General features: G+C 32.6%; 14 protein-coding genes, 1 long non-coding RNA gene and 1 other non-coding gene across 20 annotated transcripts; 7 read left to right on the top strand and 9 right to left on the bottom strand.

Annotated features, from left to right (window-relative positions):
• Positions 1–2,134: 2,134 nt before the first annotated feature.
• Positions 2,135–4,250, bottom strand: LOC105770078 (uncharacterized). The gene is made up of 2 exons (XR_001126148.2): positions 3,914–4,250; positions 2,135–2,975 (listed from the first exon to the last, which is right to left on the bottom strand). It is a non-coding gene; the product is annotated as an uncharacterized LOC105770078 (long non-coding RNA).
• Positions 4,251–21,190: 16,940 nt separating this feature from the next.
• LOC105770072 (protein BRASSINAZOLE-RESISTANT 1) lies at positions 21,191–23,288 on the top strand. The gene is made up of 2 exons (XM_012591121.2): positions 21,191–21,577; positions 22,167–23,288. The coding sequence occupies exons 1-2, from the start codon at positions 21,335–21,337 to the stop codon at positions 22,866–22,868; spliced, it is 945 nt and encodes a 314-aa protein (XP_012446575.1). The 5' UTR covers positions 21,191–21,334; the 3' UTR covers positions 22,869–23,288.
• A 218-nt stretch (positions 23,289–23,506) lies between these two features.
• Positions 23,507–27,314, top strand: LOC105770071 (lysophospholipid acyltransferase LPEAT1). Of its 3 annotated transcripts, none has more exons than XM_052631461.1 (9): positions 23,544–24,373; positions 24,828–24,872; positions 25,077–25,114; positions 25,497–25,561; positions 25,644–25,712; positions 25,909–26,042; positions 26,407–26,547; positions 26,862–26,925; positions 27,047–27,314. In XM_052631461.1, exons 1-9 carry the CDS (start codon positions 23,882–23,884, stop codon positions 27,115–27,117), a joined length of 1,119 nt encoding a protein of 372 aa, XP_052487421.1. In that variant the 5' UTR covers positions 23,544–23,881; the 3' UTR covers positions 27,118–27,314. The 3 variants fall into 3 exon arrangements, with proteins under 3 accessions (XP_012446573.1, XP_052487421.1, XP_012446569.1); XM_012591115.2 differs by having other exon boundaries at positions 23,564–24,373; positions 24,828–24,944; XM_012591119.2 differs by lacking the exon at positions 26,407–26,547 and having other exon boundaries at positions 23,507–24,373; positions 24,828–24,944.
• Positions 27,315–29,034: 1,720 nt separating this feature from the next.
• LOC105770069 (COP9 signalosome complex subunit 4) lies at positions 29,035–32,417 on the top strand. 2 transcript variants are annotated; one of them, XM_012591113.2, is made up of 14 exons: positions 29,036–29,359; positions 29,447–29,598; positions 29,864–29,967; positions 30,072–30,132; positions 30,301–30,393; positions 30,487–30,587; positions 30,810–30,918; positions 31,006–31,050; positions 31,180–31,248; positions 31,334–31,425; positions 31,518–31,560; positions 31,742–31,801; positions 31,893–31,952; positions 32,045–32,417. In XM_012591113.2, the coding sequence occupies exons 1-14, from the start codon at positions 29,230–29,232 to the stop codon at positions 32,117–32,119; spliced, it is 1,194 nt and encodes a 397-aa protein (XP_012446567.1). In that variant the 5' UTR covers positions 29,036–29,229; the 3' UTR covers positions 32,120–32,417. The 2 variants fall into 2 exon arrangements, with proteins under 2 accessions (XP_052487393.1, XP_012446567.1); XM_052631433.1 differs by lacking the exons at positions 31,180–31,248; positions 31,334–31,425; positions 31,518–31,560 and having other exon boundaries at positions 29,035–29,359.
• Positions 32,418–33,098: 681 nt separating this feature from the next.
• LOC105770070 (outer envelope pore protein 24A, chloroplastic) lies at positions 33,099–35,302 on the bottom strand. The gene is made up of 3 exons (XM_012591114.2): positions 35,047–35,302; positions 34,588–34,929; positions 33,099–33,376 (listed from the first exon to the last, which is right to left on the bottom strand). Exons 1-3 carry the CDS (start codon positions 35,233–35,235, stop codon positions 33,296–33,298), a joined length of 612 nt encoding a protein of 203 aa, XP_012446568.1. The 5' UTR covers positions 35,236–35,302; the 3' UTR covers positions 33,099–33,295.
• Positions 35,303–35,994: 692 nt separating this feature from the next.
• On the bottom strand, positions 35,995–37,257 carry LOC105767511 (transcription repressor OFP7). Its single transcript, XM_012587064.2, has one exon. The coding sequence runs from the start codon at positions 37,133–37,135 to the stop codon at positions 36,206–36,208; it is 930 nt and encodes a 309-aa protein (XP_012442518.1). The 5' UTR covers positions 37,136–37,257; the 3' UTR covers positions 35,995–36,205.
• Positions 37,258–49,332: 12,075 nt separating this feature from the next.
• LOC105771206 (protein LIKE COV 1) lies at positions 49,333–51,551 on the bottom strand. Its single transcript, XM_012592618.2, is given in 7 exon segments — positions 49,333–49,551; positions 49,646–49,870; positions 49,950–50,054; positions 50,057–50,116; positions 50,523–50,632; positions 51,009–51,061; positions 51,408–51,551. Coding segments are annotated over 7 exon segments (801 nt in total). The 3' UTR covers positions 49,333–49,447.
• Positions 51,552–64,830: 13,279 nt separating this feature from the next.
• LOC105770066 (respiratory burst oxidase homolog protein D) lies at positions 64,831–69,095 on the bottom strand. Its single transcript, XM_012591111.2, is given in 12 exon segments — positions 64,831–65,103; positions 65,252–65,293; positions 65,296–65,777; positions 65,887–65,948; positions 66,039–66,141; positions 66,266–66,477; positions 66,570–66,956; positions 67,039–67,464; positions 67,556–67,669; positions 67,779–67,827; positions 67,910–68,069; positions 68,166–69,095. Coding segments are annotated over 12 exon segments (2,790 nt in total). The 5' UTR covers positions 68,809–69,095; the 3' UTR covers positions 64,831–64,993.
• A 22,380-nt stretch (positions 69,096–91,475) lies between these two features.
• LOC105765769 (protein RADIALIS-like 3) lies at positions 91,476–92,314 on the top strand. Its single transcript, XM_012585023.2, has 2 exons — positions 91,476–91,831; positions 92,016–92,314. Exons 1-2 carry the CDS (start codon positions 91,569–91,571, stop codon positions 92,035–92,037), a joined length of 285 nt encoding a protein of 94 aa, XP_012440477.1. The 5' UTR covers positions 91,476–91,568; the 3' UTR covers positions 92,038–92,314.
• A 780-nt stretch (positions 92,315–93,094) lies between these two features.
• On the top strand, positions 93,095–96,841 carry LOC105770062 (uncharacterized). 2 transcript variants are annotated; one of them, XM_012591105.2, is made up of 9 exons: positions 93,095–93,240; positions 93,410–93,481; positions 93,566–93,640; positions 93,861–93,944; positions 95,042–95,111; positions 95,185–95,276; positions 95,972–96,013; positions 96,099–96,179; positions 96,474–96,841. In XM_012591105.2, the coding sequence occupies exons 1-9, from the start codon at positions 93,214–93,216 to the stop codon at positions 96,543–96,545; spliced, it is 615 nt and encodes a 204-aa protein (XP_012446559.1). In that variant the 5' UTR covers positions 93,095–93,213; the 3' UTR covers positions 96,546–96,841. The 2 variants fall into 2 exon arrangements, with proteins under 2 accessions (XP_012446559.1, XP_052487294.1); XM_052631334.1 differs by lacking the exon at positions 93,095–93,240 and adding an exon at positions 93,246–93,333.
• Positions 96,842–97,123: 282 nt separating this feature from the next.
• Positions 97,124–100,959, top strand: LOC105770061 (alkylbase DNA glycosidase-like protein mag2). The gene is made up of 2 exons (XM_012591103.2): positions 97,124–98,576; positions 100,683–100,959. The coding sequence occupies exons 1-2, from the start codon at positions 97,408–97,410 to the stop codon at positions 100,702–100,704; spliced, it is 1,191 nt and encodes a 396-aa protein (XP_012446557.1). The 5' UTR covers positions 97,124–97,407; the 3' UTR covers positions 100,705–100,959.
• Positions 100,960–116,718: 15,759 nt separating this feature from the next.
• Positions 116,719–117,595, bottom strand: LOC105766885 (protein MAIN-LIKE 2-like). The gene is made up of 3 exons (XM_052630276.1): positions 117,571–117,595; positions 117,345–117,406; positions 116,719–117,252 (listed from the first exon to the last, which is right to left on the bottom strand). Exons 1-3 carry the CDS (start codon positions 117,593–117,595, stop codon positions 116,719–116,721), a joined length of 621 nt encoding a protein of 206 aa, XP_052486236.1.
• A 4,332-nt stretch (positions 117,596–121,927) lies between these two features.
• TRNAA-AGC (transfer RNA alanine (anticodon AGC)) lies at positions 121,928–122,000 on the top strand. The gene has a single exon. It is a non-coding gene; the product is annotated as a tRNA-Ala (tRNA).
• Positions 122,001–122,555: 555 nt separating this feature from the next.
• LOC105770609 (protein RADIALIS-like 3) lies at positions 122,556–124,491 on the bottom strand. The gene is made up of 2 exons (XM_012591886.2): positions 123,990–124,491; positions 122,556–122,825 (listed from the first exon to the last, which is right to left on the bottom strand). The coding sequence occupies exon 1, from the start codon at positions 124,271–124,273 to the stop codon at positions 124,013–124,015; it is 261 nt and encodes an 86-aa protein (XP_012447340.1). The 5' UTR covers positions 124,274–124,491; the 3' UTR covers positions 122,556–122,825; positions 123,990–124,012.
• A 2,032-nt stretch (positions 124,492–126,523) lies between these two features.
• Positions 126,524–129,026, bottom strand: LOC105770608 (tubby-like F-box protein 6). The gene is made up of 5 exons (XM_012591883.2): positions 128,593–129,026; positions 128,113–128,524; positions 127,929–128,016; positions 127,544–127,676; positions 126,524–127,446 (listed from the first exon to the last, which is right to left on the bottom strand). The coding sequence occupies exons 1-5, from the start codon at positions 128,850–128,852 to the stop codon at positions 126,780–126,782; spliced, it is 1,560 nt and encodes a 519-aa protein (XP_012447337.1). The 5' UTR covers positions 128,853–129,026; the 3' UTR covers positions 126,524–126,779.
• Positions 129,027–132,363: 3,337 nt separating this feature from the next.
• On the bottom strand, positions 132,364–133,867 carry LOC128041378 (uncharacterized). The gene is made up of 4 exons (XM_052631766.1): positions 133,733–133,867; positions 133,282–133,651; positions 133,106–133,207; positions 132,364–132,947 (listed from the first exon to the last, which is right to left on the bottom strand). The coding sequence occupies exons 3-4, from the start codon at positions 133,130–133,132 to the stop codon at positions 132,501–132,503; spliced, it is 474 nt and encodes a 157-aa protein (XP_052487726.1). The 5' UTR covers positions 133,133–133,207; positions 133,282–133,651; positions 133,733–133,867; the 3' UTR covers positions 132,364–132,500.
• Between the last annotated feature and the right edge of the window lie 10,312 nt (positions 133,868–144,179).

Raw genomic sequence — 144,179 nt, 5'->3', positions numbered from 1 at the left:
ATTTAACATAAGCAATCACAAATCAATAAATCAAATTCCGAATTATCACTGCAACCTAGAGGTGCTCATGGGCCGGGCCGGGTTAGGGTCGGGCCCATAAAAAATTTCCGGCCTGGGCCCGGTCCAAAATATGGGCCTGAAATTTTGCCCAAGCCCGGCCCGGGAAAAAATCATAAGACTGGGCCCGGTCCGGCCCATTTTTTAATAAATACCAAAAATTTGTTTTAAAAATTAAAAAAAGTATTTTAAAATTTTTAAAAAATTTTAAAAGTATTTTAAAATTAAAAAAATTTAAAAAATAAATATATTTATTATATCGGGCCGGGCCAAAAAAAGTGGTGCCCGAGACCCAGCCCGTTTTCTAAACGGGCCTCATTTTTTTGCCCAAACCCATATTTCGAGTTTATATTTTTACCCAAACCCTCCCATATTTCGGGCGGGTTGCCGGGCCGGGCCGGGCGCCCGGCCCATGAGCACCTCTACTGCAACCCTCATTCATTGCCTTGATGGGTATCATAATTCATCTCCCTAAACCACGAAAGAACTTCCCCACTGCCATAACTTCTCCTAGATGAAAGGCCAAGCTTCCTAATTTGTGCCCAGTACAACAGTTAACCACAATGTCGTTTGTGCCCCCTATTGATCACTGTTTCATTCTCAAAAGTGGCTGCATCAACATTACATTCGGGGTTTACACCAGCTTTCATTCCTTCCATTACTCGCACTATGATTACACGACACAGCACCAAAGACTGCTCTCGAGTCTGTCAATTTCTGTAAGATATTATCAGCAAAACAAACAATATTAGAATATAGCACCTCTTTAGAAATTTAATAGATTTATTTTTTAAGGCAAATTTAATAAATTTACTAAACATATCAATTTAATCATGTTCTTTTATTACATTATTTTCGTATTTAATATTTGTGAGCAGGCCGTCACCCACTTGTACCCGACATTGCACATGGTCCAATGACAATGACGAAATGGGCTGTGCAGGACCTGTCTATCAGTAGCCAGGCTCGTTTTGGGGCTAAGCCTGATCAAATCAAAACGACTGTTCAATATAATAATAAAATATCAAAAAATATTTTTTTACTAATATTTATATTTTTATAACTAAACTAAATGTTTTTATTATTAAATAAAAAATTAGATCAAGTTTACTCCAATTTGTGAAGAGAAAAAGATTGTGAAATTGCCAAAAGAATATCTGACGTTAGAAACAGTAAAGATCAGATGATTTATCTGCTGGGTCTCATCTCTGTTCCCTGTTAACGACTTGGTCCCACCCCTTTATCGTAAATGTACTTTGAACTTCCACGCGCCATCCCTTTTTTTCCCGCCCTCTACGTTTCCCACCTTTCTACGGCCCGTGTAGAAAGGCATGTAATTAAGGCGCCTATTACAACTTAAAGGCACGTTTGTTTCGCTGTAATGGAATAGAGGTGTAATAGAATAGAGCTGTAATGGAATAGAGGCGTAATAGTAATTTAATTGTTTAGTTGAATGAAATAGAATAAAACTGTAATAGTATTCTTGTATTTTGTTGAATAGAATGATATTGTAATAGCATAAAGAAAAAAACTAAATTAACTAAAATACCTTTAGCAGAAATTTTTTAGGTAGATGATTATTGTTATTGTTATTAAATTTTAATAAGATTATTAATATAAATAATAAATAATTTAATCATATTTTAATATAATTATTATTAAATATAATTTAATAAAATTCTTAATATTAAATATTCTTATATGAATTTACTAAAACATAATATATAATACTATAAAATATAATTTAATAAAATATATAATTTAATAAAATTCTTAATATAATTATTCTTATATGAATTTACTAAAATCATAATATATAATACTATAAAAATAATATATAATCTACTTTATTATTTTTAAACCATAATACATATTTAATGTACTAAAATATCATTAGTGAAACAAATAATTTAATTATTCTAAATAAAAACAAAATTATTAGAAGTAACAAATAACTTGCTAATTATATTTTACATCCAAACATAATATTCATATATTAACAAAAGTTACATAATTTCATTAGTTTATATGTCATAATCCATATGTTATAAAATTTTACAACATGAAAAAGTTACAATATTGTAATCACATTCTATCATCTCATTAAATCATTCAAATATTACAAACACAAAAAATTATCAAAAAATTATCAACGGTGAAACTTAAGGAGCTTTTCATCAAAGGAAGAATGCAATTATTTCCAACGAGCAATAAAATAAGAAAAATCAAACCATCTGCTTGCAAGTACTCATCGAATTTCCGGTAAGCACAATCTGGGAATGCTGCGCTACCACTAAAAACACAGAAAACCCTCCAATGCAATAGCAGAACTTGGGGAAGTCACAATGGTTGATTTCCCAGAATGTCAGACAAACAACAAACTTCCATTTGAGTAACCTCCAAACCCCAACTTGTGAAGAAAATCAACACTCGTAAATGCCATGAAAGATTGCATAATAGATGTCAATTTACATCCGAATAACTAGATAAAAACAACCAAGTCCCTTTCAAAATTCCTTCCAATCCGATATTATTCCTGCTTCACTTCTAGCTAGAGAATTTCAAAATGGCACCAGAGGTAGCAAACTGTTATCTTTGACAAAAGTATGCGTTTCAAGTCATGTATAACTGTGACCATCAATCCAAGGTTCTCAAACATAGCTAAAACCCAGTCACAAAATAGGCAATTAAGTGGCATCCTAGAAATGATTGGAAGAATGAAGAATCAATGCTAGACTCGGAAAAAATGGCTTATTCGATTAAACCATAGCCTCTGACAGGTTAAAACTAGTTGTGAAAATTGATGGATAAACAACCTCTAAATGACTAAAGTTGTTAGTCAAAGAATCTTATGTGGCTCGTTCACTACCATTACTTTCCTATGTTGTTTCTTCACCTTATCCGCTGTCGCATTCTCCCTGTTAAATCATATGGTGTAGAAAAGAAACATCATCACAAATATGGAAATCTGTAAAAACACTAAAGAAATGCATGCCATAAACTAAAAGTTTCCTCAACTCTTTCATTTTTTGTGAAGTATCTATGTCCAATGCGTATTTAGATATGGAGATATGACCCCCAAAATACATGAAAAACTTCAATATAGATACACACACATACCTATCCAGACACATTATCATATTCAATTCAAGCAACATTAGAAAGAAATCTAGAGTCACAGAATAAAGAAGAAACTAAAGTTTCATACCATGAAATCAACAAATTGATAAGAACACTATTAACTCTCAAGTACTTAAAAACATAAGCTAAGGCTGAAGCTTCCATTGGCTCTTTCTCTACCATGGAAATCACATCAACTGCCAAATCCCAACATCTCCATGAGTTTATCAACAAACATACTTTAAACTATACCATAAACAAAAGGGGTTTTTGCCTGAACTCAGAGGAGTCTATCAGCATCAGATTTATTCAAAACAAATTGTAACTGGACGCGAAGGTGAGTATCTAAAACAGGTATGTTTCAACACAGATAAGCTCAATTATTCCATACATCTGTCAAGATATTTGTTGGACACAGAATATTAAAATAATAATAACTCAGGTAACATAGTTCGGCTTATACTTGGAACTAAAAAGAAAGTCCACAACACCATAACAACTTCTCCCCCCAAAAAATAATATTTTTTCTTTTAAAAATATTCAGCTGAAACAAATTCTTTATTCATGTTACGAAACTGAATGGCATCCATAGTAAAATAATTCCTAAAAAATATGAACTTTCATACTCTAAATTAATCATTTAATTAGATTCAAACACAAACATTTTAAAAAAATGGCAAAACAGAGAAAAATGGGAAAATGAAATAATTATAATAAAAAGGATCTAGAAATTTACCATTTTTCTTAGCAGGATTTAGGATACAACCTCAGAAATCCAAAGATGAAAATGTTGAAGCGGCTTCTGGCTTTCGTATTTTAGGTTCTGTCAGTGAAACAAAAATATTCACCTTACCTTGGATGAAGGGGAGGAATGCCGGAGTCGGAGGAAGCAAGAAATGGCTTCCGTTGAGTGTTTTTGAGGTGAGAATTTGTGAGGGTAAAATAGGGTTGATTTGGGACGGAATGGGTAAACGGTGAAGAGGGAAGGGAATAAAAATCCCTAAAATTTTCTACTTAAGGCCGGAATGGAATACACACGTAATAGGTATTCCCTTCAACCAAACATATGTTTAAGTCGGAAGCAGAATAAGCTTGTAATAGGCAGGTAATGGCATAGCCACTTAAGGATGCACAGTTTGATCCGTTAAAATTCAGGCCCATGACAATTAGTGTCAGAGCAAGATTCAGTTAAGGCATTGAGTCGAGATGGTGACTCAAACAGATGGTCAAAGTGTCTTACTAAAGACCCGTGGGAGGGCTAAGAAAGTAGTTCAAGGAATATGTTATTAATGATAGATGGCAGAGTTTTCAAACTCAAAGAATCCATGAAGGACGTGAAAAAAAACATTTAGATGGTTGAAGGCTCTTAACACCACAGTGGATATGTTGACCAAGAGGAATGATGCTTTTGAAGTCATAGTGAAGGCTTAGAAAAATAGATGGACAAGCTTAAGAGAAGCTTGCTTTGTGCAAAGTAGACATGGGTAAATAATGTGCTAGTTGTGACACCCAAGCACAATATTGATATCCCTAAGGTGAAAGAGTTCAAGGGTTCTTGGGTTACGAGGGATGTGAACAATTTTCTACAAGGAATAGGGCAATGCTTTCATGTTGTTAGCATGGTGGATTTTGTTACTAAGGTAAATATTGTCTCTATGTATTTTACTAATATTGCTATTTTATAGTGGCGTCATAGGTAAACAGATGAGAAATGTGGTGAAATTGTTATTAGGACTTGGGTGGAGTTTAGAACATAATTCAAACAACGATTTTACCCGGGATATACCAAAGACAAGGCTCACGCCAAGTTGTGCTAACTTACGTGACAAGGCACAATTTGAAAGTATGTTTTTAGTGAACTACTACTCCAAATTTCTAACTTGGGTCAAAAGATGCTTTTTTTTTCTCTTTCATGAATGAATTTAAACCTTAAGCTAAGCGAGGGTTGCAATGAAAAGGTGTCCAGGATCTTATCAAAGCCATGACTACGGCTGAATCCTTGATCAAGCTTGGCATGAAAAGTTAAACAAGTTTGAATCTTACATGTTGGAAAATTGGTTTAGAAAATGTGTTTGTTTGCATAGTGGAAATTTAATTTTTTTTCTTAAACCCGAACTCTTTTTGATATTTATAACAATTAAGCTTTACAAAAATTAGTGCATATGTTTTTGGCTTATTGGTTTTGGTCAATTCTCGATTTTCAACCAACACGATATTCTCCGCTATTATCAAACCCTTAGTTTTCTTAGAGAGTGAGCTCTAATTCAGTAACCGATCACACAATGAAAGCTTTTAACTTTCCAGTACAAAAAGTTAATTCCTCTAAAGGCAATAAACCTAACTCGAGTTCTCACGAAAATAGAATTTATTTGAGAAAAATAAATCTTACTATTTTCCAACAAAGTAACCGCACCCAATGATGTTCATCTTTGACTTAATCTATGTATTCTTAGTTATAGGGTAAATTTACAAGAGTTCTAGTTGAGTAAGATGAAACAAAATAATAATATTTTAACGAGAAAACACCGAGTTAATTGGGTCTTTCATGTATTGGGTGTAATTATATGTGTTATCTAGTCTTTAAACTAGATTATATCATTTATCCGACCAAAAACTAATGTTTGATTCTCAAAATATTATTTTTAATTAATTAAAATAAATTTAATTAATTCTCTTAATTAAATTATTTTAATTAATTCTCTTAATTAAATTATTTTAACTTAATTCTAATTTTATTAAAATCATGATAATTTTATGGTATTAGAATTTATGAGTAAATAAATTTAATTGTCTTGTTCCTTAACATTGCAATGAATATATAATTTAAATTTTTGGTACCACTTGAATCAATATGTTATTGCTCCCATTAATTAATCTAAAGAATACACTGTATCAGCATTTTGGTATCATTGATATCATAGTTCTATTCATTTCATAGTAACAGTCATATCAACTTGTCATTATCCAAATTACAACGCTTGATTCATCATAAATTCATAACTGCTATTCGACTCATAAATCCAGTTTGCATGCTCTTTACATGCCAAGATATTTATATAACACAATCATCTTTATATAACCAAATCACATTATCAATCCAATTCTATATGTATCATTTATCAAATATCATATCCCTATTAACTTGACTCGAACTTGAATGAACACATGAATCCAACCAATCACACTAGTTTAACACCCAGTGCCTATTAGATAAATATGAAATAGTAAGTTGCGCCCTACACTAGTCGGTATAGCTGACAAATAGATGTGCCCAACATTGGTCGATATAATCGACAAATGGGCGTGCCAAACACTCCCTGACACGTAGTCATATAGCCCTGAACTTTTCCTATCCTATAGTATGCCAACTATTCTGACTCTGCCCGAATAGTTAATAGGGTAATCATTCTCAATTTTCATTATAATCCAATTTCTCAATTCAATAATATCTGTTCAATAGCCAATCACTAGTACATATCAGTATATCAACATAATTCTTCTCAATACAAAATCAATTTTGTATTTGCATTAATATACAATAATCTCAATCAATTCGATTTATTCCTTACCGTAAACAATCGATCAATTTCATACCAATGCGATTTGATTAATTATAACCAGCTATCAATTCAATTTTATTTGAGACTTCAATTCATCATATTAAATTTTATCCATCAGTTTATCATTTCTCTACGATTTAGTCCATAATTCACTCGTATCAAATTGTGAACAATTCAAACTACTATCAAACAAATACAAGTTCACAAATCAAATGTAAAACAATTTAAATATAATCATACTAAGTGAACTTACCTGATCAAAACAGCAACCAAACAACTCTCTAAAAGTTAATCAACAAATTTTGTTATTTTCCCAATTTTGTTCTGTAACAGCCTAATTTTCAATAGTGTCGAAAATAATGGTTCGAGATCACCAAATCCGACGAGTAAGCTCGTAAATTTTAATATTTAGTACTTACGAGTCAAATGTAGTTTAGAAAGAATTTTGAATTTGTGTTTTATAAGGATTTATTAGGTCAAGTGGTTTAGAAAATGAGGTATTGAGACCTCGATTCCACAAACCGAGCCATAAATATTTTTATAAATATTTATGGAGTGTCATTAAGGTAGTATTAAACTTTCTTTAGGAAATTTTAACGTTTTGATAGTTAATTAATTAAAAAGAACTAAATTAAAAAAGTTCAAAACTTGCTAATTAAAAGAAATAGTGGTTAAATGAATTAAATGGTAAATAGGGAGGACTTAAACAGTAAATAAGCCAAAATGAAATGGCTGAGCGGCATAAGTAGTGAAAATAAAAAAATAGCCATTTAATGGCAAAATAGTAAATAAAGCAAAATTAAAACTACAAATTGAAATTTTAAAGGTTTCTAGATAACTTCTTCAATTCTCAGCCAAAAACAGCCATAGGAGAGCTCCTTAAGCTGGTTTTTATATTTTTACTTCGAGTGAGTTTAATTCTTTCCCTTTTCTTGTAATTTTTATGTTTTTGAGACTTTTACAATTAGGTCCAACTAAGTCTTGCTTTAGTTTTTAATTTTATTGAAAATTTTGGAAGTTACCATTGATGAATATAGGATGTTTTAGATGAAAAAATATGGATTTAGAGCTTTCATTATGTTATATGATGATTGTATAAAGTGATTTTGTTAAATGTTAATTTTAGGACTAAATTGTAAAAATTTAAAGTATTAGGGTTAGGTATTAACGTTTCGTTTTATCAAGGGCTGTATGATATCCTAGAATATTTAAGTAAATTATTAATTGAGAAAAACTAGTTCATTTGATAGATTAACTAGTTAAAGGATTAAATTGCAAAAGTCGCAAAATTTTAGGGTAATTGTGTAAATTTGAAAATTTAAAGGGCATTAATTATGAAATAAATTGGAACTAAATATATATGCTAATGTATGACTAATTTTATATTTTAGATCAAGAACCCGTAGATACTCATGAAAAAGGAAAATTAGCAGAATAGTCATTGAATTTCTGCAAATATTACAATTCAATCTAGATAAGATCGTATGGTTAAATTTATATATATATTAAATTGGTGAATGGTATTATGTATTTATTCATATCTATTGTTTAAAGTGAAATTTTATTAAAGTTATGAATTTAAATTGAATGTTCGAAAACGCGAGATTTGAGTACATTCGGCACTCGGTGAATTGATGGCATTGGAGGAAAATGTGGCAAATTACCTAAGTAAACTGAGGTTCAGCATTTACTATGAACTTTCATGTTTACTTTCCGTTTAGCTCTCACGAGCTTTTGTTTAACTCATATAAGCTTTCGTTGAGCTCTTTTGAGCTTATGTTTAACCCTTATGGGTTTCTATTCAGCTCTTATGAGCTTTCGTTCAACCCTTATGGGTTTCTGTTTAGCTCTCATGAGCTTTTGTTCAGCCTTCGGGCTTTTGAAAATGATGTACTCTTTATCCATAAGTTGTTCACCGATTTGGGAAGACTTGGTAAGTGAATATGTAATTGAAATTGAAAAACATATTGTTTGTTATTGGTATTGATCTGAAATAAGTGTATTCATCGATTGAAGTTGTGATTAGCAGAGAGTTTACATTGAATGAGTTTATTTAATTGATGTGTTATTGTAGGTTCGGTAAGATTTATGTTTAACCCATATAACTTACTAAGCTTCATTAAGCTTACTCGAGTTGTTTAATGTCTTTGTAGATTTTTAAGAGGTTGGAAGATTGGATAAGCACATCAAGTCACACTATCCAGATTATCCCAGTAGTTTTTGAAACGTTCAATATAGTTTATATGGCATGTATAGGATTTGCGTGGATTTAATTAAAGTTTATCTTGTGTAAATGTTAATAATTATAATTTTGCTTATATATATGTTGGGTTGAAAATGAGACATATTAGTGATGTTGATGTGAATGATATAGGTTTATTGTATTCAATTTGTGGTTAACTTTAGTAGACTAGTTAGATGGATTAAATAGGTGAGTATAGGTATTTGGGTATATATAAATGATGTTATGTTATGTTTAAAACATGATTTTGACTTGTTTTGATTGTTTGTTGGGATATATTGATGTGTTAAAATGTTGTGTTTAGGTTGATATCAAAATGAGTGAGAGATGTGACCTTCAAATGACCTATTTTTGTCCATACGGATGTGTAGTCCCTGCACATAGGAAAAATTTTAGATTTTTGTGAAAAATTCTTTGAGTTTCCGGTTTAGTCCTGATTTGTTTCTAACATATATTTTTGGGCATCGAAGGCTCATACAAGGGACAATATGAGTGATTTATAATTATATTCTGGTATGTATGTTAAATGATATGAAATGTTCGTATTTAATATGAAAAGTTTGGTAATGCTCTATAACCCTGTTCTAGCGACGGATAAGGGCCAGATGAATTACATTTAGTGGTATCAAAGCTACGGTTTAGTCAATTGTCAGACTGAACATAGCGTATGAAATGTTTAGAAATACATGTCATATAAATATGTGATAGTGTGATGTGTATAATCTGATCTAAAATTTATTTTTTTATAGATTGTAAAGATGTCAGATGGATCTGAACGTGCTGATAATGATGAGGTTAATAGTAGAGCACAAAGAAAAACAATTGGATACTTCTCAGAGAAGTAGGTGTTCGGGTCAAAGTAGTGCTACCGGAGTTGCTTGTTCAGAAATGAAAAATACTGCTGCTCGGTCAGAGGCTAGAGCACCTGTACGTACTTATGCCATTCGAGCTAGAGAGGAAGCCACTGCTTTAGATGTGATTGCTGGTACATCCTATCTCTTTAATGTTACTGTGTATTTATTAATTGACCCTGGGTCCACTCATTCTTATATTTGCACTACATTAGTAGTGGAAAAGAAGTTACCTATTGAATCTACTGATTATAATATTCAAGTTACTAATCTATTAGGTTAAAGTCTAATAGTTAATTTAGTGTGTCGTAATTTTCCACTGAAAGTGAAAAATTGTGAATTCGTTGCTGATTTGATATTGCTACCCTTTTAGGAATTTGATATTATTCTAGGAATGAATTGGTTATCTTTGCATGATGCTGTGGTAAATTACAAATAGAAATAGATTGATTTGAAATGTCAGACAGGAGAGATGATTTCAGTCGAGTCTAAAAATTCGAAAGAAATTGTTAGAATTATTTCAGCCTTTTCTGCTCAGAGATTGATGCGAAAAGGTAATGAGGCATTTCTAGCTTACATTCTTAATACTCAGGATTTAGAATCGAAGATAGATCAATTACCGGTTGTTAGTGAGTTTGCTGATGTATTTCTTGAAGAATTGTTGGGTTTACCACCTGATCGTGACGTTGAGTTTGTAATTGATGTGATTCCTGAAACTGCTCCGATATCAGTAACACTATACCGTATGACACGAACTGAACTAAATGAATTAAAGGCACAGTTGCAAGAGTTATTAGACCGAGGGTTTATCAGACTGAGCATGTCTCCCTAGGGCGCACCTGTTTTATTTGTGAAAAAGAAAGACGGTTCTTTAAGACTGTGCATAGATTACTGACGGTTGAACAATGTCACAATTAAAAATAAATACCCTTTGTCACGTATCGACAATATGTTTGATCAACTGAAATGTGCTGCAGTGTTTTCAAAGATAGACCTTAGATTCGGGTATTATCAATTGAAGGTTAAAAAGTGTGATGTGTCAAAGACTGCTTTCAGAACTCGATACGATCATTATGAGTTTTTGGTAATGCCATTTGGTTTGACGAATGCTCCTGTTGCTTTCATGGATTAATTAATCAAAATTTTTAACCTTATTTAGATAGATTTGTAGTTGTGTTTATTGATGATATACTAATCTATTCCAAGACAGAATCCGAGCATGCACAATACTTGAGGATTGTACTACAGACTTTGATAGAAAAGCAGTTGTATGCAAAGTTTAGCAAATGTGAATCCTGGCTCCGTGAAGTTGAATTTTTGGGTCACATAGTATCAGCTGATGGGATTCGAGTTGATCCGAGTAATGTTTTTACTGTGATAAATTGGAAAAACTCCGAGAAATATTTCAAAAGTGTGTTTTCTGGGTTTAGCAGGTTATTATCGATGCTTTGTCAAAAACTTTTCGATTATTGTTTCGCCGATGATCTGATTGTTACAGAAAAATGTTGAGTTTGTTTGGTCTGATGAGTGTCAACAGAGTTTTGATCAGTTGAAAAAGATGTTGACGGAAACTCCAGTTTTGACTTAGCCAGAATCTGGTGTAGCATATGTTGTTTATAGTGATACGTCTCTAAATGGTTTGGGTTGTGTAATAATGCAGTCAGGAAATGTAGTAGCCTATGCTTTTTGACAATTAAAGCCGCACAAGAAGAATTATCCTACACATGACCTTGAGTTGGGCACAGTCCTATTCGCTTTGAAGATTTAGAGACATTATTTGTACGACGGGAAATGTTACATGTTTACAAATCATAAAAGTTTGAAATATTTAATGACTCAGAAAGAGCTGAATTTGAGACAGAGATGGTGGCTAGAATTACTGAAAGATTATGATCTAGTTATTAACTATCACCCGGGAAAGGCTAATATAGTTGTGAATACACTTAGTTAGAAGTCATCTTTGTTGCACTTCAAGCGTTGAACGCTCAATTAACTTTAAATAAAGATGGTTATGTATTAGCAAAGTTGAGAACGAAACCCCTGTTTCTTCAATGAATTCGAGAATTGCAAGATGATAACCTAAAGTTGGTGACAAAATGACGGATGGTTCAGAACAATCTTAGTTCAGAGTAGAGTGTTGATGATAGTGGTCTGTTGTGCTACCACAATAGAATTTGTGTTCTAAGTAATTCAGATTTGAAAAATGATATTCTTTCTGAAGCTCACAGTAGCATGTACTATATTCACCCGGGTAGTACGAAGATGTATGGTGATTTGAAACAGATGTATTGGTGGTCGGGTATGAAACGATAAATTTGTGAATTTGTAGCAAAATGTTTGATTTGTCAACAAGTGAAAGCAGAACATCAAGTACCAATAAGTTTACTACAACTTGTTATGATTCCTAAATGGAAGTGGGAGCATGTCACAATGGATTTTGTATTTGGTTTACCGGTAACTCCAAGAAAGAAAGATTTTATCTGGGTGATTGTTAACAGATTGACTAAATCGACACATTTTATTTCAGTCATAACAAACTTTTCACTTGAGAAATTAGCGGAACTATATATATATCTGAGATTGTGAGGTTATACGGGGTTCCAACATCCATTATTTCAGATTGAGAACCAAGATTTACATCGAGATTTTGGAGTAAACTGCAAAGAGGCTCTGGGTACAAAGTTAAATTTTAGCACAACATTTCATCCTCAGACTGACGGGTAATCAGAACGAGTGATTCAGATTCTGGAAGATATGTTGAGGTATTGTATACTCGAATTTGGAGGTAGCTTGGAAAGGTATTTACCATTAGCTGAATTTGCATATAACACCGTTTGAAGCTCTTTATGGAAGGAAATGTAAGATATCATTGTATTGGTCTGAATTGAGTGAATCCAAACTAGTGGGAATTGACTTGGTCCGAGAGACTGAGGATAAAGTACGGACCATCCGGGATAGTTTGAAAGCTGTTTTTGATCGTCAGAAATCGTATGCAGATTTGAAAAGAAGAGATATCGAATTTGCTGTTGGTGATCGGGTATTCTTAAAATTCTCTCCGTGGAAGAAAGTGTTACGGTTTGGTGGGAAAGGGAAGCTGAGTCCAAGATTTATTAGACTGTATGAAATTGTCAAAAGAATTGTCCCTATAGCTTATAGATTAGCTTTGCCTTCTGAACTTGAGAAAATTCATAACGTGTTCCATGTATCGATACTGAGACAGTATAGATCTGATCATTCACATATAATTCCTCATAATGAGATTGAGATACAGCCAAATATGATGTATTCGAAAGAATCGGTGAGAATTTTAGCTCGAGAGGTTAAAGAATTACAGAATAAATGAGTATCATTAGTAAAAGTATTGTGGCATCGTCATGGTTCGAAAAAAGCTACTTGGGAAACATAAAAATCAGTAAGATCACAATATCCGAATCTATTCTCAGGTAACAAATTTCTTAAAGGGGGAGAGTTGTAACAGCCTGATTTTTAGTAGTGTCAAAAATAGTGGTTCGAGACCACTAAATCCGACGAGTAAGCTCGTAAATTTTAATATTTAGTATTTACAAGTCAAATGTGGTTTTAGAAAGATTTTTGAATTAATAATTTGTGTTTTATAAGGATTTATTAGGTCAAGTGGTTTAGAAAATGAGGTATCGAGACCTCAATTCTATAAACCGAGCCATAAATATTTTTATAAATATAAAATATTTATGGAGTGTCATTAAGGTAGTATTAAAGTTCCTTTAGAAAATTTTAATGTTTTGATAGTTAATTAATTAAAAAGAACTAAATTGAAAAAGGTGCAAAACTTGCTAATTAAAAGAAATAGTGGTTAAATGGCTTAAATGGTAAATAGGGAGGACTTAAAGAGTAAATAAGCCAAAATGAAATGGCCGAGGCGGCATAAGTAGTGAAAATAAAAAAAAATAGCCATTTAATGGCAAAATAGTAATTACAACAAAATTAAAACTACAAATTGAAATTTTAAAGGTTTCTAGACAAATTCTTCTTCAATTCTCAGCCAGAAATAGTAATAGGAGAGCTCTTTAAGCTAGATTTTATATTTTTACTTCAAGTGAGTTTAATTCTTACCATATTCTTGTAATTTTTATGTTTTTGAGACTTTTACAATTAGGTCCTACTAAGTCTTGCTTTAGTTTTTGATTTTATGGAAAATTTTGGAATTTACAATTGATGAATATAGGATGTTTTAGATGAATAAAATGTATTTAGAGCTTTAATTATGTTATATGATGATTGTATAAAGTGATTTTGTTAAATGTTAAAAAGTTAGAGTATTAGGGTTAGGAATTAAATTTCTATTTTGTCAAGGGCTGTATGATAGCATAGAATATTTAAGTAAATTATTAATTGAGAAAAACTAGTTCATTTGATAGATTAACTAGTTAAGGGATTAAATTGTAAAAGTTGTAAAATTTTAGGGTAATTGTGTAAATTTTAAAAATTAAAGGGTATTAATTATGAAAAAATTGGAACTAAAATATATGCTAATGTATGAGTAATTTTATATTTTAAATCAAGAACCCGTAGATACTCATGAAAAAGGAAAATTAGCAGAATAGTCTTTGAACTTCTGCAAATATTATAATTCAATCCAGATAAGTTCGTATGGTTAAATTTATATATATATTGAATTGGTGAATGCTATTATGTATTTATTCATATTTAAAGTGAAATTTTATTAAAGTTATGAATTTAAATTGAATGTTCGAAACGATTGGAACGCGAGATTTGAGTACATTCGGCACTCGGTGAATTGATGACACTGGAGGAAAATGTGGCAAATTACCTAAGTAAACCGAGGTTCAGCATTTGCTATGAACTTTCGTGTTTACTTTTCGTTTAGCTTTCACGAGCTTCTATTTAACTCATATGAGTTTCTGTTCAGCTCTTTTGAGCTTCTGTTTAACCTTTATGGGTTTCTGTTCAGCTCTTACGAGCTTCCGTTCAACCCTTATGGGTTTCTTTTTAGCTCTCATGAGCTTTTGTTCAGCCTTTGGGCTTTTGAAAACGATGTACTCTTATCCATAAGTCGTTCACCGATTTGGGAAGACTTCGTAAGTCAATATGTAATTGAAATTGAAAAGCATATTGTTTGTTATTGGTATTGATCTGAAATAAGTGTACTCATCGATTGAAGTTGTGATTGGCAGAGAGTTTACATTGAATGAATTTATTTAATTGATTTGTTATTGTAGGTCCGATAAGATTTATGTTTAAACCATCGAACTTACTAAGCTTCATTGAACTTACTCGAGTTGTTTAATGTCTTTGTTGATTTTTAAGAGGTTGAAAGATTGGATCAACACATCAAGTCACACTATCTAGCTTATTCCGGTAGTTTTTGAAACGTTAATATAGTTTATATGGCATGTATAGGATTTGTGTGGATTTAATTAAAGTTTGTCTTGTGTAAATGTTAATAATTATAATTTTGCTTATATATATGTTGGGTTGAAAATGAGACATATTAGTGATGTTGATGTGAATGATATAGGTTTATTGTATTCAATTTGTGGTTAACTTTAGTAGACTAGTTAGATGGATTAAATAGGCAAGTATAGATATTTGGGTATATATAAATGATGTTATGTTATGTTTAAAACATGATTTTGACTTGTTTTGATTGTTTGTTGGGATATATTGATGTGTTAAAATGTTGTGTTTAGGTTGGTATCAAAATGGGTGAGAAATGTAGCCTTGAAATGACCTATTTTCGTTCACAGGGCGTGTATGCCCTGCATATAGGAAAAATTTTGGAATTTTGTGAAAAATTCTTTGAGTTTTCGGTTTAGTCCTGATTTGTTTCTAATGTGTATTTTTGGGCCTTAAGAGCTCATACAAGGGACAATATGAATGATTTATGATTATATTCTGGTATGTATGTTAAATGATATGAAATGTTCGTATTTGATCTGAAAAGTCGGGTAATGCTTCGTAACCCTGTTCTGGCAATAGACAAGGGTTAGGGGTGTTACATGTTCAATGTGATTCAATTTTGGATCAATCAAAGGTTGAAAGCTTGAAGTATCACGAACGATTTCTCCCTTATGTTTTAGCTTTGATATTATTATTATTTATTAATTAATCTAATTTAGGTTAAATTACTCGTACTTATTTAACTTAAATAATGTTTAACCAATTTAATGGATGCCAACTATCATCCAGAACTGTTTGGCATCAAGGCTGCTCAATTGAACCCTCAAGTAACTAAAAATTCATACCAATTAATTTTTACCACTTTTAGAATTTAGTCATTGTACCTTAATTAATCATTAATTCATCAAAATTAGCTATCCAAAATTTGTTTCACCCATTTAATAACTGCGTAAATATTTTTATTAAATATTTACGGGTTTGATTTACGAAAACGAGGTCTCGAAACCTCATTTTCCAACACCACTAACTTTAGAGTCAAACCACTCCTACTTTAACCAACTTTCAAAACAACAAATTTAACAGATCAAAATCCAATATAACACTGTAATTGACTCTAAATATTAAATAATATTTACTGACTTGATCATCAAAAAATGGGGTCCTAAAACTACCATTTTCGGTATCACTGAAAAACAGACTGTTACATATCTTTCATCTCTTTGGATTAAATTCGTTCATCAAATATAATCATATTTTATCTCATGTTAGCCATTGCATATTCCTCAATGAAAAAGTATGTTATTAACACATAGTAATAAAATAATTCGTCGTAGACAAATGACCCGTGACCATATTTCTTTTTCATCAGCCATGCAATTCCAATGATAGGATATCGTTTACCTTTTATTAGGCTATGAATTTCACTAGTAAAGTTTTGTCATACATAAGTCATATACCTAACATACTAGTTTTTAGCTCTATTTCCAATTAAACTTAGGTTTTTAATATATCAAAGTATACGAGTTATATACACATTATTTACTTAATCAAAATTGAGGTAAGTCACACCATGAACATCAATAGTGAATAAATCTATAAACGGATTTAGGATGAATTCAACTCGAATCTTGTTATATGCATTGTCGATCTTGTTTGATGTATTGTCAATCTAGACAATCACACCGATGTCTTTATCTTTCTGGGAGTCATCCACTTTGATATACAAGATTAGGTATCTCTTTAATTGGGCTTGATAGACAACATAATAAATCATCAAATAAATTTACTCAATTTTGATTCTTCAGACTATGAACTATTTAGACCACCTACTAATATAAGTTGTCTCCTCCTATCATATTCGACCATATGGTGCAACTTAATATTAGTTAAACATTAGGCAACCGGTAAGTAAATATTTACTTATACAATTTTTTTTCGTGCAAAAACCATTGAGGACAAGAATAACCAAGAGAATAATTTAAACAACGAAAATTTATTAATCAATCTGTTAGAAAAGTTAAAAAGTATTAATGACGAAAGCAACCACATTAAGAGTACTGGATCCCAATATTCCAAGCCCAATGACAATGACAATGGTGGGAAAGTTTGAGAAGAACAATCCAAAAATGGCAATGGGAAGCCATCAATAGGGAAGTGGAAGTCCACCAAGTCATAGGAAAAGAAAAAGGAAATGGAGTCAATGAAGTGCTTCTTATGTGATGGTTTTGCACAAGATGCAAGATTGTCTAGAATGAGCTAAGCAGATCACCATCAATAAGGAGGTTGCAGAGCCAATGTGAGACTTTGAATCTTGGTTCTATGATACTCAATCATGCAATGACAATGAGGGGTTTAAAGTAGAAAAAGATGATGTTCGTAATCAACATTGCAAGCAAACGAAAGAGTACTCTAGTTGACACAAGAGCATCTGACTTATTAATATCTGAGAAGACAATTAGTGAACGTAGTCTTAAAGTTAATAAGACAACTAGATTGATCAAAATTGTTAACTCTATGAAGGTCCCAACTGTTGGTGTAGCACAAGGAGTTCATCCACAAATTAAAGATTGAAAGTGCAATGAAAAATGAGGTGATCAATTTGAATGATTATGATTTTGTACTTAGGTTAAATTGGAATGATAAGAGGGGAGAAAATAAACGTGATGCATGTTAGTTCAATATTATGCATTTTTCAAATGTTTTATTTTATTTCCTTTTTATTTTTCAATTCTACCAAGTAATGGATAGAAAGAAAATTATTTTTTCTACCAAGTAAAGTCCTAGGTGTACTTAAACTTTCAACTTTACAATTTCAACCAAAACTTCTTTTGTTTCTTACATAAACTTTTAATAAATATATATTTTTACTTAAATTTTCTACTTATATTGTAAGTGTGCTATAACCTAATATTAATAATTTAAATTTAAAATATCCATACATTAGTATTATTGCATCTTATTTTTATTTTTAGCATCCTTTATGTTTGTTTTACGATATATGTTCGGGTTCATGGTTGTCTCTCTTAATAATGTCATCTCCAATGTTCGAATTAACATTATCCCATTTGAAGTACAATATATCTTATCACTACACCCAATATTTTTCGTTAATATTACAAGGTCAAATTAATCCAAATTATATATATTTTAAAGTAAAGTAGAATTAAATATGGTAATATATATATTTTAAAAATTATATTATTAAAATGATCTTAATATTATATATTTTGAAATTTAAAATAAAATAAAATAAATTTATGTATTTTAATTATTAAATATAATAAATCCGTGTATCACTTAACAATAAAACTGATAATTAATAATTATATATATTATTAAATTATAATTTAATTTAAGTCAATTTGAATTAGAAATAATATTATGTAATTTATTAAACCGAACATGTAGCCGGAATGTCCGAACATGTCTAAGGCTCTGTTCTTCATTGCTGTTGAGATGAGCTTTTACCTGGAAAAGTGTTTTTTCTTTGAAAAGCAATAAAGAACAACTTCATTTGGTAGCAAATTCCCAGCTTATTATAAGTACTTTTGGGCAGATGAAAAAGTAGAATTTTTTAGCTTTTCAAGCAAAAAGTGCTTTTAGGTTGGTTCTTTTACTTTTTTAGCCACATGAACGCCCAGTACTCTTCTTTGCTCTCTGCTCTCTGCTGGTTCTTTGTTTCTCTGCCCTCTGCTACGCTGGTTCTTTGCCCTCATCTCTGCCCTCTGCTGGTTCTTTGTCCTCTGCCCTGTGCCGGTTCTTTGTTCCTCTTCTCCACCATCGGTGAGTTTATCTTTTTCTTCTCTTATTCTCTTCTCCTCTTCTCCACCGGTGGTTCTTTGTTATGGATAGTTGAGAGATGTGTTATTTTCTTAAATTTATAATTTTTTTGTATTATTTTGCTGCCAAAGTTGGATTTTTTTTATGATAGAAAAAATAAAATAGAAATCTGATTGATAGGCAATGCTAGGTTGTTTAAAGAGGGGATTTAAGTGCTATAAATTTAGGGTATCTTTCCTGAGGATTAGGTTGGATATATTTTTTTCGGGGGTGTGTTCTTATGAGATATGCAGTATGCTGAGGCTAGTTTTGAACTTATGTTCAAGGCATTGCTTGAAGATTGGATAAAACTTTGAAGTGCTGGATTTTTAAGAAGATAGCATTGGCCAGATTCTTTAGGTCAAAAAAGGGTTTAGGGGAGGTTTTAAGGAATGGGATTTTGGTCGGTAATTGGGATATTTATTAGTTAATTACTTATGTTTCTTCATTTGCTAGAGGCTTAATGCATCTATTCTCTGAGTTAAATTTTTAGAATAGACAGGTTCGAATAGGTAGTAATACTAACTAGTACAATGATCTTAGAGTTCATGTTGGGCCCCTTGAACTAAAGTAAGATGCAGTTGCAATATCTGCTTTAGTATCTGAAGTTTATTGGAATTTGATAAGATCGGTGTTCTTACAGGCTTGTAGGAGTCTGTTTATGAGCCGAATTGTCTAGATTATCTTGGATATGCTACGTAGTGTGTCACTGTTTCCATATTAGATAGCGATGTTAGACAGGACATGGACGTCAAATTTATGGTTCATTCCATCTTTAGAATAATATCTATAGGAGGATAAGTAGTTTTACCTTTAGTTCTGAACTGCTGTGGATTATGAAGTCGTCTTTTCTCATAGAGAAATTAGTGGACCTAAATAGAGATGGACAGCTAGAAACAAAGCTAAAATAGTTATTAGTTATTGTATTGAAAATTGAAAACCATGATGGGGAATGCTGGTTTTACATGGATTCTAGGTGGTATTTTCGGTGTTGCTATTTTTTACCGGATTCATTAGTCACGGTATTAATTCGACCACTGTGGAAAGCTTAGCAAATGCATATTTTGTTGAATTTACTGAGATTTGCACCAAAATTGAACTATTGTTATTATCCTAAAGTTTAGATTTAAACAAAATATGTTTTGTGAAAGTGAGGCTATTTCATGTATTTGGTGGGTTTTTAGAGAATCATATCTTTTACTCATATTTAGATATGTATTGGACGCAAATAAGATATATTTCAGTTTCAGTTAAGTTGTGCTTTATACAATATTATTTGTAATTATACTTGTATAACTTCTTAAAAAAATATTGGCCACAAGTATTTCAAACCATCAATGTCTCCCTGCTGATATTGTGCTTAAAAGTCTTGGCTAAATATTTGATAAATTTTATAGTATTGAAGTTTTGTTCGTAGCAAATAACTCTAATCACAGATCAATGCATTTCAATTGTTGATGTTTTAAACTGATTTCCTTTGTTTGATTTGGATCTAGAATATAATCTAGGGTTAATGACGGTGAATTAAATAATTCAAGGGGTTTTGAAATGGAATTAACAAGAGATGCTATAGCTTCTAGTTTAATGAATTCACTTTAAATTATAAATGCTATTGTAAAATTTTTAGTATTTATATTTGGTATATAAATATTATCCATTTTAAAACTTTAATCTAAATATATGTAATATTTTAATTTATTTAGTTTATATTTTCTATGTTATATTAATATCTAATATGAGTTATATATTCAAAAACATTTTAAAATAAAATAATACAATTTTGTTAAAAGCATTAATTAAAAATAAAAATAATTTTTATAATAATACAATTGTGTCAATATCTAATTATAAATATTTAATTATTATATTTAAATATTTAAATATAATTTATATATTCTAATTAAATTTAATAAATAAATAATATTAATTACTTAGAAATATTTAAAATTAATATTATATATTAAAATATTACCAATAAGTTATAATAAATTATTTTTATATTTTTGTTAAAATATCGTAATATTAATTAATTTAAACATTATTTAAATACATATTTGTTACTTTATAATATCATGTACTAAATTAATACCAAACAAAAATAATTTTCAAAAGTAACGAAGACTTAATTGTGTTTTTACTTTCCTTTAGCATCGTTTGGGTCTTAAAGCAGAGTGAGATTCTTGTTTTTTTCTCTCCCTTTTAACAAATTGTTTTTCCAGCCAAGGAAAAGCGTATTCCTCGTGACCCAACGCACCCTCTTCACCGCTGTTTGTAAAATCGGAGAGATGACGTCAGATGGGGCGACGTCGATGCCGGCGGCTCCAAGGAGGAAGCCGTCGTTGAAGGAGAGAGAGAATAACAGGAGGAGGGAGAGGAGGAGAAGAGCTATTGCTGCAAAGATATATACTGGGCTTAGAGCTCTAGGAAATTACAATCTACCCAAGCACTGTGATAACAATGAAGTTCTCAAAGCTCTTTGTGCCGAGGCTGGTTGGGTTGTTGAAGAAGATGGCACCACTTATCGAAAGGTATCTAATTTACCTTTTCTTCTTCTTTTTTTCACTTGTTACCTAATGCTAGATCTATTCAAATTTTGTTCTATTTTACTTGGATCAACTATCATTTTGTTTTTAGGCTGATTTTGCTCTCTGGGTCTTTTTTTGATCTGTTCAATTTAAGTTTGATTTTGATTTTGGTTTTGTTTACTTGCTTGAAAGATTGGGTAAAAAATGAAAGTTATTGTTCTTGAACTAGCAGCTGTTAATTACACAATCATTCATTGATCTGTATTGGAATTGGAACTTCATTAAATTGCTGAAATGAAACATTGATGAATATTGAACAGTTTTCTTTATTTACAAATTGCTGAAATGAAACGTTAAATATTGGGTAATAATTGGAAGTCATTGTTCTTGAACTAGCACCTGTTAATTAGACAATCATTAATTCATCTGTGTTGGAAGTTGGAACTGGAACTTCATTAGATAGCTGAAATGAAACAGTGATGAATACTGAACAACTTTTCTTGATTATCTATCTGGTATTAATTGCCTTTTAATTGCATAAAAGCTAGTACTGTTGATAATTTTTGTTTTTTTAATTGCATTTGTTGTTTAGGGATGTAAGCCACCACGGGCTCCAACTGATATACTAGGCAGTTCAGCTAAAATTACCTCATTTTCATCCCAAAATCCAAGTCCATTGTCGTCTGCATTTCCAAGCCCGATTCCTTCCTGTCAAGTCAGTCCTTCCTCCTCTTCTTTCCCTAGTCCCACTAGGCTTGATGCTAGTAATCAGTCTAGTCTATTCCCGTTCCTTAGAAGCGCCATTCCTTCATCTCTGCCACCTCTCAGAATCTCAAACAGTGCCCCAGTGACACCACCGCTTTCATCACCAACCTCAAGAAATCCTAAGCCAATTCCCAACTGGGAGGCCATTGCTAAAGAGTCAATGGCCTCTTTTAACTACCCATTGTATGCAGTCTCTGCCCCAGCTAGTCCCACTCACTGTCATTTTCATGCCCCGGCTGCTATACCTGAATGTGATGAGTCTGATGCATCAACAATCGAATCGGGTCAATGGATAAGCTTTCAAAAGTTTGCACCTTCTACTTCTCAAATGCCAACTTCTCCAACCTTTAATCTTGTGAAGCCCATTGCTCCACAAAGTTTGCCCAATGATTTGATCAAAGAGAAAGGGCATGGTTCGGAGTTTCAGTTTGAGAGTGGACTGGTGAAGCCATGGGAAGGAGAGAGGATTCATGAAGTTAGATTGGATGATCTTGAGCTCACGCTTGGAAGTGGAAAGGCTCGGTGTTAGACCAAGTCTAGCAGAGTACAAATCGAATGTTGGTGAAAATGTATGCTGAAACAGAAGAAAAGTAAGACGAAAGCTGTTGTCCTTACAGGTTATCACAGTGAGATGTAGAAGAACATATTGCAGAATATCTTAAACCAAAGATTGGAAGAGTTACATTTTCATCTGCAATTGTTTTTTTTTCCCCAGTCAGTTGATTCTTTGATTCCCTGGTTGAATTGTTAGGGGAAGCTGGGTTTTTTTTAGAATCAAAATCAATTCTTTGTAGATACTGTCGGCTATTTTGCTGGTTGACAGAAATGTTTTTATTTTTCTTTTAGGCTTTTTATAGGCTTGGGAAAAAACCTCACAGAATGAAATTAATTTACTGGTTTCTATTGTTAAATGGATGTGTGATCTTTGTTTCTAAGCAAATGTTTTATATTCAGTTTCATGCACTTTAGGTATAAGCCGAATGAATGATTAATGAATTTACATGTAAGTCGGGATGAATGATTATATATAAAATGCACATGAAAGTGGGGTTAAAGCATTTATACGCATTATCAGAATCTGAATGTCGAAGAGTAATTTTGATATTATTTGATTTTCTTGTTCCCAAAAGACGACAAAAGAAAATAACACTAAAAAATCCACCACAAATGGCATGTTGATATTGGCAATGGAGCTAATATTTAATGCATTCATGTTCACTAGAAATAAAATTATCTGAAATGTAATTAAACTACCTTTAGTCCACCTGCATGCATCCACCCTTTAAAAACAACATGGCATGGCATCCACCCTCTTTTACAAAAATCTTTCTATTAAAACCGATAAAAACAAATCAGTGTAAATCCGTGGGTGGATCAGGTTTTGCTTTTCCTATCACCACCTTAATTAATGGAATGAATCAAATAAAACGGTCAACGTCATAGCCTCATCGGCATTCCATCGAACGGCTGCCGGCTGCCGCATCCAAACACTTTGAATAAAAAATCCTACAACTGTTGTTCTTTTCCTCCACCAACCACAACATGGAGTCCGAACTCAGGGGCTTTAATACGAAACCGTCTAAGACCCCACAACCCGACCCGACACACGACGATGCCTCCTCCAGAGACGACCGCCCACTCCTCACATCCGCCTCCAACGTCCTCGAGCTTGAGAAGAAATGTGCTGCCTATGTTCGCAACGACGTGTACGGTGCCATGGGACGTGGGGAGCTCCTATTGATGGAGAAGCTGCAGCTTGGAATAGCATTCGTAACGCTCCTCCCTTTACGCACCATATTGGTGATGACTGTTTTGGTCGTGTATTACTTGATTTGTAGAATTTGTACTTTGTTCTCGGTCCCTAATCATGGGGAAGGGCAAGAGGATTATGCACACTTGGGCGGGTGGAGACGAACCGTGATTCTCCGCTCCGGTCGGTTCCTGTCGAAGACGTTGCTTTTTCTTGTGGGATTTTATCGGATTAACGAAACTCATAATGGTTCAAAAAATTCCCAAGAGAACTCGAAGACTGCGGTATGCCCAAGTTGCCAACTTTTTCTTTTCTAACTTTACATTTTCTGTATTGAGTGCATCTGCATTGTTCATGGTCCAATGTGGTTCCTTTAGAGAGAACATATGGGACTTCAATTATGCCACCTCCCAAACTTAAATGAACATTAACATAAAAAGGTAGTTGTTTGGTCGCCAGTTTTTTTCTTTTTTTCTTTCTTTCTGAAATTTCTGTTTTGGGGTGTTTAATTTCCCTACAGGGTACCCATCAATCCAATGAGCATTTACATAAGAAAGTTTACTTATTGAGCACTGATTGCATTGTTTCATGCTCCAATTTGGTAGCTCTAAAGAGAATCTATGGGACTTGAATTATGCAAATTCTCAAACTTTTATTGACACTAACACAAACAAAGTAATTGTTTGATCATTTTTTTTTCCTGAAATTTATCTTTTTGGGTGTTTGATTTCTCTACAGGGTACCCTTCAACCCGATGAGCCAGAACAACGGCCTGGAGCAATTGTATCGAATCACATTTCATATCTGGATATTTTATATCACATGTCCTCTTCCTTTCCAAGCTTTGTTGCTAAAGTCTGTTATACTTAGCAACTCTTTTGGTTTTGATTGTGGTGTATAACCGAATTTTTTTTACTGTTTAACTGACATGTTTCTGGTTTTTTGGTTTTGTCAATTGGAATCCTTGGGTGTGTTTTATTGCTGAAGAGGTCAGTGGCTAACATTCCTTTGGTTGGTCTCATCAGGTTAGTTTATTTTAACCGCCTAAACCTCTCCCATGGTTTGATGCAAAACCCTTTTCAATTTGGTTGTCATTATCGACTTTTTGTTTTATATAAAGCTGATAAGTTGTTTTCCTTTTGCCTTTCAAGCTCGATAAATATATATGGTGAATCTTTTGTACTTTGCTTCACATATTGTTGTCTAGTGTGACCCATTTACTTCTGAATACATATCTATACTTTCAAAAAGTTTGTTGTGCATGCATATGCTTTGTTGGAAATATATTTCTTTTGTTTTATATCATACCACGTGTATCTTTCTCTATTTTTTTCATCTTGTATTCCTTGTATAAACAAAATGGGTGGAGTCGAAGTGATGAATGATATTTTGACTTGTTTGTTACAGCAAATGCCTTGGTTGTGTCTACGTTCAGCGGGAGTCAAAATCATCGGACTTTAAAGGTGTTTCAGGTACAAAACTATGGATGTCAAACTTGTTCTTTAGCACTTAATATTGGTCTAAATTACAATGCATAACTGGATGCTTTTTCAGGTGTTGTGACTGATAGAGTTCGTAAAGCTCACCAGGATGAATATGCTCCAAAGATACTGCTTTTTCCAGGTTAATCATCTTTTTTGATCCACTATATGCATTTATCACATTATTTAGTTAATGTTGCATACCGTGCTCAAATACATTATGGGTCTTATGCATCTCTGTAGCTGATATCCAAGAGTAGCCTAAGCTTCTGTATTTCTAATGCTTATGAATTCCCAACTAGTAACAGTTGTTTGCTTCATGTTCATCTCGATGACAGAGGGTACAACAACAAATGGGGATTACCTTATCTCTTTCAAGACTGGTGCCTTTTTGGCAAGAGCACCTGTGGTGCCTGTTATATTGAAGTACCCATACCAAAGATTTAGTCCAGCCTGGGAATCAGTAACAGGGGTGAGTATTGCTTATGCAAATTCAAGATGCAATTGCAAATTTGATAATAAGTCTTATTTGTTCCCTAATTTTTGTAGCTGATATCGAAGTTACTCTGATATACAAATGATAGTTTGAAGTTTCTTAGATTTGATAAAAATTACAGCAAGCAATATACACACACGTGCATACATATACATATTTGTTTTATTGGAGAAGTTTAGCCAAGAAATGCTAGAGCGAAGACAATATGTACTTGATTAAATAAAAGAGAAAATGGAAAAATATTTTAATAAGTGTATCTGTTGTGTGTAAATTTTATGACAAGTGTAGTTGTTGTATGACATTTTCTCCTGCTGTTAATGTTCTCTATTGTTTTTCATAGATGCGTCATGTGGTTTTTCTTCTGTGTCAATTTGTTAATCACATGGAGGTCACATGGTTACCTGTCTACTACCCCTCGCAACTAGAGAAGGATGATCCAAAACTATATGCTAATAACGTCCGAAGATTAATGGCCAGTGAGGTACTAATATACGATCAAATTGTCTTCTCAAAAGATACAAAATGTGGTCATGTTGTTTGTAGGAACCTCTTAGATACCTGCTATAGTAAAAGCTAAGCTAGGGCCTTCCAGAAAATCTCTCTTAACAGTTAGCAGATACCATGTTTTGATTGTTCTAGAATTCTGAAGCACTAGCCTGAGGCACCATACGAATTTTCTTGTGCCAAGTAGTTGCTGATATGCATAAGGAAAACCATCTAGTCTTATTGTATTACTTGATTGTCATTGATGTTAAAAATGAGTTTTTACTTTCTGTTTGATTTTTCTGCCGGCAGGGTAATTTGATACTATCGGATATTGGACTGGCTGAGAAGCGAATATATCTTGCTACACTCAATGGTAATAATAGCATGCCTAGTGTTTTGCGTCAGAAAGATGATTGATAATTTCTTGGCCTTGCTCCGAAATGATATGGCTCATCTGAGTTTCTTAGTTTGCGCCGGTATTTTCATGAATGCAGAGACAAATCAAAGGGATGGTTTCACTTTCCTCATTGAACCCAAAATGACGCCATTTGCAGTTATATTGTAAAACTTATTTATTCATTGAAATTACAGCCAGTAGATTCAGATTTGAATGTGCTTATGCAATTGCTTTAGTCAAAGATCAGATTATCTGCTATAAGCGACTCGAGGGCGTTTTTGTCTTAAGATACACATTAACAAGAAGTTTATTTTTTGCCCTTAAAAACCTGTACGTATATAGTAACTATGCATTTTTAATCTAAATTGTCTCTTTCGTGTTCCCTGCAGGTTTGTTTTGCAAAAGCTAATATGGATTCTTCATATGTATACCGATTGCATGATTCATTATTTCTGGCAAAAAAATTAAAATTATAAAAAGGATCTTAAAGCAGCACAAGATATTTGTTTTCTTCGTTTGAAAATGTTTTTGCATGGAGCTGAGCTCACATGTTCTTAAAGCAGGCTTTTGGTGTCCATTCATTTACAGTTTCTAGAGATCCAGAGAGTTAATTGTGTTCAGTGGAGGGCATAGTATTTTGCTATTTAAATGTCACTGTGCATGCATGGACTAATGCAAAAGGGGTTTTCTTCGGTTTGGGATGCTCGGCTGCTGCATTAATGCGATGTGTTGAATCTCCAAGTTCTTCAAAAGTCTCGAACATGGATGAATGCGGTGAGTTTAAATCTCGGAATTCTTCAATGTCTTGAACATGGATACGAGTCTTTGGCCTGTAATTATGCATAGCAGGCCTTTGATAATAGGAGATGTTAATGTTCCTTAGTTATCAACTGTGTTTAGTGGAGGGCATTGTATTTTGCTATCTGTTTGTTATTTACCTTTGAGGAGCCATGTCTTGTTAAGTGCATGGACAGGGCAGAGACGTTCACTGCAGTTTTCGACTGCCGCATTCAAGGCCTGAGTTGAATCGAAGTCTCCAACATGGAGTCCAGTCTCTGGTGAAACACGGCAGACCTGTTCAGGCGAGCTTCCGTACAATTTGGGATAGATTTGGGTTAAGGTTTTTGTACATTGGATCTTCCATCATTGACGTTGTACTGCACCTTTTCAATCTATATGGATTGCCATAATAAACAATTCATTCATCAAAATTTTCTTTGTTGATTTCATCTTCCATTAGATTTCAACAAATGAAGACAATTACATTGTTAGAATTCGAAATTTAACAACGGAGAAGTAATAAAGTAACGAATTGGATTGCTACATACACTAAAACAGGATGTTGTCTTAACTACAGGATGTTTTGCAATGAAGAATGCAGTTTTGATTAAAAAAATTAAAACATTTAATTTTTAAATTTAACAATTTTTAAATTTAGTCTTTACACTTTTTAGTTCACATTAGTTCCGAACTTGATAATTTTTTTAATTTGATCTTTGAATTGAATTTCGTTCAAAAGTGATGATGTGATATTTCGGTAATGTGACTCATTATCGCCTAAAAATAAAAGTAAAAAATTAATTTTTCTAAGTGATTAAATAACACTCCTTTTAATTTTTTCTTTTCTAAAATTAAATTCTTAGTTTTTTAGCAAAAATTTGGGTTTTAGAATTGAGTTGCAAAATAAAAACTTGGGTTTTATCTTCATAGTTGAATAACTCAATTTCCGGTAAAAATCTAAATTTTTTGGAAAAAAATAAAATTAATCTTTAAAAAGTAAATTAGTGGCTAAAATGGAAATTGGGTGACTAAAACAAGTGTACAATAACATTTAGTTAACGGGGTGACCAAAAAAAAACCTTATTAAGTTAGGTGACTAAAATGAAAACAGTTGTTAACAACAATGCCCAATTTGTAAATTTTTTTTTCGGTAAGAATGAAAATTTATGATAGTTGGGTGACCAACTGCGCAATTTACCAAAAAACCTAGAAAAAGAAGAACGAGGAAATCGAAATAATCGATGAAAATGCAATTCTGTTGTGATGACGTGTCTGTTATTTATTGAGTCCTTATACTAAACGCCAACAAAGAGTGCGCCGTCCCAAACTGGAACTCAGAATCAGAAAGCAATTTACATTAGAAAAATAAAGGAAGCAGAGAGCAAAACGAAAATCACCATAAAGCAGTAAACATTCGAGCACGTTATATCTGAAAACAAAACGGAGGAGTAAACTTAGGGTTTAGGGTTTCGAAGATTTTGAAGCAGCGATCGGGAGCCAATGGAGAGTGCATTAGCAAACGCCTCGGCGATCGTAGACCAGAGGCAAAAAATCGAACAATACAAACACATTCTATCAACGGTTTTATCATCAAATGATATCCTTCAAGCCAAGAAATTTATCGACCATAGTAATTAAATTCCCTACCTTTTGCATAATTCATGGGTTTTTTTTTAATAGTTTTACGTATTTTTATTGGTGATTAAATTTCTTTTAGTGTTATCGGATGATGTTCCATTGGTGGTATCAAGGCAGCTTTTACAAACGTTCACACAAGAATTGGGGAGATTGGAGGCAGAGTTACAAAAGGAAATTACTCATTACATCCTTGATCAGATTCACCCTCGTGTAGTTTCATTCGAAGAACAGGTTCGTTTTTGAATTTGATTGATAGCACCTTATAGGAAGCTACAGGGAAAATTTGTACCGTTTGCAAGTTCCTTTGTACCTTTACATACCGCATTGCTAAACCTTTGCTTTGATGAAATAGTTGGGTTTAAAACTCTACTGAATTCCTTAATTATATTTCTTCCGTTACTATTTTAGTTAAATTTTGTTTGCAAAACATAACCTGTTTAAGGAATATGCATGGTTGTTTAAGGAAAGCTGTTTATTTTGTATGAGTTATGGATAGGTATTGATTATCCGAGAGAAACTTGCCGAGTTGTATGAGTCAGAGCAGCAGTGGTCAAAGGCAGCGCAGATGCTAAGTGGGATTGATTTAGACTCTGGAATGAGGTCTGAGAGTACAATTCTGTTTTCCGTTTCTGATGATGGCTGCAGCGGGATATATTCTTTTCTTTTGATTGACTGTACTTTTATGTTTGTGATATGGCTATCAGGATCATTGATGACACATTCAGATTGTCGAAATGTGTCCAAATTGCTCGTCTATATCTTGAGGTATTGATTACTATTATTTATCCATATTGCTTTTGTTGAATGCTAGCATGATTTAGGCAAGTTTGTTTGTGTTAGAATGTCATGGAGTAATGTCGTTACTTATTCTATCGCTGACATGTGAGATCAATTACAAAATATGATTAAAATCATTGCTTGAATATTTTACAGGATGATGATGCTGTTAACGCAGAAGCTTTTATTAATAAAGCTTCATTTTTGGTTAGCAACAGTCAGCATGAAGTATTAATTTTACAGTACAAGGTATATGACATAGTTTTTAGACCAATTATGTAATGTTAGAGCTGGAAGTCCAGTAATTTGTTAATTTACTTTTTTTTCACCCCCTCTTTTCAGGTCTGTTACGCAAGGATTTTGGATTTAAAGAGGAAGTTCTTGGAAGCAGCACTCCGATACTATGACATATCTCAAATTGAGAAGCGACAAATAGGAGATGAGTATGTAATTCGAAGTTAATTTTGTTCCTTTAAAAGATTTTCTTCTATATCCATTTAAGATCACTTACTATTGACATGCACAAAAGCACCTTGTCTTACAACCATTATGCTTTGCACCATGTAGAATTATCTATTTGCTTGTATCTCATTTCCCCTTTTCTGAATTTTTGGTTATTTTTGAGGAATTATGGTACAAATATAATCAATGTTCACCTCATGCAGAACAATTGATGAGGATGCACTGGAGCAAGCTCTATCTGCTGCTGTAACATGTACAATATTAGCTGCCGCAGGTCCTCAACGCTCTCGTGTTCTTGCCACCCTTTACAAGGTAAGCACTTTCTCTTGATGTAATGTAATATGATAAGTTTGTTTGTAATTTGTTCTAATCATGTTAATGGTTTGGGACTTGTTTCAGGATGAACGGTGCTCCAAGCTGAAGATTTATCCGATATTACAAAAGGTTCTTTCTCTCTTTCTCATGATTCCAGGCACACTTCCTCACGCATGCATCTCCACATGCACTAGTCTTCTTGTCCGTTTCTATGACCTTAAAAGTCCATTCTGATGGGGATTTATATGAAATTAACAGGTTTATTTGGAGAGAATATTAAGAAAACCTGAAATTGATGCATTTTCTGAAGAACTGAAACCACATCAGGTTATAAAAGTTTTCAACCGTCATAGATGTTTGCATTTACAATAAAAGTAAATTTCTCCAAGATTAACCTTTTGTTTTCCAACAGAAAGCACTGCTTCCTGATAATTATACTGTGCTGGACCGTGCCATAATAGAGCATAATCTTCTGAGTGCTAGCAAACTGTACACAAATATACGGTTAGAAATGTAACACTAGATTTTCATCTTATCTTATTTTACTATTACATTTGAAAACTTTTTTAGTGAAATTCTTGCTTTCTTTGTTATAGTTTTGATGAGTTGGGTACTTTGCTGGGCATTCCTCCTCATAAGGTGCAATTTACTCGTGGCATCCTTTTTCTACATTCAAGCAACAATAACATACTAAAAAAAAAAGCGCAACCTTTAAAGCTACTTGTTTTTCTTGTTTTTTATTTTCTGGTCGTTTCTTTCTCCATGAACCTCATAGATTGTGGTTAAGACAGGAAAATAATTGGTTTCTATTTCTTTACAGGCTGAGAAGATAGCCTCAAGAATGATTTGTGAAGATAGAATGAGGGGATCAATCGACCAGGTTTCAATTTCTCAGTGCATGATTTTGTTTCATTCCTTCTTTAATGGAGTTCTCAGGAGCTATGTAAATAAGAAATAATCTTATGCATCAGGTGGAAGCTGTTATACAGTTTGAAGATGACACTGAAGAACTCCAACAATGGGATCAACAGGTAATTTATTCTTAATACAGACTTATTATTGGCCAATCAACACCCCTTTCTTTGCAAGGTCTCGGTTTATCTTTGGCTTTATGTTTCTGCAGATAGTTGGTGTGTGTCAAGCTCTTAACGATATACTTGATAGCATGGCCAAGAAGGGCATGGAAGTTCCCATCTAATCCTGACCAGTCGGTACACTGTTCGAGAACAAAGAAACTTAGAAGAGAATTTGCCTTAGCCATTTCGCCCAGATGCATAAAAGAACCCTGTTCAACCATTCTTATTTATTGCATATTTTAGTTCTCGAGATTTAGTTTTGTAACTGCAATATTGTCTGTTAGGCAGGAAGATATGGGATTCTGGATCAAATTTAAAATCCTGTAATTATTTTCTTTTAATTTTTTCAGTTGTTTATTAGGAAAGGTGTTTCATTAATCAGTTATGATATGCCCAAATCAATCCGAGGTTTACCATAAATGTGTTTAATATCTCTTTCTTTGACTCAATGAAGATGAAGTTAGAATTGTTTAACTCATAAATCTTCGGATTATACAGTCTGATCCTCCCTAATCTTAGGATTTGATTCCAGGAAAAACAAAACATGGAATATTGGATACAAGGGCTCGTAATTTTTCTTTTTAAACAGCCTGAAGGTCCAGCAATGGCCACCTTTGTTTTCTGCTTTCATGAAGCATTGCAAAGCTCAAATTCTATAGCAACATCTTACGTGTTTCTATATCAGAAGATATAAAAAAATATGACATTTATGAACAATTTCTTTTAAAAAAATACTCATGTCTAACATATTTTCGGACATGTCCGACTCTCCAAGTATATGGATAAAACAGAAAAAAGGAAAAATTGAACATGTCCATTCAGGCACTACATCCGACATTTACTCCTGTCTGTGAGTAAATAATAATATACGTCGAGTGTATTCTAAAGCTAAATATTTAACAAGCTAGTTCTCACTTGTCAGTTCTCAGCGTGCCTTAAACAACTACCTTGCTTCGCTTTGGTCTTCAAGCTTCACTTCCACATGCCGAAACCAAATTGCTTCTATAACTAAAGAATCTTTCTGTGCATCTATCTTTCTAGTTTAAAGACCAGCTTATTGGATCTTTAAAGGGAAAACAATGTCTAACAAATACCGAGATCTTGCCAGGAGGGAGACCTGAAATTCATTATCAATAAACGACAGTACTACAAGTTTGGTACAGTGAACAGTACACAACAGAGCATTCCCTGCGCAGGTAATCAGTCCATTGAGATGGTACTATCGGAGCAGCTTACAGTAAGCTGTTTCTCCAAATTTTATATGATTCTAAATGCAAATGGATAAAGATTACAACAAATCACATTTCCAATTCCCAAGTAGTCTCAGCAATAAATTTAGGGTCCTTAGATTCTTCAGCCAGGTTGACGGATGCTGACATCTGGAAAGAAAAGAAAATGATCATGGTTAGAAATTATCTCAGACAACGATTAAAAGCATTTCATCACAAGTTGTTAGAACTACGATGTTATCATTTCAACAAATACATGGAAATCTTGGAAAAAATTGGACATACACAGGTCTAACAGTAAAATCCAAGTCCTAGTAATATAGCTTTACCCTTTTTCATCTTTATTGTTACATTACATGTAGTCAAATTTCATTTTAAAGTTGCCTCTCAAGCAAAGAAAGCAACCATGGTTGGAACCTCGTCTCTCATCACCACAAAGGATACTCTCATAGAACTCGAGAAAGGCTGGTCCACTCTACAATACAGCCACTTCTTACATTATACCACATTCGACCATCTACAATCCTCTTAGTCCGAGAAAATAATTTGTTCAAGTGGCCAAGCATAGAGATGGTATCGCCATTTGTAGGCCTCCCAACAAACCACTAATGCAAATGCCTTAAAGAAACATGATATAACCCTTGTCTTAAACAAACAAAAAAAAAAACGCAAATCCAAGAAAGACCTGACAAATGACATCAAGCAATTGAAACCTTGCTTTGCTTCAAGCTCTTGTCAACATTTTAAGCTTCCAGCAGTGAGTTACAATGACCACATTCGACATCCTTGGGAACCACACCAGGCAGCCGTAGAAAAACAGGTTCTTGCAGAAAATGTCAACTTCTTAGGCTTCCATTTACTTGAGTTTTCGTTGTTGCACTCATCTTGAATTTTTGTTGCTCTGACTCGCCTTTTTTTCTTGAAGTACCCATGTCTTACATGTATCCGAACATGGATATGACATGAGCATATGATCCTCTATAGACCCTCCAAAATAGATGGTGATGTTGGGAAAAAAATGAACATACTTATGTCTGGCACAAAACAGAGTTCAAATATAATAGTCTTGAATGTCCATCCTCAAGTGACATGATAGTTCTCTTCATCACCACTCAATTCATTCCTAAAAAACTCTGTAGCTATATTGTAGTAAAACGGGAAAATGGAGTATATGACCAGTTATTCTAGGAAAACTTAATTTAGTTATGCCCTCTGAAACTACGATTTCGCAACCCAGTCAATCATTTTAGTATTTTTTTTAATATAAATGGCAGATTTAAACACTGTATTAAGCAATGAAACACTCAAAAATTAAATTAAAACACGTCAAAGAAACAATGATCTAAGTTAGTTTTGGTTACCTTAAAAGTCCCATTAAACACATGATTTCTCAACCACTCCAAAGCCAAATTCTTGCTCCATGTCTGATAAGTCGCCTTAAAAACATTATCGTATAATCTCCTCGAAATTGCGAAATCCCACACATTCTTCCCCAAATCATAGCAAGGCTCCAATGTCGTAACACCTCCATGCAAGTAACTATACTTGAGCTTACAGTTCCTCGTACCAACCATGTAAGAAGCCGACACCTGGCTACCGGAATCGAACACCAGAGCCCCGTCGACCACCGTCCGTTTGTCCCCTCTCTTGCGACCGTAACTTAGCTTCAATGGATTCTTCGCAAACCTAAATGAGTTCATTAACTGAAACACAAAATCCCACCGCAAAAAAGAATGCGAAAAGTTGAATAAATTAACCAAGTCTGTGATTTATTGAAAAAGTCTCTTTAAAGGAAAAGTTCTTTTTCAATTAAAGCTTGCCTTTTGGGGGATGTAACGGTAGAAACCGGGTTTTTTAATGGCAAAAGTTAAACCGTTCAAGCTGGGACCGTTGACAATCCTGGCGTCAGTCATGGAGGCGCGTAGTTTGACATCGCCGGCGTTGACGGCTGCATAATCGGCGGCAGTGCTCTTACAGTTTGAATGTCTTCCTCTCAGAGACGCATTCATTTCTTCGGAAGATTCAAGGATCCGACAAAACAGGGAATGGTTGGCGGAAATGTCGAGATCTTTATTTATTTATTTTAACCGGTAATTTTGCAACTTAACGGCTCCGGTCTTTCTTGGGCTTCCCGGTGGGCTTTATGATGATGATTGAATATTGGATCTTGATGCGTCAAAAGCCCGTTATGCAAACACTTTTTTCTTTAATTATCAGCCGGCTTATGTTTTATACAATTATTGCATTTTTTTAATCGAAAATTATTGCATTTGTATAATTTTTAATATTATAATTATATTAAAAATATGATATATTTTATGAGGGGAGTTCAATTACGGGAATGGAGTATATTTCATAGTTAATCGAATATTTCATTGAAAAATATCTCTGATGAGGGTTGATTTTAACAAAAAGAAATTACTTTTTATAAAATGGTAAACTTTGATACAGATATATTAACATTAATCGTTTTATTCTTTTTCCTCTTTAAGTTTTTCATGATTTTTATAATAGACTTCTTCATCATATATTAAATAGTTTGTGATTCTATTAGTATACATTTAAGTCTAAGTTCATTTGTATTTTAAGCTAAACCCTAATCCGATGACTTGTTATTGTTATTGTATTAAAGCTGATATAGATTAATAATAATTAAATTAAATTAATAAATGATTAGGTGAAATGGTAAAATGGTAAAATATATTATATTTTTTTTAAAAACGTAAATTCAAATCTTAAAAACAATATTGTTGAGAGGTGTAGCAATATTAACCTAAAAAATCAGGTTTGTAACCATCGGTGAAGAAAGAACTAGATGAAATAATCCCTAAAAATTTTAAAAGAAAAGCAAAGAAGAATGAAACAACATAACATGTGTTCTTCAATGCAAGTTGCTTAGTTTCATATTATGAGCACGAAAAGTAGTTCTTCACTCCTCACCATCTTCAACTTAATTAATACTAAGCGAGCAAGCTTGGCTTATTTCTCACAGAATAATGCTTCCCAAATCTCAGTGAAAGCCTCCACTATGATTCCATGATATTCCTTCGAATTCAATGAAAGAAAACACTGCAAAAGCTGCTCCAGTTCTTTCGCTTCAAACATCTGTTTCTCCATTATCATCTCCAGCATCGACCTCTTGAAGTCTTCATATGGATCTTCCGATTTCTTCACCACCACAACGCTCTCCGCCACCTTCTCTTCCGCCGTCCTCGGCGATTCTATTGAACCTCTCCGTGGGGGATTTTTATTCTCTGTTGACAATCCTTTGTGTTTCTTTGACCTTAATCTCTTCATCTTCTTCTTGTTCTTGATTTTGATTTCCATGGGAGAGTCTTCATCATCAGCCATTGATTGATCCAACTCAAAAGATGAATCATCAGAGAAGCTTCTCGAATTAGAAATTAGGGTTTCAGTCTCCTCACCTAATTCGCTACTGAAACTGAAGCATCCACTGTCAGTTGACGAAACAGTCGCCATTTTCGCCTTCTTCTTTTCCTTCCTATTGACCTTGTATTTCCCGTTGCTCTTACCAGAAACCGACGCTTCATAAGTTCTCCATTGAAGCTTAGAATTATGAGCTTTGGCCATTACCTGCAATTGAGTTGACTCAAAGCTAACATCTGGAGTGGTTGAATATCGACTTCTGCATGATCTTGCTGCTCGGCACCCGCAGTCAACTGAAGCTACCTTGGGTGACAAATGGCGTTTGACGAAAGAGTAGTCCGGCGTCGACGGCGGCGGCGCAGGGAAGCTCAGGTCCGAATATCCAACGTCAGATGCTTTAGGATTCACCGTAGATAGGAACGAAACAGAAGTCTCCGGCGACTTGGGAGGTTTCTTTGATCGACAGAATTGAAAATATGGTATAATACAAGAAAATTTAAGCTTGAAACAACGTTTAGCCATTAGAAGTTTGCTTACGAAGTCGTCAAAATTTCAGGGTCGAAGAGGATTATATAATCGAAGAAAGGGCCGGCTATAAATTATAAAACTGACCAAATCCAGGAGATGATTATCAAGTTTATGTAAATTTTATACACTCTGAAAGCTAAGAGGTGATATCAAGTTTATAGTTTATATACACTCTGAAAGCTACGTAAGATGCTTTAGTGAAAAGTTGTGTTCGAAAACGTCTTGAATATTAGGTGAGCAGTCAGTGTATGAAAATCATCTCACTTCCTAAAATTCTACCTTAAGCCGTATCCGACACATTAACACAAATTATAATTATATCACACTAAAATTAAACAAATAAATAATTACTCCTACCACCTGTATCATATATACATTTTTATTCCACAGTCGCAAGCAAAATAGTCAAGTTCGTATTTGTTGTATTTATTTTTAATGGTAAGATCCGTCCCAACACCCAAACAACAAAGGTGGAGTTTTCTCAGGGTGATGGGTTATGGGAGGTGGAAGCTTTAATTTCTAGATGCATGGCCTTATGCAATACGAGGCTACAATCAGCATATAAAGAGCAGCAGCATCTTTTTGGTGATCAAAGTTAGACTTGTTAACGTTTAAAAAGAAAAAAAGAGCTTATTATATATATATAAAAAAAACTTTTGAGCCAATGTGGCACGAGACAAATATCGAAAATTTCAAGGAGCTTTGGTGTGAATAAATTACAAGTTATGAGTTTAAGTGTAAGTGTAAATAGTAAAAGTTTTAAAATAACATCTCATCCATTTCTTCTTAACATAGTTAAAATGAAAAAGAAAAAAGGAAATGGGAGAGAAGAAAGAGCTTTTGGACTTTGAAGCAAGATTTGGCTTTTAGGCAGCTCTCTATCTTTAGGGTTTCGATTTGTTGATTTTGATTTGAGAGTTTTATTGTTAATGAATAAGAATTTTTGGATTGCTAGAAAAACTGTTGGATGTGGAATTATCAAGTCATTAATTAAATTTATAGTATGAAGTATGAATTTTAATTTGACACTAAATGATTTTATGTATTAAGATAATCGAAGAAAATCCAAAAAGTTAGGTATGATAATGTAGGTTAGTAAATTTGTGGCCTTTGAAAATTGCATCTCCGATTTCTATAATTTCTGTATTAGACTTTAAATTAGCCGACTATACATTTCATGTGGAAAATAATGATTTTATTTGATAATTAAATCATCCTAATCTCTAATTATCTTACAACAAAATATTTAGTGATTGTAGTAACCATAAATAATAAACAAAGATAACATTAAAACATTGGGTAGCGAGGTTGGGTCTTTTGCCCAAAAGCAAAATCTACCGCCTTTTTGGGCTTAAATAATGGATGGCTCGCAGGCCGGAGCCTATAACATTTAAGCAGGGCGGCATCGTAGTTCTTGGATCTCAATACTCACTTACCCATAAAATGAAGAAAAAACAAAAGTTCCGTTGCCGGGATCCTAACCGCTGGACGACAAGTTCGAAATGTTTTTATAAATATATGTATAATTTAAACTTCCAACGTTTGACCAATTTCTAAAAAGTCAATGTCATAATCATAAGTTCTGTTGACATTAGGTAGATATGGAATGTTTGATATAATTTGATCGGATTCCAACTTGACAATACCTATAATTGGGAGGGATTTAAATATTGATTCATTACAATTGATGATCATAAAATTTATTATATCATGATAAAAGCACATTTATAATCATAATTTATGTCCATTAAATGTTTCTTTCTCTTAATTGTTAAATTTTTACTTTCAATTTCTTCAAGTATCCATGCAATCATTTCTTTATATAGTTAAACAGATACAACTAATTATGAAAACAAGTTGTTCGCTAAGGGTTTTTTTTTTTCTTCTTTTTCTCTATGTCGTGTGATAACCAAAGTCAATCAACCAATGGATACAATGGTGGTAGAACCATCAAGAAGATTCAAAAAGGGGGGATGATCTTCCAAGAATGACTGGTACATATAGAATCACTGGTGAGGGAGCTAACATCCTTTTGTGACAAGCTATTGAATTATTGTTCAGGTAATAAACCACAAGTTGAGCCACTAAAGGGTGATGATGATGTACAGCTTTTGGAAGGCCGCGGTGTTATGAATCTTGACAGGATTTGTAGTATTATTTTCTCAGATAGAATTCATCAATTAGTGGAGGAAAGTACGTCAAAAATTGTAATCACAAAATTGTTTGATCAAAAAATTGGGTTTAATACTTTATCGAACAAAATCTACGCATTTTGGATTTAATTAATGGATCTATAGAGAATAAATATTATATGGTGAAACTCAGATCAATGGAAAATTGTACAAAGGTACATTTTGAGGGTCCATGGGTGGTATTTGTATTAGAATTTGTATCTTTAGTGTAGTTATTTTATCATATATGCTTGTAACTTTTAGAACAAATTGATTAATAAAATTTCATAATTAAATTATTATCTTTCGTACTATGTCCTCATTGGTTTTTGCACAAAAAGCAAATATTAACACACAGTCACTGATTACTTAAGGTTTAATTAATATTAAGTTGCATCACAGGGTCGAATTATGATGCGGGAAGACAACTTATATTAGTAGGTAATTGATTCAGGAGACTATTATGTTGTCTATTAAGTCCAATTAGGGAGATATCTTGTTTTAAGTATTATAGCGGATGACTCCTAGAAAGATGGACATATGTGTGATTGTATAGATTGTAATACATCGGACAAGATCCAAGTTGAATTAATTTTGAATTCATTTATGGATAAATTCACTTCTGACATTTATAGTGTAGTTTACCTCAATCCCGAGTTAGTGACTATCAATACGTATGTTACTCATATACTTTGATATATTGAAAGCCTCAGCTCAGCTGATGTGAGAGTTGGAGTTAGTATGTTGAGTATACAACTTAAGTGTGACATAAATTCATTTACAATAGTGGAATTCATAGCTCAATTAAAGAGTAATTATATCCTCTCACTAGCATTGCACGGATTATAGAAAAGGAACATGGCCACAGGCCATTCGTCAGGGACAAATGATTGTTATTACTATTTGTTAGTAATAATCTTTTTCATCATAGAAAGATGCAATGGTGGCCATGAGATAAAATATGATCATATTTGGTCAATGGATCTAATCCAAAAAAATTAAGGATATCCTATAAGAGTAGCACACGAATGACAAGATCATTGGAAAAGCGAAAATATAAGTTGCTTTTGTAATAGTATATAGTGGGGAGTTCAATCTTGATACTTTTAGTGGATTAACTCCATGACTAAATGTAATTAATAAATGAAGATTCGAAACTTAATTTTAAATCATTTAAGCCTTATTTATATATATCCAATAAGTTCCTATGCTAGTTTGATACAACCTTATATGAATTGTATTTAGAACGATATGATGAACAAATGAAAACAACGAAAGATAAATATATAGCATATATTACTATTAGTAGTAAATGCATTTTCTCGAATGGAACGAGAGACGAATTAGATATTAATTTAATTTATTTAAATTATTATTTAATTGATTGTAATCAAATAATTGAGTTTAAAGTGAGAATTAGTAGCCAATAGAATTTTGAGAATAAGATGATTAAATTTATTTATTCATGAATTTTAATACGGTAAAGCCATTATGACTTTGAATAAATTAAAATTGGGTTAAGAAAATAATTTAATTGAATAAAATAATATTTTGGGAATAGAAAACTAATTAGTGGGTTGGATAATTATATGACCTTATTTTAATTAAAACTGGATTGCACATACAATTGTACCTAATATAAGTAATGATCTAATGAGCACATTAATAAAGCAGTGGACGACACACTTAGTGTTACAGTGGGTATGTTGCACACCACATAGTTATCCTCAAACCCCAAATTGCTTTGAGTATGAGCTCAAACAAATCAAATCAAGTGCACAAAATGAAAAATTTTCTTGAACTTTTAGTAGGAAAGTTAATTCTATCTATAAACCAGAAACTATTACTAGTTTCTCGGAGAATAGAATTTATTCTTTAAAATCAATTGTCGCTAGTTTTCAACAGAATATCAATGCTCTCAAAGTTGTGTGTGTTAATAGACTCATAGTTCTTAGAGAAACGGTACTAAAGTTCTATTTGAATAATGTCTAATTAAATAGTAATATTTTAATAGAAAACACAAGTTCCACTTGAAGTAGAACAAGAGGGCAACGACATGTCCTAGAAAATACTAAGATTTGTGTTGAGTATAATTATATGTGTTATCCAAACTTTTGAGCCTATTTGGGCCTTTCATGTATTAAGTATAATTATATGTGTTATCCAAATTTTTATCTAACACTTGTAATTTATCCAACCCAATAGTTATTTTTATTACCCAAAATATTATTTAATTAATTTAAATAAATTAATTTCTAAATTCAATTCGATTCCATAAAAGTCATGACAACATTACCATATTATAATTCATGAGAAAATTAATTTAATTGTCTTATTCAACAAATCTATGATGACTAATTAATTTAATTCTCACTTGAGACTTCAATAATTTAATTACAGTCAATTAAATAATAATTTGAAGAAATTAAATTAAATTCTAAGTCATCTTTTGTACTTAGCGAGAAAATGCATTCACTATGGATAGTGATACATGTGATATATTTCTCTTACTTATCGTTTTCATTCGTTCCGTAGTTTATCGGTTCTATATGCAATTCATTTCGGGTTATCTTAGGCTAGCGGCGTAACACCCCTAACCAGTATCCATCACCAGAATAGGGTTATAGAGTATTACCGGAGTTTACAAATTAATTTACAGACATTTTATTTCATCAAGCATTCATAGTTATAACCAATCAAAATCAAAACATTAATGAGATAACGTTGGCCAATTTAACTTATACATGCCATTATAATCAGAATCAAATCATCCAAAATTACCGATAGAACCAATGGATAGTGTGATATATCTCCGACAAGCCTCCAACTCAATCGAGCTTTCGATAATCATTTCAATGCATCTAATAATTATACATATTACCAATAATAATTTAATTCTAATAATAAAGCACATATTTATATAATACTCATAGTTCATACGAACTTACCAGGCTAAATTGCAGAAATACCAAAATTCAGGGATATTTTGTAATTTTCTATTTTCTCAATTTCCACCCAATCTTGATCTAAATTAATATTTCATTCAATTTATTAATTTAAATAATAAAAAATTCATTTCATGCAATTTAGTCACTTTTTGACATTTTTACAAATTTACCCTTAAAATTTTACTTTTATTCAATTTAGTCCCTAAACCTAAAACATGCAAATTAGCCATTTTAATGAAAAATCATGCTAGTTGAATAATCATATATTTTCCTCCTCCTCCTCCTCTCCATTCCACATCCTTAATGTATATAACATGCTTATATGTAACATTATCTATAATTTCACTATTTATTTATATGTTCATTCAAAGATGTCCACTTGAGTCATAGTCACTAAATTATTTATATCTTGAGCTACGAAACTTAAAATTAAGATCCGCTAATTTTTTATGAAACTAGAATCACATATCTTCTTACCATAAAATTTTTAGAATTTATGGTTTAGCCAATAAGTACATTTTATTCTTTAAAGTCATTCATGTTCTGCTGTCTGACAGTTTCGACCCTTCTTCACTAAAAATTAATTATCTTATCGTACGGGATTCAGATGATGTTCCCGTTTGTTTCTATTGAAAACAGGCTCATTAATAATTTTAAACATCTAAATTCTAACCCACAATTATTTTTATACAATTTTTAATGATTTTCCAAATTCAGAGCAGGGGAACTCGAATTCATTCTGACATTGTCTCACAAAATTTATTATATCTCATGATTTACAATTTCATTACTTACAGAATTTCTTCTATGAGAAACTAGACTTAATAAGCTTTAATTCCATATTTTTTTCATCCTCTTATTCGATTTCCACGATTTATGGTGATTTTTCAAAGTTAACCTACTGCTGCTGTCTAAAACTATTTTAGTGCAAGATGTTGATTACTAAGTTTATAAATCCCTTATTCCCTTTCTCTATAATATTTCTCATCACTCTCACTTATTTCCCTTCACTAATATTTCAAGAACATAAGACCTTATATAAGAAAACTCTACTATAACATCATTTCCATGCTTTTCAATAATTTCAAACTTAAAAATATATTAAAATCTTGATGTTCTTACATTGTCCTATTAGTTTCAAACTTTAACTTGATTTTCTCTCTCCTCCAGCTTCTATTTCTTGAATCTAACTTGATATTTTAGCTCTCCATAGTCTCCTTGTTATCTTTCTCTCTTGATAGATATGGAAACTCGTTTATTTTAACTTGATATTTTATCTTTCTCTTGTTATTTTAACTTGATATTTTAGCTCCCCATAGTCTCCTTATTATCTCTCTCTCTTGATAGATATGGAAATTCGTTTGATTTCTAAGTGAAAATGGTGATAATTTGAAAAAGAAAAGAAAACTTTCTTTCTTTCTTCTTCTTCTCATGTTGGTGCAGGGGAAAGATGATGATAATTCTTCATCTTTCTCTCCTTATATATTAAATACAATAATAATAAAATAATAAAATATCTCATTAAAATATTAATAAACTAATATTTATTTAATTAATTAATATAAAATATCACCAACATCATCATTGCCTTCTAGATTTCTCTCTTCTAATTGACCATTTTGCCCTTTATAATCTTTAAAAATTTCATCCTTGAGTCATCACTTAATTTGGTAAAATTACGATTTAGTCCCTCAAAATTCTTCACCTTTTCAATTTGGTCCTAATTCATCCATTTTCCTTAGTTTCTAGATTATTCCACCCTTAAAATATTTGCACTATTGGTCCTTCAAATTTTTCATATTTACACTTTACCCCTTCAAATTTTGAGTATTTACTATTGATCAACAAAACTTTTCTCACTTTTGCGATTTAATCATTTCTTGAATTAATATATCATAATATATTTTCCAATGTTGCCATAACTCAAAATTTCCCTTTTTGTCACTTTATTTCTTTATTTTACTATATCAGGGATACCTACTTTCTTACTGTAGTAATTTTCGGGGTATTACAGTAGTAATTTTCGAGATATTACAAGCGGAAGGACCGATAGACATATATAATTAGGGCTCAAATAATTTGTAATTAAGTTTTGACTCTTCATTTATTAATTACAACTTATTTAATCATGAAATCATTCTACTATAGTACCATGATAGAACTCTCCTTATTATTATGAAAGTTACTTTATTAAGTGTTTATCCAATAACCTTGTCATAAGTGTGTTACCCTAATAAGATATCATTAATATCATTGGGATAAAATTCGTTCTCCCAATATAATCAGATTTTATCTCATGGTTTTCATTACATCTTTCGATATGAAAAAGTCAATTACTAACACATGGTAATTAAATCATTTGTCTTATAACACCCATAGTCATATTCATTTTTCATTAATCATGTAATGTCAGTGAGAAGATATCATTACCATTTATTGGGCTATGAATTTCATAGTTATGAAATGATGATACATCATGCAGAAGTCGTATACCCAACGTACCAACTTTTGGTTCCTTATTTATTTGAACTTAGGCTTTCATTTATAGCAAAATATATGAGTCACACCCACATTTTCCATCATTCACTCAGGATTAAGGTATGTCACACTATGAACGTCACAAGTGAATAAATTTATAAACAGATCTAGAATAAAATTCAACTTGGGTCCTCTCCGATGTATTATCAGTCCAAACAATGACATTTATGTCTCTATCTTCCAAGAGTCATCCGCTTTGATGTCTAAGATAATGTATCTCCCCAATTGGACTTGATAGATGGCATAATAGTCTTTCAATCATTTTGTTTGGTTTTGATTAGTCTATGAACTATTTTGATTACCTACTAATGTCAGTTGTCTTTTCGCATTATGAATCGACTACATAATGCAACTTAATATTAGTTAAAATTAGTTGATCAATATGAATCAATATTTGCGTACATTTTACTTTGCGTGCAAAAACCATTGAGGCCAGATACACATGTTATTAATCTATAATTAAATTTTATTTAAATCAATCTGTCCGAAAAATTACAAGTATAAATTGACAAATATACTACACTGAGACACTAGTTCGTAACAGTTTAGACACAATAAGACTGTTATTACCTTTAACAGCATAGAAAAGTTGGGAAATGTTTCAACATGATGTTAAACCAATATTTTTGAATGGTTATCTTCAGTAGGTGATATATATTGAACAACCTAAAGGTTTTGTCCATTGGAGGATTGAGTTTGGAAAACGTAGCGGAAAATAGGTTTAAGGGAAAACCAAAGTTTTAATTTTTTTTCAAAACAAGAACTTGATTATGTTATCTAAAGTAATAAACACTTAATCAAAATTCGTACCTTTTTTATTTGTCTAGGATAAACGCTTCGATCATGTGGTTTTCTCCGCTATCCTCAAGCTCACGTTTGTAGAGTGTGGACTCACTTCGAATCAGTAATTTTTTTCACAAAATGATCAGTAGGGTAATTTTGCAATTTTTTTTAAACTTCTAAAGTTAAGTTGTAAATAAAAATTATCTCTAAAAATTTCCTGGAATAATTTCTTCAGATATTTTCCTCTCTACAACTTTTCTTGAATTCAAGTGTGTGAGAATATTGACCAGACTTTCTTTATATAAGGAGAATTTAGAGAGAGATCAACAAGAGTTAGAATTAATTACATAAATATTAAATTAATAATATTATCTAGATAAATATTAAATTAGATTTAATATCTCATATTAATATCTAAACAAATATTAAATTAAATTTAATATTAAATTCATTAAAACAATATTATCTTTGGAAAAATTAATTTGAAATCAAGTTATCCGGTAGAGTCCTACTAGGAGTCTAATTTTCCCATTGCTCTACCATCGAAGAACTGCCGCCGCTGACCATCCACTGGCCATCAGATTTCCATCTTCAGTGTGACTCCCCCGACACCTCGAATCGTCGTCATTTTGCCCGAATGGGCCTAGCTGGTTCAACTGTTCCCAGTTTGATCCAGGCTAGTGACGGTCCAACCGGTCTAATCTAGCCACCGATTGGACCATCAACCCAGTTTCATACGTAGGGTTCGGTTCAACTAGTTTTTGGATTTTTGTCTCAGGTTTTGGTTCTCGGGTTTAATTTTCGATCTCGGGTCCAATTTTCTAGTTCAATTACCCATTGGGCCAATTATTTGACTTGAAAATTAATTTCCAAAAATATCATATTATTTTAATTAATTAATTTTTCCTTAATTAAAATTAATTTTCTAAAAAATCACTGAGATTTTCCATATTAATCTTTTAAGAAAAATCTTTAATCAAATTTTCTAATTGAACAATTCACATTATCACCTATTTTAATTCTATATCGAATAAATAGACTCAACTAAATTATTTCCAGAGGTCATAGAATTTTCTTCTGATTCAAATGTAGTCCGATCGAGCTTTTGTTGAGCTAGTAGAGGGACTAGCCGAACATATACAATTAGGCTCGAGTAATTACAATTATGTCTAGAAGTATCATTCTGATAATTCACAATTTACGTAATCATGGAGTGAGTCCACAAGAAGCATCATAATTGAAACCTCATTATTATATACTCTTTATGAAAGCAATTCATCCAACTGTTTTGTCCAATGACCTTGTCATGTGTGTGTTACCATCATATGATATCCTTGATTCCATTTAGTTAAATTCATTCACTCAATGCAATCCAATTTTATCTCATTGTCACCATTGTGTCTTCTTAATAATTAATATAGTTACTGTCAACTAATGACTATGATAAGTTGCTCGTTAGAAAACAAGCAACCTGTGGCCACGTTCTATATTTATCAATCCACACAATGCCAATGAGAGGATATCGTTAACTCTTTAATCAAGCTATAAATTCCATTATTGCTAGTAGAGTCATGTTATGCACAAGTCATGTATCCAACATACCGACTATCGGCTAGATCATCTTTAGAGCATAAGCCTCCACTTATATCAAAGCACATGAGTTACATATTCACAGTCAGTGACTAACTCACAATTTAGGTAAGTCACACCATGAACGTTACAAGTGAATCAATTCACAAACGGATTCAAAATTAATTCAACTTGTGTTCAAACCAATGTATCATTCTTTCAATGAATACATCTATGTCTCTACCTGTTGAGTCAACTGCTCCGATAGTCAAGACTAGCCATTTCCCTAATTTCAATTATAGATGACATAATAATCCTTCTATGTATTTGAATCGAATGCTCATTTTGATTCTTTTACGAGATTACAAACTTGTTTAGATTGTCTATTGAAGTAAGTTGTCTTTCTTGCAATATAAACGTTCTTATAGTGCCACTTATCATCAATTTGAACTTAAACAATTAATGAGCTAATATTTGCTTGTCATAATTTCGCTATGTATGCAAAACATGAAACATAGAAACACAAAAGATATAATAGTGAAATGTGAAATTAACTTTATCTATTTATTCATCGTTCAAATATATAGAAAACAGTTACATGTTTACTACAATATGGGCACATTTCCCAACATTGTCGCTAAAGGGAATGAAGACAAAGTTTGTCTACTAAAGAAGACCTTGTATGGAATGAAACAAGCTAGAAGAGCTTAATATTCTAGAATTGATAATCATTTTGTTGAGTTTGGGATTCAAGAAAAGTCTTAGTGAAGCTACATTGTATGCCAAAACTACTGATAAAAATGACTTGTTGGTTGTCTCTTTGTATGTTGATGACTTATTAGTGACATGGAGCAACTATAAATTGGTGCAACAATTCAAAGATCAAATGATGAAAGTATTAGAAATGAAAATTTTGATAAAGGTGTCCTACTTCCTTGGAATCAGGATTTCTAAATTCAAGCAAGGAACTTTCATTTCTCAACAAAACTATGCCAAGCAAGTGCTAAAAAAATTCAACATAGAGAATTGCAAAATTGTTAACACCCTATTTGATTAAAATGAGAAGCTCAACAAAGATGTTGGCTCTGCCATGGTTGATGAAACCAATTATAGAAACCTAATTGGTTGCTTGTTGTGTTTGATAGCAACTAGACCAAACATAATGTTTGATGTCAATCTTATTTCCAGATTTATGCATTATCTAAGTGAAGCTCGCCTCAGAATTGGAAAAAGAGTGTTGAGATACATTAAAGGGATAATTGATTTTGTTGTTTATTCTAAAAGTTAGTTGAAGTGAAATTGTTGGGCTATATAGACAATTATTGGGTTGGATCCTGTGATGATATGAAAATCACTTCAAGCTATTTATTTATGCTTGGTTCAGGTGCATTTGCATGGTACTCTAAAAATAAAGAAATTATGACACATTCAACTGCAGAAGCAAAATTTATTGCAGTTGCAGTCACTGTAAATCAAGCAATCTAGTTGAGGAAATTGTTAAAAGATTTGGGCCTGACTCAAAATAAAATAGTAAAAATCAGGTGTGATAATCAATTAGTTGTGTCAATGGCAAAAATTCCAGTTTTCTATGGACAAACCAAGCACATTAAATCAAGTATCATTTTGTTCAAGAAGCTGAAACAGAAAATGAGTTAAGTTGATCCATTGCACCTAAGAAGACCAACTTGCAGATATTTTGATTAAAGTTTTACCCAAGGCAAAGTTTAAAGCATTAAGGAGAAATCTTGGTGTATCCATTAAAAATAGAAAGGAGGAGTGTTGAAAATAATGTTATTTTTAATGTTTAAAATATTGTTAATATTGTTTTATTTTAACTAGATTTGTTGTTATATTTTAGTGACCAATCATTGGATAAGCTGTAGGATAAAAATGCTGACTAGGATTAGATAAGTATTATATTTTGGATAAGAATAATGATTGGTGGTTAAGAATTAGGATATAATTTAGATAAGAATTTGTAAACATGCTTGGTTAAGGCATTTCAAGTAAGAAAGAAAGAAAAAAAAAAATTTGTTCTTGCATTTCTCTCTTCCTTTAAGTTTTCCTCTGAAGTTTTTCTTTGCTTCTTCTCTCCCTTCCAACTGTATCTTATGAGGCAAAACGAAAAGGAAAGAAGCACTAATTTGAAAAAAAAAAAAATGAAACTAAAAACTACCATCCATTGTACCATATATATGTTTTCAAATATTGATTTCTTGAATGAATTGAGTGTATGCTTGGTCCAATATGTATATATAAGAAACAGAAATTAAGCTCTAATTATTGTTAATCCATTTTCATACTGATGCTTCAAAATTGACTGTTCTTGTTGCTGAAATGCCGGAAGGATCAATCATAGTGAATAATTTAGGCACAGACATGCCCCCAGAGATAACAATTTCTGCAGCAAAAACACTTGAAATTATTAATACAGGACGATTCGATTTTCATTTCGAGTTCAAGTTTAAGTTTGAGCTTGGATTTTGGTTTCATACCGATCCCCTCTCGAACGGATATATTAGGCCTCAAAATATCAGTTGAACTAATGAGAAGGACATCACCAAGATAAAGATGATTTGTGGGAACATAAACACAACAAAGTTCTTCTTCACCTATACCCTTTTGAAGAACAACTGTAGAAGTAATGAAACCAAACATATATTGCCCCTTACCAGGATGCCGAATGATTGCGACTTCTTTGAAAGCATTAGAATTCTGATCTGCAAGTCGATATATTTGGTGTCGCTTTCGAGTTAGTTCGGAAACTACGGACGACAAATATGCAAAGAAAGACTTTACCTGGTGAGATTGCAGCACTTATTTGCTTTGAGGCACTATAAATATAGCTCACTAGCGGCATCTTCTTAATGAACAATTCGCCGAGAGTAAGAACCGAAGCCCCACCCAAGATGACATGAAAATGCCTACTAAAAAGATAAATGTGATGGATGTAGCAAATCCTAGACCTGCATCATGTTTCCAAAGCAACAATTATATCGCCTGACATCTGAAAAAGGTTAGATTCATTGAACTTATAAGATCGGTCATGCCTTATGATGATTCAGATAAAATACAATGGCACTGCTTCTCGAGATTCCTTTAGATAATGAAGCATTGATTCTAGGTTATGTTTCAAGAAGGACTCGGTCGAGTTTTATACATATACGATACACCAACATCAGTATGTTCAAATTTTCTATGTTTCTCTCTATATTTGAAAGGTCATATCTTTAAACCCATGCTCGAAAATGTATAGTATAGAATACAAGTACTTAAAAGAAAAATGAAGAAACGTAGCGACATGGAGGTGATGAACTCAATCAAAAAATAAGTTAAAAGATGATCCAAGGAAAGGAAGGAAATTTGCCTTACCAAAAATATTGATGCCTAGGTGATCATAGACTGGGGAGAAGAAACCATCAACGAGATGAATAAAACCCCAAGTAACATAGAATGTAATGGCCAGTGGAAAAAGTATGACACTGCAACAAAATATCACATTTCATCACAAACAAAATTCAAAGAATCTCAATTATTTTTAACGCTTTATGATCTTGAATATCATTTTCAAGCTAATTAATGAACTCATGGATATGAACTAAATGCTCACTGATAACTTCGAATATGTAATGTAGCCTATGCTACTTTGGTGCGAGTGTCGGGTTTAGGTACTTGTATGTGTAGGATACGGAGTATGTTCAATTTTTTTCCAAAATTTTCAGTGTATTTGAAGAATACTAAAAGATTCATATTCTTGCATGGGGTTGGACATGTTAAAAAATAAGAGTCAAATCAATGCTATATAGGAAGCCAAGAGAAGAGCAAAATGTACCAAGGTTGAAGATGAAAAGGACTTACCACCCTGTCATAAACTTTTTCCATGCCCAGCTACGGATTACTTTTAAAAATGCCTATGCCAGAATGCAAAACAAAGTTAAAACCATATTCACAAACAAGAAGCTGCAAGAGACTTTTATTGTCAGATTTTGATAAAGTATTTCATAAATAATCGAAAGATCACAAGATTTTCATAAAAGGATTGCAAATAATAGGTTCCAACTTCAAACCTAAATGCCATCTCCGAACCAAGCCACGGGTTCGAACAATGTTGTCTACATTTTGTGTAAAAGGGTCACAAAAGATGGGATTCAAATCCCAAACCTGATGTAATCTTGCATAAATGGGATCTAAGTGGAAATGAAACAAATCATGATGCAATTGCATGCATATGCATGTCGATGAAAGAAAGGCAAGCACCTCGCGGCCATGGGAGGTGGAGGAGATTGTAGGAGTAGGAGGAGAGGAGGAGGATTTGGAGTCTTCATCGTCGGAGATGGTTGCGACGGGGATAAGCAGCTCTCGATCTTTATCCCTCTCCCTATCCCTCTCTCTCGTCCCCATCCCTTCCTTTTTGACCCTTTCTTTCCTTCCTTCTTTGCCTTTATCTTTATTTCTCTCTTTCGTCGACTGAGTGTAGCCAACTATTGGATCAAGGGTTGTTATTTGTTAGCAAGGTTACTAGAAAATATGTTAACCTGGAATTAAATTCACCCATGACTCGAGGTATTTAAATTTATAGTTTACTATTTTTTATGGCACGAAAAATGTTTAATATGACATAGCTTTTATATTTATTTTAAATGTTAAATATATAAAAGTCGTACATGAATTTATTTAAGTTTGAGTGATCGAATTATATTTCACAAATTTTGAATTAAATTTTAACTCAAATTTAACACATCAACAGCTTAATTACATGATAACATAAGTTGAAATGATCATCTAATAGCATAAATTTGAACTTGTTGCTCCACCAATTCGAATCCATGACGTGGGTATGAGGTCAACAGAATCGATAAATCATACATTGAGATTCAAACTTGTTGCCCCTCAAAAGTGATGCATTTATAAATGTCCAAAATCAACTTTTTTTGAAATATTTGTCGAGTTATGTTAAGTTATAAACTTACTACTTATATTTTAATTTTATTAATTTTAATCTCTCTACCTTTTAATTTTGAAATTTTGGTCTTAATAAAAATGATAGTAGCTAAATTTATTGGGTTAAATTATGCTATCATTCCTATATTGTGTGTAAAGTTGTAAAACTAGTCCACATTCTCCAGTTCAATCATTCTTAATTGTAATATTTTTGAATTTCAAAATTTCAGTCTTAATACAAACAACAATCAATAAATCTACTAATAGGTTTTTATAAGTAATATGTAGAAATAACAAGTTGACTTGACATTATACATGTAATAATGTGTTTGCCACATCAAATTTTAAAACAGCAAAATTTCACTTAATGAATTTAATAACTATCATTTGATTTATTCTAAAATTTTAAAATTCTAAAAATACATAATTAAAAGTGAACAAATTAAAATACAAGAACTAAATACACAATTTATACATAATAAAGAGATTAATAGCAAATTTTAACCTAAAATATTTGTCCATGTCCATTTAAACTCATACTTAAATTCTATAACGACCCAATATTAACGCAAATGGTGAAGTCCAAATGAAAGGTTAAGACATGTTGATATGTTGTTTTTTTCTTATATATATAATTGGACCTTCTTTCAGATGTTCATGATTTGCAGGCATACACGCCATACAAGAAGAAGAAAAGGCCAAAAACAGGTGATAAGAGAAAATCGAACAGAACATAGAGATGGGTTCATGCAGCAAATAAGGTCCCATCCAGGGATACATTTAGTAACATGTCCATGTGTAAAACATCTGCTAGTCTAAAAATTTTATAAAAGAAGAAAGAAGAAAATTTAATTGTTTTACATAATTGTATTAAAATTAAATTAAGTTGAAGAAGATATTAGAAATAGATGAGTGTATAATAATTGTTGACACCATTTTTTTTGATAAAATTGGGTCGACTTGGATTTTGAAAACAAAAATTAAAATGGGAGTCGCCACCAATCTTTTTTGATGAGGTGTGATCGGCTCACCGAAAAGAGGTTGTTTTTAATAAACGATTTAATTTTTATTAAAACAACGATTTTGGTCTACGAAATTCAGAAAAACGGGTTCGAGAGTCAGTTACGCACGAGGAAGGATTAGCACCCTCGATACGCCCAAAATTGGTACCTAGTTGGTTAATTAATGTCTCAGTGTCGAAGATCAAAACTCGAAAAGAATTTAAAAAAAATACGATCCCTCTTTATTGTGTTATTTTAAAAATACTCGAATAAATAAAAAATAGAAAATGCTTCCTTATCTCGAAGTAACAAGATGTCACATCCAGTAAGTTAGGACACGACATCTCGTATTTTTGAGAGTAAGCTTGCCTTTTATTTTTATATTTAAACCTCATTTATTTTAATTTTAAAAGGATATTCGGTTATTTAGGTTCAACGCGAGAAAAATCGAAACCTAGTAAGTTAGGGCACGGCTTCTCGAATTTTCAAATACGAAATATTGCCTTATTTTAAAAAATTTTCCTTTTGATGCATGGTGGTAGCATGTGTGACAAAACAATAACGAATATAACGAGTGAAAGATAAATAATACAAACAATCATAAAAAATGGAATAAATAAATATAATAGATGAATCAATCACTTAATAACAAGTAAATAAACGAATAGAATTAAAATATCCTTTTGAAATGATAATAAACATGTAAATAAGTAAATAAATAATAATAACAATAAAGAAGATGAATAAAATTAAAAAATGTGAAAAGACATATGTATATTTATGTGGACAATTTTATAAAATAAAAACGTGTATATATGTATATCATAAAATATATGTCAATATTACATAAAAATATATGTATGCATGTACATATTTTAAAACGAAAAACATAAAATGTATTTTTATATGTCAATATTACATAAAAATATATATACATAGATATATAAAAAATGCATATAGATTATAGAATATAAACATGTATAAGTATGTGTATTAATTAAAATGTATGTGTATTATAAAATGTATGCATGTATATGAATATGACAAAATCTGAAGTTAATATATATATAAATAAGTAAATAACATTAAATAAAATATTAAATAAAATTGATTTTTAAATATGTATATTTATATAAAAAAATAAAAAAAACTTGAAGTTTAAAAGGCCGAGGATCGAATTGAAATTAGACCAATAATTTGGGGCCAAATTCGCAAATAAAAGGTTCAGGGGGCTGAAATGAAGCACGCGCAAAGTGCGAAGAACTGATTGGGCAATATGCCCAAGTCCTGAAGCGCAGCATTTATGCGCGGACTAAATTGGAACATGCGAAAAATTTGCGGGGCCAAAATAAAGAAAATAAATAAACAAGCAAAATGACTAAATTAAAACAATCAACAACGAGGAAGGACCAATGGCGCAAATAGCTCATTCAACAGAAATGCGCGGATCCCTTCGAACGGGTCGGGTCATGCACGCGGGTAAGGGGGCCAAACGGCGTCGTTTTATATCTGATATAAATAGCAAAAAAAGAAAAAAAAACATTTCCAGCTTCATTTTTTTTCAAAAAAAACAGAGAACAGTTTGGTTCTCTCTCAGCCTTCAACTCCGGTCAACAGGGCCACCGTCGGGCATGCATTGTGACTTCAGCCAGAGGCGATGGTCTGAGCGACGCAAAGATCAGTCTTTACCGATTTAAAGGCCATTTGAAGGTCAAGCTTCGGCTCGAAGCGAAGAAGAAAAACCCCATGGCCCCTCGGGTCCGATTTCACCGACCAAGACGGTTCCGGCGACGGACCTTGCATGCGGCCCTAGGTAAGTTTCTTCCCTTCTCTTTTTTATCCTCTTTTATTACTAGTTTTTTTTAAAAAAAAAGATTTGCAAAACAGATAAATAAAATAAATAGATGAATCGAAAAAGAAGAAAACAGCAACATTTTGTTCTTTTTTATTTCAAAAATTCGTAAAAAGGGGAAGCAACCTGTACAAGCATCCGATTTAGGCTTTTATAGCCGATTTACACGACTTTTTGATATCTATTTTTTGTTGTTTTGTGATTTGTTTTTCTGCTTCTTTTTGTTGCATGTGATGCTTTCTTCTGCAGGTGTCAAACTGACGGTGGTGGCAGGCGCATGGAGGCGTGCGGTGCTGGAGACGTGGCATAGGCCTGGGGGTAGGAGCGGCGGCTAGCTTGAGGCTAGGGTTTTTTTGCTGAAAATTTTTTAAGTTAGTGGGCTTTGGGCTACTAGGGTTAGGTTTGGGCTTGGTTTAGTTTGTTTTTGGATTTGTAATGGATTTGATTTATTTTGTGTTTGGATTTTTGTGTTTGTTTCTGTTTGCCTGGGCTCGGGCAAAAATTGAGTCTTACAACTGCCCTTCTTTGCTCATTGTCGTGTAACGAGAATGGAGCAAAGACTTCAAAAAGGCCCATTTTGCCCGGTCTCGTCGAGTCTTGACTTCTTTTGGTACTTCTCTTCTTCAAGTAGCTTCATTCCAGTCCACTGCGTCTTGTTGCTTTGATCCACCCTATTGCAACTTCAGACACAACTTGTAGCTTCAATCTACTCTGCTGTAACTCCATGGGGATGAGATTGGGTTTTAATCCGCTCCACTGCAACTTCAGGAAGATAGGATTGGTTTCTTTTATCTGCTCCACTACTGCTTAGGGAGATAAAACTTGATGTGATCTGCTCCACTACTGCTTAGGGAGGTAAGATCTGTGGTTTTAATCCGCTCCACTGCAACTTTAGGGAGATAGGATTGGTTTTTTTCGGTCTGCTCCACTACTGCTTAGGGAGATAAGACTTGATGCGATCTGCTCCACTACTGCTTAGGGAGATAAGATCTGTGGTTTTAATCTGCTCCACTGCAACTTCAGGGAGATAGGATTGGTTTTTTTCGGTCTGCTCCACTACTGCTTAGGGAGATAAGATCTGTGGTTTTAATCCGCTCCACTGTAACTTCAGGGAGATAGGATTGGTTTATTTCGTCTGCTCCACTACTGCTTAGGGAGATAATATCTGATGCGATCTGCTCCACTACTGCTTAGGGAGATAAGTTTTGTGGTTTTAATCTGCTCCATTGTAACTTTAGGGAGATAGGATTGGTTTATTTCGTCTGCTCCACTACTGCTTAGGGAGATAAGACTTGATGCAATCTGTTCCACTACTGCATAGGGAGATAAGATTTGTAGTTTTAATCCGATTAACTGCAATGTCGGGGAAGCAAGATTCGCTGTTCTAGCTTTAATCAGTTCTGCTGCACCACTAAGGAAGTAAGATTCCCTGTTGCAGCTTCAATCTTTTAAATTGCAATGTCGGGGAAGTAAGATTCACCGTCGTAGCTTTAATCTGCTCCACTGTATCGCCAAGGAAGTAAGATTCGCCATTGCGGCTTCAATCTTTTTAATTGCAATGTCAGGGAAGCAAGATTCACCGTTGTAGCTTTAATCTACTCCACTGCATTGCCATGGAAGTAAGATTCGCCATTGCGTATTCAATCTTTTAAATTGCAATGTCGGGGAAGCAAGATTCGCCGTTGTAGCTTTAATCAGTCCCGCTGCACCACCAAGGAAGTAAGATTCGTTGCTGCGGCTTCAATCTTTTAAATTACAATGTTGGGGAAGCAAGATTCGTCGTTGTAGCTTTAATCAGTTCCACTGTACTGCCAGGGAAGTAAGATTCGCCGTTGCGGCTTCAATCTTTTAAATTGCAATATCAGGGAAGCAAGATTCACCGTCGTAGCTTTAATCTGCTCTACTGTACCGCCAGAGAGATAAGGTTTGATATGATTTGCTCTATTGCAACTTTAGAGAGATAAGATCTGTTTTCTTCGATCTACTTCGCCACCAGTATGGGAAGACAAGATCTGCATCTTCGATCCACTTCCTACCAATACATGAAGACAAGATCTGCTTTCTTCGATCTACTTCGCCACCAGTATGGGAAGACAAGATTTGCATCTTCGATCCACTTCCTACCAATATAGGAAGACATGACCTGCTATCTTCGATCTACTTCACGCCAATACATGAAGACAAGATCTGCTTTAATGACTTCAATCCATCCCACTGCAACTTCAGGGGTATAGGATCTATTTCTTTGATCTGTTCTCTGGGGAACATGACCTGTAAAATCCATTTTATGGACCTACTTATACCTAGTGTTTAGGATGACATGATTAGAATGAATCACATGCTCCTAACTAGATGTGTATGAATGATATTTGCATGAATGCAGAATGTCATGAGAATGATCCCTTTTTAATGTTTGAGTTGTCATTCCTCGTTGTTCATCAAGGTTCCATCGCTGATACCTTCTTGTTCAGTCGGTATCTTTGACAGAAAAACCAAAAAAATAGTCGCAATTTAGACTATTCTTTCTCCAATGCTTCTAACCCTTAAGTTGGTTAGTTCTAAACAATAGCCCTGTTTCAGGTCATCGTACTATTTAGAAGTTTTCAGAGTAATATGCAGAACTCCTTCTGCTTGAATATTATCAGTCCAGTAATCGTTATTTCAATGAAAAATGCTTGAAAAAGATTATCAAAATGGACAAGATGAAATTTTGTTAAGAGCAAATGCTTGAAATGAATGAATCAATCAAGATAACGAATTTTGCTAGAATAAAAAAATGAGAATAAATTAATCAAGATGGTGTATTTTACCAAAATACAAAAATGGAAGTAGGTGCCCCAAATATCGCAACATGAGCTTCTCTGTCCCAAACATCCTGAGGACCCTTTTGAACTTGATATGTGTTTAGAAGTCCTAGAAGACTTTGTGGATGCCCCAAGATGTAGCATCTCTCCTTCTTATTAATTTGGAGAGGACAAGACTACCGCATGCCCCAAATTCAATCAAAATTTGAACTGCCCATTCCTGGGTTTTCAATTCAAAACCCCTTTGGTCTCAAGGCGCCCTTTGCGAGTTTTCACCTTGGCCTCTCATTTTTCTTTTTCTTTTTCGTTTTGTTTTTTTCATTTTGTTTCTTTTTCAAGTGAAGTATTTATTGCTTGAATCAGAATTCTCAAGATTAGGCAGGTTCTTGCCATCCATCTTGGTCAATATCGACGCTTTTCCAGATAAGGCCTTCCTCATAAGGTCCTTTCCAGTTTGACATCCACTTTCTTCTGAAGTCCTTTTATATGGGAATGATCTTCTTCGATATCAGGTCCCCCTTATAGAATTCTCTGGAGCGAACTTTTTTGGTGAACTCGTATCATTCGCTTTTGGTACATTTGACCATGACGGATAGCTTTTAACCCTTACTCTTCGATCAAATATAACTGATCATATCGGGCTTGGATCCATTCTGCTTCATCCAACTTCAACTCTGACAAGACTCGAATGGAAGAAATATCACCTTCGATGGGTAAGACTGCCTCTATTTCATATACCAATGGGAAATGAGGTGCCCCGGTAGAGGTTTTTTTTTGTTTTGTTTTTTTGTTTTTGCTTTTTTTTTGCCTCCATTGAACTGTTCATTTTGGGCGACATGGTGTTAATCTTGAACAGACTGCAAACTTCTGATGTCGTGCCGTTGTTCAAATTCAATGCATTGTCTGATATGAGCCTTTTGGCATTCCATACCGACATATGATTTCCTTTTTAGGAATTTGTTGTCTATCCATTTTGACACCGACATATGAAGCAGCTTTCACCCATTTAGTGAAGTAATCGATGACCACAAAGATGACTCGATGACCACCAGAAGCTTTCGGCGCGATCAATTCGATGACATCCATGCCCCTCATAGAGCAAGGTCATGGAAGAGTCATAAAATGAAGAGATGAAGAAAGCACTTAAGTCTTGACTCCACAAATTTGACACTTGGTATACTGATGCAATCCCCTTCCATAGTGGACCAGCAGTAACCATATCTCATGATTTTCTTAGCCATTGCAAAACTATTAGGATGTGTTCCTCAGACACCCTTATGGACCTTTTCTAATATTTCTTAGACTCAACAGCATCCATATGTCTTAGCAGATCATACATATCTTGATCATGCGAAAACATCCTTGAATTCTTAGAGTAACTTAATGACATCTCGCTTTGTCTTTGCAGTGATACATGCTCTGATCTTCACCTCTTTCTTTTCTCCTAAGCCCACAATCTCCGTTGATTTTTTTGTAAGATAGGATCTGTTTTTCGACTTGCTCTACCATCTTTAACAAATCAGGAGATAAGCTACAGTCTCAAACATCTTTGAAGTCTTGAGGTTCCTCTAGACACATATCTTCCTCTAAAAATTTTGTAAAAGAAGAAATTTTAATTGTTTTACATAATTTAATTAAAATTAAATTAAGTTGAAGAATATATTAGATATAGATGAGTGTATAATAATACTTTGTTATCTTTAAAATTTAATGACATGACACTGTTTATTGGTGTCTAAAACCTACACTTTCTAGATGATACTAATATAATTTATTTAATTTTAAATATATTATATTAGAATTTAAAATATACTAAATAGGAATATATTTTATGATATTTAATATAATTTTATAAATGAATCAACAAATAAATAATAACCAATCTGATTTTTTTTTTTAATAAACAACCAATACAAACTAGTGAAGAACAACAAATATGAGAATTTTCAACAACAAATACAAGAATATATGAAAATGAACTTGAAAAAGCCATGACCAGTTCTTCAAATCTTATCTTGAACTTCCCCATGCTTTTGGTATACCGATTTGCCACCATTACCAACCTCCTGACCTTGCACAATGGCATAGTTTCATAGCATGAAAGCAAGCCCTAACAATATCAATCAAGAGGTCAGACCCATCGAGGTAATGGAGATCAAGTTAAAGCAGAAGATAAGGGCAAATGAATGAAGAATGACAAATAAGAAGCAGAGGGTTATGGCAGAAACATCAAGAACAAAATGAAGAGTTATACACTAAATAAGAACAAGAAAAGTTAAGGAGAGAATACAACCCGTTTGGATTTGACCGATTAAAGGGGTTTGAGATGTCCATTTGATGATCCCAACAGTGAAAAGCTTCCTTGGATGGTGAAGATCATCATACTGGAAAATGAGACCTATCTGGTGGGAAATGACGACAGATCGAGTTTCCTTTTATTCTATTTTTCTTGGATTTTCCGAAGGTTTTGAATTGGGTTTTGAGGAAATCTAAGCCGAGAAACGTGAGTGGAGAGACAAGGAGCGTCACTTTAGGGGCTTCCAATCGGTGGAGGTCAAATGGCGTCAGCGGCAATTTGGAGGGGCGGTGACTAGGATTTGGAGAAGAGATGAGAAAAAGATAAAAAAAAATATATAAAAAATATCAATTTTAACCTATTTTTAAAAAGTATTATTTTTTATACTTTATTTTTATTAATGAAAATAATCAAAATAATTTTATATAATTTTAATTTTTTAAATGTAATAGCTTTTTTACTTTTGTTAAAATTAATAATTTTTGAACTTTTAAAAATTTTAATTATACGTGATTGTATCAATAAAATTAATAGCTGTTAATTTTTCGTCTATTTTAAATTAATTTGAAAAAATATAAATTTAAATATTAAAAAAGAGGAAAAATTATGTTTTGAGCTAGTTTAAGAAAAAAGTATAAATTTAAAAATGAAATAAAAGCGTAATTTTTTATCTTTTAAATTTGAAGCCTTGTGTTTAGTCAAAATTTTCATACTTGAGTTGACAAATAAGGTTCATTGAACTTTCGGTATTGGTTGAAGTCTGCAAAAAACTTTGAAAGTTTGACCCAAATGTAACCGAGTTGACATGAAATCAGTTGGGAAAATTCAGCCATGACGTGGCTTGATCAGGTCAATGTTGACTTTATCAAATCCAATTTCTATAGCAGATAATAAACAAACTTCTTTCCATTTTTGAAACCATGTATACGCTTTTTGAATATTTTGGTTTTTGTCGGATTGAATATTTGGAAGCACCGGGACTTTGAACGCGATTTCTTAATGCTCACGATTAAATTTTGGACAAGAGTTTAAGGTAGGCTTAATCCATTTTTTTTCTTACACTTAATTTTTTGCTTTTTTTTTAAGTTTTTAAATTTATATTTTTTATTAAATTATCTTAAAACAAATGGAATAATTCACGTTTTTTTTTATTTTGTTGATATAACATACAGTAGATTGCCTCGTGGATGATACATAAACTTTTAATTAATTTTTAAATTTAAAATTCAAAATAATATTAAAATCATTAAAATTATTAAAAATATAAAAGCGTTTTAAATATTTTTAAATTTTAAATTTTAATTAAATGTTGACATGTCAACCACATGGCAATCTACATGTATCATTAACAAAGTTAACAAATGTTAAATTTTTCATTCAAATTAAGATGATTTAAAAAAATTATAAGTTTAAGGAGTAAAAAATGAAAAATTAAATAAAGGATTAAAATGATCTTTTATAAAGATTCGACAAAAAAGTCATTATACATCTAAGGTAACATGAAATAGATGTAACATATATTAGGGTACAAGTACAATAATATTGAGTGATAATTATAAAATTTATATTAAACATCATAAAGTACAACTCCAACATAACTTATCCTAAACTAGGCACTTTGGACAAGGCCCGTATATAGTAGGATTTAGCTAGATATAAATTTAAAGAGGCCTCATTGGCAGGTATAGTACATATTTTTTACGTCACACTTATAGTTACTATTACAATTATAATTAAAAAAAATTACTCAGACTTAAATAAAAACAAATGGATTCACTCTTAATAAAATTCGAACTAAGTGGTGCAAACGACAATAATTAAGAGAAAAGTTATGGGAAAACTGTTGCGAAGTCAAATTAAGCAGCAACATATAAATATTTTTATCCTTTTGTGTTTTCGGTAGTTCACCCCTATCTCTTTTCAATAGGAGAAAGATAAATCAGATTTTTCTTCCTGATTTTGAGGAGAGATTGTACGAAATTGTGATTCCACGTCATCCATATCCCTTTCCAATAGGAGAAAGATAAATCAGATTTTTCTTCCTAATTTTGAGGAGAGATTGTACTAAATTGTGATTCCACGTCATCCATATCCCTTTCTAATAGGAGAATGACAAATCAGATTTTTCTTCCTAATTTTTAGCTTTTTTCCCCTGAAAAAATTCAAATCCAACTAAAAATCTTAAAAATCAAGAGAAAAAATATGATTTGTCATTATCGTATTGAAAAGGGATAGGGATGACGTGGAATCACAGTTTTATACAATCATTTTTCCCTGATTTTTAGCATTTTCAGTTTGATTTAAATTTTTTCAGAAAAAAAATTTAATTTATCATTCTCTTATTAGAAAAGAATAAAAAGTAATATAAAATTATAATTTCATACCATTCATTGTCTACTAAACACCTCCTTATCTGGGTAACTTTACAAAGGTAGAAATTTATCAAAAGACGCTGGATGGCAACAACGAGAAGAAAATGGAAGTGTAAAAAGTCTCGTGTTTAAATTTAAAAAGTCAAATGATATGTTATTATGTTTAAAGCAAGATAATTCAGAGGAATAATTTGAGTGTAGCGTGTAAAACGATGGGTTTACAGCTGGACAACTGTGACCTGGTAAAGCAAAATCAAGTGTGGGAGAATTGAAAGGCCATATATATGTGGGTGTGTGGGTCATTATCACCTACCCATTTGCATGCATGGAACATGCAAAAGCATCACGGCACTCCAGAAGTGCAATAAGAATTATAGATATAACATAATTAGATGGTCAAAATATTAGAGTGACTTGTTCTACATTGACGGCCGTATGAAACGCGTTTGACTTGTGAATTAATATATAATAATTCAACTTGGTTAAACAACGTAACTCACAGCTACAATTTACTTGGACTTGGGGTTTGCTTTTCCATGTTCAACACAATATGTATGTTGAATTTTCTTACAATGTTATGATTCTAGAAACTGGTAGGGGACAAGATTTGATATTCTAAATGTGTACTACACAAATTAGTGGAAATGTAACCCACCATCAACGTCTCCAAACACAACTCCTCTTCTTACTTGTTTTTCATAATGGCACACACTTTGCGTTTTTTTTTTTTCATTTTTGGTGGTTTTTGGGGCATTCTCAAATACCCAAAACATTAAATTGAGGATATTAGATTTTATTTTATAAAAATGTCAATTGGATTTAACTTTTGAAAGAATGCACGTTAATGTAAAATATTTTTGTTTGTGAAAATATATAGGGTAAATTATAAAAATAGTCACTTTTGTTTACATCAGATTACATTTTAGTCACTTATGTTTGAAATATTACGAAGTGATCACTCTACCGTTAAGCTCCGTTACCTCCCTAACGGCTGTCTTACGTGGCAGTCTAAATTAAATTTATTTAATTAAATACATATTTTCATCCCAACAGCTGGACATCTAAGTTTGCATTTAAAACCTATTTGGACTGCCACGTAGGACTACCGTTAAGAAGGTAATGAAATTTAACGGTAGAGTAATCACTTTGTAACAAAAAATAATTTAAATGATTAAAACATAACATTTCAAATGTAAATAACTAAAATGTAATCTGAGATAATAAAAAAAATTGACTATTTTTATATTTTATCCATTTATACTATCCTTTCAATCATAGTGTTTCCAAAATTATAATGGGTTTGTGTGTGGGCACTATTTCTTTTGACTTTGGTGCACCACAGAAAGTGGGGAATTATGCCACTTGCAGTCCCAACTTCCCATTAAATTTATATTTTCTCAAATTTGTATTTTAGTTGAAATTGATTATACACTTTATACTTCAAAGAATTTACTTAAAACCCTTGAACCCAATTATTATTATAATTAATTAAACTCTCGACCATCTACTTTTGTTTAATTGAACACTCAATTTTTTTTCAATGGAATAAAAATAAATGTTTAAAATATATTTAATTATAATAAAATAAACATTTTTATCAAAAAAGAAAAAGAATAGAAAATATAAAAAAAATTAAACTTAGAACCTATATCAATCAAAGATAAGGGATGGTATGAAATTGTGATTCTGCGTCATTCCTATACCTGTTCAATAGGAGAATGACAAATCAGATTTTTTCTCCCGATTTTTAGTTTTTTCCTCCTGAAAAAATTCAACTACTATTAAAAATAGATAGAGATGACGTAGAATTATAATTTCATACAATCATTTCTCATCAATCAAAAATTCATAAAATAATCATAATTTATAAGTCATAAATAATTGCACAATGCAAGTATAATTCTGAGCTGGAAACAAATATGGATTGTTCCATCATATTAGGTGGCGAACATTGAAAAAATGTCATGGATGAATTCTTAGTTTCTTACAAAAAGTCATTTTGGCAAACACAATAAAGTCAAAAGCTTTAAGTTCATTGAGAAAAACTGTATTTCACACGCACACATCTTACCTAAGATTTAGTTTGAACAAATTAGGTTAAGAATATGATGAATAATAATTTCTGGATAGGTTTAAATTTATTTCAAATTTTCGATTTAGTGATAAATCTTGTCTCTAAAATTAGTTTTTTATGTTATTTTGATACCAATTTGTTCCAAAAATTTTAGAAAAATTATTCATGTCAGCAACGAAGATCATGCAAGTCATTATATTAATACCATTAAAATTTTAGTAGTTTGCTCAACTTTTTATCAAGAAAAAGTAATTTGACTAAAATTTGAATGTTGAAGACCAAAATGATCCAAAAAGATTAAAACTAAATGGAAATATAAATAAATGCTAAGGGCTAAATGTTGAAGAAAATTGAACTAGAGGCATAAATTTTAATATATAGAAAATTTTAGTACAATTCTCATAGTGATAAAAAAAATTGGAAAATTAAGAAAAAAAAGAAAGCTATATTCACTTGGAACTAAAAAATTAGAATGAATTTAGAAAAGTGTATAAGAGATTTCATTAAAAATTTTCTTTGTGGAATTCGAACTTGGTTGAAGTCTTGTGGGAAAAATCAGAAGCCAGTTGTCTCAACTCCTTGGTTAGTGCTGGTGCCCCACAGTAGAAAACTCCTGCAGTATTCATTGAATTCAAAACCATATCAATAAATAATACAACACTCAAAAAAGATAAACTTTATTTAATCAACTATTGGTGCCGGAAGATTAGAAGGAAAAAAGAAACGGGTTGGTGAAAAGGTAAGGAAAAAAGTAGACTGACCAATTCTGGCGTCAGGATGATGTAGAGCGATCTTTTGTAAACTTGACGCCAGTTAGGCTTGGCGAAGTGAGATTTCACTCGAGTTCCGGAGACGACGTCGACGCCGTTCTTGGCATGGTGAAGTGACTGAAGCATGGTTATGAGAGCCGATCGAGCGTCGCCTTCCTCGTAAACGCTGGTGCAGTAGTTGTGGAGCTCGATCACCCTTTTCTCGTCCATTTCGGCTACTTCGTTCATTATCCCTTTGAACCACTCGAACGAGCCTTGCTCCCTTGTCACCCAGTAAAAGTAGGCTTTCCTTGTTTTGAACCCTTTGCTCTTGTTGTTGTTGTTGTTGTAATTTCCATTCTCTAAACCAGATCCTGGAAATGAATCATCTTCCATTCTCATGTTGTTGATGATGTCCTTGACAATGCTTATCATTGGAGTGGCGCCGATACCGAGCCCCACCAGGAGAACAACGTCGTATTTCTTGTAGTCCTGTGCCGGAGCTCCGTATGGACCGTCGATCAAAATCTTCGGGAAGCTGTACATCAATTCATACACAACATTATCAAACTTTGATTGCTATGTTTACAAGCAAATCCATTAATCATTCATTTAAGTTGCATGTAATCGAGACGAGGAAATTTTACCTAGTGTTGTCTCCTTCTGCCCTGAGCAGTCCACTCTTTCCAGCAGCTGGAGGCTGACAAACCTGTTTAGTGTCCAACACAAGCAAAATCAGGTAAGTCACTTGATTTATCAGTTTCGAGTTTCAACATTGGAGACAAGTAACATTAACAACCTCAGAGAAAACAGTTTTGAGCTGCCTTGTCCAATCACCCAAAGTTCGAATGTGAACACTAACGTAGTCGTCTCCAGGTGCTGAAGTTATGGAGAATGGATGCCTGCAATAGCCGATGATTGGATGGGTTAAATATTACGAAGTGATGCAGAATTGAAGCAATGCTCGGATCCCGTATCCGACCTTCACAACCGAGTCAGAGTGACATAAGATCAGAATGTACGTACCATTCAAATTGGGAGACTGCAGAGCAGTTGACAAACATGTATTGCCCACTTTTGTACTTGAATCCTTGGGGCTTCGACATATGCAGTGACAATACATTTCCAGGATATACAGCAACCTTGAGAATTTTAACTGCCTTGATACTTGATCTAAATGCTCGAGTCAACCTTTCGCAGGCGTAAAGAATAACAGGCACTGCTACGTACATCCATGTCTGCAATTTAAGGTATGGAAATTGAGTTAACCAAATCGTACTAATGATATAATATGCAATGAAGGAAGAGATTGAAGGGATTAAAAGCTTACTGTTTTCTGGTACCATGTCTTGGTCAAATAGAGATAATAACCATGAACGATGAGGAGAGCGTAGACGATAATGAAAAGGTGATGCGAATACCAGAACGCGTTAAATCCGGTGAGCTTCTTAAGGAACTTGGGGAGGTTCAGTTTGTTGCGCCTGAACCAAGGAGTGGCTAGTGTGAAGGCAATAGCCATTAGCACCACCATTATAATGCCTGTTACACCTTCCACTCCCTTCACAAACCACCAGTAGTTTGAAGGTTGGTCCTCCCCAAAGTAAGTTTCCATTGGTTCATATTCTTCTTCTGTGGCATGAAGAAGCCTCGGGAAATCACAGGTTAAATGCGCACCTCCGTGTAGGATCACCCCAACCGTAATCCCAACCGCAATAACCTGCAATTATGTTACATTACATTACATGATGTTGAGAATTAAGTACAAGTTTGATTGTCAATAGAAGGACACTACGACTTACCTTGTGGAAGTTCAAATTGTCATCAAAAGGAACAACAACGCCCATTTTAGTCTTGTTTCGAAGCCAAGTAATGGTGTTTCGACACACTGGTAGTAAAATCAAAGCCATGTTGAACTTAAGAGTCTCTGCACCTCCTTTAGCAATGCAAACACAGTATCCCATCACATCGAAAGCGGCCTTGTTCCGGTACTGCACGAACTTATACGCGAATAGGCCCCCAACAATGCCGAGCCACAACATCATAACCCAGATCCTTTGCCAGTTATCCAATATGAAGTACTTAGTCTTCTGGTACAACCTTTTAATTGGGTTGTTCTCTTGAGTTGGCTTGAGTTTCTGGCTTAACATTTGACTCAGTATCCGACTATCCCCGACCCTGACAGATTGATTTGGAGCTTGTAATAATAGAGTTTCCAGGTTATAAATCTGTTCAAACCAAAAAGAAAAACAGTAAGCTTGGGAAACAAAGACGGCATGGAACAAAACAAAGATATGTCTTTGGGGAGTGTCGATTTACCATGATGTATCCGGCATTATCTGGATCAAGTTCTTCCATGATCAAAGCAGCATATTCTTCGGCCTGTTTCTGAATGGTTGAAAGTTTGTTGGCAGAAGCGCTGAGACTGATGATCTACAATATAAAATAATTCATTCGTTAGAAAAATATATACATATATTAAAAGTTACGTAAATGTTAAGAAAATATTTTCATTTCAAGTTAGTTGAATGTTGATTCCTACCTCTCTGACTTCTTCTTCTGTTATTCTTCCATCAGCGTCTTTGTCAACCCTGCATAATTACAGCTTTAACTTAGTAAAAAAAAATGGGATTTTGCTTTCAGTTCATCAGATTTTGAGGGAGAAAATTTTACATGTCAAAGAAAGTTTGGAGTCTAGAGTCAAAGCTTTCGTCGGAAATCTGATCCCAGAACTGTTTGAGCTGTATTTTGTTGATTGAGTCTCCGGTTACATTATGTCTCCGAGCTAGCGCTTGAAACAGCTCAGTGGCGAATTCTTTAGACTGGTTCATTCCTGTATTTTAAAAATAAAGAAGAAAATTCGTAAAACTTTTGATCTTCTGCATAAAGTTACTTCTTTTTTTGCTTGTTTCGATCGTGAAGTACGCACCGATGCATTCGGCGAATTGGGATTGGTGAAGAACGCCATTCGTAGAGGCGGTCAAGTCATTGAATCGCTTCTCGACGGAAGACCAACCGTTGCCGGAGCCCCCAGTTTTGGTGGTGATAAACTTGAGCCCTTTCAAGGCATGAGCTGCCGCCGATTTAGTCCTGTCGAACCTCCGGCCGGTGTTAGATGGTCTTCTCGAAAGAACTTGTTTCAGCTCCTGAGAAACCTGTTTAATTCGATTCGACGTGTTCCTCAACAAATATGAACGAAACGAAGCCGACTTGTTCTCCAAAGTTTTCTTAGCTAGCAACGCCAACTCTGGGTCTTCGTTTCCACCACCGGCGCCTTGAACGCTGTGAACCGCCACGGAATCGTCTCGGATGTCGAGGGTGATTTCAACGTAACTGTCATCATTGTCAGCGCCGGCCAAACTAGCAGCGCTGCGTGTTGAGTTAGTCTTGGCCATGGTGATTTCCGGTGGAAGGTTGAATCTTGTACTCTTTTTCGAAGATTTTTTGTTAGAAACACCGCCGCCGCCGCCACCTAAGACCAATGGTCCACTAAACGTCGCCCTGTCGCTTGCTATGCTTTCTGTGTCGGAATTGTTCTCCGAATAAGCTCCTCTCCCATCATCGTTCCTCATTTTTCCCCCTCCTCTTCCTCTACGTTACAAATCTGAACAACTTTGGCTTTATAAAAACAAGGATCGAAAACAGGTTCTTCTACTGTGAATTAACTACTAAAAAACTCGAAACAAATAGTCGCATGCAAGAAAGAGATGAAGAAAAAGAAGATCTGTCTAAAGATTTTCAGACAAGTATTTCATCTCTTTACAAATGTTTTCGTTTTGTCATTTCAAAGAAATGAGCTTCTTTATATATATATACAGCCAACAGTCAAACAGGGAGAAACTTACAGGAAGCAAGCTTCCATGGCGCCGGTCAAACACCCTTTTTTGTAATTTTCCCCGTGTGTTTAGTTAGTCTATATATTAAAAACGGGGACAATGGTAATTATTTCAGGGAAGTTTTGTTTTACTGCTTGAGCCGTTTGGTGGAAATAAATGAATAGAAACCATGTTCATGTCCTTTAATGCGAAGTTTGGTGAAGATTATCAGACAATGACTGAAGATTATTTCTAAGAATAGAAACTTTGTGGGACACCAAACCCTGGTTAGTGTGTTTTTCTATATTTAAATTATTTTATATTGAAAATTAATGAATAATAGCATAAATGTCAATTTTTAATGATACAAGTTTAAGCCGTGTGTACGCATTTTAAGAACCATAAACCTTAAAGGAATTATTTGGATTAATCTTCAAAGGTCATAAGAAAAATATGAATAACCATCAAATATTCGACCAATATCAAACATCCTGCGTGTGAAACACTAGGTTTAAATTTGTTTGTGGTCACTATACATTTCAGATTTTTTTTACTTTTATTCCTTTTATTTGTCAATTTCAAAACATAAAAATTTAAGAAAAAAGGCCCCGAAAATTAATTAGGCCTTTCCGTTAATATGAACCGTCAATTGATCGATTTGACCTTTAACTTTGTTAGATATGACAAACAACACTGTCATAGCATGCTAACATGATGTGCGTGGCATGCCACGTCAACAAATTTTTTTAAAAATTATCTGTGTCGAGTGGCATGCTAACATCTTTTTATAATTTTTTTTAAAAAAATTATAGTTTTGTACTCATCTTGACTGAATCTAGACAAATGAGTATCCAGGTTCATTCTAGATGTACATATATTTTTTATTAATTTTAGATTTTTCTTCATAACATGGCATGCCACGTTAGTGCACAATTTTATTAATTTTTTTGTTGATGTGGCATGCCATATCAGCGTCGTTTGTCATGTCAACAAAAATAAACAGTTAAATCGGTTAACTAATGATTTTCGTTAACAGAAGGACCTAGTTGATTTTTCGAGGGGTCACTAAAAGCTCAATAGGATGAACTTTTTTCTTAAGAGTTTAATTGCATTTTTATTTTTTTATTAAGGGCTTTTCTTACCCTTAAGCCCTTTAAAAATTAAGGTGACACTATTAATGAATTTACGTTAAATATGAATATATGAAATTTTGATATTCGATTCAAAAATTAAAGGCCAATTGGTAATAAAAACAAGAAAAAGTTAAATTCATGAAATTAAAAACAAAAGACTAAATTTCAAAGTTCGAAAATCACATAAATCAGGTGCAAAATTATACCAAAAACCTTATTAGTTATGCATAAATTAAATCGGTCTTAAAAATTCAGATTTTTATCATATTAAGAGTGAGAAGGTAGATATATATCAAATTTAAAATAAGTCGGTTAGCTAAAACTTTTAAATTTAGAGTTCTACATATAAAAGTGTGATTTGACTTTTTTCCTTTTAAATTCTTTACCTAATTTATTACCATATGTCTACTCGTAATTCATCCATAAAACGTATTCAAATTCACATTTTTATGATATTGTAATATCCTCGATTAACGATATAAATTTTAATAATTATATTTTACTATTTAATTAAATCTTTATTTAATATTCTCGATTTATTGTTAAAAACAAAATATTATAATAATTTATGCTTTAATATTCAAAGGACTAACTGAGTTTATATGTATAAAAAATTAAGTCTATACTAATTCAATCAATAATATTACTTAAAATTTAATGAAAAGAGTTTAGATTTTTAATTTTAAAAAATAACTAACTACTACAAGATAGATACCTTCACATTTCAATAATCCAATTTTACTTCTAATATTATTTTATAATTTGAAATAATAAAAAATGTAATAAATTAATTTATTTTCACCCAGTCATGAATTCTAGTGTTTATATATATTTTTATAAAATAATGAATTGGACCGAGATGAAGTATCTAAATTAAAAAAAGAAGGAAAAAAAAAAAAAACCTTATCCAAAGATAGGTCCCATCTGAGGCTAATTTGTCGAACCCGTGAATGTATGTATGTACCATATGGGAAGTCTATAAACGAAGGAAGAAAAATACAAACACAAAAAAGAGGAGAATTGAAATGAGGGTGACTTGGTGTGCGGGCCGCTTCCAGAAAAGCATGCGAAGCCAACAATTCCAATTCGTGTGTTGAAATGGTTGCAATTATTTCCCCTATGGGGTGGGTTGGCGACGCGTCCGCCTTCAAACTCTGCCATTTTACTTTTCTAATTGCCTCAATTTTCAAAATGGCTTCGCTGCCAGTGGATTTCGGTATTTATTTCGGGGACCAATTCAAATATAAAAAATAAAAGAAAATTATTGCAAACCAATCAAAATAGTCATTATTCTATTGAAAAATTAAAGAATTTTGTGAATTTGTAAATAATTCTTTTTGTATATGATATAAATAAAGGGAGAAAATGATAATAATAAGATTTCAACATTATTTTTGAAGTTTCAATAAAGGATTTAATATATTAATAAATATTGAGTGCAGTGACAAGATACATGACACTCTAGTGGGAGAACGAGATTCAAATATTAAAGATGATATTATTAGAAAAGATAACCTCAAATACTAAATATGAACCATAAAACGAATATGAAAAGTACAAAAAAGAAAAAACAAAGGGCTTACTATAAATAAAAAGGCTAATCCATCCTTTAGAGCTTGATTTCGTCGATGGCTTCTACATTGGGCTTTAACCTCTCTTTTTTTTTATTAAATTAGTTTTGTACTTGGTATTTGTTCTTGAGATTCGATTTTTTTTTGTTCTATTTTTTAAAAATAAATATCAAAAATTAATTTGGACAAAAAATTCAAGTCCTAACATGGGAACAATTACTATGATTAGGATCTAACTTGGACCAAAAAGTTTAGGCCCTTATGTAGAAAAATTGTTAAGTTAAAGAACTAATTTGAGTAAAAACATTTAGGTCCTTGTGTGAGAATAATTATCAAATTTAAAACTAATATTAAATTTTTTAAAATTAAACCAAAAATTTAAACCCTAATATAAAAAGACTTACTAAATTCGAACCCAAACAATGGTTGAGAAATATACAAATACAAAAAAAATACTTAAAAAGAGTAGCTAATTCCTTTTTGGAAGTGCAAGTTCCAATTTTCATGCCCAAGTCAAGAATATAGTTAGCACTACGCATTTTCATTTAAACATTTTGTTTTAAGTGGTATTATTTTTTATTGGTAAGTGGTATTTAAACTATAGTTTATTCCAAAGTCTCACGAGCACCCTCTAAGAATATAAACAGGCGAGATGTGGCATTATTTTTCGATGTCAGTGTTGGCATGCCATTTTTAACAAAAGTTAAATTAAACTACTCATACTTTGTATTGGGTCAATTAATGTTTTAGACAAGAAACAATAGAATAAAAATTTCAAAGTCAAAAATATGTTATAAGCTCATGTATAATTTCTATATTTGAAATTAATTTTAATATTTTATTTTTTAAATTTAAAATTTTAAGTTCAGTTGTTAATATTGTTAAAAATTTTTCATGTAACAAAAAAATATTGCAATAAAATTTAATTTAATAGAGAATTTTAACAGTGTTAGTAATTCTTAAAAGTTTACGATAGCATTTTAATCAAAGCAAGGTATTTAGACTAACTAATGACATTAAAAAAGTTGGAGTGCCAAATCATATAAAAATTAAGTATAAACATTAAATTTCAATTTTGAGCATAGCATAGGGGCTAAAGTTGAAAATTGACCATTGCTATATAATCTCAAAAAATTAAAAAGTAAAAGGCTATATATTTTGACATGTGTACATCAACATTCTAATAAGAATAAAGTGTTTAGACTAATAATGACATCATAAAAGTTGAGGTATCAAATTATGTCAAAAATTTAAAGTGTAGATATTAAATTTCAAATAGGAGGGATCTATTTACGAAAGTGGTGTAAAACTAAAGTAGTTTTACACCATTTTGTATCTTTTATTCGATTAATATTTTAGCAATCCAACCATTGAATTTAATATTTTATTCATACGATTATGCATATCAAGTTTGATATAAATTAAACTTTTCTAACTATTTATTTTATGTAAAAAATACAAATATTGAACATATATTAATATATAGAGTATTTTAGATCAATATGATAGAAATATCGAACAATTCAATAGTTAAATTACTAAAATATTAATTGTACAAAAAAATAGGAAAGGATGTAAAAACTATTTTAATTTTACACTAGTGTAAATGAATCCGACCAAAACTAAAATTGGCCATATAATCTAAAAAATAAAATAAAAGGCTATGTATTTGAACACATGTATATTAGATTTTAATTAGAATGAAATACTTAAACTGGCATTACAAAATTGAAATACTAAAATTTAAATTTAAATATATTATAAAGATCAAAATTGAAATTAGATAATTCTTATAAAATCAAAATTGAAATTAGATAATTCTTATAAAATCTAAAAAGAAAAAGGTTTTGTTTGTTTAATTAGAAAGGTGTCATAAAAGGAATGCCTTGTACATTCATTTTATTTATAGTTTATATAATATAAAATTAATTAAATTAAACGAAAAGAAGAAAGCTTTCCTTTTATATATATATATATATATATATATATATTTAATGCCTTCTTATGGTTCATATTTTCTTAAGGCGTTTGGTTCATCGAATATAACATCATGACTCATAATGTTATATTTTATAATGAAATTATGGTGTTTTGAATTGTCAATATTTTAGCTCATAGTCTCACATTACGGAATAGTGTCAAGATGTCATAATATATTGTGTGTTATTACGGCTCATTCCTTAGGTTATCTTAGACTACAAGTGTAATATTAATTTTTGGATCAATTTACTATTTGTTTTATTATTTTGATAAATTTAAGTTTTTTTCTTAAATAAATTTTTAAGACTAACTAAAAACAAAAATAATAATAGTGAACCAATAGATGTCATACATTCCAATTATAAATTTTATTTTATTTAATAATTTATTTATTAATATATTAATTATGGTTGGTGTTACAATCGCTTTTCATGAATTATTATAATTAAAGTTTATAAATTTATTTCAACATCATATATTTACTTATTGATATATAAATTGTAATAAAAAGTAATAGTTATAATAATTTATCATGATTTTATGAAAATTGAGACTAAAAATATTAAAAAACTAATATTGTTAAAAAAAATACAAATTCTATAACAAAGACAATTGAGCAAATGTACTTTAGTAATCTTACATTCCATCAACCAACACTTGAATATTACATTCTAGCCAAATGAACCAAACAAAATAATCTTACATTCCACCCATAATCTAACATTTCCATAATCGTATTACAGAACGTAATCTAAGACTCAATAAACCAAATACTGTAATACCCCCTACCAGTATTCGTCGCCGAAATAGAGTATGAGGCATTACCAGATTTTACCGAATTTTTTTTTCAAGATAGATTTATCATATTCATAAGATAATTTCATCACATACCAAAACCAAAATTTGTTAGCCATACCAATGGCTAACCATACATTCATTTCACATTAACATCTAATTTACTAGCTTACACATGCCATTGATTTCCAAGATAAAGTTCCTTTATGTACCGAGATCTCGAGATTGATAGTGTGATGTGTCTCCGACCAAATCCGACCTTCGAACTCTTAACTCTACAAACAGGGGAAAAAGAAACAGGGTAAGCACTTTTTGCTTAGTAAGTTCATGCAACATGAATTATACTTACCATACTTATACATCCATCATTTAATAACACAAGCACACATCCAATTCACATAAACATATACCTATCACATACAAACTCAACCTCATACAAATTCATTACAAAGATAAATGATTGATAAGCTAATCAATTCCATGATTTCCATTTCCTTGTTATTTTTCCATATTTATCCCGTTGAACTACTTGGAATTTCGATGGATATTCAGGGGTACACCTAAGTGTACAAATCCGGGTCCGTCAATTCATATTCATGTGCGCACATTTCCATTTCAGAGAGCACACTCCCGCGAACCTCATCCTTACAGCGGGATTACCAGTCCAGGCTAAATCCCCTGCAACGACAATTACTCTAATGAGCTTGGATCTGAATTACCAGTCCAGGCTAAATTCAGACCCTAATTCGGATTACCCGTCCGGGCTAAATCCATTTTCCACATATTCTTCGGGAGGGCTATATCAGGATAGGATCACCCGTCCGGGCTAGATCCTTTTTACCGTCAATTCCTTTTCAGAGATCCATCGAATTTTCCTTTCATTCAACCGGGATTTATTTCCTCTTTTCATCAATAATATCAATACTTCATCAATTATCATACAATAAACATCCAACTCATATTCACAACAATAATAAACATTTCAAGCATTTAAGGATATAATTTAAGTTACATGAACTTACCTCGACAATTGTTCGTAAACAAAAATCTACTAATCTCGAACTTTTTCTTTTCCTCGATCTTGCTTCATATTTGAATTTTCCGGATCTAAATAAATAAATTTAATCATTAATCTAATACATTTCATGTTCATATGTAACTTTCTCTACAATTCCATTATTATTTATAGTGCATTCAAAGCTGCCTCACTGAGTCACAGTCACTAAATTATTTATAACTTGAGCTACGGAACTCCAAATTAAGATCTGTTAATTTTCCCTGAAACTAGACTCACATATATTCTTACCATAAAAATTTCAGAATTTTTGGTTTATCCAATAAGTACATTTTATTCTTTAAAGTTTCCCTTGTTTAACTGTATGACAGTTCTGACCCCTCTTCACTAAAAATTAATTATCTCACTGTACAGAATTAGGATGATGCTTCCATTTATTTCTTCAGAAAATAGACTCATTAAGGATTCTAAGCATATAAATTATAACTCATAATCATTTTTGTACAATTTTTAATGATTTTCCAAAGTCAGAACAGGGGAACCCGAATTCATTCTGACCTTGTCTCACAAAATCTATTATATCTCATGATTTACAATTCCATTGCTTACACCGTTTCTTTTATAAGAAACTAGACTCAATAAGATTTAATTTCATATTTTATTCATCCTCTAATTCGATCACTACAATTTTTGGTGATTTTTCAAAGTTAGACTACTGCTGCTGTCCAAAACTGTTTTTGTGTTTGATGTTAATTACTATTTTTCCCCTAAGCTTTCAACAATGATAATTTCGTCCCTACTCAATTAACCTCTCAATTGAGCTGATTTTTCTCAATCAACACTTTATTATATCACTTTAAACTACCTTATAACCTTTGGAAATCAGAATTTCAGCACTAAACTTTAATTCCAAACTTTTTCACAATTAGGTCCTACAAATCAATTTCTATTGGAATTACCTAATAAAATCATCTCACAAACAAATTAAAGCTTCAATTTCATCCTATTTCATCATAAAATTCCAGCACATATTCATAGCAACTTTCAAATTCATTCATAAAATCAAAAACTAATGAATTTAGTAATAGGACCTAGTTGTAAAAGTCTTAGAAACACAAAATTACAAGAAAAGGCAAGAATTAACTCACTTGGTGCAAAATTATGAAAACCAGCTTGAAGAAACCCTTAGGACATTTTTTGGCTGATGGGAATGCAGAAAAATAAAGAGGGATCTAGATAATTCCACTTTAGTCCTAACTTTTAAAGCAAATTTTGTAATATTCCAATTTTACCCTTATTTCTTCAATTCTCCTGATTTTTCTCAGCGTACGCCGCCCAAAATATCTCCTTTTGGGGTTATTTTCAATTTATGTCCCTCCTCATTTCACAATTGAGCTATTTAATCCCTCTAGTAACTTTTACACCTTTTTCAATTTAGTCCTTTTACTTAATTGACTACCCAAACATTAAAATTTTCTAACGAAATTTTAATACCATAGTACTAACACTTCATAAATATTTATAAAAATATTTTTGACTCGGTTTTACGAGATCAAAGTCTCGATATCTTATTTTTACCTAATTCCTTCAATAATTTCTTTTTCTAACAAACCACTTAATCAGTAAAATTTTTCTATCGATATTTTCATACAATTTTTCCTATCATATCAATATTCATGCAAAAATATTAAAATAAATTTCTCTTTAAATTAGATTTGTGGTTACGAAACCACTATTCCGATAATTTTGAATTTGGGCCATTACAAATACACCCTATAACATCCTCGAAAATCCCTTGATTGTAACATTATAATTTTGAGCAATTACAAGTCGAAATTTTCAGAATAAATAAAATGTGATTTATATGTAACACCCCATATTCGACCCGATCGCCAAGTCCGGGTATCGGATGTCACGTCAACCCACATAACTCATCAACCTCTCTACTTAAATTCTTTTAACAACTTAAACTTCAAATTTCTTACTACCATTAATATACATATTGTTAGTTTGACTGCATACAACTAGATAATTTTAACGATCCGACGATTACAGACTCGATTATCTTACACCCTAAGGTGTCGCCTCTGTGGGTGCCCATCTATATACATGAATAGCTACCATGCACTACGTAACTCTAGCGGAGTCTGGCTTGGTCCCCTTTTGATTTTTCTGAATGTTTGTCTAACCTGCATTCAAGCAACAATTTTATAAGTTCATAAGAACTTAGTAAGATCTGTACCTAAAGGGCATATAAGCCTGCATAAATCTTAAAGAAATTGAGATACCTGGAATAGAATTAAACTCTTTGAATTTCATAAGGGAACTCGCGAACTTAGTTGACAAGGCCCATGCCTCATGTACTCTAAGTCGTTTGTTGGCGGACTTAGACCCTGGTCTGGTCCTGACCATGTCTACTCTTGGGTCTCACCCCATCCCCATATTTCATTATTTTACCCCCTAATATTCATATCCATTACTTCAGGTTGGCGACTGTTAGCATCTACCCAAGTGATTGTCATAACTATTGTTTTTACCATAATACAATACCTTCACTTCTTTGGAGAACTAGTGCTTTACTTCATGATCCTAATGGGCCTTTGTTTTTCATTATTTTCTGGCGGACTTTATTGAGCATTCAGCCTTGAGTTGGCCTCTCCTCTCACAAAGACTCTTATCGGTCTGCCCAATCTTTCAGCTACCTCTTGTCAACTTACAAATTAGGACTTATCATTTGCATCCTCATCTACATCTACTTACCCTAAATGAATTTCGCGACTCCTCTGGCATACTCTCATTGAAGAAAGTCACGTTTACTATCTCGTTTAAGGAATTGCTCCCTCCTTTCACACATGACTAAGTTAGGATGCCTCTTAGGATCCATTTGTCATTGCTCTTGGTGAATCCCTTGGTGATTCAGATATCCTACGTCCCCAAGCATGCTAAGTCCATCCTATTAAATGCTTGGTCACTCGCGTCCCCTTACGACTCCTTCTTTGTAACTTGGCGAGGTTCTTAGTTACTAATCTACGAACTGTACATGCTGCCGTAACCGAGTTATGATCTTACTCAAGTAATCCCATGTTTAATGTCCTGGTAAACTATCTTGAGTTTTATGTCTCGGTGAACTACCTCATGTTTACTGTCTCGACGAGCTCTACTAGTTGACATAGTTGAGTTATGGTCTTACACCTTAAAATTCCCGTGTTTACTGTCCCAACGAACTCTATTGGTTTCCATAGTCGAGCTATGGTTTTATGCCTTAAACCTCTTTGAGGTGTTGCCCTAAAGGACCTTACCGTCGTCTCGGTGTCACCCCATAAAGCCTGCTGACTGCCATCGCAATAGTGCTCTATGAAACCTAATAATTGTCGTCACGGTGTCACCTCGAAAGACCAGTCGATATCATTTTATTTTTCATTTTACATTGATGCTTGAACATCATAGTGTCTCATTCGTAAGGCCCGGAGCTTCGCACATCACAGTTTACACATAGCAACACCATATGAAAAAATCTTAACGAAATTCCATCTTCCTATTAATCCGCTCATAACTCCCTATCGTCATTTCTAACATTGATGCTCGAACACCTCAGTGTCCCCTCCGCAAGGCTTGGAGCTTCACACATCATGGTTTGCGCTCAACAACATCATGTGGCGATATACAAAAACAATATTTTCCAAATCCTAATTCCATCTATCTTGTTAAAGATTTCCCTCCGCACTACGCATACATTACTCAAGCATATCATACAATTTATCACTAAACATACATCACGTCAGTTTACCTATCATCGGTTATCTATTATAAAACAACCAATTGACAAATTGGCAAGAGCTCACATAGTATGGTGCACACACACAACTTACTTTTTCTTTAAACACATACACACCATAACTTAGGCAACCTCAGTACATCAACAACGTGATACATGCAAGTCACGTAACATCATCTATCATCCAAAAGACAAGGTACAAAAACTCATCTGAGTTCCTTTATCCTTATCCCTTCTCTGTCTTGACAGCTAAGCATGACAATCATTTATTGGTTAATCTAATGATGGTTAGCCCTTAAAAACCTAAAATCTTTCAATTCTACAAAATCTTTGAGAGTCTTTGTAACAGCCCAATTTTTTAATGGTATCGAAAATAGTAGTTTCGAGGCCACTAAATCCGACGAGTAAGTTTGTAAATATTATTATCTAATATTTACGAATTAAATATGGTTTTTTTAAAAATGGGTCTTTGAATTGGTAATTTGTATTTTATAATGATTTATTAGGTCAAGTGGTTTTAGAAAGTGAGGTTTCGAGACCTCATTTCTATAAACTAAACCTTAAATATTTTATAAATATTTATGAAGTGTCATTAAGGTATTATTAAAGTTTCGTTGAAAAATTTTAACGTTTTGATAGCTAATTAATTAAAAGGACTAAATTGAAAAAGATGCAAAACTTGCTAATTATAAGAATTAAGTGATTACATGGTTTAATTAATAAATAGGGAAGGAATTAAGAAATAAATAAACCTAAATTGAATGGATGAGGTGGCATAAGAGAAAAAAAATAAAATAAAGCTATTCAATGGCAAATTTGTAATTTTGGTTAAATTAAAAATAAAACAAATTGAATTTGGATAGTTTTCTAGACAATTCCTCTTCAAATACGGCCAAAACAGCCATAGGAGAAAGATTTTAACTGGTTCATCATATTTTGGCTTCATGTGAGTTCAATTCTTACCCGTTTCTTGTAATTTTTATGTTTTTGACATTGTTACAATTAGGTCCAACTAAACCTTACCTTAGTTTTTTATTTTATTAAAAATTTTGGAAGTTTGCATTGATGAATATTGGATGTTTTTGATGAATAACATGGATTTAGAACCTTGATTTTGTTGTATGATGATTTTATAAAGTGATTTTGTTAAATATTGATTTTAGGATTAAATTGTGAAAATGTTAAAATATTAGGGTTTAATAGTTATTTTTGGGTTTATTAGGGCCTGTATGAAGGCCTATAATATTTGGATAGATTATTGATTGAGAAAATTAGTTAATTTGATAGATTAACTAATTAAGGGACTAAATTACAAAATTGTAAAAGTTTAGGGTAATTGTGTAAATTTGAAAAATAAAAGGTCTTAATTGTAAAATGAATTGGAAATGAAATATATGCTAATAAGTAAATAATTTTATATTTTAGATCAAGATCTTGTAGAAACTCGTGAAAAAGAAAAATAGCGAATAGTCTTTGAACTTTTGTAATTATTACAATTCAATCAATGTAAGTTAAATGCGGTTAAAATTTAATATTTTGTATAAATTTATGAATGATATTATTTATTTATTCTATTGTTGGAATTGAATTATTGTTGGAATTATATTATTGAATTGGATTTCGGTTTGAATGGAATATGATATTTGAGTACATTCGTATTTTAGTGTATGATGGTATTGGAAGGAGACAATAACATTTTTCCTAAGTAAACCGGGGTTCAGCATTTATTGCGAACTATCGTATTTTACTTTATATTCAATTCTTACGAGCTTCTGTTCAACTCTTCTGAGTTTTTGTTTAGCTCTTACGAGCTTCTATTTAGCTTTCAAGCTTCTGTTCAGCTCTTACGAGCTTCTGTTGGTGTATTCAAGAAGATTTACTCTTATGAGCTTCTGTTAACGATGTACTCTTATCCGTAAGTTGTTCTTCGAATGGAAAATTTTCGATAAGGTGATTTGTCTAATGAATTTGAAAGACATGTTATTCATTTTTATATTGATTTGAAAACGAATGTATTTATTAATAAAAGTTATGAATGACAGGAAATTGTCAATGAATGACAGGGAATTGACATGAATGATTTTATTTATTTGACTTGTTATAGTAGGTTCTGTAAGATTTTTGTTTAAACTGTCGAACTTACTAAGCTTCATTAAGCTTATTTGTATTGTTTAATGTCTTTGTAGATTTTCAGAAGGTTGGACGATCGGATCAGCACTCAAGTCACACTATCCAGCTTATCTCGGAAGTTTTTGAAACATTAAATATGGTTTATATGGCATGTATAGGCTTTTTTTGATTTTGGTCAAAATTTAGCTTATGTAAATGTTATAAATAATATTTTGTTTATATAACTGTAACACCCCATACCCATATCCGTTGTCGGAATAGGGCACGAGGCATTATCGGAGTTTACTGAACATATTCAATAATTCTGAGTCATTTATTATTCATATTCTGAAAATAATCATAATGTCCCTCTATTGGGCCCTCGAAGCTCAAAACATTCATTAGGAACCTATGGGATTAAATCGGAATCATAGGGAATTTTTCGCAGAATCCTAAATATATATATTTTTTAATTTTTTTATTTCCGAATTAGGTGCAGGATTCATACGGGCGTATCACATAACAAATCTTTTCATAAGAAATTGCATAACTGAAACCTTTCCACTATTTCATAAGCTCAATTATATTTTCATCTAAGCACTTACCATTCCAATGCACCTTATAATTAAACATATTACCACTCAATAGTAATTTGGCTCTTGCCAAAACTTCAAGCAACAACATTGGTTAGCGTACTTTAATATTGACAAACTTATTTTCTCGCCATGTCTCACTTAAATTTATTACTCGTCTTAATACACATAATTTTCCTTGTATCAACGTATCAAAGATAGTCTCATATTTACATGTCATGATACATATCATTTTCTTGTTGTTTCTTCTTAAATATAAATCATTCAATTCATTATGACAATATTTCATGTACCGTAATTTTTATAAGTTCAATGTATATTTATTCCAGTAGCAATTCATAATCTTGAATATGCATAATTATCAGGCAAGTTTCACATACATATGTATTTTCCATGTCATATTTCAGTATATCAAATAATTATCATTTCTATGTATTTCAAGTTTAATTTCATGATTTTAAGTACTTATCATTTTTTATTTTTATCCCGTTGAATTTCTCGAAATTTCGATGGATTTTCAGGGGTACACTTTAGTGTACAAATTCGGGTCCGTCAATTCATATTCATGTGCGCACATTTTTCAATTCAGAGAGCACACACCCGCGAACCTCATTTCTTACAGCGGGATTACCAATCCAAGCTAAATCCCCTGTAATATAAACTCATAGAGTATTGTCGGGATTACCAGTCCAGGCTAAATCCCTTGCAATGACAATTACTCTAATGAGCTTGGATCTGAATTACCAATCCAGACTAAATTCAGACCCTAATTCGGATTACCCGTCCGGGCTAAATCTATTTTCCACATATTCTTCGGGAGGGCTATATCAAGATCACCCGTCCGGACTAGATCTTTTTCACACATATTCTTCGGGAGGGCTATATCAGGATAGGATCACCCGTCCGGGCTAGATCTTTTTTATCGTCAATTCCTTTTCAAAGATCCATCGAATTTTCCTTTCATTTAACCGGGATTTCTTCCCCTTTTATTAATTATATCAATGTTTCAATGAACATTTAAATCATATTGACATCAATAACATACATTTCAAGCATTTAAGAATATAATTCAGGTTACACGAACTTACCTCGTTACTTGTTCGTGTTTACAATTTCACTAATCCGATGTCTTTTCTTTTCCACGTTCAAGTCTCGTATTTGAGTCATTCTAATATTTATGAATAAATTTAATCATCATTTTCATTCATTTCATATTCGATACATTCAATTAATTTTCTAGGCAAGATTACCATTTTGCCCTAAGCTTTTAATTAATGACGATTTTTAATCCTTAGGCTAAGAAAAATAAATTAATGTAATTTTAATCCTTGTTTTAAGCCTAATTATTCTCATACATATTGATAACAGCCCATGAATTCTATAAAATATCGAATTTTTCATAATTTAAACACATTTCAATTTAATCCCTAAAACATGTTTTCACCCGATATTGTTCTAATTTCATTCAATTTTGTAATTTAAATAAATAAACAATCCATTTCATGCAATTTGGTCATTTTGACATTTTATAAAATTACCCATAAAGTTTTACTTTTATTCAATTTAGTCCCTAAGCCTAAAACGTCCAAATTATCCATGCTAGCTGAATATTCATTCATATATATATATTTTCCTTCTCCTCCTCTCCATTCCATATCCTTAATTTATATAACATGCTTATAAGTAACATTATCTATGATTTCACTATTTATTTGTAAATTTATTCAAAGTTGTCCATTTGAGTCATAGTTACTAAATTATTTTTATCTTAAGCTAAATAACTCAAAATTAGGATCCGATAATTTTACCTAAAACTAGACTCACATATCTTCTTACCATAAAATTTTCAGAATTTTTTGGTTTAGCCAATAAGTACAGTTTATTATTTAAAGTCACCTCTGTTCTGCTATCTGACAGTTCCGACCCTTCTTCACTAAAACTTAATTATCTCTTTGTACAGAATTTGGATGATGTTTCTGTTTGTCTCTATTGAAAATAGACTAATTCAGGATTTTAAACATATAAATTTAAACCTCTAATTATTTTTATCAAAATTTTGATGATTTTACAAAGTCAAAAATGGGGAACCCGAATTCATTCTGACCTTGTCTCACAAAATTTATTATATCTCATGATTTACAATTCCATTACTTACACCGTTTCTTCTATGAGAAACTAGACTTAATAATATTTAATTCCATATTTTTTATCCTCTAATTTGATTCCCATAATTTATAGTGATTTTTAAAGTTAACGTCTGTTGCTGTCCAAAATTGTTTTAGTGCAAGATGTTTATTACCATGTTTATAACACCCTTATTTTCTTTCTCTACACTATTTCTCATCACTTTCTCTTATTTTCTCTTCAATAACATATCAAGAACATAGGACCATATATCTGAAAACTTTACATTAACATCATTTCCATACTTTTCAATAATATCAAACTTAAAAATATATTAAAATATTGATGTTCTTACCTTGTCATATTGATTTCAATCTTTAACTTGATTTTCTCTCTCCCCCAGCTTCTATTTCTTGAATCTAACTTGATATTCTAGCTCCCCATAGCCTCCTTGTTATCTTTCTCTCTTGATGGATATGGAAATTCTTTTGATTTCTAGATGAAAATGGTAAATTTTTGTGAAAGGACCAAATTGTAAAGAAAAGAATTTCTTTATTTTCTCTTCATACATTAGAATGCATGGGAGAAGATGATGATTCTTCATCTTACCTTCCATATATATATACTAAATAAAATAATAATAAAGTAATAAAATATCATTTAAAATTAAATTAAAATATTAATAAACTAATATTTATTTATTTATTTAATCTAAAATATATCCAACATCATCGTTATCTTCTAGATTTCTCTCTCTTCTAATTGACCATTTTGCCCTTTATGATCTTTTAAAATTTCATCCTTGAGTAATCATTTAATTTGGTAAAATTGCTATTTAATCCCTCAAAATTCTTTACCTTTTTCAATTTGGTCCTAAGCCATTCATTCTCCTTAGTTTCTAAATCATTCCACCCTTAAAATATTTACATCATTGGTCCTTCAAATTTTTCATATTTACACTTTAACCCCTTAAATTTTGAGTATTTACTCTTGGGCAACAAAACTTTTCTCACTTTTGCGATTTAATCCTTTCTTAAACTAATATGTCATAATATACTTCTCAATGTTGACATAACTCCAAAATTTCCCCTTTTTGTCGTTTTATTTCCTTATTTTATTATATCAAAGATAATATCTTCTTGTAAAAAGTTTTGGGGTATTACAATAACCAACATACATATTGATATGAATTTAAAGTATGAGTATGATGTTAGTACAAGTGATATATATATTTGAGTTAAAATGAACTTTGGTAACTTTGTTAGGTAAATTAAATAGGTAAGTTTGGATATTGGTGGACATATTTTTAAGTTGTCATTAGAGGTACTTATGAGTATATTGGTTGTATATGGTAGTATTACATGTTTAAGGCTTGATTTCAGCTTGTGTTGAATGCCTTGTTATGGCTTATTGATGTGTAAATTGTTGAGGCTAGATTGGTATCAATTTGGGTGAGAAATGTGGCTTAGAAAATGTCCTATTTTCGTCCACACGGGCAGAGACACGGGCGTGTGTCTCAACCGTGTGTGACACACGGCCATGTGCCCCCTGTATCATTTAAATTGCACAAGTCAGTATGCACACACGACCTAGCACACGGGCGTGTGGCTTGGCTGTGTGGCCCAAGTTAGAGAGTTATACGGGTACGGACACGGGCTGGGACACAACCATGTGTCCCTATTTTGAATGCCCACACAGGTTGAGACACGGGCGTGTCTCCTAACTATGTGAGATACACGGCCTGGCCACACGGCCGTGTGTCTCCTGTAGCTTTAAAATTTTCAATGTTTTCTGAAAAATTCTTTGAGTACCCGGTTTAGTCCCGACTTGTTTTTAACACATAATTTGGGCCTCGAGGGCTCATATAAGGGACAATATGTTTGATTTTGATTAGTTTCTGACATGAATGTTATATTATATGAAATGTCTGTTTATTTGATATGTAATCTCTGGTAATGCTCCATAACCCTGTTCTGGCGATGGATACGGGTTAGGGGTGTTATAGTTTTTACTCTACTTCTTCTTTTAATCCACAAGTACAGAGAGATAGGAAGCTTACTAGTTTCTCCAATTTCTCTACTTCTAAACTTTAATCCATACAACAACTACAACATGTAGAACTCCCTTCAGCTACATCCTTTCCTTCTTCAGAACAACTAAAGAAGACGATGCTTCAGAGAGAAAAATTGGTAAACAAAATTGAGAAAGTTCTTTCTCCACACGCACCTATTTATATACTCCTTTGGCAAGATCTTCACCGACCGTTACAACCATTCATCCTTAATCATTTTGTCTCCCACTATGGAACCTGCCGGTTCTCATCTAACTAAACCAGAATTAAAATCCAATTAGTCACAATTTAACCATTAAAATTTCTGAATTTCCTGGTGGAGTTTGACAATTTGCTAATCCTTTTAATTTAATCCTAACTTTCCTTAAATTTTGGGTCATTAAAGATAATTGGGAGTCACATTATAAGTTTTATTGGAGAAAGTAGTAAGAAACTGAAGAAAATTTAAAAGATTGATGTATTAAGAAATATTAATTCGGGGTACAGACTAAATTATAAGGATTTATAAAGTATTGGGGTTAAAGTGAGAAATTTAAAATAGAAAAGGATTAAATTAAATTAGTGGTGAAATGTGTGAGAATATAGAAGGATCATCATCATGCAACAATATTTCAACCTAAGTAAATGCGTATGATCTCCACTACCCGAAGGTCCCCCATTTTAGTTGGTTAATAAGAACTTGAGATCAAAACCAGGGCTTAAAAAACAGAAGCCCATACAAACTTGAAAATCCATACCAAGTTAAACCTGATAATATACCAAGATCCCCCCCCCCCCCCCAAAAAAAAAAGGTTAGAAAAGGGACAAAATATATACCTAAAAATGAGGAAAGAAAAAACAAACCACAAAGAAAAGAGTTTCACCGGGCAACCAATCTCCCAACCTTCAAATATGCATCGAGGAGACAAGACTCAAGCTCAACCAAACCCTTGGGCCATAAAAGGTTGCTATTCCAATGCTCAGTCTTCTTCCTATTGGAAAATCGGTTGGAGTTCAGCAATAATAGGATAACATCAGTGCAAAATAACTCGAAAACAATAATCATCCATTGAGAATGACAAATTTATAGGGTAAATCACCTATGAGGTGTACGATTTACCTCTTTCATATAAGATTATTTCTCCCAGATTCAGCATTGTCTCATCACATCAGTTGCAGGAAGCTGTTGGCTCTCGTGCCGCAACAAATCTATTTGAGTTGTATGATCGTGGGGAAATTGAAAACCAAAGCTGCCAAATGCAAGGCAACTAAAACTCGCCCAGTCCTGCATGCCAATAAAAGTTATAATATTGGAGCCAATTGATGGAGCTGGCCCTGGTATTGGGCCATATTGGGCCTAGCTGAAGCTTATTGATAAGATAAGGCTTTCATTATTGAGAACAAATGTGCACACTGCAAGATGCAAAACCAGATAATATCATGCTCAATCCCCATTCCCTACATTTATGGATCAACCTTTTCCCTTTGCTTCAAACTTCAAAATAAATTTCACAAAAAAGTATAAATTAATTTTGGAATACTTCATGAGTAAAACAGAAAATTATAAATTTATGTTTAAATAAAAATTTCCAACATTTACTTATAGATCCTATACAATTTTTTGTTTTGCTTATTGAGGATATGAATAATACTCATGCATGGATGGTATATAAAATATTATTATTAATTTTTTCATGACAAAGGGGGCTTGATCTGCACACACAGGGAAGACCACAATTTGTTTTTAGTAATTGGATGAAATTGAGTGGAAAACAACATAAAGAAAGAATAATGCTGAGATGACAAAATGGGATGTAGGGTGGAATTGAGTGTTTAATCACTGATGATGGAGTGTATTGAATCTCATGAAGATTCTTCTCATCATATTACAGCCTGGAAGAATTTGGCACTCATCTTATCACCATATCTCCTGATCTTAAGACAGACCCCAGGATCCAACTCCACCATTTTGCTCACCCAAAGTAGGGGAATTCACAAAGGTTGAATTGATGCTTTTCAACTTTTCAGTTAGTATATATTCTTGTTTGAAATTCATATACATGAGATGTGATATTTGATATTCACCCAAACCAACAGGTAATTACTTTAGGGAGTAAAATAAATAAATCATATTAAGTTATAATTTCATAAATTCTAAGGGACTATATGATAAATTTACCATTTTTTAGAGTTTTAAGGTCACTGCTTATCCCTTGATTGCACCTCTGATCGGAGATAAGGATATTGATACAACCTTTCATGCACACATTTTTGTTAGATCACAACCCAATGGATTTAAACTTGAATATATAATAAAAGGACTCACTACAAGCAGAAAATCTCAAGCAAGATAACATTAATTGACATCTCATCTTTTGCAGGTTCTAATAGATAACGCATTGTCCAAATATTTTAGTGCTGTAATAATTTGTGAGGAAAATTCCATCCTTATCATTGGAATACTACTTGTCTCCCATTTGTACCTATCAAATCATCTCCCTCTATTCAGCCAGCGGATTAACATGTCCTTTGAATTATCCTCTAATATTCCCCAATAGCTTCCATCTTAATCTACAACCTATTATTCGTTTTGACTCCTTCGACTTCATGCCCCTTTGTCTTGCAAAACGTAACTCTCAACTCTTCAAGTACGAGCTTTTTATACATATATAAGAATGGATCTTCAAAGTTTCTAAGATCAGGGTTCAGCATGAGTAAATTATTTAAGTCATTGAACGCTATAATGATAGCAGGAAAATGGTGATCAGTACTAGATGTCGAAATGGCTTGAAAAGACAGTAACGTTGTTTCCAAATGTTAATCAGTTTTAACTTGTTTAAACCAGTTCTTTTCTTAGAGAACACTGACCTTATTTTGACTATGAAAAGCTCGAAAGGTTTCCTTGATTCATCAATGCAAAAGGACCACCATAAAAAGCTTAATTAGGATCCTTTTTCACATATATTGATAGGACAAAAATGCTAGCTAGGATTCCATAGCCCCAATCCACCAACTTGCAGATCGAATGCTAGCTAGGCTACACAGCTGGGAAAAGATATTGAAATGGTAAGCTAATGTATATATCATGGACGTGGTTGATGATTATTATTCTATATAATCATCAACAAGATAGGTGCTTGAAATGGATCTCCTTTGTAGATAATCCCCAAAAAAGTTGGAAATAAGCTCCGAACCAAGTTGTAAAAAGGCACTTTTTACTATACAAAACCAACCCATATTATCTTTTTCAATGTTTACAAAGGAATTAATTACCACGATAAATTAACTAGCAAGTATAGGGTTATAATGAAAGCGTGGGTATATGTTGCAGCCTGTCAAGTTTGACAGTAAGCCATAAACAGTTAACGGGTGCAGATCATACCCCTCATTTTGATGAACTCTACATATATGATTCATGTGGCTACTTTCGGTTGCCCTCGTTTTGCACTATGGGATCGTGTTATTCAAAAGTGAAACATGTGGTTGGCCCACTTCCAGCTGCAATTTACTCAACTTACTGGAGACCAAATCTATGATTAGCAGTGATTTTTAATCATGGGACCACGTTGATGGTTTCGAGTTTAGCTATCCAAAACAATCTAATAGGTTTGGTTTCCAGCATTTAGCACTGTGAACCAAGTGCAATCTCCATGGCTTGCCTGGTATAATCACAACAAGGATATAATTCTTGTCTCATCACCACATGTTTTTGAATAAATTGAAGAAAATGTCTACTAACGAAGGAATCCACGTTAAAATTTGTACTCGAATACAGAAGAAAATGTCTATATCCATGCAAATATCGTTGTGATTGCTTACAATTAACCAGCATTACAGTGATGCTGCTAATTTGGATCCAAGTTCGAGTAACACAATTAACAAGTATATATCAGATACGAATACAACTTTAGGGGCTAACACGAATGTACTGAAGTATCAAAGACCTGACCGATTGTTAAAGCAGGGTACCCAAGTTTTACATGGTAAAAAGAGCGTCTGAGACATCATTCAGTAGCAAAACACGAAGAGGTACAAAAAGAAAATATTGCACGGAAAAGGGTCTAGCGAAGCCAGCTAAAAAAGCTTTGGCATGTTGTTGAGAAAGAGAGTAACAACAAAACATAAGGGCAAAAGGCTAAAAAAATGACTGAGATTTATTACAGCTTGACAGCACTTATCAGCTTCCAAAGCTTTTCACTGGTCAGCAATGGTGAACCCGTGAATGCTTAACTATGGACCCACCTGATGAAGCTTTGTAGTTTACTTCTGAATATACATCGCCATTACTGTACTGCACATTTGCTTTGCTACTTTAACTTTATCACCCCCCTACTGAAAGTACTTTCAATAACTTCACTTGAAAGAGATTTTCTTTATATGGATACCCTTTTTACTTGAATGTTTAACCAAATTCAAAGCTCATTTTGGAAAATTCAAGTGTAAAAGTCTCAAAGTGTTGTACATAAATATACCCAAAAAAAGTGTTTTACATAAAAGTGTTACATTATTTGGGCATAATATTCTTATTTTACTCAGACCTGGTATGGTTATTATTATTTTTATTATATGGATATATGTAATAAAAGTATCCCACATTTAACACCTCAAAATGCATCCTTTCTATGAAATTTTCTCCACAAAGATAATCTCTTTGAGCACATTTAGCATGAGAGACATTTTCGAATCCGGTTCATGATCATGTGGCAAACAGGTTTAAAATATTTTCCAGGCTGAGAATTCATCCAATGTATATATATAGTTCAATTAGTTTATTGATGATTTTTAAGGGTGCAACTTTATTTTTGGTGATACGATTATATTTTCTTTTTGTTGAAACCCGTTAGATTGATTAAAAAAATAATTTTCGTTTCTCAATATAAATTCCCCATGCACGATGGATTAGTATTTCTTTTTCTTATCCCACTATAAAGAGATATTTAAATAATACCACCCTTAAAGCACTCTTAAAATACAGGGATTCCGTACCTTAACATATAGCATCCCTTCTTATATCCTAAACAGTGGTTTTCCGGTACACCTAGAGACCTGACCGACCAAGAATTAAGTATCCTGAGGTTTAAGTCTAACTCTAGAGCGAATCCACGTTTACTCTGAAAGTAAAGTGAAACCACGTCGGTTTTACGAAGCTACGCTGTTTTTTTGCAAGGAAAGCAACAGCAAAGTAGAGACAAAAAAATCACCGGCCCACCATTCTAAACCCTTCCTTTTTCTCTCTCCTTCTTCTCCTATTATATAAACACCACCATTTGACAGTATTTTAATCATTCAATCTTCTACACCTCTTTTTCTTTTCTTTTCTTTATTTTGGCCTCAGACCCTTAATTTCGATTGTTAATTATCACTGTTCCGCAATGGCGTCAGGTTCGAACTGGACGCCAAAGCAAAACAAGTTGTTCGAGAACGCTTTAGCTATCTACGACAAGGATACACCAGACCGGTGGCACAAGCTAGCCAGGGCTGTCGGGGGGAAGACCGTGGAGGAAGTGAAGTTGCATTACCAGAACCTTGTGGATGACATCAAGCAGATAGAGTCTGGGCACGTGCCTTTGCCCCCTTATAAGAAAGCTGGAGGGAACCAAGGATACAACAATTTCATGGACGATGAAGAACCAAGGTTTAATTCACCCTAAACCCTGTATATTTAATTGCTCGGTTTTCAGGACCATACTGCTTTTAATATCTTCTTTAATTGAATGAACTAACTGGTTTAGTTTCGAACTATTTTTTGCATGTGTAATAATATTATAGTATTTGGCAAAGACTGATATCTGATCTTGTGGTTTTCTTTTTTCCTGCAGGATGAGGAATCTCAGGCTTTAGTGAAGTATGAACCAGAAATAGCCTGTAGAATATCAACCTTTCAATAAAAGGAAATGCAAAGCAGCCAACATATAAATTATTGCTCTTAATTTCGTTTACATTTCCTGCTCATATATATGTTTTTTGTGTGCTTGAATGTAACAAGCAGCCACAACGTTCCTATACTTGCATGTGTCAAGTATGAAATTATAGCATTGGTACCTTGTTTTTATTAATGTTAACCTATCTTTGTTCTTTATTCATTATTAATAACTTAGAAGACATGAATTACATCGGATTATATTGTATTCATTAAATAATAATTCAATCTTGGTATCCAAACTTGGTAAATATACGAGTGAAATTCAATCCTATATGTTATAAAGTTCAAATCATGTTTACTTGGGATGGATTAATTTTGGGAAGATTTAATTAACAAATTAAAGATATTACCTCTTGGAGTAATATTAAATTATATATCATTCGTGTATTTTAACTTTACAAAAGCATGGGATATCGCATAGCATGAAGAAAAAGGGTTATATGCCAATTATTATGATGTTGGAACTTAGCTACAAAAAGCCTCAATTTCAGACAGTTTTGGAAGTGCATAAAACAAAAGGCAAGGCATGATATTAATGTATTGTAAATTAATAAGAAATTAAAAGAATAGAGATAAAATGCTTAATAACATATAATAAAAATGTTTTTTTTTATTTCATCTCTTAAATAAATTAAGGGATTTATATATAATATTATCAATCTTATTTGTTGAGTATAAAATTTTAGATATGGACATTCTTAATTCTTTTAACTCGATTTGTTTAACGGTATGAATATAAATATAAAATAAAAGAATATACACACGAATAAGCCAAATTTATTATTTTTAAGATTTTTAAATGAAATAATAATAGTTGCTTAACCACATTTGGACTCCCTTGATTTCTATAAGTGTTAACTGAGTTATGATTTAAACCAATGCAACATACGAATAATGATGGTAGAACAACTTACTCTATTGGTGGGCTTAAACATTAGGGCTTGGGACCAGGGTCATATTTAAGCACGCGTACTAAACACGCGCCTTACACCGTTTCTTTACTTCTTTTCTCTGGCTCTCTCTTTCTCGATGCTTACCACTGGCTCCTTAACTGGAACACGACTTTTTGCGAAGACAAATATCTGATAGTCAAAATGGAAGACAAAACTTGTCCCTTCAAGGTACATAAAAATCCGTCGCTTACCCTAAAATATCTTCCTTTTCTTTTCTTTTTTTCTTAAATTTGATATTCTTGTCCGAAAAATCTTGTAAAAGTACGTTCGCTTTTCCCAAAAAAATTGGAACTTTGTTGAAAATTTTAAACTAATTGATGGTTGTTTTGTGATGCAGATAATATTGGGTTCATCTTCCATAGCTCGCCGTAATATATTAGCTGAAATGGGATATGAATTCAGTCTCATGGTAATTTTGGAAATTTTATTGTTACTAATTTATTTCAACTTTAAATAATAATAAAGAAGGGTTTCAGTTGGGTTGTTTTTATAGAGTGCAGATATTGATGAGAAAGGTATCAGAAAGGAGAAGCCTGAAGAGTTAGTCATGGCTCTTGCTGAAGCGAAGGTTCTGTTTTTTATTTAATGGAGGAATGCTTTTTTTTTTTGAATGATTGTTTTCATTTACAGAAAAGGGAGTGTATCATAGTCTAAATTCTAAATTCAATGTTATATTTAATGTGTCTTTATTGTCTACTTCTGTGTTTTAGAACATCAAAATTGGAGAAGGAATGATATATATATGTATATATGTTTATATTGATTTGAATGTGAATTATACATCTCAGGCTGATTCCATTGTATCAAAGCTACAAACTATGAATAATCAAGACAAGGATGAGAGACCAACTATTTTGATTGCTGCTGATACAGTATGTCTTGACTTTGTTTAGTTACCGACTGAATCTCCTCCTTTATGTAGTTGGCCATTGTTTCGCCAATTGCCATCTATGGTCCAAACCTCCCAGGATATATTTCTGAAGGAAGTAAATTATATGTTTCAATAGCAATGGCATAAGTGCTACTTAAGGTTCTACTATCTTGTTTTCATTGTAACTTAAGGCTAATGGGTGGCTTAGGTTGAATCACATTTCTCGTTCGTTAAAAGCCAATTCTAATCCTTGGTAGATTTATCACGAAAGAATAAAAAGGGTAGGCCTTAAATAAAAGATTATTCTAGTTTCTGACAAGCATTCACTTTTAGAATGCGGCTTTTCTATTTTCGTGTTTGAATCACTTACATGCTTTGCTCTTTCTTTTTAACTGTTTCCACTGCAGCTGTTGCCTGCTGAATGGTATTTTCTTGGTATATGCTTAGCTGGTGAAAATTTTTCCGCATTGATGATCATGTAAACGATGCAGAGCCGGCATTACTAATTACTTCCAACCAAGTATAAATCTATTCCTTTGATATGCTTTAGACTTCCTTAGGTGTTCTATTATGAGCACAGTCGATGTTGCATGTGACAAACATTTGAAGAACAGTTCATAAGTAATATATTGCAACATAACCCTTTTCTTTGCTGATAAAGATCTATTTTATTTCTATAGACATGTTAGTTTGCTCTAACCATATGTTGGTCAATCATTTCCACCCTTCAACCTTTCAGGAGGTCCCTATAATTGCTTCCTTACTCGACTGCTGCAATGTTTAAGAATTTGCTTTCGTAATTAATTTGGATTGTTTTGACCATAATTATTTTCAATATTTCTGGGGCCAAATGTAATCAGATTTACCGTTGGTTTTAAACCAGAAATGCTTTCTATGTGAAAGAAACCCGATAATCCCTAACTTGTGTAGGACTACTATGTTGGTATATCTTTTACTGATGTTTTGTGTCCTAAATACGTTTTTTAAAATGTATCCTCAAACATAGATGGCAATCGGTGAAATTTCATGCTTGTGAGCATAGACATATTTAATATCTTCCACCTCAATTCCTTACTGTTATTGTTAAATGATCTGAAGGTGGTGGTCTATGAAGGTGTTGTACGTGAAAAGCCAGCCAATGAGAAAGAAGCGCGTGAATTTATAAAAGGTTTGTCTTAATATTTTGATCCAATCCTTACTCTTCTACTCTTTCAAAAATTTACGGATTGACCATTATGCAGGTTATTCGGGTGGGCATGCGGCAACCGTGGGATCTGTTATTGTTACGAACCTTAAAACTGGATTTAGAAAAGGAGAATGGGACAGAGTCGAGGTATTAATGGCTTTCATTCTTGATTTGAGTATTTAATTCTTGGCACCTTCTCGATTAATTATCAAACTTTGCTGATGTTAATGAACGGAGAACATCGGAGCAATATCAACTAAATGATGTGGTAGTCGTGTACTTTTTTCGTGTATTATGTTCTTTCCTGGCTGTGTCAAGTACGAAGTGAGGGGTGTTTCTTAGGAAGAAAGATATCTTTTGAGAACCCTAATTAACATATAATAACACAGCTTCGAGTATATAGAGACTGAAAATGTTTTGATTTGAACCCCGCCACTTCTTTTGAGGAATGGGCTAGGCCAGGTCATTTCTCATGAACAATAACTAGGTAGAACCTATATGCCGATACTCACAATTTTGATAACCATACCAGTAATTTGGAGATCTCTCACTAACTCCCATTCCAAGGTCCTTTCATTCCTTGTGTGTGTTGGCTATGGTTCTCTAGCTTTCTTAGTCAAATTATATGTACTTGTATCAACCTGTGGTAGTCACAAAAAGAGCATCAACTGCATATGAAAGAGTAGCGAAGGTGGGGTAAAAATCAAATTGTCATTAGAGAGATTCATATCGAAATTATGCGAATTCCATTGTAGGCACTTGCTATGTAGTGTAAGAGTTACTAAAGCATGTCCATAATGTGCTAAACATTTTTTATATAATTTAATTTGTAATCCATGCAGATATATTTTCACAAAATACCAGATGAGATCATCGAGAAACTGGTAGGTGGTTTCTTCTTCTTTGTTCTTCTCCCTTGTTTTTCTTATTTCACAAGCAATATCGATTATCTTTTTCATTCCTGTTCAGATTGAGGAAGGGGCTGTATTACATGTTGCTGGAGGACTGATTATCGAGCATCCTTTGATAATGCCATATGTTAAAGAAGTGGTTAGTGCAATAATTTCAGTGAATCATGTGGTTACGAACTAACATCGGTGTAGGAACTAGGATGTGCCACTTAGTAAACATGATTCATGATTGATGCTTCAAGTTGTCTGCTAAAATTGACATGCTTAACTTAGTACTCAATCCTAGGCTATGAGCAAATCATTCCATTTCGAAATAGTTCGATAAAATGCCTTGGTATCCTTCAGAACCTGTTCTCTAAACTCCCAAAGCATCTTTTAGTGTGGTTAGCTACTGGATTTTCACTAGAGAAGATGTTGTTTGCTATCGTTGCAGGTAGGGACAACGGACAGTGTGATGGGATTGCCGAAAGCTCTCACGGAGAAACTAATAAAAGAAGCCCTCTAGGTTCCGCATTATTCAATTCCATTATCGGAGTTCATTTGCATTCATTTGGCTCGGTTGTTAGTCCATATTAGAAATCTTACTTTAAGTTCTAAACGTCGGATAAATCAACTACTTTTGAATCTAAAAGTTACATTTGAAAAGGCATTCTCATTGTTAATGCCATCTGAACTCTCTGATTGTAATGTTCATATAACTGAACACCACTCGGCTCGAATAGCTTATAAGTCTAATTGAACTTATATTTTATTAAATGAATTTAATGGAGTATAATGGAATAATTTAAGTTTTATCTTCAATTGAGCTCTATTACGAGTCTAGAGGATTTTGTCTCGTCAAATCAATCGCCATGAATTGCTCATTAAAATCATATTGCTCAAAATGAACGTCTCTTTGCATGATCAAGGATATATTTTTTTGCATATGGATCTCACCGAATCACACATCAGTACAATCTGTGAAGATTCGACCTATAGCTTTCAGTCACACCTGTAGGAGGTCTGTGACTCAACACTTAATAGCTTATTATCCGAATGGGCGGAAGCCGTTTTTAATGAACCTTGTGGGCTGTTTTTGAAGTAGGGTTCGATAGACCCTTGTGTGGGGGCTGCTAAAGCACGCTCTGTAACCAAGCGTGGAATAATCGATTAAGCGGATGAAAGAAACTCGTCCTCTCTAAGAAGCGAAATTAAAACACTCTTTAGATTTTAGAATTTAGATTGTAAATTAGAACCAAAACAATAAAAGGCAGTCACTCCACTCGCTCGTGTCTTCCTTCAATCCCACCTCCAGTTAACCCCGACGCCGCCGTCATCACCTTGATCAACCGTGGACTTTTTATTATAACCAGATTTTTATCGACCACATGGGCGAACAAGCCTCGGGACAGCCTCAACCACAGGCTCAATCTCAGCCTTCAAACGACTCTTCCGACGCGACCCAATGCCAAACCCAAAGGCAAGCCCAAACTCTAACTAAAACTGAAAACTCGAATGATGCCTTCGCCGCCGCTGCTCCCACCGTTACTACCGCCCTCGTTGTCTCTGCTTCAACGGAACTCACCGATGGTTCTCCCCTTACATCCTCTCCTCCTTCTAAAATCCCTTCTCGCCCTAGAAAAATCCGGAAACTCTCCCCTGACTCGAATTCCGAACCGAATGCCTCCCAACAAGCGACGACTTCCACAACATCAACATCCGTAGCGGTGCCGCTTAAAACCGTCCCCAGAGCTCCCAAAGCAAAACTCAGTCAGCATCGAGCCCTAGTGGTGGCTCCCCAATTCTTTGCTCGGTCCCTCTCTTGTGAAGGCGAGGTTGAAACCGCCGTTCGACACCTCCGTAACGCCGATCCCCTCCTTGCTTCGTTGATCGATCTCCATCCGCCTCCAACCTTCGACACTTTCCAGACCCCTTTCCTCGCTCTCACCCGAAGCATTCTCTACCAACAGCTCGCTTTCAAAGCTGGAACTTCCATCTACACTCGCTTCATCGCTCTCTGCGGCGGCGAAAACGGTGTGGTTCCCGAGACTGTTCTTTCCTTAACCCCTCAACAGCTACGGCAAATTGGTGTCTCAGGACGAAAAGCGAGTTATCTTCACGATCTCGCGAGGAAATACCAGACAGGGATATTATCAGACTCCGCGATTGTAAATATGGATGATAAGTCACTTTTTACCATGCTTACTATGGTCAATGGGATCGGTTCTTGGTCCGTTCATATGTTTATGATCTTCTCGCTTCATAGACCCGATGTTTTACCGATTAATGATCTCGGGATTCGGAAAGGGGTTCAGTTACTCTACAGTTTGGAGGAGTTGCCGAGGCCTTCGCAGATGGATCAATTGTGTGAGAAATGGAGGCCTTATAGGTCAGTTGCTTCGTGGTATCTCTGGAGGTTTGTGGAGGCCAAAGGAGCACCTTCTAGTGCAGCCGCTGTTGCTGCTGGTGCTAGTCTTCAGCCACTGCCGCAAGAGGAGCATCAACATCAGCAGCAGCCCCAGCTTCTCGATTCCATTAATAGCATTCTGGACCTTGGGTATGATCTCTTTCTTGGAAAAAATGTTCCCTTTGTTGCATTTGCATATAATGGTCTGACTCTTATCAGTATTAGTTGCATTTGAAAAACTAGCTTTGAAATTGGACTAATAGTAAATATAAGCCATACATTATATTTATTTAAAGTGCTATTTATTAGGCTCGAATTTGTTACTTTGCTTCTTTTAGCTCTTACAGATTTATGGAGGTCATAGAATATGAATCTCCTGTTAAGGGACTAAATTTTTACATGCTTCAATACAATACCTGCCTTGCAACATTGAGTAGAACGTTAAGCGAGCAAAGCTTATTTTTGGATTCTCATTCTTATACATATATATAAATGGACATCCCATGGATATCTAGTTTACTTCTTTCCTTTGAAGGATTGGTGCTTGAAAAGCATCAAATATAATATGTAGATAATACTAGGGAGTGCATGTGTAGTTATATGTTTGTGTTGGCAGGAAAATACATTGAAGGTAATTTGGTCATGTTTTTGCATTTGAAAAATGACAATAAGTATATTTTTGCACTGTCTGATGGATTTAGCCTCTGCTTCGAAAGAATTTGACCTTTAATTCAAATAAGAGTTAAACAGAAGTTTTGGTAGATATTAGTGTGCCCAAAAGAGGAACATACATAGCTGAATTTGGTCTTTTATGATTACTAGTTCCTAATATCACATTCGTTTATGTGTTTATTTTCTTAATTCATTAATTAATGTATTTGTATTTAATGTGATTAATATAAAGTAATATTATTCAAAAATTTAATATAAATTAAAATATATTAACTATTTTAATATTAAAAATTACAACAATAAAACCTTGAAACCATAATTAACCTCTGGAAATAGTAAGGAAATTCAATTTCTCTTCTTCTTTTTTTTTGTGATTTTTAGCTAACTGCATGGAAATACCTAACTGTTAATTGCATATTTAGTGTTATGTAACTTAAAATTGAATATTTTTAAATCATAGCCAAGTGTAATTTAACATGGATACAGAGCTTAATTTTAGCTTTAATAGAATATTTTTCTAATCTTGAAAACTTAATAATAAAATTAAAATGTTATTCTAATGTCAAGATAGTAATATAAATAAATAATAAAGGGTATTTTTGTTAGTTCATAATTTTTTCCAAACTTGGTCTTTTATTTATATTATAGATATAGATTATAAATGTATCTTTATGTACATGATTAATTCATTGGTGAAATTCACATTACAACTTTACAAGGATTAGTTAGCCTGGATACCATACATCATTTCTAGGCTTGAGTCCATATGATTGGTCTCTTGTGTATAAGTTGAGGTACATGAATGACCATTGGAGGGTGTCAATCATGATATGCCATTCAGCTTTGTATGTTTTATGTGCATGAAACTGGGAATTGTAGTAGAACCTTTACCCTAGATTCAAGTTCCATATCGGTCATTGCTGTAGCTCTCTTATGCTGGTAGAATCCTACTTCTAATTGCTAGCTTACAGTTTAGCACCTCCCCTTCAGTTATATTCTTGTTTTGTTCTGAGCTGCATCTCTTTCACAGCTAGTTAAGGTAAAAAGCCTGAATGAGAGGATTAGTCTTTTCTAAAATTTGTTTCTTTAATTGTGTACTGGTTTCAAAATGCCTTAAAACTTTCTATACTTGTCGAGTTGTTATCTGTGTTAAAGAAGTTCAGTTAAATTTCCATGTGGAATCCTAGTTAAAGATGTAATTTTCTGCATAGTCCTAATTGATTAAAGGTATTGATAAAGATAGTTTATTTGCTATCTTGTTGATACTCCTACCATACTCTAAACTTTGCTGCCTAAAGATGCCAAGTTGCCTGCATATATAGGTACTGTACCTATACCATATTCATACTCCCCACCTTACTTTTAAATTAGTCGATTGGTGTCAATTATGCTATAATTTTGAAGGGTGAATTACAAAAAATAACCATGAGGGGTATATATATCCATGATCTTGTGTTTTCTTACAGTTAGCTCTTCAAAAATGCATGCTCATGTTCCCTGGATGATATACCTTTTCCATAGTTGAAATTTTAACTTTTTCAGTTTTAATGCATTTGTAATGATTTTTCTGTGTTATGTTACCAGGGCCTGTACTTGGGGGCAATGATTATCACTGGAACAAAATGTATGTGATTTGTCACAATCCATTGATCAACTTGAATGACAGGCACTTCAAATGCGAAAGTAGTGTTGTGAAAGCCCTTAAAGCTTATAGGCCTTATAAGAGTGATGTCTTTCAAACTTTGGGTCTCTGTAAATCTGACTCGAGATTTGAATAAAAACTCTGCCCAGTTGTTCGGTCTCTGTAAAAGGATACCAGTTTTAGTTCAGTTGAATAAGCATGTGTTTCTTTGAACTCTAATTTCTCGCCGCATATTTGTGCATCTTCGCAACTGCTGCTCACGGTAAAAAATGGTCATATCCCACTGTTAACACCTCTTTTTTTTTTCTCCCTGGTTTTAAACATCCGTGTTTAATGTTACTTGATCAGTTAAATTGCTTAAATAAAAATTTGAATATTTATATAATGGGTTAATGTATAAATTTGCCAGAAATTGAAATTTTCCATTATGTTTTACTTGCCAAATTAATGGTAAATTTAGCATTCCACTTCAATTTTATATTAAATTTTGCCACTTGATTTTTTATTAAATTTTACTATTTAATTTTAATTTTAATTAAGTTAACTTAAGTTTAGTAAAATATTAATAAAACTATTATTTATGAAAAATAAAGTATGTTTTATATTTTTAAATATTTAAAAGCTTCCTCTTATTAAACAAAAATCCGAAGTTAATTTATAATTTTTAATAATGTTATAAAGTAACTTAATATTCACTGTTAAAATACAAATATTTGAAATTATCCTCCCATTAAATTTTGTTTTCAAATCATTAGAATCAAAATCTAATGGTAAAATTTTATTTAGCGGCAAAATTAATTAAAATTTAATTAATTTCAAACACATAAAAGTTGAGCGTAAATTTATCCATATTTTTTTTTCAAAGCTAAATTTATTAATTTATTCAATGAATGGAACCATACAATTTAGGGAGAAAATAATAATAAAGACTCGTCATAGATGAGAAAATAATAACAAACACTCGTCATAGATGGTGAATGACAAACTTCATCAACACAACAAAGGTTTTAGCCTTAGCATCAATAAAATATTATGACACGTTGACAATTGGCTTTGTCACAACTCAAGCACGACATATCTGGAGTAATTCAAGCACTTAATATGTTAAGGAAATCAGCCCCAGATGGTCCAAAGCGGCGAGCAAAAATCGACAAAAGAATCGAGCATTCACCAAACTAGAGAGGACGACAACAAAATCATCCCTAAAATCACTTGTAAAATTAAGATTACATGCATAAGCAATACTAAAAACGTGCTACAGTAGCAAACAAAAACTTCTAAAACTGAAGACTTATTAAACAAGAGAAAAACAAACAAAAAACATATAAAATTAAAACAACACGAGTCCAAATCGACATGTGAAATAATTTATTATTCAGAAATACTCTCGAAACATAAACAAATTAAGAAGTTGATGAAGAGCCACCCACTTTCCAAGAAAAACTACTGGTGACGGGTGAAGTTCTAGCGAACGACAAGCACCGCCATCTGTTTATCACAACTTGTGAAGACAACAAAGATACCCATAAAATAGATCTGCAAACTGAAAAGAGAGAAGACGTGTGTAGTGAATGAGAAAAAGAAAGAAAGAAAGGGTCGATGAGAGAAGAAAAAAAGCAGGCGATAGCCAGTCCAAAAGCTACCGCTGAGCAATTTATCCATATTCTTAAAGTATAATGGTTAACATCAATCAAAATAAAATATAGTGAAAAAACTTTAATATCCATTTATAGTAAAGTGACAATTTTCTACTATAACCCTTTATATAATTAAAATAGATATTATAATATGAATATTTTTTAATGTCATATAATTATATTATATTATATTATATTATATATGTTATAAATTTTAGTAAAATTTTCATAACAGGCATTGCATTATCTAAACTATTAGTTAAGTGCGATTGAAATAATATTACAAGTCAATTTGACACCAACTCGATTAAATAAATTATTGAAATAATTTTACATATTTTAAATAAGTTATATTGTTACGAGGATACTTTTATTTTTTTTCTTGTTTTTCTTTATAAAAGAAACCAAAAAAAAAAATTGCAAATGTGAAAGTTTAAATCCATGACACCAACATTTATAAAAATCTTTTATTTACTATTTTAACCATGTCGAAACCGTTTTTTGAAAACAAAAATTTTTAGTTTCGACTTAAAAATAAAAACTGGAGTCGCCACCGATCCTTTATTAAGGTGTGATCTGCTCACCTTAAAAATTATTCTGGTCCACGAATTTTGAGAAAATGAGTTCGGGAGTCAGTTACGCACGAGTAAGGATTAGCACCCTCGTAACGCCCAAAAATCGGTACCAAATTCATTATTTAATGTCTTAGTGTCAAAAATCTGAAAAGATTTTAAAAGAGAACTTTTAACTCGCAAACGAATCAAAATAATAAAATATTCTTATTTTAAAGAAATAAAACATCACACCCAGTAAGTTAGGGCACAATGTTTTTAAATCTTCAAAATACCCGAATATTGCCTTTTGCTTTTGAAAATTCTTATTTTGAGTAGTCAAAATATCAGGACCAGTAAGTTAGGACCCAACATTTTTGAATTCTCGAGAATAAGCTTTTATTTGAAATTTGTGGATTTATTGCGAAACAAATACTTGGCTTTCTAAATTCATCGAAAAATAATCGCAATCCAGTAAGTTAGGACACGATCTTTCTCGAGAATCATGAATGCCAAATATTTTGGAAATTTGTAAAATACGATGATTTTAATACTTTGTCAAGACCAAAATATATTTTCTTTAGAAATGTGGTCAATATTAATGCATAGCATGAAACCATTACTTCAATTTAAACTACATATGTATATGTATTTACCAAAATATATAAATACAAGTACAATATACAAGCAAATTTGAAAACATGAGTGGGCACGTACTTGACACATAAATATAAGTGTACATATAAAGAAGTAAGTGAAGAAATATATACAACAAACTTATAATAAGTTATAAAAATATGCATGTGAATGTGGAATGACAATTGCAAAAAGAAGAAACAAAAAAATGCAGATTTGTGTTTGTTTACAAAAATAAGAGAAATGTATTATATATATATATATATATATATATATATATATATATATATATATATATATATATATATATATATCTGTAATATGAAGTATAGAAAATGTATGTAGATGTATATATATTTACAAAATAAAAAAGAAATGTATAGGTATATGTACAATATGTATAAAATAACAGAGTGTATATAAAATAATAAGAAATATTTATAATAATCCAAAAATGTATATTATGTAAAACATGTGTATGTATACATTGGTAAAAATAAAAATAAAAATTATGAAGAATAGTATATAAAACATACGTATGTACATATTTACAAAAAGGAAAAAAACAAAAATATAAGAGTGTATATATAGAGAGAGATTAAGAAATAAAATAGAAATAGAACATGTGAATAAAATATATAACATACGTATACTATAAAAATATACCTATATATATATATTAAAAGAAACTATGCGTATATACTATATATAAAAATACATATATATATATATATTATATAAGAACCATGCATATGAATGACTATAGGAATAATAATAGTAATAATAATAATAATAAATGGGGACTAAACCAAAATTAAACAGAATTTTGGGGTCAAAATTAAAATATTTAAAAAAGGCTAAATTAAATCGCGCATAAAAGGGGGAGGACCAAAGGAATAAATATCCCCGTGCTGGCCAAACGGCGCGTAGCACGGAACCAAATTGAAACAAAAATTGAATATGCGGTCTAATTTTAAAAGAAGCAAAACGGGTTTAATTGAAGTGCGCCGCAAAAATAAGGGACTAAATGAGCAATTATACCATTAAAGCCAAACGCACGGATCCTCCCCTTCGGGTCGGGTCACCGCGCGGGTCATGGCCTCCTAAACGGCGTTGTTTTGAGGTTTAAATAAAACTCATTTTTTCTTTTAAAAAAATTCCTAACCCGTTTTAAACAAAAAAAAAATGATGGACCCCCCCTTTCTTTGTTCTCTGCTAGGGTTTCATACCCAAGCCGTCGCGCCGCCGTTCAACCGGGTGCCACAACTCCGATCGCGACGGAGGTGGCACCGATCGATACTTCCGGCCAAAGAGGTAAGTTTCCCTTCCTCTTTTCTTGGTTACTTTAAGTGAAATAAATGAAAATAAAGATAAAAGAAAAAAAATGATGGTCACTGCAAAAAAACTAAAAGAATCACCTAAAAAAACTTGAATTTTCTGTCCTCTATTGAATTTTTTTTCTCTTGATACCCCCCTTTTTACAGATTTTTGATGGCTTTTTATAGCCAAAATTACAGTAAAATAAAAGTAAAAAAATCCTATTTCGTTATTTGCTGCGTCTATTGCTATTTGGATCCGTTTTTCTCGCAGGTATGGAGGCCGTGGAAGAGGCGACGTAAAGTGGAGGATGCTGTGATAGTTAGGGAGGCATTTGTTGGGCGTCTTGGTGAAGCTTGCTTATTAGGCTAGGTTTTTTTTTAATATGGGTTTGGGTTTCTGGACTGGGCTAGGGTTAATGTGATTGGGCTGAATTTTTGGGTTTAGTCTGTAGATGGGTAATTGGGCCTGCTGTGTTTTATTTTGTATGGGCCCGGGCAGAAAAAATTGGTATTACAGCTGCCCCTCTTTGCTCGTTATCGTGTGACGAGAATGGAGCAAAGACTTAAAAAGACCAATTTTTGCCTGGCCATATGGACCTTAGCGTTAGTAGCCTCGTTCCTTCCTACTGCATCTCCAGAGGTATAGGAACTGGTGTTTCAGTCCACTCCTACTGTAATGTCGGGGAGATAGGATTCATACATTGTAGCTTCTCAAAAGAACTAAATTTGCTATCTTTAATCTGCTCCACTACAACTTCAGGGAGATAAGACCTGTAGCTTCAATTTGTTCTGCTACAACTTAAGGATAAATCTGACGCGATCTGCTCTACTGCAACTTCAGAGAGATGAGATCTGTGGTTTTAGTCCACTCCATTGCAACTCCAAGGAGATAGGACCAGTTATTTCCGTCTGCTCCACTGCAACTTCAGGGAGATAAGACTTGTATCTTCGATCTACTTCGCCACCAGTATGGGAAGATAAGATCTGCTCTCTTTGATCTATTTCATGCCAATACATGAAGACAAGATCTACTTTCTTCGATCTACTTCACGCCAATACATGAAAACAAGATCTGTCATCTTCAATCTATTCCACTGTTGCCTAGGGAGATAGAATCACCGACTTCAATGTACTCCACAGCAACATCAGGGAGGTAAAATCTACCATCTTTAATCTGCTCCACTACTGCTTAGGGAGATAAGATCTGTAATCTTCACTCTATTCCACTGTCGCCCAGGGAGATAGAATTACTGGCTTCAATGTACTCCACTGTAACCTCAGGGAGGTAAAATTAGGCATCTTCGATCTGCTTCGCTGTCTATGCAGGAAGGCAAGATCTGCTATCTTTGATCTACTTCACGCCAGTACATGAAGACAAGATCTGTTTTCTTCGATCTACTTTGCCACCAGTATGGGAAGACAAGATCTAGTATCTTTGATCTACTTCACGCCAGTACATGAAGACAAGATCTGAAATCTACAATCTATTCCACTGCTGCCCAGGGAGATAGAATTACTGGCTTCAATGTACTCCACTGTAACCACGATGAGGTAAAATCAGCCATCTTCGATCTACTTCGCTGTTTATGTAGGAAGGCAAGATCTGCTATATCTAATCTACTTCACACTAGTACATGAAGACAAGATCTATTTTCTTCTATCTACTTCGCCACCAGTATGGGAAGACAAGATCTGCTCTCTTTGATCTACTTCACGCCAGTACATGAAGACAAGATCTGTTTTCTTCGATCTACTTCACCACCAGTATGGGAAGACAAGATCTGGTATCTTTGATCTACTTCACGCCAGTACATGAAGACAAGATCTGTTTCTTTTCAACCTGCTCCACTGCAACTCAGGGAGATAAGGCTTTATGATTCCACCGACCTGTTCTCTGTGGAACGTGACCTGTATGATTTATTTTATGAACCTAATTATGCCTAGGATGTCATGATCAAATGAATCAAATGCTCCTAACTAGACATGTATGAATGACATTTGAATGAATGTAGAATGTCATGAAAATGATATTTTAACGCTTGAGTTATCATTACTCCAAGTTTATTAAGGTTTCATCACTAATGTGTTATAACACATTTTTGCTCACCTGACGTCTCCAAAGAAACACTTAGTCAGATTGCCCCACTGTAACCTTCAAAGTTTAATCTACTGGGATGCAAAAATTTGTACTATCTTTCTCTCGTTGTAACCCAAGAGTAAAAGATTTGACCTTTTCTCAATTCCCTACTATCACAATTCAAGGATACAGGGTGTGAAACTTTTTGGTCTCTTACACCATTCCCAGGGTGTTGTACCAAATGCTTATGCACAAATGAAGAAATCTTCTCCAAGAACAACTTCTTCTTATTATTCGGTGATCATTGCTTTCTTGTTCATTGAAGCTTTGTCACCAACACGATATCTTGCCATTTTGTTAAACAAGAAAATTCAAAGGGATAGTCTTAATTTAGACTCTTTTTTTATCAGATTTCCAACCGAGTGCATTCTAAACAATAGTCATGTTTGAGGTTCCTATATTATTCAGAAACTTCTAGAGTAATATGCAAAACTTCCCTTGTGAAAGTTTTATTAGTCCATTAATCATTATTCTAATGCAACATGCTTGCAAAAAAAATTATGGATAAGAATAGAGTTGGTTCTGAGCATAGCTTGAAATGAATACGTTGTCAAAGATAATAAAGATAAATGGCAAAGAAATGGATTTAGAAATGTGTATCTTGGAAATGAATGAAGTGTTCCAAGAATAACAAAAATGGTATAAGGATTAGATGCCCCAGATATCGTAGCTTGAACTTCTATGTACAAACTTGCTGAAGACCTTTCTGGGTTTGACATGTGTTTAGGAGATCTACCATACTCTATCGATGCCCCAAGATGTCGCATACCCTTTTCTGCTGATTCTGGTATAGCAAGACCACTGCATATCCCATTCTGATCAGTATTTGAGCTGCTCTGATTACTTCATGCTCAATTATGATCAATATTTGAGCCGCCCTTTTCGGGTTTTCAACTCAAATCCCCTTTGGTCTAAGGCGCCCTTTGCGAGTTTTCACATTAGCCTCTCCATTTTTACTTTTTCATTTTCATTTTCATCACTTCTTTTTTTTCTTTTTTCTTTTTTTTTTTTGGGACTCAAACTGCCCTTTGCGGGTTTCTACCTTGGTCCTCTCCTTCTTTAAGCAAAGTATTTCCTGACTGAATCTGAGTTTACAGGACTTTGCAGGTTTATCATCCATCTTACTCAAAATTAAAGCTCCTTTGGAAAAGACCTTCTCTATAACATAAGGTTCTTCCCAATTTGGCATCCGTTATATTTTTTTGTAGAGTGAGGAGCTTCTTCAGCATTAGGTCGCCATCGTGGAATTCTTTGGGGCAAACCTTTTGCTATAGGCTCGCATCAGTCATTTCTTGGTATATCTGACCTTGATGAATAGTTTCTAGCCTTTTTCTTCAACTAGGTTTAACTAGTCGTATCGGAATTGGATCTTCATCCTACTTCAGCTCAGCCAAAACTCGAAGAGAATGAATTTCAACTTCAATGAAAAAACGTGATAAACTGGAAAGAGTGGCATTGCCCCGGTAGAGCTTTCATTGCACCATTCATGATATTCACCTTGAACATACTGCAAATTTCTGATATCGTGCTGTTGTTCAGATTGCAATGACGGCGCTTAAATCGGGTACATCCTGGTATCACCATGCGAAGGCATCTTTGAATGCTTGAAGTAACCCAACAACGTATTGTTTTTTCGGTCATGCATGTTCCCTCAAGGTCACAGTTTCTATTGTCTCCTCATGAGGTAAAATTTTCTTCCTGCTCTACCATCCTTAATAAGTCCAGAAATAAGCTACGATTCATGTCATCTTCAAAGTTGTGAGATCTTCTAAACACATGTCTCACTCAAAAAGAGATTCTAAATCTGTAGCAGTGTCATTCATGTCATTGATATTTGGGGACCCATAGTGGGTACCAAAAAATATAAAAAAGAATGTATGAATAATATGAATGAACGAATGAATGATTTGGCAGGAGAAATCCAATAGAATGAAGAAAACGTAAAGACTGAAAGAACATTTGCTCAAAGATGATTGCAATAATGTATTCATTAAAAATAATAATGTTCAGACATGAGCCTATTTCACAAAGGAGTTCTTATTGCTTCTAGGCTAAAAGCAACAAATGTGTTCTGAACATTACTCTAGCAGACTCTAAATAATATAGGGGTTTCCTCTGCAGTCCCATTATTTTTAACCCCTCCCAGGCGAATATCTGACCAGAAAGCATTGCATTTCCTCCATTATCAATCATGATTGGGTAATGGATTTTCTGCACTTGATGAGTCACCAAACTTGACAACACCCATGTCGATGAGTCTTTCAACTTGCTTCTTGAAGGCAGTGCAATTCTCAATCGAGTGTTCCGTAATTCCCGCATGGTATTCACATTGCGCGTTCGCATCATACCATTTGGGATACGGAGGTTGTAGAGGCTTCACAAGAAAAGGGGAAACAACATGGGCATCAAACAGATTTTGATACAGTTTCCTACATGGTACTGGAATTGGCGTGAATCGGGGCCTCTCTGTGTTTTGTCCTGTACCAGCTTTTTGTCTCGATGAACCTTGTTGGTTAACAGCCACCTTTCTTGGCTGACTTACAGTAACTGATTTAGAGTAACCCATGTTGTTCACCTCATCTTTTCTTCTCCTTGAGACTGACCTCTTGTTACTCTCTCCAGCATCGATCTTTCCATTTCTTATGGCATTTTCGATCATCTCGCCATTCATGATTATGTCGGGAAAGCTTTTTGTGGCACTCCCCAACATATGTGTAATGAATGGTGCCTTCAGTGTGTTAATGAATAGCATGGTTATTTCTTTTTCCAATAGTGGTGGTTGAACTTGGACTACAACCTCCATCCATCTCTGTGCATACTGCCTAAAGCTTTCGCTCGGCTCCTTCTCCATATTCTGAAGGGTGATTCTATCAGGAGCCATGTCTGTCACATGACTATATTGTTTCATGAATGCTTGCGCCAAGTCCCTCCATGAACCAATCGTGGCACGACTCAATTGATTGTACCATTTGGATGCTGCCCCTGCAAGGCTGTCTTGGAAACAATGTATCAAAAGTTGGTCATTGTTAACGTATCCAGCCATTCGCCTGCAGAACATGGTGACATGAGCCCCTGGGCAAGTCGTCCCATTGTACTTCTCGAATTCAGGCATCTTAAACTTATGAGGGAGTACTAGATCTGGCACTAAACTCAGCTCTTTTGCGTCAATGCCTCGATAACTTTCAGTAACTTCCATCGCCTTGAACTTCTCCTCGAGCCACTTGCATCTCTCCTCTAACTCGCTCTTGTAACTCCCCTTCACTCTTTCCTTCTCAACCACTTCATCGAAGTCAGGAATGGCAGAGTTAATAGGATTATTTTCGGGATTAAAACCCGGCCCAGTTTGGAGGTTCGAAATACCAGCTCGAAATTGCTGAGGCATGATGGTGACAGTAGATTTGCGCGGGTATTCGGCTTGAGCTCGCTCATGTGGAGGGGTGAAACCTGGAGGATAGAAAAGTTCATCATCATTTCCCTCATCGACATTTGCCATGGGACCCTTTCCTTTATCACTTCCCTTAGTTATCAGTTGGGTTAACTTTGCCAATATATCTTCTTGGGATTCTCGCATCTTCTCAGACATCTCTTGTTTCATCTTGTCTAACCGCTCCTGCATTTGTAGCTGAAGCCGGTCTTGCATCTCCTTCTGGTACTGTTCGAGTTTTTCTAATCTCTGATCCATATCTTTTGTGAGTGCCGTATCGGTGTTGGGTTGGTTGGTTGGATTCCAGGTTAACTGAGCAATGATTTTAGTTAATTAGGATCTTTGAATAATCTTTGATGCATATGATGTAATGAAATGCGAATGCATGAAATGAATGCATAAAGAGACGTTGATTCTGATTCAATTCCATTTAGAAAACCTTACTAGAGGACAAATTTCTTTACATAAAGCGGATATATATACGGCTTTGCCCTCATACTCGAAGCAAAGATATCTTCTCCTTTTTCATCCGGATGTTAAGATAAACCTCGCGAACTTCCAAAGGATGTCATTGCTAGCTCCTTTTGCTTGATTCTGGTCGCAATCCGTTGTCTGCCTATCCTCGCAATGCTCATTAGCTTCTTTAAGAAATTTGGCATGTTAAAAGCTTTTAGACAATCATCTTGAATCCTCGGGCCCCGAAGTAAAGTCATGAATTCTTCCATCGCCCTTCTTGTATTTCTCGGAATATATTCAGGCTGCCGTACTATTTTCCATTTTATCAAGAAACCCGTTTTCTTATGATAGGCTTTCTAAGTTAGTAATCAAACTTGAATCAACATATCTTTTCTACAATGCAAATGCAATGCAATCATAACCAAAACAAAACAAAACGGGTTAGTATCTGGTATAAACATTAAATCCAATACAATCAATAAATAATAAAACTCCTAGTCAGGTATCTACTAAGGTTTAGAGTAATTCTACCTAGGGTAAGCTCCTAAGGTTCACTATATGCGGTTCGGCTTCTAGGGCAGGGGTACCTGAACCAGCAGATTCCTCGATCCTCACCCATTATAGGCTCATATGGATCGAGTTCAGTTCAAGGGGACACATTTCCTTATGGCTGCACGGAGATGAAAATCTCACGAAGACATAGGTACAGATGTATCCCGGAAGCGGTCCACTACCCTGCACGGAGGTGAAAACCTCACGAAGGACTAGTTTCTTGCTCCCACTTAAAGGGTGAAATGCAAAATGCAAATGCAAAGTTGCCAAAATACCATGATAAAACATTAATGAGTGCGAAGGGAACTCATGAATTTTTTTAAAAACTTTTGATTTTCGACACAAAGACAAATATGATCAGTTTATGGTTCGACTCTCTAATGTCCCCAGCGGAGTCGCCAAGTTGTCGAAACCGTTTTTTGAAAACAAAAATTTTTAGTTTCGATTTAAAAATAAAAACTGGAGTCGCCACCGATCCTTTATTAAGGTGTGATCGGCTCACCTTAAAAATTATTCTGGTCCACGAATTTTGAGAAAATGAGTTCGGGAGTCAGTTACGCACGAGGAAGAATTAGCACCCTCGTAACGCCCAAAAATCGGTACCAAATTCATTATTTAATGTCTTAGTGTCAAAAATCTGAAAAGATTTTAAAAGAGAACTTTTAACTCGCAAACGAATCAAAATAATAAAATATTTTTATTTTAAAGAAATAAAACATCACACCCAGTAAGTTAGGGCACAATGTTTTTAAATCTTCAAAATACCCGAATATTGCCTTTTGCTTTTGAAAATTCTTATTTTGAGTAGTCAAAATATCAGGACCAGTAAGTTAGGACCCAACATTTTTGAATTCCCGAGAATAAACTTTTATTTGAAATTTGTGGATTTATTGCGAAACAAATACTTGGCTTTCTAAATTCATCGAAAAATAATCGCAATCCAGTAAGTTAGGACACGATCTTTCTCGAGAATCATGAATGCCAAATATTTTGGAAATTTGTAAAATACGATGATTTTAATACTTTGTCAAGACCAAAATATATTTTCTTTAGAAATGTGGTCAATATTAATGCATAGCATGAAACCATTACTTCAATTTAAACTACATATGTATATGTATTTACCAAAATATATAAATACAAGTACAATATACAAGCAAATTTGAAAACATGAGTGGGCACGTACTTGACACATAAATATAAGTGTACATATAAAGAAGTAAGTGAAGAAATATATACAACAAACTTATAATAAGTTATAAAAATATGCATGTGCATGTGGAATGACAATTGCAAAAGAAGAAACAAAAAAAATGCAGATTTGTGTTTGTTTACAAAAATAAGAGAAATGTATTAGCATATATATATATATATATATATATATATATATATATATATATATCTGTAATATGAAGTATAGAAAATGTATGTAGATGTATATATATTTACAAAATAAAAAGAAATGTATAGGTATATGTACAATATGTATAAAATAACAGAGTGTATATAAAATAATAAGAAATATTTATAATAATCCAAAAATGTATATTATGTAAAACATGTGTATGTATACATTGGTAAAAATAAAAATAAAATTATGAAGAATAGTATATAAAACATACGTATGTACATATTTACAAAAAGGAAAAAAATATAAGAGTGTATATATAGAGAGATTAAGAAATAAAATAGAAATAGAACATGTGAATAAAATATATAACATACGTATACTATAAAAATATACCTATATATATATATTAAAAGAAACTATGCGTATATACTATATATAAAAATACATATATATATATATATATATATATATTATATAAGAACCATGCATATGAATGACTATAGGAATAATAATAGTAATAATAATAATAATAATAAATGGGGACTAAACCAAAATTAAACAGAATTTTGGGGTCAAAATTAAAATATTTAAAAAAGGCTAAATTAAATCGGGCATAAAAGGGGGAGGACCAAAGGAATAAATATCCCGTGTTGGCCAAATGCAGAAAGTAATCGAACCAAATTGAAACAAAATTGAATATGCGGTCCAATTTTAAAAGAAGCAAAACGGGTTTAATTGAAGTGCGCCGCAAAAATAAGGGACTAAATGAGCAATTATACCATTAAAGCCAAACGCACGGATCCTCCCCTTCGGGTTGGGTCACCGCGCGGGTCATGGCCTCCTAAACGACGCTGTTTTGAGGTTTCAATAAAACCCATTTTTTCTTTTAAAAAAATTCATAACCCGTTTTAAACAAAAAAAATGTTGCACCCCCCTTTCTTTGTTCTCTGCTAGGGTTTCATACCCAAGCCGTCGCGCCGCCGTTCAACCGGGTGCCACAGCTCCGATCGCGACGGAGGTGGCACCGATCGATACTTCCGGCCAAAGAGGTAAGTTTCCCTTCCTCTTTTCTTGGTTACTTTAAGTGAAATAAATGAAAATAAAGATAAAAGAAAAAAAATGATGGTCACTGCAAAAAAACTAAAAGAATCACCTAAAAAAACTTGAATTTTTTGTCCTCTATTGAATTTTTTTTCTCTTGATACCCCCCATTTTTACAGATTTTTTATGGCTTTTTATAGCCAGAATTACAGTAAAATAAAAGTAAAAAAATCCTATTTCGTTATTTGCTGCGTCTATTGCTGGTTGGATCCGTTATTCTCGCATGATGCGTGCGAGGAGGATCTTGCGGCGATTAGGGAGGCTCTTTGTTAGGCGTCTTGGTGAAGCTTGCTTCTTAGGCTAGGTTTTTTTTGAATATGGGTTTGGGTTTCTAGACTGGGCTAGGGTTAATGTGATTGGGCTGAATTTTTGGGTTTAGTCTGTAGATGGGTAATTGGGCCTGCTGTGTTTTATTTTGTATGGGCCCAGGCAGAAAAAATTGGTATTACAAACCAAATCTTTAATTTGACGTTTTTATACATTTTGATTTTATTACACAATTTGTTTTATCCACATTGTTTGTATATATCTAGACTATTAGGCTAATATACTAAGAAAGGCCTTAAACTAATATACTTTGTTTAAACTAGTCCTTATGCTATTTTTGTAGTTAAATAATCCCACAACTTATAATTTTTAATCATGAAAGCCTTTGATTTTAATATTGAAGTAAAAATATTTTAAAACTTTAAACTAATTTACATTTTATGCTTATGTTTTTTAGTTAAATAAGCTCAAGACCTGTAATTTTACTCATGAAAGCCTATGATTTTAATATCAAAGTAAAAATATTTAAAATTTTAAACTAATTTGCATTTTATGATGATATCAAATTCATAAAAATATTTTATTAAATAAATAATGATATTTTTGAAAGTAAAACAAATTAATATTTTAAAATTTGTTAAAAGTTCTTATATACATAACACACTTAATCGCTCTTTCAATAATTCTATTTACTCTTATGAATTTTATGTTGATGTTAAAAGTGTGTATAATTTCTATTGCATCAAATATATTATTGTTAAAAATTTATTATTGTAAAATATATATTTTTATAAAACTATAAGTATAATAATAGTAATTAAAATAGCATAAAATAAGATTAAAATTAATAATAGCATACACAGGGATGTAATTGGGGGTTGGCAGGTGTCCCAACCCCTAAAATAAAATTTTTTCATTTAAGCCCTTTAAATTTTTAAAATTTAAAATTAGGAAAAGTAAAATTACACTTTGGCTCTCTAAAATGATAAAATTTGATTTAATCCTTTAAAATTATAAAGATATAAGCTATTAAAATGGTAAAATTACATTTTACTATTGTAAAAGTTACAATTTAATTTTAGTCCCTTAAAAAATTTTCTGGTTTTGCCCTAAGCATACAATTATAACATGAAACATTCTTATCAAACAACAAAATGATAGGGAAAGCGGAAAATGATGAATTTGAAATAAACTTCATATTATATATAAATTTAACTAAATAAGCGAGTTATACATAAACATTATAATATAACATCATCGTCGATTAGAATGGCCATTTATCGGGTTTTTTACAAAAATAATATAAAAAATAAAAAATTACCAAAATGTTATACATTTTTTTTATTTACCAAAATATATTTTTTTATTTACCAAAATATATCAAAAAAAACAAAAAAAAAACCTGGACCGATTTGACAGTTCCCTGGGTCAAGGGAACACTGTTGGCGGCACCAAAGAAGGGAACCCTGTTGGCGGCACCAAACAAGGGTTCCCTGTTGGCGGCACCAAACAAGGGTTCCCTGTTGGCGGCACCACTCGTGTTATAAACACGAACTCTATCTAGCTGAAACAAGAAAAATTAGAAGAAAAAGAAAAGAAAGAAGAGGTGCTGCGGAAAAAAAAAAGAAAAAGAGAGAAAGAGAAGAGAAAAATCAGGTATTTTTTAAAAAATAATTGATTATGTTATTGTTATTGTTTTGTATAATTTGTATTTTTTTTGTTTTAGTTTAGTTATTAAGATTAAAATCAATAAAACTCAAATTAATAGTTTTAGTTAGGGTTTTATTATCAAAATATTACAAAAAAATAAAAATTTTATAGTATTATTATTATTATTATTATTATTATTATTATTATTATTATTATTATTAAGATGTTAGTTAGTATTATTGTTAGTAAAAATTAGTATTATTTTTGTAGTTAGTTATTAATAATTTTAGTTAGTATTATTTTGTATATAAAATTATTAATATTATTATTGTGTTAGTTATTAGGATTAGTGGTTAAATGGCTTTCATGTACAAAATTGAATATTGAAACATTAGTTTTTTTTTATTTAAGTTATTTATTTTATTATCCGTGCAAGATGTTTTACGAGATTTTGTTTATTTTTTGACAGATTAAATATTGAAGATGGATGCTAAGTTTTTTGTATGCGTTTATTTCGACGGAGTCATCTTAACAACAAGTGTTGGATGTGTATTTGAATGTCAGCAACAAATAGCAATGAGATTTAATAGAAATGTCTCGTTTGATGAAATGAAGGCAAGGATTAATGCACCTACAAAAAACAAATATAGCGTTTAGAGTTGGTTGGTAACATTAGTCAATATATTATGACTACAAATAACGAGAAGTTATATTTTATCACCTGCTCAGCAGTGGATAAACATACGATTGGTGTCTAACCGATGCCAAAAATGGCATCCGATCTAAATACCAGATCTGCAGCGGTGAGAGGCATCCGCCAATGTCGCGAACTTTCGGATCGTCGCCCGACAAAGCTCTCGATACAAGATCGCTAGCACGGTGAGCCCACTATAGGAGCTAACATCGACAAGTCACTAATAGGGGCAAGTACATCAAATGCACCTTGTCGTTGCTTGCATCAGGCATCAGTTCTCCCCCTATGATATGCATGATGTACGCTCGAGCAGCGCACATCAACTCGCCTTCAGTGGCTGTCGCTGATAATTGTCCATATTTGGCTTTCAGCCATGTAAATGATACGCCCGAAAAATATGACTCACCGTTCCCTGGTGAGTCTCCTAAAAGCTGATAGCAAAGTGCATCCGGATCGGTAAATGTAGATATTCCCGTTACGGGACTCCCGTCAATTGGGAGCCCAAGCTGCAACGCTACATCCTCCAAGGTCACCGTGCACTCCCCGCACGGAAAATGAAAAGTGTGGGTCTCCGGGCGCCACCGCTCCACTAGCGCAGATATTAAATGAAAGCGCAATACGGTGTACTGGATCTGTGCTACGGACCCAAATCCGGCTAGCTCTAAGTACGGCATCAATCGTGCATCCAGAGTATTCTTCAAAACACTCACACGGCCCCTTAAAACTCGGTACGAGTCCTGATAGTGTAAAATTACAGAAAAATTTTACGATAACATTATTTCTTTGTACGTCTATCCTTTTTAAATAAATAATAAATAATAACTCATACCGCGTTATTAACCGCATCAGATATGTGGCTTTTTTTGCTAATCAATGAAGCCATTGCGAAGCCTGCAAGTTGAAAAAAAAGGTTAGTAAAAAACTCTTACTTCGGCCATTTGTTCGTATTTTTTTCTCCGCATTTTATTACTTTAAAAAATATCTTCATTTCTAATTTTATAATTTTACATAATGTTTTAAATTTATTAATTTAGTGTGTTTTAAAATTAATTTACTGTAAAAAACCATTATCCCCGCCATTTACTCGTATTATTTAGTGTATTTAGTGTAAAATTAATTTATAAATTTCTTGTGTTTTTTCCTTTTTTATTCTTTTTGTTTTTACTTTTTTTGAAATATTTTGGTAAATAATAAAATTATATATATTTTGGTCAATAAAAAAAGTTATAATATTTTGGTAATTTTTATTTTTATATTATTTTTTATAAAACCCATAATAAAACATTACAAAATAATAAAATATTTAAAAATTACCAAAATATTATATATATTTTTATTTACCAAAATAAAAAATTACTAAAACCGGTTTTTATTTGGTGTAAGAAAAAATCCTTATCCCGCCATTTGCTCTTATTTTTTCCCGATTTTATTTTCAATAAAAATATATTTATTTTTATTTTATTACTTTATATTATTTCATTACATTTTTAAAAATATTTGTATTAACTATTTCTCAATTTTTTAAAAGTTAGTAATACACTATTATTTTGGCCATTTGTTCGTATTTTCTCTCCGCATTTTATTATTTTAAAAATATCGTAATTTTAAATTTTATAATTTTATACTTTTTCAGTGCATTATGTTTACAATTTATTAAAGATATAATTTTTTCGCATTTTCTTACTTTCGGTGAATATATAATTTTCGTTTTTCTTTTCGTATTTTATGTTTTCTTAAATATATTTCTTTATCATTTTACTTTTAATGTTATTTTCCTAACAAAACTAACTTCAACATCCTAAGTCAATTTCATAAAAAATTCTAATCAACATATAATGTACATACCATTAATTTTTTCATGCTAAATATATCTCAAAATTATATATCCTAAATAAATTAATAAATTACGTAAAATGTACTTAACATTATTTTTAACACACAAATATTGCAAAATCTTAAATTAATAATAATAATTACCTTATTTTCTTTTTTTTCCTTCCTTCTTTCCCTCTTCTTCTTCTTTCTTTTTTTCCTCTTCTCCTTTCCTTTTCTTTCCTTATTTTTCTTTCTTTCCTCCCATTTCCTTTTCTTTCCTTCTTTTTCTTTCTTTCCTCTCCTTTCCTTTTCCTTCTTTTTCTTTCTTCCTTTCTTTCTTCTTCTTCCCCTCTCCTTCTTCCCCACCAACCGACCACCCTTAATATTTAAGGTGGTGCCATAACAAGGAATCCTTGTTTGGTGCCGCCAACAAGGTTTCCTTGTTTGGTGCCGCCAACAGTGTTCCCTTGACCAAGGGAACTGTCAAATCGGTCCAGATTTTTTTTTTATTTTTTTGGTTTTTTTTATATATTTTGGTAAATAAAAAAAATTATATATATTTTGGTAAATAAAAAAAATGTATAACATTTTGGTAATTTTTATTTTTTATATTATTTTGTAAAAACCGCCATTTATCTTTTTAAGTATCATTGTTATTTGAACATGACTCGATATTTCTTCTTTGAATTCCTACTACTTTAATACTCTGTTCTCTTCTCAATAATTTTCTTCATATGCTACTTAACTAAAAGTGTTAAATATTAAATGTTACTTATAATGATAAATCTTAATTTTAAACAGTATATAATTATAATTCTCGTTAAGTGATAATTAATTTAAAATCGTACCTATTATTAATAATTAATATTATTTATTGTTAATATATTAAATCCGGTGATTATATAATTGAATATATAAAAGTAAAAAAATCAATATCAAATTTGATCTTTGAAAAAGTAATAGGAGAATAGCATGTCACATCACTAGCTAAAATTAATTATGGAATGCGTGTCAATCATCTAGCTTTCAAATGCTTTAGAATTTATTTAAGGGTAAACTATTTAGTTGGTGATCCAATTTTTAGGGTATTTTTATTTTTGTCACTTAAAAGGAAATCTTTACAATTTCATCATTCAACTTTTAGTACATTTTCATTTTAATCACCCAACCGTTAAATCTCTAATAATAGTTAACTTGTACGCACCACATCATGTTCATATTTTCATTTTGGTCATCCAGCTTTTAGGTCGTTTTCATTTTAGTGATCTAAAAGATTTTTTTTTGAAGTATTGATTGGGGTAAAAAAATTAAGGACTAAAGTGAAAAAAACACTAAAAACTAAAATAATTCATTAAAAATTTGTAAAATTATACTTGTTTGTAGAGGTGATCATGGGTTGGGCTACCCGGCCCGGCCCGACGGCTCGCCCGAAAAATAGGAAGGTTAGGGTAAAAATATAGGCTCGAAATATGGGTTTGGGCAAAAAAATGAGGCCCCTTTAGAAAACGGGCCGAGCCTTGGGTAAAACTTTTTTGGCCCGACCCAGCTCGGCCCGAATTTTATATTAAATATATATTTTTTAATCAAATATATATTTAATATGGGTCGGGCCGGGCTCGGGCTTAGCAATTTTCTATCAGGCCGGGCTTGGATAAATTTTTAGGCCCATATTTCGGGCGGGTCGGGCCTAGAAAATGGGACTAAAATTTTATTTGGGCCCAGCCCGAACCCGACCTGGTCCATGATCACCTCTACTTGTTTGTCACATTGTAGAATTTTTTTTCAATATTGAAATTCTAAATTTCCAAACATAAAATTCAATTAAATAGATTGTTTAAATTTTTGGCTAATTTATCAGTATATGCTGAAATTTTTTTGAGAAACTATGTTTCTTTTTAATTTATTAGCTAAATTATTAGAAGGTTAAATGTTATTGTTTTTTTCTTGAGTCCCGGTTCAATTCTCTCCTACTCACATTTGTATTTTTTATTTTTAATTAACAGTTTTAACATATTATTATTTTTGGTTAGATAGTTAGATAATTGTGATTTCATATTTGAGTCCTAAATTGATTCTTTTTATAAGTATTTTAATATATATTTTTATTTCATGTTGTTTCAAGCTTTTATTCTTTTTAATTAATAACTCTTTTATTTATAAAATCAAATGATTATTGCAAATATCATTATTTTTAGTAAATATGATTTTTACGTGTGTAATATTTATCTTTCAATCCATATCATGAGTGTAGTAAATTGGCATGTTATATATTTTTGTATGTGTATTTGAAATAATTATTTGAAATGTTCCACATATAAAAACATTTGGAATTCCATACACACAATGTGGATGAAAATCAACTATATTTGAAATATTTTACATATTTGAAATAATTATTTGATTTTACAATATTAGAAATCACCATAACCCCACAATATAGGTGGAGAAAATAAATATTTGACGTATAAATATTATATATAAAGAAAAAATATATCTAAAGAGTTAGTTAATGTTTTTAAAAATAATTACATATTTATTATTTGATTTTATAAATAAAACAGATGAATTAAAAATAAAAAATTGAAAACAATATATCTAACATGCTTGTTGAACTTAGGACTTAAGGATGAAATTACAATTATCTAATCATCTAATTAAAAAAACTAATGTGTCAAAAATATTAATTAATAATAATAAAAGTCTAAAACAACATGAAATAAAAAATAGAAATGTGGGTAGGAGAAGAATTGAACTTGGGACTTAAGGACAAAAACACTAACATTTAACCATCTCACCAAAAAGCTAATTTATTAGTTTTAGTGAACACATTTTCCTTTCTCTCTGCAAAAACAACATAGATTGGAGAATTTAAAAATAAAATAGAATAATTTCTCTTTTTATTTTTTCAGCACATCCTAATAAATTAGCCTGAAAGTTTTTATCCTTAAAATTTTAAATTTCAAAATATAATATTAACTTATTTGTTCTGTAATATTGAAATTAATTAAAATAAAATTTTAAAATTTAGAAGGAGATTAATTTAATTAATTTCAATATTACGAATGATCGGTTAACATTATGTTTTGAAATTTAAAATTTAAGGGACAAAAATTTTCAATAACTTGTTTAATTGATTTTGATGTTTTGAAATTTAACATTTCAATATTAAAAAATAAAGAAATTTAGAACTTTCGACAAGGGGTAAACAAGTACAATTTGACAATTTTTAAAGTATTATTTTAGTTTATGCCGCTTTTTCACTTTAATCGTTAATTTTTTTTAACTCGATCAATATTATAAAAATGATATTTTTTAGGTTCCCAAAATGAAAATGTGAACATAATGTGACCTGTACAAGTTAATTACCGTTAGAGATTTAATGGTTGGGTGACTAAAATGAATGTGCCCTAAAAGTCGAGTGACGAAATTATAAAGATTTCATTTTTTGTGACCAAAATGAAAGCGTTGTAAAAGTTCGGTGACCAATTAAGTAGATCACCATTGATTTAATAAATATATTATATCCTTCCAGGGGCAGATTAGGAATTCAAAACAAATTAGGTTGATTAAAATTATAATGGGAACAGTAAATATCAAGGGGATGTAGCTCAGATGGTAGAGCGCTCGCTTAGCATGCGAGAGGTACGGGGATCGATACCCCGCATCTCCATTGTTATTTTTTTCCCTATTTGAAAAGGAAACAAACCTTTTCGGCTTTTCCCGCCTTCCACTTGCTTAAAAAGGTAAAACGGCGATTCTCTTTTCCTCGCAAAATCAAATATGCAAAAATGACAAATTATTTTCTAATTTTCTCAAATCATTCTCTTTCTGATCCAGATTTAAAACAATATTTTCAGTTAATTACTGGATTGGTTCTCTCTTCGGATTTTGGAGGCTGGAACTGAACTAGGTAAGCTGTTTAAGGTTCTCTTTCAGTGACGTTATATGATTGAATAATGATGAAATATTGCGTTTAATTCCTTAAACTCGAATCGCCATGATTTTATGTTTATTTTCATTTTGATCAGTGAGGTTTCATTTTTCTACGTTGATTATTACTAATATTTTGTACTATATCTTTTGATGCTGATCGCTTCATTCTTAACTCTCTAATCCAATCTTTATCCAGTGATTTAAGTATTACACGTTTGTTTTTCTTTTTTTCTTTTGGCTTTTCTCTGGAAACAAACAAGGCAAGGAATTCAATAGGAAAATACATAAAAAATTACAAGAAATACCAGTACATTAAGTATAAAATCGAGTACAGTACTTACAAGCTTTGATAATTATAGATCTCAATTTTTTGTTATGTTAACGATCTGACTCGAAATAACATACAATCCATACACACTTAGGAGCCATAGGTAAGGGAGAATCACGATCCGATTCCCGATTTCTTTATATTTATACTTACACATATAGTCTTTACTCATCTTTTGACAATAATGTAGCTGAAACTTTTGCTTCATTGTAGCTATAGATTATCTTCATAAACCTGTAGAAGATTTAAGAAAAACAAGAGCTAAGAGAATTGAAGAATAAATTTACCTTTTTTTAACCCTTCAAAATTTATTTAAGTATTTGTGCTCAATACTCAGTGTTCAACATATATTAGATATGAGTACAATAATATAATTTTTTAGGAATATTATGTTTGTATTAAAATATGACGGGGAGTAACATATATAGGTATGAGGTATCCTGCCTTTAGGAAAATTGGATTATTAGCGGAGGAGCAAGTGCAAATGTCTATCTATGTTATATTATGGAAATTATTTGTTTTTAGCTGAAATATTGGGCATTGCTTCATGATCTAAGAAAAACAGTGTCATGACATTAGAGGAAGTCAATGAATTATTAATGAAGGGTTATAGAGGGTTGTCAAGTTTTAAAGTTAATTAAACAAGGGTTATCCATTACATTAACATGGATATTTTTTTTCCTTTGAAAAAGGAAGTTCATTTATTATATGATATGGAGTTCATGCTTGAATTATATCATAGGATTTAAACCATACCATGATTCCCAGCTAGCCAGAAGAAGAGAACACTTGATAATAACATTCTTTAAATGATTTCCAGCGTGGCCGAAAAGGGGAGCAAGCAAAGGGTCAGATAATTTATTTAGGAAGGAAGAATTAGAAATCCCTGACGTCTTTTTGTTACTGTTATATGCTGGGTTTTGGAGCTTGAGGACGGGTCTATGTTTCATGTTAGGGGTGCCTTCTAGAATCCGTGGTATTTGAAATGCTCATCAACATAATAAATCATAATCTTTTTGGATTATCATATATATGAAAGTTTTATCAGGTTTTTCATATTCCTACTAGCTTTACAAAGACCTAGGGTCCCTGCCCTGCCATCAGTTGACAGCATTTGGCATTGATTGCAAAGGAAGTCTTAAGAAAGATGGCTGGTTGAATATTAATTTTTGTATAGTTTATTGTTGAAATTTTAGAGCAGTGCAAGTCTAGATTGATCCGACCCTTTATTTTTTTTAATTATTCGTGTCGAGACATGAATACAAGGATATGGTCATAAACATGCTCTTATCCGACACTTACATCCATATCTGAGTTCATCTACTAGCAAAGATTCTATCAAAGAGGTAGTAGCAAGTATTAAGTTTGCAAAGGAGAGAAAGTCATTGATACTCTTACCTTTCACTCATATCAGCAGCAGTTCATCTACTGTTGTTCCCAGTGCTTTCATAATCGGGTATAGGGATTTGACCAGATTCAATATGGTTGACATCCGTCACTAAGATCTCATAGTGCCTTCGCACTTCCTCGGGTGTTTTATCACCAACAGCTGCTGCCACTTTTTGCCAGCGGTCCGGAGTGTCCCTGTCATATACAGCGAGTGCCTTTTCAAACAGTTTGTTTTGCTTTGGAGTCCAGTAGGAGTTAGAATCACGTGAAGAAGTCTTAGAACTTGACGACATTGTTGTTGCACTTAGGGGGATGAGTCAAAAACAAACAAGAATGTGGAAATAAAAGCTTAGATGTGTTGGATGTGAAGTGAACAAAAAAGTTGGAAACGAAGAATGTTTTGTCTATCAAAGATTAGACCCTTAAAAGGAGAGCAACTAACAAAAGAGAAAGAAGCTAGCTATCAAGGGAAACTAGATTGCTGCCTCAATCAAGGAGCTGGTACAGGTAACAACTTGTTATGCTTGCTACTTATAAAGAGCCAACATCTGTGGTGGGTAGCGGTGTAACCAAGTTGAATCTAGTTTAAGTGATTAAGAGGAGCTAGAAATTCGATTTAAATTTAATCAAGTTGAGCTTAATTCAAGATAATGACTGAATTGTTTAATTTTACTTGATTAGACTTATTTATCTATATTTCAATGTGAGTTTTAAATCGAATTAAAGTTTTTAATGTTAATTAAAAAATATAACAAATTGATTAAGCTTGCAAGTTTATTTTATGGTGTTAAAAAATATTTAAATTTGACTCGTTCAATAGATCAAACCGTTCAACTCAATAAAAATCGAATTTAGAATTTTTAAGCCGAAGTAGATTGCTATTTCATTGTAAGTTGGGGAATATTTAGGGTTAAAACAAGATATGATTCGCTTGCTTAAGCAAATGCTTTTGATGGACAGGAATCAAGTGTCATAGAACTGACTCTTTATGAAAGTCTAGTTCTTTGTTCTTGTTTTTTATTGGATCAAGTTGACTTCTTTGAGAATTTATCGGATGGTGGGGATTAGATCCCAAAACAGTCTACCCCATCACCATAGATGCTCCAAAATATAATCCTCCACCATACATTTTAAAACCCACAAAATATACAGTAACATATTCTGCCATTTCCTTTTTCCTGAGTGGGAAGATGAAATTTTCTTCTGTAATTTGGCAACTAGGTAATTAATATATATTTTTGAAAGAGAAATATTTATATTGAACTTGTTCTTTTTTTTCATAATAATATTGTGAAAAATAATGCTAGTAGCCTAGAATTATGATAAATGTGACCTGATGCTAGCTGTTGAGAATGCTGTAGATGGAAAGGGATTTGATTAAATTCTCGAGTCTTTGTTTGATGATAAAGTTGTGCCAGTGGGCCGTGAGTTAGTTCCTTCCCATTAGTTTGCTTTGTGGGAAACTGTTGCCAATGGGTCTTTCTCTTAGGATTGATTGAAACTGTGAAATTTTTTGGACTCTGATTCAATTTTTATGTATATAATTTTGAATTTATCTCGTCTAGATTTATCTCTCAATCCATTCTGAAATTATAAATTTTTATATAATTAAAACATATAAGAACAATTTTAAAATTAGTATGGGATTTTGATTGCCAGAGCAAAAGACCAGTGCCTTTTGAGCACTTGGTGGAGTCTACTCCACTCATATAGCCGTCAACTCATTTGGATCTTAAAGGGGCACGATAAGAGGACCACACTTTGAGGGAATCCATGAATAAAGCAAGTAATACTAGTTTTGGAAACATGTTTATATTATTTTTGGATCTACTTGAACATAGTAAGAAAGCATGATTTTGCTCCAAACAAGAACCAATAGAGTGGTATAGTTCAATCTTGTAGGTTCAATTTGAAGGGATAAAAGTTGTTTATTCATTTATTTATGTTGGAATTTTGACACCAGTCCAATAATTTGGCTTGGTCTTTAACTTGAATAGAGAAGATACAGGCATAGGTTAGACATAGATTTCTCAGAGGGGAAGGGAAAGAAATAAAGAAGGTTGCAAAAGAACGCAGGAAAAAGCAGCAATAAAGGGTTCAACATGAAAACCTCAGCTAAGGACTAATATTTAAACTTCTTGCCGTTGCAACTCTGGAACAAAAAACAGAGATAATGAAAAAGGACACAACCACCCCAATCGCTTGGATTCAGTTGTAATCGAACGTGGGTGTGTCCGAATTTATTTCAGACATGGCTACTTCAAGCAAAATGAAAATTGGAACAACATAGACTTTGAGCATTGGTTAAAAACAAATAAAACCTGGGAGTTTAACATATCCAAATTTTCCCCTGCATAAGATTAGGATATTTCAAAAAAAAAAAATTCATAAGCTGGGTTGCAGGGTTCTAATCAGTGTTCTAATCCTGGCAGAAGAAGGAAAACTCATGAGCATCTTTTCACTCAAAATCGAAAAGGACGGTTCAGGGTTACGTGATCAACCCAGGCAACATAAAATATAGTTCCCTCGTATATTGAATGACATAAAACATAAGTCGTGGAATGTATGAAGCAACTTGCTCAGTGGGAGAGCCTGGAGCTTGCAGTTTGAAAATAGATAGATGCTAAACATAGAATACATGTGTACAGCCTTCATTACTTAGTATGTGCAGAGAAACAAAAGTGGTTGCCGATGAAAATGGCAAAAGCTAAAGTGCTTCCGGAGAGAATTATGTACAACCAAATTGTTGTGAAATACTAGCATGATCATGCACATAAGTAGAGGGAATAAGAGGGATTGTCATTCACAAACCGGTTTTGTACCGAAGCTGCTCAAGCAGATTGCAAAGGCTTGGAAAGCAGAGAGTGGGTAACGATAATCCATGGTGAAAATGTCCTTGCCAATCTTCCCGAATTGCAGGATCACTTTGTCTTGTTCTGCTACTGCAATGTTATGGCCCGGCTCTGCAGCGGCCACCAACTGGAAATTCTTTACAGAAGCAACGGTAACTCGTCCTTTAAAATTTAGGCACCAACACTGCAACTGTTCATGCCATCTAGGAGCTTTATTTTTCAAAGCTAATGCTGTACTTTGCACTGATTTTGGAGGCTTTCCACAGACAGTTGAGTTGAATCCCATGCGTGGCTTCTTTCCTTTGGAATCTACCGGTGGAGAAGGATCCTCATCAGGGCAATTTGCGAATGCCGTTGGTGTTCGAGCAGTTCCTCCTTCTTCGAGCGAGGAGACTGGGATCGAGTACATAATACACTTCAATCTCCTTGGACCTTTGGTGCGAAGAACATTGAGCTCATAAGATATACTGGCAGTGTTCAAGCTAATCGTAGGGACCTTCGGAGGCACCGACTTCAAGTAAGTTTTCCAACGTGATCGAGGACTGGATTGTGCAGTAGAATCATATTGAGGTTGGCTCTCGAAAATGTTGAACTTGGATCCCAGGAAATTAGACCTGTTAAAGCTTCCCTCTTTAAATTGCAGAAAGAACTAACCAACCCTTAAGAAAGAAGAAAAAACTAATAACAATTTTCACCCATCAAAAAGCTTACCTAAGTTTTCCAATATAATCGTTGCTTGATTTTGAGAAATCATCCCCCTTTAAATATATCAAAAAATCAGTGCAGGTAGCCCTTCTAACTCTCTTCGCTACCAACAACTGTTTACTCAAATCACCAGACAAAGCTGTAAAAATGTAAATTCGTAAATAAAACTAATAAAAACCAGTTATATAAACGTAAGGATGAGTCTTTTAATTCAAGGATTTTAATTTGGTGCAATCGTATACATGATTTGGATTTGATTTTAAGTGTACATTCCATAAATCACAATTTATTTATAATGCATCCCTATAAACATATTACTAAGCTAACATGCAGTTTTAAGAATAAAAACACTCATTTTCATTAAAGAAAAGATAGAAAAATGAGAACTAACCAGGACTGAGACCCAGATGCAATCGATATGTTGAAGTTTCTCTTTCCCTCCTAATAAAGCATTGAATGGGGGCATCCCTTGGTCCAGGCTAAACCACCCCCGAGAAAATAACATCGGTAAACGAAATATCAAACCGAAAATTTCCAATAAAAAGGAAAAAGAAAAAAGAATATTAACACTTCACCTGCTTTAAAGATATGGGGAAAGTAAATAAGCCACATTGCTCCGGTGTTTTAACAATTTCTTTAGTAATTTCCCTCCACGACTTACAAACGGAAGCACAAGCAACCACATCTCTCCTTCCTGGCCAACATATTTCCTTTGTTTCCACTCTTTGTATTATATCTAAAAGTAATTCCGGAGGCAAATTTGCCCATTGCCCTTGCTCGATGATTGGAGTTGAAGAACCAGCTAATGATAACGTAGAAGAAGAAGATGAAGAAGAAGAAGAAGAAGAAGAAGAAGCAGCTTCTGGTGCAATATGGGATCGTCCACGCCTATGGTTATCTTTCCTCCCTGGACTTTTATTTGATATATTTCCAAATTCCCGAATAAAAGTTTTTAATGGCATTTTTCTTGATTTTGGTTTGATAGAGCTGGAAAATAACGATGGATCACAATAGGTGAAAAGGAAACGATAAAAGATGAAATGTTTGAAGTTTACTTGATAGATTTGTGTTCTTCTGCTGTTATTGGATCCAAATTGGAAAGAGATGCCTTTGAGGGAAAATCTTCAAAAAATTTAAAATGCGAAGAGGAAATGTTGGAAAATATTAAAAATTTCCAGAGAAATGAGACGAATTCATCGGAAAACGCTATAGGGAGAGGCGAAATGGAGAATGTACACGATCTCCGAACAATGAGAAGAAAAAAGAGACCGAGAGAGAGAGAATCTAATGGGATGAGAAACCTTGAAGTTCGCATCCGTTTTTTTTTTTTCTTTCTTTAAAGATTGGCGGTTCAATTGTTCATCTTCTCTCTCCCATTCTCTCTATCTCCGCCTCTCTCTCCGCTGCTGTACGACGGCGACTACCTGCACAATGAAGGCCCTGCCCTTTTCTTTTCCTTTTTCCTTTCTGTTTATCTTAGATTCTAATTTAAACAACTTGTAATTTTTGAAAAAAAGTATATTTCTTTTTATTTTCTGTTTTTATTAATTTTCAATCTTGTCCATTGATTTAATTGGCGGGTTTTTTTCCTTTTATTTTCAGAGTTAGCTGCAAATTGCACCTGGACACGTGGCATACAAAGGAGACATTTAAGTCTATCATGGTTCTCAATGCCGAAATTGGTCGCCTTGACTGGTACATTGTTTAAAATTTAAATCTTATCACATAATTTTAGTTTTTATGATAAATTTTTAATATATTTCCACTAATTTGACTTTTATTAGTTAATATATATTAGCGGACGTATTATTTTTCTATTAAATTTTGTACTATTAATATAGTGTATTTTAATATATCATTATTTAAAAATTAAATAAATTTTAAATATAAAATTATTCGTTAATAAATTTTACAAATAAAATTCTACGTTTTAACAAATCCAAAATAAAGAAAGAAAATTATCTTCTCACATCTCATACGGTAAACATCGTAATTATAAAAGAATCCACAATAAGATCATTTATACTAAGTATATTAAAATTTAAAAGCTTTTCGAGATTTATATTTTTCGTTTTTTTTTGTTTTGTTTTGCTTGTTTGTTATATAAATAATTGAATTTTTTATTTTTACTGTAAATTTTAATTTTTTAAACTTTACGTTAGTTAAAACTTAAAGTTAAAATTTAGTATTTTTAACAAGATAAAGTTTTTATTATTTATTGAAATAATAAAAATAGTAATTATATATATTTAACAATATTCATACACTAGTTGATACACAATGTTTTAACCGATACATATAGAATTAGGCGAAATGAGCTAGTGCAATTGATACATGTTGAAATTTTTATCAATATAGAAAAGAGAATTAATTGTTTTGATTTATTCTGAAACGGTGTATATCGATTAATATAACTGGAATTGGTTACATTTCTCATATTAGTGCATATTAGTCAATACAATATTTTAATGTTGTTGATTTTCAAAGTGTTTGTATGATTTTAATATTTTAAATTAATTTTAATAATTTTATTTTTATTATTACGTTTAAAACTAAACTATAATCATTAAATTAAGTTATTAAATGTAATTAATAATTTTATATTTTATATTAGCATATAAATATATTTGTATGCAATTTCTCAAAATAATTATATTTATATTAATATAATTGAGTTATATTTATATTTATATATAAGATATATTTATTAGAAAAACTAAACATTGAATTATAATATATATATATATATATAAAATATTTGTAAAAATATCAATAAACTTGAAACGATACATCCAAACATAACATTACCAATTAATACTTGTATCAGAACAAAAATATGCACTCACTAGTACAAGATTAATAACCTTACTCTCTATCTTTAACAGGTTAAGTCTCATACATAAAATTTAGGTCTCGAATTCATATATATTATTAGAACTTATATAATTAAAATTTAAGTATACAAATATATATTAGTAATATAAGTTTCTTAATTAAATTATGACATATTCATAATCCGAGTAAAAAAATAAATGTAAAACAATTAATAAAGTTTGAATATTAAGGTAATAACTTGAATGTAATTTATAATACTTTGATTTAAGTTTCATTTATATTTACTTTCTAAACTTGTGTTATTTCCAGGAGAGATTTGCTTTAGAGGTCTCGGATAATTACGTGAAGAAGACTTTAGAAAAAAAATGGAGAGACCATAAAAGTGCTTTAAAGAAGGAACATTTTAAGAAAAATATAAGTCTTGAAGAGAAATTATGAAATGTCTCGCTGGGAATGCTGAGGTACCAATGGGAAGATGCAATTAGATTTTGAAATTCAAAGAAAGGAGAGGTATTACGTACTTCCAAACTCTTATAATTATTTTGGTTTGTAGTATTTACTATAAACGTAATAATAATTTCATAATTTAGGATTGTGAGCGAGTTGGAACTACAAGTAGGCAAAAACAAAAATTCACACACACAGCTGAGTTGAAAAGTTTTGTTTGTGTAGTTGATGACAAGGTATTTTGAATTTATTAATTATGTCAAATATTAATTACTTTCTACTAAATAATATTTTCCCTACTATATTGTTGAAACTGTCGTCTGGTCAAAAAGTTGGACGCCTTCAGTTTTTTGACATTAAACATAGAAAGAAAGATGAATCTCTTATGATTACTGAAGCTGCATAAATTATGGTATATTTACTTAATAAAATTTAAATTATTTTTAATATTTATCATGTTTAATTTTAATGATTTAATTCATCGTTTGTAATGCAAATAATGTTAAGTTATGTTGCACTTGTTTTGATTATAAATTTTGTTCTTGTTTTGATTATATATTTCGTTTCTAACTCTTTGATTGATTTATTAGGAGAAACTAATGGATAAAAGGGCGGAGTATGAAGTGATCGCTTCGAGTGATAGTTTTGTTAATCTTGACGACATTGATAACTGAATTATTACTGAAGTTTTGGGTCCTAAAAGGTATGGTCGGGTTTGATTTCAAGGATCTTTTGTTAACCCAACCCAATATTTTGGATTTAGCTTGCAGCAATACATGCAATTCAGAGGTTAAGAGACTAGATGGCTCAGATGCAAGCAAACACAGTTGAGTAAATTGCTCAACTTAAAGCAGAGGCAACATCGAGAGAAGCAGAGACTCAAAGAAAATATGAAGAACTCACTACACCAAAACAAACATTTAGCGGCGCTTTTTAGCGTCGCAAAAACTTTTAGTGGCGCTTCGTCATGCGCCGCAAATAACGCCGCTATTGAATGTGTCGTTAACTTTAGCGGCGTTTATAGAAACAAACGCCGCTAAAAGTCACGGCCTTTAGCGGCGTTTGTGAATTTAGCGCCGCTAAAGGTTATTATCTTTAGCGGCGCTTAAACCTAAAACGCCGCTAAAGAGCTTGACCTTTAGCGGCGCTTTCACTAAAAACGCCGCAAAAAAACATTAGCCTATAGCGGCGCTTTATTTACAAACGCCACTAGATACCTTGACCTTTAGCGGCGCTTTCAGTACAAACGCCGCAAATACATTAGCCTATAGCGGCGCTTTATTTACAAACGCCGCTATATATGTTGACCTTTAGCGGCGCTTTGGTCACAAACGCCGCTAAAAGACCTTGGCTTTTAGCGACGCTTTTTATGAAAACGCCACTAAATGCATTAATCTTTAGCGGCACTTTTCCCACAAACGCCGATAAATTGAGCAGCTTTATAAAAGAATATTTTATATATTTTTATACCACCTGTAACAAAAAATCAGAAGAAACTAAAATCTAAACCAACCGAAAGCAATAAATCTATATAACATTTAAAATTAAATGAATAATATATAATAAATTTCAATAAATGGAATAAAATTCATATTATTCTTACAAATATGTTAAAAGGTAAAATGATAATATAAAGTTAAAATGATAAAAAAATTTACACGATAGTCTAAGACGACGGTGGTTACGACTGTTGAAACATCTTCATCATATTCTGAAGCTGCTTCTGGAGTTTATCGTACTTTCTAGTCTGCTCTGCTTCCCTCTCTGCCGCTTCTACTTTTAGCTGTATCTGGAGTTCTTCATACTTCCGTTGAACCTCAGCTTCTCTCGCTGCTGCCTCCGCTTTAAGTTGTGTAATTTGCTCAACTGTTGTCGCTTGCATCTGAGCCATCTGGTCTCTTAACCTCTGGACTTCAGCTTGAGCCTGACCCCCCGAAGGCATGTATTGTTGCGAGCTAGATCCAAAATATTGGGTTGGGCTAACAAAAGATCCTTGAAATCGAACCCGACCGTACCTTTCAGAACCCAAAACATCAGTGATAATACGATTATCAATGTCTTCAATATGAACAGAACCATCACTGGAAGCAATCGCTTCGTACTCCGCTTTTTTATCCTTTAGTTTATCCTACAACAATAAATCACATTGTTAGGAACACAATATTTATTAAAAAAACAAATGCAACATAACTTAACAAAATTTGCATTACAAGAAATGAAATAAACAATTAGAAAATATACATTGTAAAATATTAAAACAAGTCAAATTGTATTAAGCAAACGTACCATAATTTCTGCAGCTTCAGGAGTCATAGGGTTCCCATCTTTCTTCCTATGTGTAATGTCAAAAAGTTGAAGGCGTCCAACTTTCTGACCGGACGACAGTTCCTATAATACAGTAGTAAAAATATTATTTGATAGAAAGTAATAAAAATCTGACAGAATTACAAAGTTCAAAATACCTCAGAGTGAGCTACACAAGCAAAACTTTTAGACCCAGCTGTGTGAGTGAATTTCTGTTTCTGCCTACTACATTTTCCAACTCGTTCACGATCCTACGTTATGAAATTATTAGTACGTTGATTAATAAATAATATAAACCAAAATTAAGATTGTTTTAGTAACACATACCTCTCCTTTCTTCGAAGTCCAAAATCTAACGACCTCTTCCCACTGATACCTTAGCATTCCTGGCGGGACATTTTGTAATCTCTCGTCCAGGGTTGTTTTTGTCTTAAAATAGTCTTTCTTTAATGTGCTCTTATGGTCTCTCCATCTTTTTCCCAATGCCTTTTTTACATAAGCATCGGAGACCTCTAGAGCAAATCTCGCCTACAAAGAACAGAAGCTAAGAAAGTTAATATAATTGAAACTTAAACCCAAGTATTATAAATGACATTAACGTTTTGTTACCTTAACGTTATCAAGAGCTTGGTTCTTGTTACTATCGGGCATTTGTCGCCATGTCTCAAAGTTAATTGGCAACATATTTGCATTCCGTGCTAGAATGCCTAAGTATCCTGCTAAAAGACGAGCTTCTGATCCAACAAGCTGACCAAAGCTATTACTGCATACTTTGACACGCTCGGCTGATCTAGCTCGTATAAATCCCTCAGTAGCGTACGCCCTCGAACTCTTCGCGTCCCACCATTTTCAACTGAAAAATTTTATATTGTTATAAGAATTTTAAAAATAAATAAACAAGAAGTCAACAAGCATTTAAATTAAATGTTAAAGTACTTTGAATTTCTGTAGGTTCCTCAGGTGTAATAGAAATATTCGAAGACCCAATAGCAGTCTGTTGATCAGTGCTGTTTGTTTCCGCAGAGTTTGGAGTACCTGGAACCAGGCTTAGCTGTAGCACTTTTCGTCGCCGCATTTTATCTGCAATACAAATGAAATATTTGAAAACTTAGTTGAAATATACAATAAGATTAATATTTATATTATGATATTACATATAATTAAATAATCGTAAAAGTTTACTACATTATAATTCGTAATTATGTACTAGTACTAGGGATGTTTTCGTCTAAGTTTTGTTCTAGAAAGGGCAAAGTTTGTGTTCTGTCGTCAATGCCATCTCTACTTCCACTGCCCATGTCAAACAAGTCTCTAGGGATGTTACGGAGTACAATGTACCAACCCTCGTCAGTTGGATCTTTTGAGTAAAAAACTTGTTTGACTTGAGAAGAAAATACATACGGCTCATCAACCAACTGTTGTCCTGTGTGAATTAATCGAGCGAAGTTCACCATTGTGAAACCAAATTGATCTTGCTTAATTCCACGAGCAGTATTAACATCGGCCCAATCACCTCGAAATAAGACAACTTTTCATTTTCCGTAGTAATCCAACTCAATTATGTCAGTAAGAAGTCCGAAATATTTCACATTTCCCTCAACCGGATTATTGTCCCTAGCACTAGCATAACTTGTAATTGAGGAATTAACAACTATTCCACAATTTTGCGTTCTCCTCAATCTCTCGCGATATTTTGTATGAAATCTGAATCCGTTGATGAGAAACGCAGTATATCTTTTAACCACCCGATTTGGACCTTGAGAAAGCCATTTAACTTCGTCGGTGACGTTCTTCCCACTCCAAACCTACTGAATGGAAAGTAAACTGAGTTATTAAAAATGTTTTGAGCGAACATTATTATTTGTCGATGAAAGCTCCAATTGCATACCGTTTGGCTTAACCATTCATGGAAAGATTCTGTGAACAACTTATTGATATCTCGATGTTGTGTTCTTCAAGAGCGCGAACGAGATCTCAATATTTGTTTGTACTCACTATGTTAGAAATATTTTTGAAATTTATTAGAAGATAAACAATTTTTGATTGATGAATATTTATCAAATTTCTAGAACTTACTTGCATAAAGGTTCCATTGATTCGTGGTGAAACAGAACATATCGATGTGCTTGTACCCACGATAAATCATCTAATTCTGCAATTTCAACTTTACCGAGTTGTTCTCCAAAACTTTGGAACAAATAAGTATCGGCGAAGTGATGATCCGTGAGTCCATCATTTCTATTTGGTCTGTTAAACCTTGTTTCAACACCTTCCAAATATCTTGAACAGAAAGTCATACATTCCTCCGCCAAGTAGCCTTCAGCAATCGATCCTTCTGGATAACGCTTGTTGCGGCAGTAAGACTTCAATTTGGAAAGGAACCTAAACACGATATACAACATTATCAAAATATTTCTTTTGAAGGCATATAGGTGAATGAAGGAAAATTTTAATCATTTTATTTAAGACCTTTCTATGGGATACATCCATCGATAGAAAACGGGTCCGCCAAGAATTGCTTCATGCGGGAGATGGATTATCAAGTGAACCATAATAGTGAAGAAGGAATGTGGGAAGATTTTCTCCAAGTTACATAAAGTCAACGCAGCTCGATCTTGTACCTTCTGAAGTTCTTCAACATCCAAAACTTTTCCACAAATGGCTTTAAAAATATTCGATAGTTCAATTATACAAGACGCCACATTCTGCGACATACAACGTCGTAGAGCAACTGGCAGTAAATCTTGCATCAAGATGTGATAGTCATGTGATTTTAGCGAATACAGTCTTCGATCTTTTACACTAACACATCGAGATATATTTGATGCATACGTATTTGGAACCTTTATATCCTTCAACACCATGCAGAACACTTCTTTCTCCGTCTTTAACATTGAAAAAATAGAAGGCGGCAACCGATATTTCCCATTCGAAAGTGGATTGGGATGAAGATCAGGCCGAATACCGATTTGGACTAAATCAAGTCGACTCTGAATATTGTCTTTTGATTTTTTGTCGACATTTAAAATTGTACTCACAATGTTCTCATAGACATTTTTCTCAATGTGCATAACATCAAGATTGTGTCGTACAATGTGATGCTCCCAATAAGGCAACTCAAAAAAAATACTTCTTTTTTTCCACAAGTCTGCCTCATTAGGATCGTCCTCTTCATCTGACTCATCATCAGCTTGATCATTTGATCTTCTATTTCTTTGCGTGTTTGGCGGTTGGTTCGTCTTCCCAAAAGTGAAATTCATATGTTCCAACATGAACAAGATTTCAGAGCCAGTGGTCTGCAAAGGAGCTTCTCTAAACTCTTCAGTACCTTCAAATACAAAACTCTGAAATTTAAATCTATGATTTTCCGGTAACCACCGGCGATGCCCCATGTAAGAGAACTTCTTCCCATTATACAAACATTGCGAACATGTTTGTGCAGCACAACAAGGACACGCATAACGACCCTTGGTACTCCAACCGGATAAATTGGCATAAGCGGGGAAGTCATTAATGGTCCACATCAAAGCTGCACGTAAATTAAAGTTCTCCTTTCTTAGCACATCGTATGTCTCAACACCGACCCATAATTGATTTAACTCTTCGATAAGTGGCTGTAAATAAATGTCGATATCATTCCCGGACCCTTTCTCTCCAGGGATAATCATAGATAAGATAAGGGAAGATTGCTTCATGCACATCCACGGAGGCAGATTGTAAGGAATAAGCACCACTGGCCAAGTGCTGTACGCAATGCTCATGATCTTGTAAGGATTGAAGCCGTCGGATGCTAGCCCAAGCCTCACATTCCTAGGATCGCTTGCAAAGCTTGGAAATTTATTGTCAAATGATTTCTACGCTAAAGAATCTGCCGGATGTCTTAGTAATCCATCATCGGTTCATCCATCTTGGTGCCACGTCATTGACTCCGCTGTTTTCGATGACATGAAAAGCCTTTGAAGCCTTGGTATCAACGGAAAATACCGTAAAATCTTGACTGGCTTCTTTCTTGACTGTGCATCATTTTCATCATCGTTCCCATCTTCTGTGTTTCTATTTATCCAACGGGATTCGCCGCATACGTGGCAGCACTGTTGGTATTTTCGATCGCCCCAGTACAACATGCAGTCATTCGGGCAACTATGGATTTTGTTGTACCCAAGGCCTAAATCTTTAATCATTTTCTTCATATCTTTGCATGATTGAGGGATTTTTGCAAACGAAAACATTTCTGTCAAAAACTCTAACAGCATTGTCAATGAGTTTCCAGTCCACCCTCCCAAACATTTTAAATGAAAAAGACGAACGCAGAAGGACATTTTTGAAAATTTTGATCCCTCATACAGTTCTTTGTTCATGTCATTAAGTAGCGCGTAGAAATTCGCCGCTTCTCCATTCAGCTCTTCAGGAGGTATCGTTGTTCCCGGTTCGGTAAAAGTATTTCCATGAATATTACAATCATCAGATGGCACAAAGTTGGATGGGATCGACGGCAGATGCTGACTGTTCATATTAAATGCATCCCGCAACATACATTCCATGTCATCCCATCCAACAGACTGATGGTAAGCAATACCAGGATAAGATACATCCATCGTTGAAGAGGAGGTACTAGCCGGGCATTCTCCATGAAAAAGCCATTTTTTATAACCCCGAACAAACCCATCGACAACTAGATGCTCGTACACAACTTCACGATAATGCCAGTTTGTGTTGACACAGTTGTTACACGGGCAAAGAATCATGTTCTCTTGACTTGCATGTTCAAATGCAAAATTAAGAAAAGACTGTACTCCATTTCGATAACCGTTGCTTAACCTTGACAATTTCATCCAAGAACGGTCCATTTCTAAATTCTTGAAGTCTGATTTCCACCATAAATTACAACGGTAAGTTGGTCAGTTACAAGTATATATGAGTTATGTAAGTTATGTATTATGTAAGTTATGTATTATGTAAGTTATGTAAGTTATGTAAGTTAAGTATTATATAAGTTATGCAAGTCCGACAAGTTAATGTATAATATAAATTCATTTAGTTATGTGAGTTACGTATAATATTATGTAACATATTATGTTATTATGTAAGTTATGTATTATGTAAGTTATGTAAGTTATGTAAATTAAGTATTATATAAGTTATGCAAGTCCGACAAGTTAATGTATAATATTAATTCATTGAGTTACGTGAGTTATGTATAATATTATGTAACTTATTATGTTATTATGTAAGTTATGTATTATGTAAGTTAAGTATTATATAAGTTATGCAAGTCCGACAAGTTAATGTATAATATAAATTGATTTAGTTATGTGAGTTATGCAAGTTGTTATATAAGTTTCTATATAAGTTACGTAACTTATTATGTAATAAGTTATGTATTATGTAAGTTTATATATAAGTTATGTGTATTATGTCATAAGTTATATATTATGTAAGTTTATATATAAGTTGTTATATAATTTTAATTATGTAACTTATGATATCATTGATATTTAGAAAATTTGAATTGTATATGTAACTTATGATTGATATTTGAATTATGTAACATTTACAATTCTTTCTAAAATTATAAAATTTATTATTGAAATATAGATGTTAATATTTAGAAAATAACATTTACAATTATTTCTAAAATTATAAAATTTATTATTGAAAATATAGATGTTAATATTTAGAAAATAACATTTACAATTATTTCTAAAATTATAAAATTTATTATTGAAAATATAGAAAATAACATTTACAATTATTTCTAAAATTATAAAATTTATTATTGAAAATATATATGTTAATATTTAGAAAAATAACATTTACAATTATTTCTAAAATTATAAAATTTATTATTGAAAATATAGATGTTAATATTTAGAAAATAACATTTACAATTATTTCTAAAATTATAAAATTTATTATTGAAAATATAGAAAATAACATTTACAATTATTTCTAAAATTATAAAATTTATTATTGAAAATATATATGTTAATATTTAGAAAATAACATTTACAATTATTTCTAAAATTATAAAATTTATTATTGAAAATATAGATGTTAATATTTAGAAAATAACATTTACAATTATTTCTAAAATTATAAAATTTATTATTGAAAATATAGAAAATAACATTTACAATTATTTCTAAAATTATAAAATTTATTATTGAAAATATATATGTTAATATTTAGAAAAATAACATTTACAATTATTTCTAAAATTATAAAAATTATTATTGAAAATATAGATGTTAATATTTAGAAAAATAACATGTACAATTAGTTTTAAAATTTCTAGAACTAATTATTAACAATATTTAAATATAGCTTATATACGTAAATTAATATATGTATAATATTTAAATATAGTAATACTTATTTAAGTTATCAAATTATGTCCCAAATTTATTACGTTTTTTCCACGAATGCTTGTGTGATTTTAAATCTAAAGTTTCAAACTTATGAACAAAATTAGTACAAACAGTTCATGGCACCAATGGATGAACAAACAAATTTCAAACTTATTAACATATAAAACGCATATAAAACAACTATGCATATAAACGCAGTTCAAGTGAATCCAGTACTACAAGGCTGCAAATCCTGTAATACAACCAGTTTCAAACTTATGAACAAAATTAGTAACAAAATTATGAACAAATAGTATTACAAGCCTGCAAATTCATTTTCTATAATACAACAGGATAGTCAAAATTATGAACAAAATTATGTTTCAAACGTTTTTTTTTAAATACAAACAGAAAAGAAACTGTCAAATGAACTAAATCATGCAACTGGTATAGATTAAAGTGTAAGAACAAATTCCCAATTTTTTACTGCAGGAGAGAAAGAGGAAAACCTTATATTTTGTTGTACCCTAGCGACGGCTGAGGACTGCGGCAGCATAGGAAAGTGACGGTTGACGGTCGACGACTAAGAACAGGAGGGTCGGTGAGCAATGTAGCAGAAATGGTTGGGGGCAGCCTAGCTAGGGTTCTAGAATTGGGGGATTTTTGGGGGAAAAATTGGGGGGAATTTTGGGGATAATTTGGGGGGAATTTCGGCTAAGTGTTGGGATAAAATGATATACCAGAATGAACTATTGCGGCGTTTGTAACATAGCGCCACTAATGCTGTTAATGAAGCAGATAAAACGACACCGTTTTATTAAATCTGTGAAGAAACATTGCGGCGTTTTAAGTAGAGCGCCGCTAAATCCTTCATTTAGTGGCGTTTCTACACTTACGCCACCAAAGCCGAATAAAACAAAACTACACCGTTTTTTCCGATTAATTAATAACTTTTGCGGCGTTTTTGCTTAAAACGTCGCTAAATCTCACATCTTTTATTTATTTATTTATTTATTTTATCTTTAATTAATTGTATCTTTTAATTACTAAGTATAATTAAAGTTTATCAATTCTTTTGACAATTTCAATACAATAAAAATAAAAATTTATTAATTATTAAAACATTTGTACACTACTAAAAGTTTACTTATATATAACTAATTAAATTATAATATTTTTGAGTAAATGGTTTAAGGTTTAATATATTTAGATAATATTACGTCTTATGCATGTATAAAATTAATTTAACCATTCAATTATACATGCATATATATATAAAGTTATCTATACACCTATCTCTTAATTAAATAATATAAACTATGCATCCAAATCCCGTCGTTCATCCAAGAAGGCTGAACCAGATTTTGTAGAGTACTGACCAAAAATTGGAGGAAAACAAAACCGCGCAGCTGGGCAATAAGACGTAATATTATATACTCATAATTTAAATATATTAAATTAATTTATTGTAATATAAATTATGAAAACTAATTAATATAAGCAACCATCCCTAACTTGAGTACCTAACCCTTAAATCTCAAACCCCAACCCCTAAATACCCAACCCCTAAGTCCTTAACCCCTAAACCTTAATCCCAAATCCCAAAACCCTAAACCCTAAATCACAAACCCCCGACCCTAAACCACCAACCCCAAATCCCGAACCCCAAAACCTTAAACCCTAAATCACAAACCCCCGACCCCAAACCACCAACCCCAAATCCAAAATCCCTAACCCCAAATCTCAAATCCCTAACCCCAAACCCCTAAACCTTAATCCCAAACCCTAATCCATACCTGGTACTCCTTAAAAGACCATCCAAAAAAAATTATTCCCTAAATCTTTAATAATCATAAAATATATTTAAAATCGACTAAACAATAATTAATATTTAGTAATTTTGTATAAAGTACCAATACACAATATTAAACTTTATAATTTTTTTTATATAAAGTTACCAATCATTAATATATTTTTTATTTATAATTAAAAAATTCTCTATTTAACTACTTTATTATACTTTAAATTTATCAAATAGATAAATGAAAACACAAAGGACGAACAACGACTATATATATATATGTATGAGATTTTTTTAATATTGAAGTGATAACAAAAGGAATGATAGCGAGTTAAAATATTTTATATATTTTAATTTGAATGAATTCAATTCAAATTCACAAATCTATTTAAGTTACTAATTATATTGCAACCTAGAATTTAAATTAAATAATATTATATATCCATCAATTTTTCATCCTAATAAAAACATATCTTTAAAATTGTAACCCATTTTGGATATTCATATCCACAATAACCACAATTTGAATTTAAATTAATAGTTCTATATACATTAAATCATGATATTAATTCAACATGATTATAATTAATTAGATTAAACGTAAAACCCTAAATTACCTAATCTTGATCAGTAAGTAATTCAATTTTAAAATTTATAATCATACTATCTATTTTAGGATCATATAATTTTTTAAATATATTATTATATAAAAAATTATCAAGATTAATCATGTACTCAAAAATCTTAAAAATTATTTTAAATAATAATAATTTAATTTTTTCATGTGATATATTTCAAAATATTTCTATGTGTTATTTTTTTCTTGAATATTTTAAATATTTAATTACATTTAAGTTGAATTTTATTTAATTAATATGAATAATATAATATAAGCTAAATACGGTAAAATACTTTTTACCGGCGCTTGTAAACAAACGCCGCTAAATAGACTAATTTTCCGGCGCTTACAAATAAACGCCGCAAAAAACCCAACTTTAGCGGCGCTTTAAAACAAAACGCCGCTAAATACCTTAACATTAGTGGCGATTGACCAGAACACGCCACTATCACCCCCAACCAATAGCGGCGCATACATAAAAACGCCAGTAAAATTCACAACAATAGCGGCGCTATGATAGAAACGCCGCTAAATACCTTAACATTAGTGGCGTTTCACCAAAAACGCCACTATTACCCCCAACCTATAGCGGCGCTAAGACAAAAACGCTGCTAATACCTTAACACTAGCGGCGATTGACCAAAAACGCCACTAAAATCTCCACCATTAGCAGCGCAAACGTAAAAACGCCGGTAAAGGTAAGAACATTCGCGACGCTACACTAGAAAACACCGATAAATATCGTAACATTACTGGCGGTTTCTCACAAACGCCACTAAAAGACCCACCATTAGCGGCGTATACCCAAAAACGCCGTTAAAGGTCTCATCATTAGCGGCGATAATATTGAAACGCCACTAAAGCCCTTCGAAGACCACAGAAACGGCGCCGTACCATTTTTTTTGCGGCGTTTTATGTGAAAACGCTGCTAATGCATATGTTTTTGCGGCATTCTATTGAAAACGCTGCTAAATATCAGTTTTTACCGGCGCTTCCTCTTAAGCGCCACTAATTCTCTATTTTTTCCGGCGTTTTTTCGAAAAACGCCACTAAAACTGTCGCTAAAACCCAATTTTGGTGTAGTGACTCCAGCTACAACTTAAAGCGGAGGCAGCAACGAGGGAGCAGAGGCAAGCAGAAAATATGACGAACTCCAATTACAGCTTCAGAATATAATGAAGATGTTTCAGCAGTCGCAGAATCCGCCATCTTAGACATTTGTTTTCTTATTGTGAGAATATTTTAACAATATAACTTTTGAATATAATAAATTTTGTTATTTCATTTATTAATTTAGATCATATACATATTTCTTTTGTTGGATTTGAAGTATCATTTAGATTTGTAGTTTTTGGTTGGATTTGATGTTACAGGAAATTATGTTGACAATTCGAGTTCTCTATGAATGAAAATGGGTTGTTAAAAATCTGCTAAAGTTAATGGTGTTTGTGGGAAAAGTGCCACTAAAGGACATGTTCTTTAGTGGCGTTTGTGGGGAAAATGCCACTAAAGGTCATGTTCTTCAGCGGCGTTTGTAGGGATAGTGTCACTAAAGGCCATGTTCTTTAACGACGTTTGTGGGGAAAGTGCCGTTAAAGGTCATATTATTTAGCGATATTTGTCAGGAAAGCGCTGTTAAAGGTCATATTCTATAGCGGTGTTTATGGGGAAGTCGCTGCTGAAGGTCATGTTCTATAGCGACATTTTTCCACATAAACGCCGCAAAAATTTTAGTAGGCCCAAAAAAACACCGCTAAAAACCTGTTTTGCTGTGCTGTTGATGAAACCTTAAGTTGTGGTTAAGCTTTGATGGAAGTAGTCATAATTGAGAAAATAATAGATAAATTGTACGAAAATATTGGTGGCAAATTGCAACTAATTAATTAGATGGGATTCAAAAGGAAAAGGAAAGCTTAGTGGCCTCAATGAACTTCGGCCTATACAAATTAAATCATGTCCATCAAAAAGAAAATGCGAGATTAGACCCACAATAATTTAATTTAATTTTTAAAATAGTTTTAAATAAAAATAAGTAGATAGAGAATGATTCTTTCCGTGCATGCCCGAATTATAGCAAGGACTATGGCTATTTTTCTCTTCAACTATACAATACTCAAATTGATTAAATAAATTGCACAACAGTTTTCTTAATCATTTTGTTAATTTAGTATATAGTATTTAACTTGTGTTTTAATTTTATTTTCCATCCTAAATGTTTGTTAGCTGTGGTTTTCAAAGCATTAGGGTCCACCCACCAACCGCGTACTGGCTGGAGGAGACCTTGACCTG

The sequence above is a fragment of the Gossypium raimondii genome, chromosome 5, assembly GCF_025698545.1.
Source record: "Gossypium raimondii isolate GPD5lz chromosome 5, ASM2569854v1, whole genome shotgun sequence".
Lineage (NCBI taxonomy): Eukaryota > Viridiplantae > Streptophyta > Magnoliopsida > Malvales > Malvaceae > Gossypium > Gossypium raimondii.
This window is presented reverse-complemented; position numbering and strand designations above follow the sequence as displayed.

What these genes read in the sequence shown, in the direction of transcription:
- LOC105770072 (XM_012591121.2), top strand. Translation starts at nt 21,335, where the DNA reads ATGACGTCAGATGGGGCGACGTCGATGCCGGCGGCTCCAAGGAGGAAG. An exon ending in ATGGCACCACTTATCGAAAG is followed by an intron (nt 21,578 to 22,166) that starts GTATCTAATTTA and finishes TTTGTTGTTTAG; the next exon opens with GGATGTAAGCCACCACGGGC.
- LOC105770071 (XM_012591115.2), top strand. Translation starts at nt 23,882, where the DNA reads ATGGAGTCCGAACTCAGGGGCTTTAATACGAAACCGTCTAAGACCCCA. An exon ending in TTCCAAGCTTTGTTGCTAAA is followed by an intron (nt 24,945 to 25,076) that starts GTCTGTTATACT and finishes TTATTGCTGAAG; the next exon opens with AGGTCAGTGGCTAACATTCC. An exon ending in ATATCTTGCTACACTCAATG is followed by an intron (nt 26,926 to 27,046) that starts GTAATAATAGCA and finishes TCATGAATGCAG; the next exon opens with AGACAAATCAAAGGGATGGT.
- LOC105770069 (XM_012591113.2), top strand. Translation starts at nt 29,230, where the DNA reads ATGGAGAGTGCATTAGCAAACGCCTCGGCGATCGTAGACCAGAGGCAA. An exon ending in GATTTAGACTCTGGAATGAG is followed by an intron (nt 29,968 to 30,071) that starts GTCTGAGAGTAC and finishes TATGGCTATCAG; the next exon opens with GATCATTGATGACACATTCA. An exon ending in AAGCGACAAATAGGAGATGA is followed by an intron (nt 30,588 to 30,809) that starts GTATGTAATTCG and finishes CACCTCATGCAG; the next exon opens with AACAATTGATGAGGATGCAC.
- LOC105770070 (XM_012591114.2), bottom strand. Translation starts at nt 35,235, where the DNA reads ATGAATGCGTCTCTGAGAGGAAGACATTCAAACTGTAAGAGCACTGCC. An exon ending in ACCGTTACATCCCCCAAAAG is followed by an intron (nt 34,930 to 35,046) that starts GCAAGCTTTAAT and finishes TTTGTGTTTCAG; the next exon opens with TTAATGAACTCATTTAGGTT. An exon ending in TGTTTAATGGGACTTTTAAG is followed by an intron (nt 33,377 to 34,587) that starts GTAACCAAAACT and finishes TTTTCTTTCCAG; the next exon opens with ATGTCAGCATCCGTCAACCT.
- LOC105767511 (XM_012587064.2), bottom strand. Translation starts at nt 37,135, where the DNA reads ATGGCTAAACGTTGTTTCAAGCTTAAATTTTCTTGTATTATACCATAT.
- LOC105765769 (XM_012585023.2), top strand. Translation starts at nt 91,569, where the DNA reads ATGGCGTCAGGTTCGAACTGGACGCCAAAGCAAAACAAGTTGTTCGAG. An exon ending in ATGGACGATGAAGAACCAAG is followed by an intron (nt 91,832 to 92,015) that starts GTTTAATTCACC and finishes TTTTTCCTGCAG; the next exon opens with GATGAGGAATCTCAGGCTTT.
- LOC105770062 (XM_012591105.2), top strand. Translation starts at nt 93,214, where the DNA reads ATGGAAGACAAAACTTGTCCCTTCAAG. An exon ending in GATATGAATTCAGTCTCATG is followed by an intron (nt 93,482 to 93,565) that starts GTAATTTTGGAA and finishes TTGTTTTTATAG; the next exon opens with AGTGCAGATATTGATGAGAA. An exon ending in TGCCATATGTTAAAGAAGTG is followed by an intron (nt 96,180 to 96,473) that starts GTTAGTGCAATA and finishes CTATCGTTGCAG; the next exon opens with GTAGGGACAACGGACAGTGT.
- LOC105770061 (XM_012591103.2), top strand. Translation starts at nt 97,408, where the DNA reads ATGGGCGAACAAGCCTCGGGACAGCCTCAACCACAGGCTCAATCTCAG. An exon ending in AATAGCATTCTGGACCTTGG is followed by an intron (nt 98,577 to 100,682) that starts GTATGATCTCTT and finishes TTATGTTACCAG; the next exon opens with GGCCTGTACTTGGGGGCAAT.
- LOC105766885 (XM_052630276.1), bottom strand. Translation starts at nt 117,595, where the DNA reads ATGGCGGGGATAATGGTTTTTTACA. An exon ending in GGGGATAATGGTTTTTTACA is followed by an intron (nt 117,407 to 117,570) that starts GTAAATTAATTT and finishes TTCAACTTGCAG; the next exon opens with GCTTCGCAATGGCTTCATTG. An exon ending in CTGATGCGGTTAATAACGCG is followed by an intron (nt 117,253 to 117,344) that starts GTATGAGTTATT and finishes TTACACTATCAG; the next exon opens with GACTCGTACCGAGTTTTAAG.
- LOC105770609 (XM_012591886.2), bottom strand. Translation starts at nt 124,273, where the DNA reads ATGTCGTCAAGTTCTAAGACTTCTTCACGTGATTCTAACTCCTACTGG.
- LOC105770608 (XM_012591883.2), bottom strand. Translation starts at nt 128,852, where the DNA reads ATGCGAACTTCAAGGTTTCTCATCCCATTAGATTCTCTCTCTCTCGGT. An exon ending in GAAGAACACAAATCTATCAA is followed by an intron (nt 128,525 to 128,592) that starts GTAAACTTCAAA and finishes GTTATTTTCCAG; the next exon opens with CTCTATCAAACCAAAATCAA. An exon ending in TCCCCATATCTTTAAAGCAG is followed by an intron (nt 128,017 to 128,112) that starts GTGAAGTGTTAA and finishes GGGGTGGTTTAG; the next exon opens with CCTGGACCAAGGGATGCCCC.
- LOC128041378 (XM_052631766.1), bottom strand. Translation starts at nt 133,132, where the DNA reads ATGACTCCTGAAGCTGCAGAAATTATG. An exon ending in CTGAAGCTGCAGAAATTATG is followed by an intron (nt 132,948 to 133,105) that starts GTACGTTTGCTT and finishes TTATTGTTGTAG; the next exon opens with GATAAACTAAAGGATAAAAA.